Source organism: Myotis daubentonii, chromosome 15, assembly GCF_963259705.1.
Source record: "Myotis daubentonii chromosome 15, mMyoDau2.1, whole genome shotgun sequence".
In the NCBI taxonomy this organism is placed as follows: domain Eukaryota; kingdom Metazoa; phylum Chordata; class Mammalia; order Chiroptera; family Vespertilionidae; genus Myotis; species Myotis daubentonii.
Genome location: NC_081854.1, coordinates 8,687,591 through 8,823,485, shown reverse-complemented (window position 1 = coordinate 8,823,485; position 135,895 = coordinate 8,687,591). Strand labels below are relative to the sequence as shown.

General features: G+C 56.0%; 8 protein-coding genes and 1 long non-coding RNA gene across 19 annotated transcripts in view; 3 read left to right on the top strand and 6 right to left on the bottom strand.

The window, feature by feature from the left end:
- Positions 1–18,048: 18,048 nt before the first annotated feature.
- LOC132216650 (galactoside alpha-(1,2)-fucosyltransferase 2-like) lies at positions 18,049–32,533 on the top strand. Of its 2 annotated transcripts, none has more exons than XM_059665979.1 (2): positions 18,049–18,202; positions 31,289–32,532. In XM_059665979.1, the coding sequence occupies exon 2, from the start codon at positions 31,291–31,293 to the stop codon at positions 32,332–32,334; it is 1,044 nt and encodes a 347-aa protein (XP_059521962.1). In that variant the 5' UTR covers positions 18,049–18,202; positions 31,289–31,290; the 3' UTR covers positions 32,335–32,532. The 2 variants fall into 2 exon arrangements, with proteins under 2 accessions (XP_059521962.1, XP_059521963.1); XM_059665980.1 differs by lacking the exon at positions 18,049–18,202 and adding an exon at positions 30,303–30,446 and having other exon boundaries at positions 31,289–32,533.
- An 8,085-nt stretch (positions 32,534–40,618) lies between these two features.
- Positions 40,619–50,468, bottom strand: MAMSTR (MEF2 activating motif and SAP domain containing transcriptional regulator). 4 transcript variants are annotated; one of them, XM_059665946.1, is made up of 11 exons: positions 50,300–50,468; positions 49,143–49,221; positions 47,979–48,017; positions 47,205–47,413; positions 46,849–47,033; positions 46,459–46,561; positions 45,468–45,662; positions 45,146–45,205; positions 45,002–45,103; positions 44,863–44,917; positions 40,619–44,729 (listed from the first exon to the last, which is right to left on the bottom strand). In XM_059665946.1, the coding sequence occupies exons 2-11, from the start codon at positions 49,198–49,200 to the stop codon at positions 44,446–44,448; spliced, it is 1,290 nt and encodes a 429-aa protein (XP_059521929.1). In that variant the 5' UTR covers positions 49,201–49,221; positions 50,300–50,468; the 3' UTR covers positions 40,619–44,445. The 4 variants fall into 4 exon arrangements, with proteins under 4 accessions (XP_059521929.1, XP_059521930.1, XP_059521926.1 ...); XM_059665947.1 differs by having other exon boundaries at positions 45,002–45,205; positions 47,205–47,350; XM_059665943.1 differs by having other exon boundaries at positions 45,002–45,205; positions 50,300–50,466.
- Positions 50,469–51,220: 752 nt separating this feature from the next.
- On the bottom strand, positions 51,221–67,034 carry RASIP1 (Ras interacting protein 1). Of its 2 annotated transcripts, XM_059665939.1 has the most exons (12): positions 66,787–67,024; positions 66,407–66,547; positions 65,206–65,876; positions 62,223–62,575; positions 57,434–58,087; positions 56,741–56,778; positions 56,357–56,508; positions 56,138–56,241; positions 54,487–54,730; positions 54,114–54,286; positions 52,523–52,670; positions 51,221–51,632 (listed from the first exon to the last, which is right to left on the bottom strand). In XM_059665939.1, the coding sequence occupies exons 2-12, from the start codon at positions 66,541–66,543 to the stop codon at positions 51,433–51,435; spliced, it is 2,874 nt and encodes a 957-aa protein (XP_059521922.1). In that variant the 5' UTR covers positions 66,544–66,547; positions 66,787–67,024; the 3' UTR covers positions 51,221–51,432. The 2 variants fall into 2 exon arrangements, with proteins under 2 accessions (XP_059521922.1, XP_059521923.1); XM_059665940.1 differs by lacking the exon at positions 54,114–54,286 and having other exon boundaries at positions 66,787–67,034.
- Positions 67,035–67,192: 158 nt separating this feature from the next.
- On the bottom strand, positions 67,193–71,194 carry IZUMO1 (izumo sperm-oocyte fusion 1). Of its 2 annotated transcripts, none has more exons than XM_059665941.1 (9): positions 70,531–71,194; positions 70,117–70,191; positions 69,452–69,538; positions 69,183–69,203; positions 68,807–68,887; positions 68,532–68,632; positions 68,134–68,287; positions 67,569–67,806; positions 67,193–67,328 (listed from the first exon to the last, which is right to left on the bottom strand). In XM_059665941.1, exons 1-9 carry the CDS (start codon positions 70,766–70,768, stop codon positions 67,193–67,195), a joined length of 1,131 nt encoding a protein of 376 aa, XP_059521924.1. In that variant the 5' UTR covers positions 70,769–71,194. The 2 variants fall into 2 exon arrangements, 1 of the variants encoding a protein (XP_059521924.1); XR_009448777.1 differs by having other exon boundaries at positions 67,195–67,328; positions 67,509–67,806.
- A 735-nt stretch (positions 71,195–71,929) lies between these two features.
- FUT1 (fucosyltransferase 1 (H blood group)) lies at positions 71,930–75,162 on the bottom strand. The gene is made up of 2 exons (XM_059665942.1): positions 74,943–75,162; positions 71,930–74,466 (listed from the first exon to the last, which is right to left on the bottom strand). Exon 2 carries the CDS (start codon positions 74,462–74,464, stop codon positions 73,361–73,363), a length of 1,104 nt encoding a protein of 367 aa, XP_059521925.1. The 5' UTR covers positions 74,465–74,466; positions 74,943–75,162; the 3' UTR covers positions 71,930–73,360.
- Positions 75,163–78,222: 3,060 nt separating this feature from the next.
- FGF21 (fibroblast growth factor 21) lies at positions 78,223–79,905 on the top strand. Its single transcript, XM_059665489.1, has 3 exons — positions 78,223–78,745; positions 78,903–79,006; positions 79,541–79,905. Exons 1-3 carry the CDS (start codon positions 78,514–78,516, stop codon positions 79,817–79,819), a joined length of 615 nt encoding a protein of 204 aa, XP_059521472.1. The 5' UTR covers positions 78,223–78,513; the 3' UTR covers positions 79,820–79,905.
- A 14,737-nt stretch (positions 79,906–94,642) lies between these two features.
- BCAT2 (branched chain amino acid transaminase 2) lies at positions 94,643–107,560 on the bottom strand. Of its 3 annotated transcripts, none has more exons than XM_059665937.1 (11): positions 107,427–107,560; positions 103,169–103,243; positions 102,640–102,843; positions 98,886–98,996; positions 98,687–98,806; positions 98,387–98,550; positions 96,454–96,596; positions 96,222–96,307; positions 95,906–96,046; positions 95,744–95,818; positions 94,643–95,051 (listed from the first exon to the last, which is right to left on the bottom strand). In XM_059665937.1, the coding sequence occupies exons 1-11, from the start codon at positions 107,448–107,450 to the stop codon at positions 95,013–95,015; spliced, it is 1,182 nt and encodes a 393-aa protein (XP_059521920.1). In that variant the 5' UTR covers positions 107,451–107,560; the 3' UTR covers positions 94,643–95,012. The 3 variants fall into 3 exon arrangements, with proteins under 3 accessions (XP_059521920.1, XP_059521921.1, XP_059521918.1); XM_059665938.1 differs by lacking the exon at positions 107,427–107,560 and adding an exon at positions 106,696–106,814; XM_059665935.1 differs by lacking the exon at positions 107,427–107,560 and adding an exon at positions 103,333–103,356.
- On the top strand, positions 103,513–114,689 carry LOC132216629 (uncharacterized). The gene is made up of 5 exons (XR_009448776.1): positions 103,513–103,601; positions 104,498–104,628; positions 106,856–107,723; positions 113,706–114,038; positions 114,491–114,689. It is a non-coding gene; the product is annotated as an uncharacterized LOC132216629 (long non-coding RNA).
- Positions 114,690–118,555: 3,866 nt separating this feature from the next.
- PLEKHA4 (pleckstrin homology domain containing A4) overlaps positions 118,556–135,895 on the bottom strand; it is a 27,239-nt gene continuing 9,899 nt past the window's right edge. For 2 of the 3 annotated variants that reach the window (XM_059665932.1, XM_059665933.1), the window contains 11 exons: positions 134,233–134,280; positions 134,009–134,089; positions 133,398–133,547; positions 132,390–132,488; positions 127,842–127,982; positions 126,510–126,609; positions 126,361–126,437; positions 121,179–121,340; positions 120,302–120,360; positions 119,267–119,379; positions 118,556–118,986 (listed from right to left, as the gene is read on the bottom strand). In XM_059665932.1, the coding sequence (XP_059521915.1) occupies positions 118,724–118,986; positions 119,267–119,379; positions 120,302–120,360; positions 121,179–121,340; positions 126,361–126,437; positions 126,510–126,609; positions 127,842–127,982; positions 132,390–132,488; positions 133,398–133,547; positions 134,009–134,089; positions 134,233–134,280 (1,293 nt within the window). In that variant the 3' untranslated portion in view covers positions 118,556–118,723. The remainder of the gene's footprint in view (positions 118,987–119,266; positions 119,380–120,301; positions 120,361–121,178; positions 121,341–126,360; positions 126,438–126,509; positions 126,610–127,841; positions 127,983–132,389; positions 132,489–133,397; positions 133,548–134,008; positions 134,090–134,232; positions 134,281–135,895) is intronic. The other variant, XM_059665934.1, reaches the window with a different exon arrangement.

Sequence of the window (135,895 nt, the reverse complement as noted above, 5' to 3'; positions counted from 1 at the left end):
GGCACCTGATTCTCCGATCATGGCTGGGGGGCAGGGCAAAGGCGGCCCAGGGCCGCCTTTGCCCTGCCCCCCAGCTCTTAGCTCCCCCCTGGGTTTCCGATCACTGTCAGTGGCAGGGGGCTTCTTCCTGCTTTCCCTTTCGCCTCCCTGCATTGTGCCTACATATGCAAATTAACCGCCATCTTGTTGGCAGTTAACTGCCAATCTTAGTTGGCAGTTAATTTGCATATAGCCCTGATTAGCCAATGAAAAGGGTATCGTCGTACGCCAATTACAATTTTTCTCTTTTATTAGTGTTGATTGTTTCTGGGGGTCAGGAGTGTGGGAGGGGCTTAGATGGATGATTCCGTTTGGGATGCCCAGTGAGGTTGCCATTAGGTGCCGGCCAGGGCTGCTGTCATCTGAAGGCTTGAGCGGGGCCGGGGGATCCCTTCTCACGGCTGGCATTGGTGCTGGCTCTCGCTCTCGGTCACATCCTCTTGGTGTGAGCCTCCGTGGGGCTGTTTGAGTGTCTTCACCGCATGGCGCTGGGTTCCGCCAGAGAGAGAAACCCAAGAGGCCAAGGTAGAAACTGCGATGCCTTTTGCAACCGAGCCTCACCTGGTCACACACTGTTACTCCGTCTTACGCTATTGATCACACAGGCAATGATTCTCCGTGGGAGGGGACTACACAAGGGGGTGAACACCAGGAAGCAAGGATCCTTGAGGGCCATCTGGGGGCCGCCATAACAAAGTACCCCTGAGGGGAGGGCTGAAACCACAGAAATTTATTTTCTCACCGTCTGGAGGCTGGAAGTCCAAGATCAGGGTGTCAGCGGGGTTAGTTTCCTCTGAGGCTAAGAGGGAGGGTGTGCCCCAGGCCTCTCTCCTTGGCTTATCGATGCCAAGTTGTCCCTGTTTTACGTCTTCCCCCTGTACACGCCTGTGTCCTGATCTCTTCTTCTTAGAAGAACACCAGTCATAATGGATTAGGGCCACCTAATGAGTTCATTTTAATTTAAATTTGAAGTTTTTTAAATTTCTTTTTTTATTTTAGAGAGAGAGAGAGAGAGAAATATTGATTTGTTGTCCCACTTATTTATTAATTCATTCGTTGATTCTTTTTTCAAAATATCTTTGTATTGATTTCAGAGAGGAAGGGTGAGGGAGAGAAAGAGAGAGGAACCTCAATGATGAGAGAGAATCACTGATCGGCTGCCTCCTGCATGCCCTACACTGGGTGTCAAGCCCAAAACCCGGGCATGTGGTGGGAATCGAACCGTGGCCTCCTGGGTCATAGATCGATGCTCAACCGCAGAGCCATGCTGGCCAGGCATTGGCGGATCCTTGTATGTGACCTGACCGGGGATCTAACCCGCAACCTCGGCATATCAGGATGATGCTCCAACCCACTGAGCTACCTGGCCAGGGCCTAACCTCATTTTAATTTAATCACACCTATAACAATTCTGTCCCCAAATGTGGTCCCAGGCTGAGGTCCTGGGGATCAGGACACAATTCAGCCCGTAACAGCTGGTCCTACAGGCTCCCACCTCCACGCCCAGCCCTCCCCCAGCAGTCAGACTGGCTTCACTCCCCTTCCTTTTCCCTCCATTCCCAGCTCCAGCCCCGCCTCCTCGGATGACTGACCTTAGCCAGAGTCTTTCCCCAGATCATCCCTTTTGGAGAGAGACTCAAGCCAGAAGGAGAGAGGACCCGCAGTCCTCAGCCTGGCCCTCGGTCAAGTTCAAATGCAACCACGTTGGTGTACAGACGTGGATGGCAGCTGCCCCTCACATTTCAATGAAATATTTGTGGGGTCCCTTCCTGTCAGCCAAGCCTCTTCTCCGACTTTCTCCGCCCTGCTCTGTGCCTGGCGGGCTGTCTGAGGGACCACGTGCTGTGGGCCAAACGTTTGTGTCCGCCCCACATCCACAGGCTGGAGCCCCAACCCGCAGTGGGGCCTTCGGGAGATGATAAGGCTGTGCGGGTAGAGCCTCGTCAGTGGGACTGGTGCCCTTATAGACACACAGCCCGCTGGCATGGCTCCGCGGCTGAGCATCGACCTACGAATCGGGTCACAGTTCAATTCCCGGTCAGGGCATGTGCCCAGGTTTCCGGCTCAGTCCCCAGCGGGGGGTGTGCGGGAGGCAGCCGATCAATGATTCTCTCTCATCATTGAGGTTTCTTTCTCTTTCCCTCCCTCTCCCTTCCTCTCTGACATCAATATATATATCTTAAAAATGTATATATAAATATATATATCTTAAAATACATAGAGAAATAAATAATATATTTTTAAAAGAGAGACACACACAAAAGGTAACTTCTCTTTCTGCCGGTCGGTCTGCAAACAAGGAAGTGGGTCTGCAGGCACCGTGACCTTGGACGCCTCAGCCTGCAGCACTGGGAGGAAGCTGTGGTTGTGGTCACAGTAGCCCGAACTGACTAGACAGTGACTGTGGGCTCCCTCACCCCCTGGCTTCCTGTTGGCTGTGGGATCGCAGCTCAGTTTCAGAGGAGAAAGGAGAGTGAAGCTCGGATCTGTCCTTGCGGACTTAGAGGTGCTCCCAGCTCCCAGTGGCTCTCTTAGTGCCCCCCGCCTACCCACACCTTCGCCAATCATCCTATCAGACTCCTCCCGCCGGGACCCTGAGCGAGGCCACTGGGATTGGGGTGATTTACAGAAGGAATTCCCACGCTGGCATTTGGCTCAGATGGAGACCGCTCGCTGAATTTCCTGCCAGTTGAGTGAAACGAGGATTTGTTCTCAGAGTCCAGTTGACTCACAGAAAATAGTGAAGAGATGCGATATTTCTCGTAGACTTGATAGACAAAGATGAACTCGCCGAGCGCTAGCCGGTGTGGCTCAGTTGGTTGGATGTCGTCCCATGCACCAAAAGATGGCCAGTTCCATTCCGGCCGGGGCACATGCCTGGGCTGCAGGCTCGATCCCCAGTGTGGGGCGTGCAGGAGGCAGCCGATCAATGTTTCTCACATCGTTTCTCTCTCTTCTTCTCCCTCCCTGTCTTTCTAAAAATCAATAAAAACATCTTTAAAAAAGAAAGAAAAAAAAAGATGAGCCCAGCCCACATGGCTAGTGGTTGAGCATCGAACCAGGAGATCACAGTTCGATTCCGGTCAGGGCATGTGCCTGGGCTGCCGGCTCCATCCCCAGTGGCGGCGTGCAGGAGGCAGCCGATCCATGACTGTCTCTCACCATTGATGATTCTGTCTCTCCCTCTCCCTTCCTCTCTGAAAGCAATAAAATATCTTTAAAAATAAAAATAAAAAAGATGAAACCGAGGAGTGGCCCCAGCCCCAGCCCCCAGGGCTGCGGAGTCGAGCGCCAGTTTCTTGCACGGCTTTTCTTGCGCATCTGGGGGCGAAGGCGGTGCCGGGGGGAAGATCCGGGAGACCCGTCCTCACGGCCGCCCTCCATGCGTCTCCCCACAGAAGTGGCCCGGCTGGTGGCCAGCTGCCAGGAGCTGGGCGCCGCAGTGTGACATGCCGTCCGTAGTTCTGTTTCATCTACACACTGGGGTGCAGCCCGTGCCCGTGTGTGACCTGCCTGACTGGGAAGAGGAAGGTCACAGCCTGTGCTTTATGGGAACCACAGCAGAAGCCGAGCAGCGGCCACTAATCAATCGCACTAACTCCTTCCACAAATATTTACCGAGCTCCTTCCTGGGTGTGAGTCCAAAGGAGAAGATGGCGAGCCCTTGACCTCCACACACACCCCCCACACCCCTCCCCGCTCTGTCAGGTCCCCAAAGACAGAGCTCTCACCGCCAGGGCTCCGGACGGTCTCCAGCACCTTCGTGTCCCCCAAAAATATATGTTGCCGAAACCGGTTTGGCTCGGTGGATAGAGCGTTGGCCTGCGGACTGAGGGGTCCCAGGTTCGATTCCGGTCAAGGGCATGTACCTGGGTTGCAGGCACATCCCCAGTGGGAGATGTGCAGGAGGCAGCTGATCGATGTTTCTCTTTCATCGATGTTTCTAGCTCTCTATCTCTCTTCCTTCCTCTCTGTAGAAAATCAATAAAATATATTTAAAAAAAAAGATATGTTGAAGTCCTAACCCCCTAGAACCGCAGGATGTGATGTGATTTGGAACCAGGGTCTTTACAGATGCGATGAGGAAAAGGAGGTGATACCAGAGTGGACGGGCCCTCGCCCGGCAGGACGGGCCGTCACCCGGAAGGAAGGGCCCTCACCCGGCAGGACGGGCCCTCACCGGGCAGGACGGGCGGTCACCCGGCAGGACGGGCCCTCACCCAGCAGGACGGGCCCTCACCGGGCAGGACGGGCCCTCACCGGGCAGGACGGGCGGTCACCCGGCAGGACGGGCCCTCACCCGGCAGGACGGGCCCTCACCGGGCAGGACGGGCCCTCACCGGGCAGGACGGGCCCTCACCCGGCAGGACGGGCCCTCACCGGGCAGGACGGGCCCTCACCCGGCAGGACGGGCCCTCACCCGGCAGGACGGGCCCTCACCGGGCAGGACGGGCCCTCACCCGGCAGGACGGGCCCTCACCGGGCAGGGTGGGCGACACGGCACACACACGGGTCGGCTTTGAGCCTTCAGATCCGCGAGAGAAACATGTCCTATTCTTTGAAGCCACCCCGTTTGTACTGTGCTGTTACAGCAACCCCGGGGGATGGATGGTGTGTCAGGCATATTTACCGAAGGGATTGAGTAGGCACTAGGCCGCTGTGACTCCGGGTTCAGCACGCCGACCGGAGACCACACACAGCCTTCCAGCTGCCTTGGCCCAGGGCCTGTGTCCCGGTCAGATCGTGGCTCCCAGTGGCCGGTACCAGGAGGCCCGGCTGAGTCAAGCGGGCGTGACCTGCTTGGACCTGGGGAGCTGCCAGGAGCTGTGCAGGTGTGGACCTGACATAGCAACGGGCCGCCCCCAGCTCCGTCTCTCCAAGCTCTGGCCCATCCAGGTCACCTGAGAGTTGTTTTTTTTTCTTCTAGAACAGTGGTTCTCAACCTTCCTCATGCCGCGACCCTTTAATACAGTTCCTCATGTTGTGGTGACCCCCAATCTCATTGTTACAAATTGAACATAATTACAGCCTAGTGATTAATCACAAAAACAATATGTAATTATATATGTGTTTTCCGATGGTCTTAGGCGACCCCTGTGAAAGGGTCGTTGGACCCCCAAAGGGGTTGCGACCCACAGGTTGAGAACCGCTGCTCTAGAAGAAACTCCAGCTTGTTAACTAGATGCCAGGACCTGAATTGGCCCCTTGGGTCACCCTAGGTGTTGAACCCAACCGGAAACGGACTCCTGGGGGATTCCACCCCCTTGAACTTGACTGAAAGGAGCCAGTTTAGGCCTGCATCTCCTAAACTCTAAGGGACCCCACAAGGCTTGCAACCAGGGCAGCAATGGGCAGCGGCAGCTCATCCCAGACACACCCCCTGGGCCTGTCCTCAAGGCCCCCTGTCCTCTGACTTCTTAGCCACAGCAGCCCAGCTCAGCTCACTCCCCCAGCCCTTTCTGGTTTCACTGTCCCAGCTTCAATAAACACCCTCTAAAATTAAAACAAAGAAAGGAAGAAAGAAAGAAGGAAGGAAGGAAAGAAGGAAGGAGAGAGAGAAGGAGGGAGGGAGGGAGGGAGGGAGGAAGGAAGTTCGGTGCCAGGGCAGCTGCGTGGCTGAATAAGGTTCATTTCGCAGCTTAGCGGACACTGGGAGGTCCTGTCTCATCCCCGCAAGTTGCAGATAAGGCCCCTTCCCTCGCGGACTCCGCTCTGTCCACGGAGCCCCGCGTGGGATGTGCTCACGTGGTCGCTCGGGGAGGACACACCACTCTGTGGTTCAGCCACTCTGGACACACTGCCGATTCCAGGCTCCCACGCTCACCAGCTGTGTGGCCCCTGCGAGCGGCTGCACGTGTCTGAGGAGCAGAACAATGCCGGCCAGGGACTGCACCTCGCGGGCAATGCCAGGCCAGGCCCCTCCGTAGGGGCAGATGCAGACGGAAGGTGGTTGCCGAGGGCGGGGAGGGTGGGACCTGAGAGAAAGTAGGGTCCCGGGGTGTCTTGGGGGGTGACTAAACGCGTTAGAGCTGATGGTGGCTGTGGGTGCGCAGCTCGCAGCTCGCCTGTTACCGGGCAGGGGCCTGGCCCTTGGGAGGTCTGCCTAGGGCCAGCCCGCAGTGTGTGGGTTCTTGACTTTGTGCAAGAAAATTTTCACACTGTGAGTCCAAGTGAGTTTGAGAGGATTTTCAGGAAAGCTGGGCACAGTACAACAAGGAGGGGCCTGGGATAAGAGGACAGGGACTACGTGGGGGAGAGAGCTGGGCTGGGCGGCTGTGTCTCACTAAGAAGTCAGAGGACAGGGGGCCTCGGGGTCAGGTTCGGGGGGGGGGGGGGCGTGTCTGGGACGAGCTGCCGCTGCCCATTGCTGCCCTGGTTGCAAGCCTCCTGGGGCCCCTTAGAGTTTAGGAACCTGAGGGGAGAGAAGAGGGGAAGAGGGGGAGGGAGGGGGGAGGCACACGCATGTTCCCAGGAGGGAGAGAGCTTGGGAGACCTTCGTTTTGAGGGGTTTTAAGGCCCCGCATTTAGGGGAGATCCCAGGGGAGGATCAGTATAATTTTCATCAGCTTGCTCAGCCAGTGTGGCTCAGCGGTTGAGCGTCAACCTGTGAACAGCAAGGCCACAGTTCGATTCCCGGTCAGGACACATGCCCCATTGCGGGCTCAATCCCCAGGGTGGGGCGTGCAGGAGGCAGCCAGTCAATGATTCTCTCTCATCATTGGTGTTTCTATCTCCCTCTCCCTCTTCCTCTCTGAAATGAATAAAGACTTTTTTTTTTAAAACATTGTACAAGTAAGTATACTTTTTACTACATGGAGGTGAAATAATACATTTGCGGTTTTTTTAAAATATATTTTTATTGATTTCAGAGAGGAAGGAAGAAGGAGAGAGAGATAGAAACTTCCATGATGAGAGAGAATCATGGATCGGCTGCCTCCTGCAAGTCCCCCCACTGGGGATCGAGCCCACAACCCGGGCATGTGCCCTTGACCGGAATCAAACCTGGGACCTTTCAGGTCACAGGCCAACGCTCTACCCACTGAGCCAAACCGGCTAGGGCATAGAAACATTTTTTAAAAAATCATCAGCTTTATGCTGAGGTACCAAAATGAAACTTACTCTCTAAACTTCATCTGTCCTTGGGTGTGGTCGGCAAACGGCACTAATTGGATTCCTGCTCGCTGTCTCCCTGAGTAGGGTGAGTTAAGCTATTTACCCGCTGGTTGGGGAGAAGTGTAAGTAATTTACTTTTTTGGGGGGGTGGAGGGAGGCTTAATCCTCAACCCAGGATATTTTTTCCATTGATTTTTAGAGAGAGTGGGAGAGAGGGTGGGGAGAGAGGGTGAGGGGAGAGAGAGACCTATTGATTGGTTGCCTCCTACACACACCCAGACCGGGCCCAGGGATCAAACCTGCAGCCCAGGGACATCCCCTTGACCCCTTTACTGAGAATCGAACCCAAAATCCTTGAATCAGAGCCCGGTGCTCTAGCCACTGACCCACACAGGCCAGAGCTCAGCCATCTGAAGTGTCCTCGGTTAGGGAAGACAGGGTTTACTGGATGTCTGCAAACTGTTCAACTCTCTGTCCCAGTTTCCCTGTTCTGCTTGTCCTGGCTTACCAGCCTGTCTCAGGCACTCATTGCCCTAACGGCTTTGGCTCAGGCACTCATTTTAACTTATAAGCTCAAAACCAAGGAATTGTCTATTTTAAATGGGTGAGTTTCCTGGTATGTGGCTGATATCTTGTAGACTGAAAAATAATATCAACTAGGTGTTTTGTCACCAATGAGGATTTATTCGGGAAAAGGGAAGGGTGGCCGCCCAGTGCACGCAGACACGGCCGGTGACTCCGTGCACACACTCCGGCCTGTGCACCGGATGGAGGGGCGATGACAGAAGGAAAAGGGGGCGAAGAGGAGGGGGAGCTGGCACCCAGAGCTCTATCATAGACCAGGGTTCTGCCTGCAGGGTTCTCGCGATGGCTCCGGGTTCTGCGAGTCCCCGCTTTTCCCGTGGACCCTGCCAGGTTTGCTTAAAGTTCTGCATAGTCTTTATCGCTCTCAAAAAGCTGTTATTAAAAAATAACCAGCAGCTGGCTGCTTTGCTCACTGGGAAATGAGTCACAGTGAGCCCGGCCAGCGTGGCTCAGTGTTTGAGCGTCGACCTATGAACCAGGGGGTCACGGTGAGATTCCCAGTCGGGGCACATGCCCAGGTTGTGGGCTCGACCCCCAGTGTGGGGCGTGCGGGAGGCAGCCGATCAATGACTCTCATCACGGATGTTTCTCTCTCACTCCCTCTCCCTTCCTCTCTGAAATCAATAAAAACATATTTTTACGAAGTCCCAAGTGACAGGGGTGACCCACGGTGGGGCTGCTGTCAGCGTCTGGGAGAGACAGAGAAACCTTGAGGACAGGCTCAAGGCCTTCGCTCGGCTCCGAGTGACAAGGGTCACAGGTTCCCATCTGGCTTTAGAGCTGTGTCCGCTTTTCCTGTCGTGTGGGTTACTGCTATCCTAAGCACTTGGCAGTGAAGCAATCTCGTTATCCGCCCGAAGGCTCAGTGCGAGGGGCCACTCAGGCGCCCTGCAGTCGCAGGGGCCACGCGGCCACTGCCCGCTGCTCCCCTGGGTGCAAGTCTTCGAGTGTAGGAGATGTGTGCCTGTGGGGGAAGAGGAGGGGGACGGAGGGGGAAGGAAAGGCTGGGGTGTGCTCCCGGGAAGGAGAGCAAGCTGTTACACATTTTTGTTGTTGTTGTTAATCCTCCCCTGGGTTTATTTTCCCATTGATTTTTAGGGCGAGTGGAAGAGAGAGGGAACGACAGAGAGAAATATCGATGTGAGAGAAACACATCGATTGGTTGCCTCCTGCCCGCACCCTGACCAGGACCCGGGTCGGGGAGGTATGTGCCCTTGACCGGAATTGAACCCAGGACCCTTCGGTCCGAGGGCCTATGCTCCATCCACTGAGCCAAACTGGCTAGGGCCGTTACACATCGTTAAATGTGGGTGAGGTACAAACAAGACTGGCAACGTGTGGAAAACAGGGGCGGGACTTTGCTGTCCTATGCTAATTTTGTGCATGTTCAATTTATTTATTTAAAATTATTTATTGCTTAAAGTATTACAAAGGGTATTACATATGTCTCCTTTTTTCCCCCGCCCTTGACAATCCCCTGGCCTCCCCTACCCCCCAGTGTCTTGAGTCCATTGGTTATGCTTTTGTGCATGCATACAAGTCCTTCGGTTGATCTCTTACTGCCCCCCCACCCCCCCCCCCCCACCCTCCCCGGCCTTCCCGCTGTAGTTTGACAGTCTGTTCGAGGCTGCTCTGCCTCTGTATGTATTTTTGTTCATCAGTTTATAATGGTCTTAATTATCCACGAATGAGTGAGATCATGTGGTATTTTTCCTTCATTGACTGGCTGATTTCACTTAGCATAATGCTCTCCAGTTCCATCCATGCCGTTGCAAATGGTAAGAATTCCTTCTTTTTTACAGCAGCATAGTATTCCATCGTGTAGATGTACCACAGTTTTCTAATCCATTCATCTACTGATGGGCACTTAGGCTGTTTCCAGATCTTAGCTATGGTGAATTGTGCTGCTATGAACATAGGGGTGCATATATCCTTTCTGATTGGTGTTTCTGGTTTCTTGGCATAAAACGTTCTTTAAAAAGTCACCCATTTTGGCTCCAGGAGATAAGCTTAGGGTGGTCCAGTCCCGGTTCCCACCCTGTAGGGCACCCGTCTGCTGGCCGAGGCCACAGGTAGAAGAATGTTCGAAAGGAGCCTTCAGTTTTCGCTGAGCGTCTCCTGGCCCAGGCAGAGGCCGCCCACGCACGGCAGGGGTCCGAGGAGTCTCCAGGGGTTCATCCTCCTCGGCAGTGTCCACGCCCCTTCCCTGCGGTCACAGGGGGCACCCCGCCCACATTCCCACACACCCAGGCCCTCTGATCCCACGGTAATAAGCAAAGCACGTCCTGGGCTCAGATACTTAACCAACAACATTTTCGCCTACAGGCACGTCTGGCAAAGTGTTCCAAAGTCGTGGGGATGCGGGACAGTTCTTCACTTCTGGCGTCCCCCGCCCTGGTCATGAAATGAGGTGGTGAGTAGCATGTATTCACCCCGCCTAAACACACACTGTAGATCAGCGGTTCTCAAGCTTCCTGATGCCGCGACCCTTTAATACAGTTCCTCATGTGGTGACCCCCAATTGAACATAATGAAAGCGTAGTGATTCATCACAAAAACAATATGTAATTATATGTGTTTTCCGATGGTCTTAGGCGACCCCTGTGAAAGGGTCATTCGACCCCCAAAGGGGTCGCGACCCACAGGTTGAGAACCGCTGCTGTAGATACATACATAGAGCCTGGTGGGCCGTTACTGGATTCATGACATCATCCCAAGATATGGACTTCTGAAAATCCATCCCTTCATTCATTCAATAAATATGTACAGAGCACCTACTGTCTTCCCGGAAATGTTCTAGGCAGTGGGGGAGGCAGTGGGGGACACAGTAGGGAGCAAGTCAGACATGGTTCCTACCCTCAAAGAGCTGTCACCGCTGTGGGAGGTGTGTCAGTTAGCTAATGCTGCGTAACAAACCACCCCAAAGCAGAATGGTTTCCAATGCAGAACTTGCTCTTTTCACAGTTCACATGGATCGACTGGGTCGTTCTCCCCACGTGGTGTTGCCTGAGGTCTCTCGTGCAGCTGCTTTTATTTTATTTATGTCTTTATTTTTGTTCATCCTCACCCCAAGATATATTTTCCATTGATTTTTAGAGAGAGTAGGAGGGAAGGAGGGAGGGGGGAAGAGAGAGAGAGACAGACAAAGACAAAGAGAAAGGTGGATGTGAGAGAGACACATCCATCAGTTGCCTCCTACACACCCCCACTGGGGCCGGGCAGCAGGCCTGCAGCCCAGGAACGTGCCCTGGACGGGGATTCGAACCCAAGGCCCTTCGGTGCAGAGGCGGGCGCTCTAACCACTGAGCCACGTGGTGCCATCTGAGGTCTCCGGCAGCTCCTTTCCCCGGGAGCCGGGCTGGGCCATGTCCCTGGGCCTTTCTCCGGAAGGACAGGCGGGGCCTCCTCACCGCGTGGCGTGGCGGCGGGCGTCCCGGGAACCAGGTGTCAGTCCAGGAAATGGGGAGCATATTCGCGCAGGGCCTCGTCCGTGATCACCGCCTGAGCGCCCGCCTCCCAGGGCCTCTCCCGCGAGGCCTCCCTGCTGAGCCACAGGGCCTTCTGCAGCCGGACTGGCTGCTTCCCAGGCGGGGGGACGCCACCCTCTCACCCACAGCCCCCCGGCTTCCCTGTGGCACGGCCAGGACTCGAACCCCGGGCCCGCGACAGCCAGCGGGCCCCTCCCCTGCCCTGCTGCCCACTCCCCTGCAGCCACACGCAGCTTGAGGCAGACGTGCGGAAGCCAGGAGGTTCCTGGACCAGCGGAATAAGGGAAGTTGACACAATATAATTGAACAAGGCCAAACAACTCGGGCGATTTCCAGGCAGCTGATGAATCACAGGTCTTATCTTCCCTCACCCAGCACGCGAGGAGCAGATGGTGCACACGTTGCAGACCGGACCCGCCTCAGTCCCCCTCCTTCAGTGATGTTATTGATGACCTTTTTTTAAAAGAAAATCCAAGCTTTGATTTTTTCTTTTTAATATATTTTATTGGTTTTTTACAGAGAGGAAGGGAGAGGGATAGACAGTTAGAAACATCCATCAGCTGCCTCCTGCACACCCCCCACTGGGATGTGCCCGCAACCCAGGTACATGCCCTTGACCAGAATCGAACCCGGGACCCTTCAGTCCGCAGGCCGACGCTCTATCCATTGAGCCAACCTGGTTAGGGCTGATGACCTTCTTTCAAAAAAACTGACCAGTCCTGGCTGGTGTGTTTGAATGGTTAGAGCACCGGCCCTCACACCGAAGGGTCTCCAGTTCGACTCCTAGTCAAGGGTAAGTACCTGGGTTGCAGGTTCAATCCCTCGCCCTGGTCAGGGCATGTATGGGAGGCAACCAACTGACCTCTCTCTCTCTCTCTCTCTCTCTCTCTCTCTCTCCCCCCTCCCCCTCCTTCCCTTCCACTCTCTCTAAAAATAAAAATGGAAAAATATCCTCGGGTGAGGATTAAAACAAAACAAAAAAAGAAACCAACTAGAAAATAAACCTGACTCCTCAAGACCAGTGGTCGGCAAACCACGGCTCGCGAGCCACATGCGGCTCTTTGGCCCCTTGAGTGTGGCTCTTCCACAAAATACTGACTTCTGCGCAGGGGCCACGAAGTTTCAATTGCACTGTACGTGCGCGCCTGCATGTGGTATTTTGTGGAAGAGCCACCCTCAAGGGACCAAAGAGCCGCATGTGGCTCGCGAGCCGCGGTTTGCCGACCAGGGCTCTAGACCCACATGTGGATGAAGCCACACTTCGAAGGACGCACCTGAAAAGCTCACGAATGTTCTGTTAAGACCTTCCCCTGAGACCGCCCCTAGGACTCCCCTGGCCAGAGAGAGATCAGACGCCCCAAGACAGCCCTAGCCAGTGCTGCTCAGTGGATAGAGCGTCGGCCTGCAGCCTGAAGGGTCCCCGGTTCGATTCCAGTCAAGGGCACATGCCCGGCTCAATCCCCAGTGTGGGGCCTGCAGGAGGCAGCCAATGAATAAATGATTCTTTCTCATCCTTGATGTTTCTCTCTCTCTCTCTCTCTCTCTCTCTCTCTCTCTCTCTCTCTCTCTCTCTCTCCCTCTCCCTTCCTCCTTGAAATCAATAAAAATACATTTAAAAAAATAAAAATAAAAACTGTCTCCCGCCCTAACTGGTTTGGCTCAGTGGATAGAGTGTCGGTCTGCGGACAGAAGGGTCCCAGGTTCGATTCCGGTCGGGGGCATGTACCTGGGTTGCGGGCACATCCCCAGTGGGGAGTGTGCAGGAGGCAGCTGATCGATGTTTCTCTCTCATCGATGTTTCTAACTCTCTATCCCTCTCCCTTCCTCTCTGTAAAAAATCAGTAAAATATATTTTAAAAATTTATTAAAAACACACACACCTGTCTCCCTATCACCTTCTCTCAGTGACCGTGAGCTTTGGTGTCTGACGAGAGCAAAGCAGACGTCAGAGCAAAACGCGGAAGCCTGGGGGTGTGCGAGGAACAGGAGGTCGGGCTGGGCAGGCCAGGCTTCGGGGCGCGAGGCCTCTGGCGGGGCGATCCGAGGGCGTCAGCAGCGGGGGAAGCGGGGCTCGGACCTGTGTGTGACAGGCATGTCTCAGGCTGATGGAGCGCTCATCCAGGCGCTCCTTGTAAGCGGTTTGTAGGACATTCACCCTGTTATGCAATCCTCACCACTATCGGATTTCCATCGCCTCCAAAAGAAACCCTGTGTCCATTAGCAGTCACTCCCTCTCCCGCCCTGGCCAACCCCTGAGATGTGTTCCTTCTCCAGAGACTGGCCTGTCCCGGGCGGGTCCTGGAGTGACCACACAGTGTGTCACAGCCTCGGTCTGGCCCCTGCCCTTCACACAGCGTTTTCAGGGCCCGCCCTGGTCATCGCACGTGTCAGCCCTTCATCCACTTTGGTGGCTGGCTGTCAAACAGACTTCGGCAAAGTTACGAGTGATTTTATATATATATATATATATATTTTTTTTTAATATTTTTTGTCCTAACCGGTTTGGCTCAGTGGATAGAATGTCGGCCTGCGGACTGAAAGGTCCCAGGTTCGATTCCGGTCAAGGGCATGTACCTTGGTTGCGGGCACAGCCCCAGTAGGGAGTGTGCAGGAGGCAGCTGATCGATGTTTCTCTCTCATCGATGTTTCTAACTCTCTATCTCTCTCCCTTCCTCTCTGTAAAAAATCAATAAAATATATATATTAAAAAAATCAATAAAATATATGTTTAAAAAATATTTTTATTGAGCCCTGACCAGTTTGACTCAGTGGATAGAGCGTCGGCCTGCGGGCTGAAAGGTCCCAGGTTTGATTCCGGTCAAGGGCATGTACCTTGGTTGCGGGCACATCCCCAGTAGGAGGTGTGCAGGAGGCAGCTGGTCGATGTTTCTAACTCTCTATCCCTCTCCCTTCCTCTCTCTAAAAAAATCAATAAAATAAAATTAAAAATCACCTCTTGGGTAAGATGTGAAATTTAAAAAAGAAAAGAAATATTTTTATTGATTTTCAGAGAGAAAGGGAGAGGGGGAGAGAGAGAGAGAGAAACATCAATGATGAGAGAATCGTTGATTGGCTGCCTCCTGCACGCCCCGCACTGGGGATCAAGCCAGCAACCCAGGCATGTGCCCTTGACCGGAATCGAACCCTAGACCATTCAGTCCGCAGGCCGACACTCTAGCCCAGGGGTCCTCAAACTTTTTAAACAGGGGGCCAGTTCACTGTCCCTCAGACCGTTGGAGGGCCGGACTGTAGTTTAAAAAAAAACTATGAACAAATTCCTATGCACACTGCACATATCTTATTTTGAAGTAAAAAAACAAAACGGGAACAAATACAATATTTGTATTTGCATGTGGCCCGCGGGCCGTAGTTTGAGGACCCCTGCTCTAGCCACTGAGCCACGCCGGTTAGGGCACGGGTGACACTATTAATCGCACGCGTTGATTTCACAAACTCCGGTCGTGTACCGTGGAGAAGTCAGAGATTCCCATAGCCCTTCTCTCAGGGGGCGTCCGGGACAGAGTAGGTGCTCAGTTAAACAGTTACCCAACGGATCGAACACAATGAACCTCTCACTGAGGCTGTAGTCTGGGGACCATAGTGAAGGGAGAGGAAAGGGGGGCAAATGGTGATGGACGGAGACTAGACTTGGGGTGGTGAGCACGCAGTACAGTGTAGAGATGTGCTGCATGTTAACCAGTGTCACCCCAATGAATCCAACAAAAAGGGAGAAAAAGAGAGAGTGACAGAGGGGTCAAGCCCCGCCCCTCCAGGCCCCTGCTTGGCCTGGCCTGTCTCCAGGGGCCTAGAGGAGGGACACCCCCCAACCCCTCCCATCAGAAGCACCGCAGGTAAAGGCAGATGCAAGCACCGGTGTGCTGGCTGGTTATTAACCACAGCCATTCTGTAGAATTAAACTACAGTGGGGTTTGACTTACGAGTTTAATTCGTTCCGAGACCGAGCTCATTAAGGAGCTCGTTAACTCAAATTACTCTATCCACTCAATGCAAAAATCGGCCAAGAGACAGCTGGTATCTCAAAAAGCTCCTTAGTCGGGACACTCGTAAGTCAAGGGCCCCCTGTACATCACTTTACGCTGAATACGTTATATCAAAAACAAATTCACGCCCTGGCCCGTTTTGCTCAGTGGATAGAGCGTCAACCTGCCTATTGAAGGGCCCCGGGTTCGATTCCGGTCAAGGGCACATGCCTGGGTTATGGGCTCGATCCCCAGTAGGGGACGTGCGGGAGGCAGACCATCAATGATTCTCTCTCATCATTGATGTTTCTCTCTCTCCCTCTCCCTTCCTCTCTGAAATCAGTACAAATATATGTTAAAAAAAATACGAATTCATTGCGCCTTGCGTGTTTTACTACAGTTTACTTCTCTCTCTCCCTCTCTCTCTCTCTCTCTCTCTCTCTCTCTCTCTCTCCTCTCTCTCTCTCTCTCTTATTTAGACCTGTGTGGAGGGATCTTCTAGAGCAGTGGTTCTCAACCTTCTGGCCCTTTAAATACAGTTCCTCATGCGGTGACCCAACCATAAAATTATTTTCGTTGCTACTTCATCACTGTCATGTTGCTGCTGTGATGAATCGTCATGTAAGTATCTGATATGCAGGATGGTCTTAGGCGACCCCCGTGAAAGGGTCGTGCGACCGCCAAAGGGGTCGCGGCCCACAGGTTGAGAACCGCTGCTCCAGAAGCAAATGCTGCCTTCGGTGATGTCATGTTGTTTGCTTGACACTGACCACCGTGGGAGTAGTTACACCACGGAAATTGACAGATGCTACCAACCAGGGATTTTTCTCCCGACAACTGGCTGTGCAGAGTTTGCCCCTGCCCCCCGATCCCAACACAGGAGAGCAGAGGTGAGGACCACAGTCCTCCATCTGGGAGCGCGGTCCCCAGGGGCATCTGGGGACTCTGTGGGGGCGTTTTTTATTTATTTTTTTTAATATATATTTTATTGATTTTTTACAGAGAGGAAGGGAGAGGGATAGAGAGTTAGAAACATCGATGAGAGAGATCGATCAGCTGCCTCCTGCACACCCCCCACTGCGGATGTGCCTGCAACCAAGGTACATGCCCTTGACCGGAATCGAACCTGGGACCCTTCAGTCCGCAGGCCGACGCTCTACCCACTGAGCCAAACCGGTTAGGGCTGTGTGGGCGTTTTTTAGGTGTCACAGTGGTTAGCGACAGAGGGCCAGGACCAAAAGTTACATAATGCAAAGTTGTCCTGCATCCCCATGACTTTTGAATATGTGTGAAATGTTCTTTTTTTAAGTGTTCTTATTATTTATTGATGAGAGAGAGAGAGAGAGACATTCATTGGTTGATTTGAGAGAGAGAGAGAGGCATTCATTGGTTGATTCTTGTATGTGCCTGACCAGGGATTGAACCCACAGCCTTGGCACATGGGGCCGATGCTCTAACCCACCGAGCCACACCAGCCAGGGCACCTGTCGGGCGTCCTCACAGGGGAAACCTGCTTATCCAGCTCTGAGCGCAGAATCCGCTTGGCATGGTGTAAGGCTCCTGGCTCTCCCCCGTGTCATCGGAAGCTGGGAGAAACGGGTCACTTGTCCGGCGAGACTGTCCCACATTCTGGACTTGGCCGATGGCATCCTCACGGTGTCGGTTCACTGGCAACTTTATCCTCCTGTTTTCTGAAAACTGCGATGACAGGAGAGGCTCCATGGGATTCGGGATCTTTTGGGGGGGGGCGGCGGGGGGGGGCGAGGTTGGTGGATGATGCAGGGGGACTCCTGTTGCCTGGACCAGGGGCCAGAGGAGCTGTTCGGTTAAGATTGCTAGGGGCGGCCCTAGTTGGTCTGGCTCAGTGGATAGAGCGCCAGCCCATGGACTGAAGGGTCCCGGGTTCGATTGTGGTCAAGGGCACATCCCTCGGTTGCAGGCTCAATCCCCGATCCACGGGTGGGAGGCAAGCCAGTCGCTGTGTCTCTGCCTCCCCCCTCCCTTGCACTCTCTCTAAAAATCAATGGGAAAATGTCCTCTGGTGAGGATTAACCGAAAAATAAAATTAAATTTTAAAAAAAAAGATTGTTAGGGGCGCCCTGGCCGTGTAGCTCAATTAGTTAGAGCGTCACCCGGATGCGCCACGGTTGCAGGTTCAATCCCGGCCAGGGCACATATAAGAATCAAGCAATGGATGCATGAATACGTGGAACAATAAATTAATACTCCTCTCTCTCCTCCTTTCTCTCTCTCTCAAATCAATTAATCAAAGAGGCAAAGATTGCTGGGGCTGTGGCGGGGCCCACCGCATGCCCCCCGCCCCCCAGTAAAATCCGGCACCTGATTTGGGCGGCGGTAGACACGCATTGCCCAGACCCCTGATGTACCATTTGGGGGTGCAAAATGGTGCTTTCCTACGAGGATCTTTTTCGGAATAAGGGAAACTGAGACACGTTGCTGTCTGCCAGGTGTTTTTCCCAAGATTCAGGCCTGCCTGGTTTCAAATTCCAGCTCCTGTAACTTCCTAGCTGTGTGACCTGGGGCAACTTCCTTCCCCTCTCTGTGCCTCGGTTTCCACCTCTGCACCACAGAGCTACTGAGGGTGTCTGCCCCCCCGAGTGGCTGCGAAGTCGGAATGAGGTTGTTGGACCAGCTAAGTGCTAGCAGTTGTTTGACAAAATGTAGAAAGACAGGACCCTGAGAGGGCTGAGCGTCAGGGAGAGCCTGGCCCAGTGGACTCCGCCCCCTCCTCCAGGCTGCACTCCAGGCCTGCGTCTCAGCCGGCAGGCGGGAGGGAGGCCGGGCTCACCTGGCTCCCACAGCCCAGTCACCCCGCCTCCCTTCAGCTCCCAGAGGCCAGGTGGATCTGGGCGGAGTTTGTCTGCGGCCGGCGAGAAGGAGGGTTCCGAGGGAAGAGTTGACCCCAAGGGGAGTGAGCCGGCTGAGCGACCCTCCAGACACCTGTCATCCACTCCCAACCCCGGCGCCCAGAGCCAGGTGAGCGGCTGGAGCTGGTGCACCCGCAGGGCAGGGCGCTGGGAACAGACTCGAACGCGGGATTTGGCGACAGGAGACTCCGTGGTCTCCTCCCTGGTCTCCAGTCCCTTGTGGGGGGGGGGGGGGCCGTGCCCACCTCGGGAGGGGGCCTCCTGAGCAGACGGAGCGTCCGTCCCTGGAGCCTCCGTCCCTTGCCGCCAGGCTCCCACCTGTCCTGCCCCCAGCACCCCACTGCCTGACCTCCAGGCCGCCCCTCCTTCCCTGCGGACCTATTCCCTGAGCGCCCACCCCCTCTGTCACTCCCCCACCCAGGCCACCTGCTCCCCCCACCCCTCCGGCCACCAGTTCCTGCCGCCGACTGGGGCACGGAGGTGCAGAAGGGAAGGCTGGGGCCGGGCGGTAGGAACCAGTTTCCTGTCCCCTCTTAGGATCTGCCCCCCTCCTCCCTGCCTCCCTCCTCCGGGAGGTTAGCAGGACCCCCCATGGACACCCCTCCCCTCGGACCCGGCTCTCAGGGACCCCAGGCTGCCATCCCCACCGGGAAGCCCGCCGTGGCTCAGAGGCGCCTGATCTCTGACTCCCTCATCCCACCGAGTCACCCCTCTGCTCCAGGCCAGAGTCCAGTCGGGGATTTCAGAGTGGCAGCCCCCCTCCCCCCTCCCCCCCCCTTTGTCCTAAGCTCCTTCCCGGCTGTGATGCTGCCCATTTGGGAGCCGGGATGCACGTGGGGGGGTAGGGGGGAGTGAGCCGGCAGCTGGGTGGGGACCGAATGGGTGACCTGAGCAGCCAGGGGTGGAGGCTGGTCGGGAGGAGGGGCTTTCAGCCGGAACCGGACTGCGAGTCCCAGGGCGTGACCGGTGGGGGGGAGAGGGGGGGTCAGCTGCCACTTTGCCTGGGGTGGTCTTGGAGGGGGGCCCTGGGAGGCTGTGAGCAGGGGAGGGTCAGGGCCAGCTCTGGGCGTGGGGACAGAGGTGGGGGGAGCCAGGAGGCTGGGCCAGGCTCCAGGGGAGCGGAGGAGGCGAGTCTGGGAGAGAGAAGTGGGCAAGATGTGAGTTTAAAGGAAATTTTCAGCAGATGTTGTGGCCCCACTTTTCTGAGCGACCTGGAGGCCGGTTTCCTCATTCAAAGTTGGGGCTTCTTTCCGTTCTGCCTGCCAAAGACACCCTCCCTCTCATCACCACCCCCCCCCCCAAAACCTGGCCCGAGTGCCTGGCGCAGCTGTAGGGACTGCGGGCAGGTAACCAGGTGGACTTCCTGACCTGGAGGATTACAGAAGGCCAGCTCCTCCCATTCACCAGAAGCAGCCCCAGCCGGTGCACCCCAAGATTTCCCAATGTCCCCCACCCCCACCCCCAGCTCCTCGCCCAGCCCCGGCCTTGCCCCAGCTCCCACCCGCCACCCCCAGTCCTCTCTGAGCCCCAGCGTTCAGGCCCTCACAGCCAAGCCCCCCTCCCAGGCCCCGGGTTTCTCCCCTCTGGCTCTCCCCACCTCCGCCTCCTCCCCCCCAGCCTCAGTCAAGGTCAGGGGTCGAAGTCCGGAGGCAGTTCCTAACATTCCCCTTCCTGGGTGAGGAGGGGGAACATCTAAGAAGGCCGACAGACGGTGTTCTAGAATGTCCTGCCTTTCTCTTCATCCAAAAAAAAACACCCCACAACCATCCCTACTGTCTGTCTGCTGTAAACGAATTTCGGGGGACACTCAGGGGCAGTCGCTGCCAGCCCAGATTAAGACGTTTGACCGTGAAGGTCTGTTCTCCCAATATTCATTTTTTCACCCACTAGGCCAGTGGTTCTCAACCTTCTGGCCCTTTAAATACAGTTCCTCATGTTGTGACCCAACCATAAAATTATTTCCGTTGCTACTTCATAACTGTCATGTTGCTACTGTGATGAATCGTCATGTCAATATCTGGTATGCAGGATGGTCTTAGGCGACCCCTGTGAAAGGGTCGTTCGACCGCCAAAGGGGTCGCGACCCACAGGTTGAGAACCGCTGTACTAGGCGCTGCGAATGGAGACCAAAAAAAAAAAAAAAACAGGAAAGAAAGAAAGAAAAGAGGGGAATGTAGGGACAGGAGAAACTGGAGCCAGGGCGATGCTGGCAGAAAGCCAATGAGACAGGGAGGGGATTAAACAACACGGATGACACCAGGCAAGGACTAGCCTGACAAAGGTGGAGACCGGATTACGTTAAAAAAAACAACTTCAACAGCCCTGGCTGGTTTGGCTCAGTGGATACAGCATCTGCCTGCAGACTGAAGGGCCTGGGGGTTTGGTTCCGCTCAAGGGCACGTGCCCAGGTTGCAGGCTTGATCCCCAGTGGGGGACGTGCAGGAAGAAGCCAATCAATGAATCTCTCTCATCATTGATGTTTCTCTCTCTCTCTCCCTCTCCCTCTTTGAAATCAATAAAAAAATATATTTTAAAAAATTCAACTGAGTAAATGTATTGATTTGAGAGAGAGAGAGATGGGAACATCAGTGATGAGCGAGAATCATCAATCTGCACGTGTGCCCTGACCGGGAATCGAACCGGAAGCTCCTAGTTCATAGGTCAACGCTCAACCGCTGAGCCGCACGGGCCAGGCTGAACTGAGTGATCTTCAGACAGCTCCGTGAAGAATGGAGAGTGTCCTCTGCTCCCTGCATACATCCCCCCACACCCCGTCAGCAGATATATATTTTTATTGATTTCAGAGAGGAAGGGAGAGGGAGAGAGAGATAGAAACGTCAACGATGAGAGAGAATCATGGATCGGCTGCCTCCCGCACACCTCACATGGGGATCGAGCCTGCAACCTGGACGTGTGCCCTGAGCGGGAAGCGAACCGTGACCTGGTTCATAGGTCGATGCTCAACCACTGAGCCACGCCGGCCGGGCCCTCTCTCTGTGTATTGTCAGGGCTGGGTCCTCTCTGGGCTTCCCCTGGGTTATCTTAGATGGGGCTTGACGTGGCCGCACTGGCTGCCAGGCCTGCCATGCACGTGCTTCTGTGCTTCTGACTCTAAGTCCCAAGCAGAGCGTCTGCTTGGTGCAGCTCATTCTCTTGAGTCAGGACACACACACACACACACACACACACACACACACACACACGGGCTGGCCGACGACGGGCCATTCTTGGGCCAATGTCATGCGTTATAGTACGGGCTGCATTAGTTCTTTGTGATGGGGTGGGGCCACATTAGTAACAAAGAAACAGAATTTCCGGAGGATGAGGCCCAGAAATCAGGATTTTAAAAAGATTCCCAGGTGATTCTCATGTGCAGCCAAGGCTGAGAACCACTGGTGTATAGGATGATGCTCCAACCAACTGAGCCACCCGGCCAGGACAGTTGTGTGTGTGTGTGTGTGTGTGTGTGTGTGTGTGTGTGGTTTTTTATACATAAAGGTAGCTCTCCTATTGGATTAGAGCACATCTTAGGGCAGTGATGGCAAACCTTCTGAGCTCGGCGTGTCAGCATTTTGAAAAACCCTAACTTAACTCTGGTGCCGTGTCACATATAGACATTTTTTTGATATTTGCAACCATAGTAAAACAAAGACTTATATTTTTGATATTTATTTTGTATATTTAAATGCCATTTAACAAAGAAAAATCAACCAAAAAAATGAGTTCGCGTGTCACCTCTGACACGCGTGTCACAGGTTCGCCATCACTGTGACTTAGGGTGACCTTGTTTACCTTGGTCACCCCTGTAAAGACCTATCTCCAATACGGTCACATTTGAAGGGCTGAGGGTTAGGATTTCACCATATCTTCCTTTTTTCTTTTCCTTTTCTTTCCTCACCTGCGGATATTTTCCCCTTGCTTTGTAGAGAGAGTGAAAAGGAGAGGAAGAGACAGAGAGAAACATGGGTGTAGGAGAGACACATCGAATGGCTGCCTCCCGCATGCGCCCCACATGCAGCCCACATGTACCCCAACCAGGGCCGGGGATCAGGCCTGCCACCGGTGTGTGCCCTTGACTAGAATCGAACCCAGGACCCTTCAGTCCATGGGCAGACGCTCTGTCCACTGAGCCAAACCGCTAGGGCTAATGTATCTTTCTTAGAGGGACCCAATGCAGCCCATAATAGGCTGTACCAGGGTCTGTGTGCTGGGTGAGCAAAAGTGTGCCACCCTGATACAGCACACCCCTTGTTTGCCCATCACATATACTCTGTCCCATATCTTCAACTCCATTAAAAAAGAAAGAGGAAGGAAGGAAGGGAGGGAGGGCGGGCGGGCAGTCAGCCTGGCTGGTTGGCTCCATTGGCTGAGAGCCGTCCCGTGCACCGGAAGGTGGCCTGTTTGACTCCTGGTCAGGGCACATGCCTGGGTCATGGATGTGATCTCCGGTCCGGGTGGGTACGGGAGGTGAGGCAGCTGATGGATGTTTCTCTCTGGCATCAATGTCTCTCTCTCTGTCTCTCTGTCTCTCTGTCTCCCTCTCCCTCTCCCTCTCCCTCTCCCTTCCTTCCTAAAATCAATAAAAAACATTTAACTTTTTTTTAAAAGTCAAACATTAACCATGGCAGGTAGAATCACGGATGCACTCCCCCACTGCGGAGGGACAAACCCCAAAGTCAGCTCAGCCCCTTGCCGCTGCCTCTGGTGACACGGGGCTGCCCCGGTGGGTCCCAGAACTCACCGCCTCTGAGCGAGACCGATTCCTCCTCTGGGCCCGTCCCCGTCTCATTCCTCCGTGCCCCCTCCCAGTTCTGTGACCTGTGTGGTGGGAAAGCTAATGGACCATGACCACAATCCCAGTGTGGAGAGCGGAAACCCCCCGGTCCTTGGCCCAGAGCCCGCACAGAACTGCGCCCTTCGCTTTGTCTGAGGTAACAGCAAAAACCTACTGCACGTGTATGTGCCGGGCCCCGTTTCGCTCCTCAGAGAGGTGAAGCCACGCGCCCCCAGACTCACCGCTGATGAGTGTGGGAGCCTGGGACCGGCCGCGTGTGGCTGGGGCAGGCGCGCTGACCCCTGGGTGATGAGGGAAGGGGCCTTCTGGGTTTGGCCCGTAGCGTGGGGGCCATCAGACAGAATCTCCTGTGAAAGAAACCGGTGCAGCAAACGCAGCCTCCCTGCCTCCTTTCATTCAAGTCCCAGGGGGCCGGAGGGGCTGTACCGCCCAGGAGTCTATTTCTGGTTGGGCTCCGGGGGCCCAGACCTCCACCAGAATCGGTTAAGTGCAAGTTCAGACACCTCGTGGACAAGCCTGAGTTTCTTCTAGAAAGATAACTTTCACTCGATCCTAATGGGCTCTAAGGCTTTGAGTGACTGCAATTCAGAAGCAGGGATGTTGCTAGGTGAGGTCCCAAGACAATGTTTATTAGTCATAGTTAACCATAAAGGGCTACACCTGCTTCTGGCAGTTTCCCAGGTTCACCCAGGCCACACCCTGCTTGGCTTAGCCCCCGTGCTCTCTTAATGGCCATTAGGTTCAATACTTTGACCGGGAACTTTGGCCCTGAGCCAGACCAACTGGAAAGCTTTTGTATCTAATCTACCTTCGAGTGGAGGCCTGCTCGTGAGGAAAAGTTTGTTTGTTTTTTTAAAATATGTTTTCCATTGATTTCAGAGAAAAAAGAAAAAGATAGAAACATCCTATCTAATAAAAGAGAAACATGGTAATTGGCGTACGACCGCTACCCTTCCCATTGGCTAATCAGCGAGATATGCAAATTAACTGCCAGCCAAGATGGCAGCCAGCAGCCAGGCAGCTTGAAACTAACATGAGGCTTGATTGCTTCACTGACGGACGACTCCAATGTTCCCCACCTGCCGCTGCAGGCCTCTGAGCTGCAACTCTAAGCAACTCTGTAACAAACATAGAAGCTAAACAAAACCCCAGAAACCTGTTTTAGTCCGACGGGCTTCAGCCAGCAGGATCGCAACATTGTATGCAAAGGCCAGAAACCTACTTTCAGCAGCGGAGGCCTAAGAGCTGTAGCCAAGCCTCAAAGCTAAAGCTGGCCCAGAATAAAATAAAAAAAGGAGCGGTTGAGAGCTTCAGTCACCCCCAGCCTGAAAACAGCCCTCAGCCCCTCACCCAGACTGGCCAGGCACCCCAGTGGGGAACCCCACCCTGAAGGGTGTGTGACCAGCTGCAAACAGCCATCATCCCCTCACCCAGGCTGGCCAGGCACCCCAGTGGGGACCCCCAGCCTGATCCAGGACACTCTTCAGGGCAAACCAGCCGGCACCCACACGTGCACCAGGCCTCTACCCTATATAGTAAAAGGGTAATATGCCTCCCAGCACTGGGATCAGCGGAGCCGCGAGGCCTCCCGGCACCGGGATCAGCGTGACAGGGGGCAGCGCCCAAACCTCCTGATCGCCCTGCGGCTCTGTGTGTGACAGGGTGCGGCGCCCCAACCCCCCCCCCCCCACGGGCCCTGCTCTGTGTGTGATGGGGTAGAGCCATAACCTCCCCATCGGCCCTGCCCTGAGTGTGAGAGTGGCGGCGCCCCAACCCCCTGATCGGCCCTGCTCTGTGGGTGATAGAGGGCGGCGCCCCAACCCCCTGATCCGCCCTGCTCTGTACGTGACAGGGGGCAGCGCCCCAACCCCCTGATTGGCCCTGCTCTGTGAGTGACAGGGGGCAGTGCCAAAACCCCCTGATTGGCCCTGCTCTGTTCGTGACGGGGTGGCGCCGCAACCTCCCGATCGCCCCTGCCTTGAGTGTGACAGGGTACAGAGCCCCAACCCCCCTGATGGGCCCTGCTCTGTGCATGACAGGGGGCGGTGCCCCAACCCCCCAATCGGCCCTGCTCTGAGCCCGACCAGGGGCTGCACCTAGGGATTGGGCCTGCCCTCTGCCACCTGGGAGCAGGCCTAAGCCAGCAGGTCGTTATCTCCCGAGGGGTCCCAGACTGCGAGAGGGCACAGGCCGGGCTGAGGGACCCCCCTTCCCCCCGAGTGCACAAATTTTTGTGCACCGGGCCTCTAGTCAATGATAAGTGAGAATCATTAATCTGCTGTCTCGTGCATGCCCCGCACAGGGGATGGAGCCCACAACCCGGGCATGTGCCCTGACCGGGAATTGAACTGTGACCTCCTGGTCTACAGGTCTACACTCAACCACGGAGCCACACCAGCCGGGCAGGAAACGTTTCAGAAAGAGTGGGTGGGAAGCGCATACTCACCAGGAAGGAAAAGGGGAGTCTTTGGAAGAGCTGGGCGAGCGGGAGGCCCTCACTGCTGGCCCCTCACTGCCATCACTCAGCGCCCCATCTTGCTCATGTGGCAACATGGCTCAGTGTGGGTCCAGCTCGGCTACAGAATGGCAGTGCCCACCAGTCATTTCGAGCTGGAATCTTTAGCAAAAATAAAGTCACGAGGTGCCCTGGCCAGTTTGGCTCAGTGGATAGAGTGTCAGCCCAAGGACTGGGGATCCCATGTTTGATTTCGGTCAAGGGCATGTACCTTGGTTGCAGGCTCCATTCCCTGGCCCTGGTTGGGGTATGTGCATCAATGTTTCTCTCTCTGTGTCTCTCCCCCTCCTTTCCACTCTCTCTAAAAATCAATGGAAAAATATCCTCAGGTGAGGAGTAACAAGAAATAATCCTATATAATAAAAGGCTAATATACAAATCTACCAAACAGCAGAACGACTGGTCGCTATGATGTACACTGACCACCAGGGGGCAAACACTTAACACAGGAGCTGCCCCCTGGTGGTCAGTGTGCTCCCACAGGGGGAGCACTGCCCAGCCAGAAGCCAGATCATGGTTGGCAAGTGCAGCTGCAGTGGCGGGAGCCTCTCTTGCCTCCGTGGCAATGCTAAGGACCCCTCAGAGGATGTCCAACTGCCGGCTTAGGCCTGCTCCCCAAGGGGTCCTGGACTGCGAGAGGGCACAGGCCAGGCTGAGGGACCTCCCCACCGCCCCCCCCCCCCATGCACAGATGTTGTGCTGGACCTCTAGTAAATAAAATAAAACCCTGCCCTAGCCAGTTTGGCTCAGTGGATAGAGCATCGGCCTGCGGACTCAGGGGTCCCAGGTTTGATTCCGGTCAAGGGCATGGACCTTGGTTGCAGGCACATCCCCAGTAGGGGGTGTGCAGGAGGCAGCTGATCAATGTTTCTCTCTCATCGATGTTTCTAACTCTCTATCCCTCTCCCTTCCTCTCTGTAAAAAAATCAATAAAATATATTAGAAAATAACAATAAAAAATAAAAAAACCCTATAATAATAAAGAGGTAATATGCAAATTGACCATCACGCCCTCACAAGATGGCTTTCTACAACCAGGCCAGCAAGGGGGTTAGTGAGGGACGACCAAACGACTGAAAAAGAAGGCTACGTGGAGCAACCAGGCTGTCAAGGGGGGGCGGTTGGGGGTGACCAGGCAGGCAGGCAGGTGAGCGATTAGGAGCCAGCAGTCCAGGATTGTGAGAGGGATGTCCGGGATTGGAGAGGGTGCAGGCTGGGCTGCGGGGATGCCCCACTCGTGCATGAATTTTGTGCATTGGGCCTCTAATAAAATAATAAAATAAAATAAAATAAAAAATAGAATAAAATAATGATGCCAAGCGATAGTTGCTCTCCTTCTCCTTGCTGGCCTCTGGCCACATCATGGTGGATCGGAACAATTCACTTCCTGCTCTACTCCACGCACAGCCGCTCTGCTTAGCCTCAGCGACCGCGTCTTTAAGTCTCATCCTTCTGGGGCCTTTGACTTGCCCTAAGGGTTCGCAGACGACAGATCAATTGACTTGTTCGCTCCACAAACCACCGGTTGGAGCTGTAGGTCCCGGGACGCGGAGTTCTCAGTGCCCCTACCTCCTGCGAGTCCCAAGGGTTCTCGGGAGCCTGTGCCGGGCAACCACCCCGCTCCTGCCACCGACTCCTGCTGTGACCGGAGTTGAAAAGAACAGGTTGTGTAATCGCTCAGCTCTCTGGGGCTTTTCTGCGATCCCTGAACCAGGAATTGCAGTTCTGTCGAGGATTCTTTGCACGTCTGTTCGGGTATTTTATGGTTACCAGCTCCCAAGTCTATTCTGCCCAGCGGCTCTGCATGGTCTCAGTGAATGAATGAGATTGGTCTTTGAGCCTGGTTCCTAGGAACAGCTCATAAAACCATTAGCATTTATTGAGTGATAAGGATGATAGGAGTGCTTATTTTTTGATAAGGGGATTCTAGGTAACTTTAGGATGGGTTGAGGTCAACAGAAAAACCAAGCCTTGATTAGAAGACTGGAACATTCAGCCCTACCCCTCAACCTTGGGGAAGGGGAGCAAGACGAAGACCGACTTAACCACCAACCGTTGATGATCTAATCATTCACGTTCACACGATGACACCTCCATAAACACCCCAACAATGGGCTCAGAGAGCCTCTGCCTTGGCACACACACCCCTGAGCCTGGAGGTTGTGCACCCCAACTCCACCAGGACCGAGCCTGGTGCAGGGCCCTTCTGGATCAACACCCTCAGTACCTCTCCTGACTGCATCATCATTACAAACGGCAGGCAAGGGCCTTGCTGAGTTCTGTGGGCCATTCCAGCCAGTTCTCAATGCTGCGGAGGGGGTCACGAGAACCCCAATTTATAGCTGGTCAGTCAGAGTATGAATGGCCCAGGACTGTTTGCTGGCTTTGTTAATCCTCACCTGAGGATATTTTTCCATTGATTTTTTTTTATTTATTTATTTTTTGATTTTCTTTCTTTCTTTTTTTTTTTTTAGAAAGAGTGGAAGGGAGGGGGAGAGACAGAGAGAAACATCGATATGAGAGACACATCGATTGGTTGCCTCGCACACAGATCCTGCAACCGAGGTATGTGCCCTTGACCAGAACCGAACCGGATACCCTCAGTCCGCGGGCCGACACTCTATCACCCGGCTAGGGCGGCCCGGGACTTTTGATCAGTGTTTGAAGTTGAGGACAGTCTTGTGGAACGGGACTCTTTGACCCGTGGGATCTGATATGAACACTAGGTAGATAGGGTCAGAATTGAATTGAATTGTTGGACACCCAGTTGGTATCAGGAGGGGAAAAACATCTCTCATGTGCCAACTGCCTTCTGAGCCTTTTAGTAAAAACTCTCAAGATAAAGAATGGGCCAGGTCATCTTACAGAGCCATAGGCCACAGCCAATGATGGAGGAGCCGCCGTGGAGACAGCCGCGTGTCTACCTCAGGCTCCGGCTGCTGTGTCCGGAGGGCGGGCAGGCCAAGCGGTTCATTCCGGGTGGGCCTGGCAACTTCCCTTCAGAGGGGATGTAGGCGGCAGGGCCTGCGAAGACAGGCATCGCTAGAAGTGGGATCCCCATCACATAGAGGTTCATATACATGTGCTCATGTATACAGACACCCACATATGTATCCTCACAGGCTATAAACACACAAGTAAACATACACTAGAGATGCACATAATGGATGTCCACTCATATCTGTATACTCACATATACACACAGCCACGTGTTCCCAACCACCGTCACGCTCTCTGTGTGTTACACACACCTGTACCTGAAAGGTTCGGAGTGGGCCTGGGTTGTGCACCTATGACCTGAGGCCATAATGTATCAAAAGAAATTTAATTCCAGGCACCTAGGTGCAGGTGGGCCGAGTCTGAGAAGGGAATCGGCGGAGAGGGAAGGGAGAGAGAGGTTTTATTAGTCCTTCTGGCTGCAAGCCGCTCTGCTGAGGGGAGGGGCAGGGCCAGTCCATCCTCGGCTCCTCCCTGGGCCAGATGTCTAGTCATCTGGGCTGTGCGGTGCTCAAGGCTGCAAGCTTTCTGCAAGATGTCCGCTGAGCACAATAAGTGTTCTCTGACCCGTTTCATTCTCTTCAACCCTTTCAGAGTACACAATAAACACATACCCGTACAATGCAATGTACACATGTCCGTTTGTATACACAACCAGAGGCCCAGTGCACGGATTCGTGCACCGGTGGGGTCCCTCAGCCTGGCCTGCGCCCTCTTGCAATCCAGGACCCCTCAGGGGATGTCTGAAACCGGCAGCCTGATCCCCGCAGGCTGCTGGTAGTGCTGCCGCAGAGGCAGAGGCAGGCAAGACTCGCGCTGCAACAGCAGCGCTCGCCAGCCATGAGCCCAGCCTCTGGCACCCAACAGCCCTCCCGCTATGGGAGCACACTGACCACCAGGGGGCAGCTCCTGTGTTGAGCATCTGCCCCCTGGTGGTCAGTGCGCATCATAGCTACCGGCTGGTCATCTGGTCGCTTAGGCTTTTATATATATAGACTAGAGCCCGTTGCACAAAAATGTGTGCACCTGCTGGCTTAGGCCTGCTCCCCGGGGGATTGGGCCTAAGCTGGCAATCAGACATCCCTCTGGCAGCCCGGGAGCCCTCAGGGGATGTCCACTTGCCAGCAGGGAGCAGGCCTAAGCTGCAGTCAGACATCCTTAGCGCTGCTGAGGAGGCAGGAGAGGCTCCCACCACTGCTGTACTGGCAGCCATCAGCCTGGCTTGTGGCTGAGCAGAGCTCCCCATGTGGGAGTGCACTGACCACCAGACGGCAGCTCCTGCATTGAGCATCTGCCCCCTGGTGGTCAGTGTGTGTCATAGTGACCAGTCAACCAGTCATTCCCAGTCGTTCTGCTGTTAGGGTCAGTTTGCATATTACCCTTTTATTATATAGGATAGAGGCCTGGTGCACAGGTGGGGGCTGGCTGGTTTGTCCTGAAGGGTGTCCCGGATCAGGGTGGGGTTCCCGCTTGGGTGCCTGGCCAGCCTGGGTGAGGGGCTGATGGCTGTTTGCAGCTGGTCACACCCCCTTCATGGTGGGGGTTCCCACTGGGGTGCCTGGCCAGCCTGGATGAGGGGCTGATGGCTGTTTTCAGGCTGGACACACCCCCTTTAGGTTGGGGGTCCCCACTGGGGTGCCTAGCCAGTCTGGATGAGGGGCTGAGGGCCGTTTCAGGCTGGCCAGCGACTGAAGCTCCCAGCCTCTCCTTTTTTTCTTTTTTTCTTTTTAAATTCTGGGATTCATTTATCTTCTATAATTGAAACTTTGTTGCTGTCACTGGAGCTGAGAGCCGGTTGCTGCTCGCTCCAGCTCTGAGGCCATGGCCGGCTGAAAGCAGGTATCTGGGGTTTGTTTAGCTTCTATAATTGAAACTTTGTTGCTTTCAGAACTCAGAGCCGGGCCGCGGCAGGCGGGGAACCTTGGCTTCCTCCATTACTGGAGCAAGCAAGCCTCCTGCTTGCTTCAGTTGCGTGGCTGCCGACCGCCATTTTGGTTGGGTTAATTTGCATATCGTGCTGATTAGCCCATAGGGGGCGTAGCGAAGGTACGGTCAATTACCATGTTTGTCTATTATTAGATAGGATGTTAGAAACCCAGATACACATACACACACTATATATATACACACGCACACACACGTGTATTCATACAGTGAATGTACCATGCACACACACACAATGCATACATACCCACGTGTGTAAACACACACACATAACACACATACACACATAACACACTCTAAAGACAAACCCGAAAGCACATATCTGAGTATTTACACTCATTTACATGCCCACAAAAGGTAAACCCACACCAGCTGGTTTGGCTCAGTGGATAGAGCATTGACCTGCAGACTGAAGGGTTCCAGGTTCGATTCTGGTCAAGGGCACATGCCTAGATAGTAGGCTCGATCCCCAGTTGGGGGTGTGCAGGAGGCAGCCGATCGATGATTCTCTCTCATCATTGATGTTTCTCTCTCTTCCTCTCCCTTCCTCTCAGAAATCAATATATATATATGTATACTAGAAGCCCGTTGCATGAAGATTCACGCAATAGGCCTTCCTTCCCCTGGCTGCCGGGACCCAGGCCTTTGGTCTGGTCACAGCGGAGAAACCAAGCCTCTTCAGTCTTCAGTCTTCACTCTGGCAGGAGCCTTCAGTTTTTGCTCCACGCCTGCATATGCAAATTAACTGCCATCTTTGTTGGGTTAATTTGCATACTCACCTGATTGGCTGGTGGGCATAAGGGAGTGACACCAATTTGCATGTTTCTCTTTTATTAATGTAGATATAGTAAACCCACAGGCACACCCACCCACCCATGTCTGCGCACACAACCCCGCACCAGGCGCACGCAGCCCTGCTAACTTCCCTGCTCTCCCGCCCACAGCCATGCCCAGCACCCAGGGGCCCTTCTTCTTCCCCATGGCCCACTTTGTCCTCTTTGTCTTCACGGCCTCCACCATCTTTCACCTTCAGCAGCGGCTAGTGAAGATCCAGCCCCCGTTGGCAGCCAGGAGGCTGGAGCCTGCGGAAACCAAGGACAATGCCTCCAGCGCCCCAAGCTCCCCGAGCTCCGCGCCCAGGGGCATGTGGACCATCAACTCCATCGGCCGCCTGGGCAACCAGATGGGCGAGTATGCCACGCTGTACGCCCTGGCCAAGATGAACGGGCGGCCGGCCTTCATCCCCGCCCAGATGCACAGCGCGCTGGCGCCCATCTTCAGGATCTCCCTGCCGGTGCTGCACGACACCACGGCCAGCAGGATCCCCTGGCACAACTACCACCTCAACGACTGGATGGAGGAGCAGTACCGCCACCTCCCCTGGGAGTACGTGCGCCTCACGGGCTACCCCTGCTCCTGGACCTTCTACCACCACCTGCGCCCCGAGATCCTGCGCGAGTTCACGCTGCACGACCACGTGAGGGAGGAGGCGCAGACGTACCTGCGGGGCCTGCGCGTGAACGGGAGCCGGCCGGCCACCTTCGTGGGCGTCCACGTGCGCCGCGGGGACTACGTGCACGTCATGCCCAACGTGTGGAAGGGGGTGGTGGCCGACCGCGGGTACCTGCGACAGGCCCTGGATTGGTTCCGGGCCCGCCACGCCGCCCCCGTCTTCGTGGTCACCAGCAACGGCATGGCCTGGTGCCGGGAGAACATCGACGCGTCCCGGGGGGACGTGGTGTTCGCGGGCGAGGGCGTGGAGGGCTCCCCCGCCAAGGACTTCGCGCTGCTCACGCAGTGCAACCACACCGTCATGACCATCGGCACCTTCGGGATCTGGGCCGCCTACCTGGCCGGCGGAGACACCGTCTACCTGGCCAACTACACCCTGCCCGACTCGCCCTTCCTCAAAGTCTTCAAGCCAGAGGCGGCCTTCCTGCCCGAGTGGGTCGGGATTGCGGCCGACCTCTCCCCGCTGCTCAAGCCCTGAGACCGGCCTGCCCTGGGCACCCCCTTCTCCTTGTCGGGCTCCCCCAAGACCAGATCCACGCACGAGGAGCACCCTGTTACATGGACCAGCACCCTTCCCTCTTGCCTCAGAATACCTCCAGCCGCCAGTAGCAGAGTTCCCAGCAAACATTTATTTTGTTTATTTTTTATTTTTTTAAAAATATATTTTATTGATTTTTTTTACAGAGAAGAAGGGAGAGGGATAGAGAGTTAGAAACATTGATGAGAGAGAAACATCCATCAGCCGCCTCCTGCACACTCCCTACTGGGGATGTGCCCGCAACCAAGGTACATGCCCTTGACCGGAATCCAACGTGGGACCCTTCAGTCCGCAGGCTGACACTCTTAACTGCTGAGCCAAACCGGTCAGGGCCCAACAAACTCGTTTAATTAACATATTCATGTGACCAGACTGGCACACGCCCAGGGTTAGCAGCTCAACAATGTCACCCGTGCCCAAGTTCTACCCATCATATATATTATTGATTGATTTTAGAGAGAGAGCAGAAGGGAGAGAGAAACATCAAGTTGTTGTTCCACTTATTTATGTATTCATTGGTTGCTTCTTTTCTAAAAAAAAAAATATTTTTTATTGCTTTTGAGAGAGAGAGAAAGGGAGAGGGAGAGAGAGAGAAACATTGATGTGAGAGAGAAGCATTGATCAGCTGCCTCCTGCACGCCCTCCCCCCGCTTACCTGGGATGAAGCCCACCGTCCAGGCATGTGCCCTGACCGGAATCAAACCAGCAACCTTTTGGTGCACAGGATGACACCCAACCGACTGAGCCACACCGGCCGGGCCATTGGCTGCTTCCTGAACGTGGTCCTGACTGGGGATCAAACCCGCAACCTCGGTCATTGGGACGATGCTCTAACCGACTGAGCCACACCGGCCGGGCCCCAGTTCTGTCCGTCTCCTTGAGCTGCTATCATCTCCTCTTAGGCGACTCCCTCGCGGTCCCAAGAGGACCGCCACACGCCCAGGACTGTCACATGCGGACAGCCTCTTCCCGAGGCAGCCAACACAGGTTCATTCTCGTCCTGGGCCCCTTTGGAAGAGGGAGGAAAACCTTCCAAAGCTCCAGCGACTCACTGCCCCTCAGGGAGACAGGCCCCTCGTATCTCGTTGGCCAGTCGTGTGTCACGCGTCCACTGAGCCGTCACAGGGCCAGGTGGGTGAAACCCTGGGATTGGCTACCTTCACCTCGCTAAGACTTGGCCGCTGCCGCCGAGGGTTTGAGCTGCCTCCTGGGGGTCATGGCTGCTTGCAGAGAGAACAGTGGCGTGGTCTCACCCAGGACGAAGGCGGGAATGGCTGCCGCGAGCAAAGCAGGGAGCCCTGAACTGATGTGCCCGCTGTTCACACACAAAGGGATCGGCCAAGAAGGCAAGTGGGGCTTAAAGAGAGCCCGCAAGCTGCCCTCCAAGCCTGCGTCCCGGGGACTGTGCCTACCTGGAGGGCTCCTTCTTTTATTTTTTCTAGTTAGTCCACCCAGAGGGGGACCTTTCTTCCAGTTTTCACATACAGGCTGGTAGCTGGCCTGCCTCCAAGACCAGGCAGCCTACTGCCCGGGATGAGTATTGTTGAGAACTCAGAGACCAGCATGGCTCCATGAACTGGAGGGAGTCCATTCATTCTCTCAGTCAACGTTTGTGGCGGTGAACCTAACAGGGCCCCTGCTCCCAGGGGTGCAATAGCCAAACAGAGGGGCCCTCAGTGATGGCCGTTTATTGTTTCCCACAATCCTGCGGGCCGGCCGTGGAGATCAGTTTGGAGCATCCTGGTCTCTGTGTGGCCAGTATAGCTTGGTCTTCCTCACAACACAGCTTTCAGCTTGTTTGCTGGAACGTTCACTCTTGGAGCCATCATCATCGTCGTCGTCGTCGTCGTTGTCGTCGTCGTCGGACATAAGAAATCAAACTATCTGAAGCCGCCATGCTGTGAGGAAGCCCAGTGTCACTGAGAGGCCCCCTGTCGGTGTCTGGGTCACAGTGTCAGCTGAGCCCAACTTCAGGTCATCTCCCCGCAAGCGTCCGATGTGTCAGTGAGACGCCTGTCGACGCTTCCACAGTTGTCCAAATCAACGTACCACTTTCAGTGACCCAGCTGAGGCTCCCGACAGTGTGTTGAACGGATAAGCCATATCTAAATCCCCGGTTCACAGGGTCTGTGAACATAATATGACTGTTTTCTGCCACGAAGCTTTGCGGCAGCGAATATGCAGCTGCAGATAATGGGAACAACCAGAACAAGCTATTCTCTGTCTGCAGATACTTTCGTGACTTTGACATGAATGTGGCCAACATGAACATCCCCATCTGACTTGAGATTGCATGTGCAAAGGTCCTGGGGCCGGGGGGCGTCTAGTCACACATGGGAGTGAAAGGGGGCCAGTGGCTGGAGCACATGGAGCCGTATGCGGACGGGACGTTCGCAGGGTCAGACCCTTAAAGACCTGTGTACGCTGACAAGGACTTCGCGTTTATTCTAGGGCCAAGTGGAATTATCAGAGGGTTTTAATTATGGAAGTGACATGATCCGATTTTCTGTGTGAGCATGCCCAGCTTCTGTGTGGAGAAGAGGCTGTAGGGTGAAGGCGGGTTAAGGCAAAGAGACCCACGAGAAGGCTCCCGTGGCTTTCCCGCAAGCAGTCACGGTGGACCCCGGAGCTGGTGGTGGAACATGTGACACGTCTCACGTCCAGGACCTACGAGAGGCTCTCGGAGACTCTGTCCGTTTCGCTGTCCTGAGAGAGACCATCTGACGGCCTCCGCTGGACTGATGTTTGAGTCAAGCATCTGCCAGGAGCCAATGAGCGGAGGCCCTGGGGAAGGTTCACCTGAAACACACAGGGCAGCCACGTTTCCTTCCAAGAGAAGGCGGTGAAAGAGTGTGAAGGGTGGGAACACGCTCCCAACATGGGAACGCACGGGGGGAGCGTGTGCCGCTCACACTGCCGTGGCCGAAGCAGGTCGTGTGGTCACACCCAGCTCCAGAGAGGGCCAGCAGGAGTGATGGGCCACACGCCCCACAATATTTATGCACAAGTGACTACCTCATATCCCCCACCGGCTGGCACATCTCTCTCGGGCCTCTTTCTTTCTCCCTTTTTTTCTTCTTTCTTTCTGTCTTTTTTTCTTTCTTTCTTCTTTTTTTAAAAAATTGCCTATAGCGAGAGAGGAAGGGAGAGATAAAAAAAGAAAAGAGAGAGAAACACTGATTTGTTGTTCCACTTACTTATGCATCCATTGGCTGAGGCTTTTAAGTGCCCTGACTGGGGATTGAACCAGAAACCTTGGGGTATCGGGATGACGCTCTAACCACCTGAGCTACCCGGCCGGGGCCAGCTGGACTCCTTTCTTTTGGTTTGGTGCCCACAGAACGGGGTGCCACCGTACTCACCAGCTAATAGGCTCTGTCTCAATAACTATTTCAGTAACCCCCTTTCAAATTTCCAGTCTTATTTTTTTTATTTTTAAAAATATGTCGTTTTTAAAAATACATTCTTATTGATTTCAGAGAGGAAGGGAGGAGTAGAGGGAGATAGAAACATCAATGATGAGAGAGAATCACTGGCCAGCTGCCTCCTGCACGCCCCCCACTGGGGATCGAGCCCGCAAACCGGCCATGTGCCCTTGACTGGAATCGAACCTGGGACCCTTCAGTCCGCAGTCCCGGGACCCTCTATCCACTGAGCCAAACCAGCTAGTCCTTAAAATATGTTTTTATTGATTTTAGAGATAGAAGAAGAGAGAGAAACATTGACGAGAGAGAAACATTGATTGCTGCCTCCTGCATGCCCCCTACTGGGGATCGAGCCTGAAACACAGGCATGTGCCCTGACCAGGAATCAAACTGCTGACTTCTTGGTGCGTGGATAGCGCTCAGCCAGCTGAGCCGCACCGGCCAGGTTCTAGTCTTACTTCATATAGATCGAACGCGTGGCCGTCATTGGACCAGGTTTTGCTGTTAAAAACAAATAATCGATCCAACGTTAATTTATTAGTTTACCATTCTCTCTCTTTTTAATGAATGTTTTTAATGGATTCTACATGCTTCTAAATCAACACAGTGTCGTGGCTGGCTGTAGTTCCCAAAGACAGCCATGACCATATCTCACCTTGATTCTAACCCCTCCAACCTTCCTTCCCCTGCCCACCCCCGTCTCACTATCCTTTCACTTCAACCAAAAACTTGAACTTACCCTTGATGCATTCTTGCACATTCCCCCCACCAGCAAGTTCTGTGGGCTCTACCTGCAAAATACACCCTGACCTCGCTCTCCTCCTATGCTATCGCCATTCAGCCCAGGTCTGTCTCCCTCCCTCTCCCTCTCCCTCTCCCTCTCCCTCTCCCTCTCCCTCTCCCTCTCCCTCTCCCTCTCCCTCTCCCTCTCCCTCTCCCTCTCCCTCTCCCTCTCCCTCTCCCTCTCCCTCTCCCTCTCCCTCTCCCTCTCCCTCTCCCTCTCCCTCTCCCTCTCCCTCTCCCTCTCCCTCTCCCTCTCCCTCTCCCTCTCCCTCTCCCTCTCCCTCTCCCTCCCTCTCCCTCTCCCTCTCCCTCTCCCTTCCTCTCTCTCCAAAAATCAATACAACATCTAAACCAGGGGTCCTCAAACTTTTTAAACAGGGGGCCAGTTCACTGTCCCTCAGACCGTTGGAGGGCCGGACTATAGTTTAAAAAAAAAAACGATGAACAAATTCCTATGCACACAGCGGCGGCAAAAACACTGGGCCGCATGTGGCCGGCGGGCGGTAGTCTGAGGACCCCTGATCTAAACAAAGAGAAAGAAAATAGTCCTTAAGGACTCAGCCCAGTTAAGCTACGGTCACGGTCACGGGGTGGGCCCTCATCCAATAGGACTGTGGCCTTTGTGAAAAAGGGAGGTTTGGGCACAGAGGGACACACAAGGAGAAAGCATGTGAAGAAGGTGGAGATGGGGGGGGGGGTGCACCTACCTGCCAAGGAGCCCCAACGATTGTCCCCAAACCGTCAGAAGCTGGGAGAGACGCAGGGCAGGGGCCCGGAGGAGCCAGGCCTGGGAGAACCTGGGTTTTGGACTTCCCGCCTCCAGGACTGAGACACTCGCCCCGGGCTCGCTCGATGTCTGTGGTTACGCGCTCAGCGTGGGGCGCTTCCTTAGGGAGCCCCGGGAAGAGAGAGTGGGCGGGGGGGTGGGGGGGTGCGTTCCCGCCGGCTTCCTGCAGTGTCCCCAGTCCTCCCAGCTTCCGCGGCATGCCTGCTGCTGCCCTGGCCACGCGTTTGCACTTAGATCACGTTCATGGTCCCCGGCTGTTTCTTCCAAGTACTGGCCGCCCCCGGGTTCTATCCGGGGCCCTTAGTTCTCCCAGGAGGGTCCCATGGTTCCACATTCTGTCTATAGATGGCTCTCACATTTTTTAAAAAATATATATTTTTATCGACTTCAGAGCGGAAGGGAGAGGGAGAGAGAGACAGAAACATCAATGACGAGAGAATCATTGATCGGCTGCCTCCTGCACACCCTCCTCCCCCACTGGGGACGGAGCCCGCAACCCGGGCATGTGCCCTTGACCGGAATCAAACCCAGGCCGCTTCAGTCCGCAGGCCGACGCCCTAGCCACTGAGCCACACCAGCCAGGGCGACGCTCACATTTTTATTTTGGGGCCAGAAGCTTCACTTTCGGGGGAGGAGGGGGAGTTAACCAAGAGAATCACTCTTAAAATTCCCAAAATAGAGAGCGCTGAGCCAGGCCAGCTCTACCAGATGTTAAAAAACCATGTTAAGTCTCAATAAATAAAACAGTGTGATCCCAGTGGGTGGGGAAACGGGCGAAAGGAGCCAGTTTGAGAATGTAATGTGTTCTGAGGGTGGCCTGACACATTTGTAATGAAGGGATGGATTCTGAGCAAATACTGAGCCATCTGGGGCGGGGGGGGGGGGGGGGGGAGACGGGGGGAAGTCCATAAAAAAAAGAAGCTTTAAAAACTCAAAAATTAAATGAATACATGTAAAAAGGCCGTAAGTCGTTGCTGCGGTGGTTGTGTTTTTGCATATGGAACCCCCAAACTTGGGCGGCCTGCTTTTCCCTTGCGGCCTGCTCCGTAGGAAACGCCTCCGCCTTTGGTAGTTAGTGGCACCGGATCCATCCTGTTGGTGGTTTGTGGTCTGTGGCACGTGCCTCCTCCAGCTGAAAGGGTGGAGGCGATTTGCTGCTGCTCGTTTCTGTCAATAATGCCCACGAGCCCTGCCCCTGGCTCAGTTGTTGGAGCATCGTCTCCACACCCACAGTCAGGGCTCATGCCTACGCTGAGGTTGGGCTACGTACAGGAGGCAGTCCATCCGCATTTCTCTCTCGCACGGATGTCTCTCTCGCTCTCCTTTCCTTTCTCTGAATTCAATAAACATATCCTCGGGTGAGGATTAAAAACAATAATAATAATAATAATAATAATAATAATAAGCCGTAACCGGTTTGGCTCAGTGGATAGAGCATCAGCCTGCGGACTGAAAGGTCCCAGGTTCGATTCCGGTCAGGGGCATGTACCTTGGTTGCGGGAACAGCCCCAGGAGGGGGTGTGCAGGAGGCGGCTGATCGATGTTTCTCTCTCATCGATGTTTCTGACTCTCTATCCCTCTCTCTTCCTCTCTGTGAAATAAATAAATAAATAATAATAATAATAATAATGCCAAGGAGAATGTCCTTGTCATTTATGTCTATTGGCTGAAGTGTGGGAAATCTTTATGCATCCTAATATCACTTTTAAAATATATATATATTTTTTATTGATTTCGGAGAGGAAGGGGGAGGGAGAGAAACATCAATGACGAAAGCGAATCATGGATCGGCTGCCTCCTACGCGCCCCCTACTGGGGATCAAGCCCGCAACCCGGGCATGTGCCCTTGACCGGAATCGAACCGGGGACCCTGGAGTTCCCAGGCTGGCGCTCTGTCCACTGAGCCAAGCCGGCTCGGGCCCATATCACTTTTTAAGGATATATTATTAGAAGTGAACTTGCTGGGTCACGGCGCATGCATTTAAACTCAATGCTGCTGTGTGATCTGTGACTGTGATGTTCAGCGCAGCCACGTCTGAGTGCTCATTCTCCCACAGTCTTGTGACCCCGGCAGCGCGGTGCAGGGGTCCCCTGGGGCTCCTCGGGGCTCCCCAGCTGACTTCCGGCTTCCTTCGCCCCCACTTTGGCTCAGCCCTCAGTTTTCCCAACTCCCTCCCCCTCCCCCCCCCCACCCCACCCCGGGGGGAGCCTTCGCCCTCTTCTCGGGGAAGGAGGGAGGGACTGACAGGTCTGGAGAAAGGCTGGTGACAGATCTCAGTGCAGGATCAAAGCCGTGCCCCTGGCTCTGGGTTCAAATTTCCACGCCTGCCTGCGCCTCCATTCAAACCCCCGCCTTCAGGAGAATTCCGCCGCCGCCCACACTCTCGGGCTGTTCCCTGGCCCCGCAGGCACTCAGCTCGCGGCTGCCCTCTGCCGGACACGGGGGAGATGGCGGCAGCGGCAGGGCCCGGAGTCAGGGGGAGACGGGGCAGGTGGACAGGGAGGCAGATCCAGCCTTCCAGCGTCCAGAGCAGCGGTTCTCAACCTGTGGGTCGCGACCCCTTTGGCGGTCGAACGACCCTTTCACAGGGGTCACCTAAGACCATCCTGCCTATCAGATATTGACATGACGATTCATCACAGTAGCAACATGACAGTGATGAAGTAGCAACGGAAATAATTCTATGGTTGGGTCACCGCATGAGGAACTGTATTGAAAGGGCCAGAAGGTCGAGAACCACTGGTCCAGAGGGAAAGGGAAACAGAGGAGCCCGCCACGCCCCTCCCTGATGTTCCCAGGGCCAGCTGTACCCGTCCCCCCCCCATGTCCAGCCGGACATGAAGGGTCCAGCAACACCCAGTGGCCACCCACAAGGCCGTGCCCTTCACCCCCTCAGCTTTGCACGTTTGCCTCTACAAGGCTGGCGTCTTCCAGGCACTTCCTCCACCCGCTCTGCCTGGCCCTTGGAGAGTCAGCAAAACCCGCTCCCCGACCCCTCTGCCCATGGCCCCGCGGCTTCTGGCCTTTCGCGCCCCGGCCGTGAACACCCTCGTCACCTGCAGCGGGACTCTCTCTTGGCAGATGTCAGAGCTTCACCAGAGCAGAGATTGAGGCTCTTTGTTTTTTTTTTTTAACTCTGAAGACTCAAGCTGTGGACTCATGACTGTGGGCTCATTAATTGAAAGCCCTACTCCAGCCCAGCCAGCGTGGCTCAGGGAATGAGCGGGCTCGGTCACCAGCAGGGCGTGCAGGAAGCAGCTGATCAATGATTCTCTTTCATCACTGATGTTCCTCTCTCTCCTCCCTCCCTCCCATCTGTGAGACACTGGCCATATCACTCCCCTTCTCTGATCTTCAATGACTTCATCTGGAAAGGGGTTCTTCTGAAGCCCAAAGATTGCCTTTGGCTCAAGCCGGTTTGGCTCAGTGGATAGAGCATCAGCCTGCGGACTGAAGGGTCCCGGGTTCAATTCTGTTCAAGGGCACATGCCCGGGTTGCGGGCTCGACCCCCAGTGGGGGGCATGCAGGAGGCAGCCCATCAATGATTCTCTGTCATCATTGATGTTTCTATCTCTCTCTCCCTCTTCCTTCCTCTCTGAATTAATAAAATATATATAAACATTGCCTTTGCTTCATGGTACCAAGCATGCATTCCCTTGCCCTCTTTTAATGGGGGATCGCTCATGTCCAACAGTTTTCCACACGTCGAGGCACTAGGATTGTTGATTGTAAATTAATAACAGTGATCACTATCCATTGGCAGGTCTCCCGTGCCAGGCCCAGTCTGTAGGCACTCTCAGCCACACGGGGCTATAGGTACAGGTGAGGAAACTGACAGCAAGGCAAGGGGACATCATGGGCTCTCAGTCCCGTCACATGGATTGTCCTGATATTGTGTCCTTTCCCACCTGTAGTGGACACGGCCGGTGGCCAGCTCAGGTCCCCTTACCAGCTCTGTTCATCCAGCCCCCAGCTGCTGTGAGCTCTGTGCATGAAGGATGCCTTTTTCCTCTTCTGTATATACAGTATTTGTGGTGTTTTGACATCTGGGGCTTTGTTGACAGTGGAGGGACTGCCCCCCACCGGGCCAGCTACTTCCTGGAGGTAACAAAGAACCCGCCTGTGCACAGGCCTTTCGTATGCAAACCTAGCAACCCACAGCCTGGACTCACAGCCACTTCCCAGGACACTGTTCTCTGCCTGATTGCCCCAGGGCGAGGCTCCAGGCACCTGGGGACCCAAGAGCCTGCTGAAATCACTCACACTAGCCAACCTCAGGCCTGCTCACCTGCCTCATCTGTTCCTTTTTAAAATATATACATCTTTATTAATTTCAGAGAGGAAGGGAGAGGGAGAGAGAGAGAAACATCAATGATGGGAGAGAATCATCGATCAGCTGCCTCCTGCACGCCCCCTTCTGGGGATCGAGCCCGCAACCCGGGCATGTGCCCTTGAGTGGAATCGAACTCGGGACCCTTCAGTCTGAGCCAAACCAGCTAGGGCTCTGCCTCAGCTGTTCCTTCTTGAGGGAACCACAATAAATGCTCTTCCCCTCTCTCCCTTTGCCCCCTGGCTGACACTGGGGCTTCCCCATGTGGCCCTGCATGGCTTGGAAAATTCCCTTCTTTGTCCTTGTTGTTAATCCTCACCCAAGGATATTTTTTCCATTGACTTTTAGAGAGAGTGGAAGGGAGGAGGGGAGACACACAGAGAGAAACGTCAATGTGAGAGAGACACATCCATTGGTTGCCACCCGCATGCGCCCAACCAGGGTTGGGGATCGAGCCTGAAACTGAGGTATGTGCCCTTGACCAGGAATCGAACCCAGGACCCTTCAGTCCGCAGGCGGACGCTCTATCCACTGAGCCAAACCGACTAGGGCAGGAGTATTCCCCTCTTTTGGGAACTGAGAATAACAAACTCTCTTTTCAATGTCAATCGGATCCTGATCTGTTGACTTCGTCAAACCTGAATAATACTAATATCTACATTTTAAAACTCTGCTGCTAACCAATTACCCTGTGACCTTCTTCCCAGGATCGCCCGTGGGGTCAAAGTGCTTGAGAGTTTGTGTCCCAGGCCCCTCTCAGGACCCATAGCCCATGACTAACTAGAGGGGTGTAATAGCAAGTCTCCAAATACGGCCTCCAATGACTATGCCACCACCACCCTGATATTAACACATTTAGTAGTCCCCTATTCCCTTTGTTACCTCCAGCCCTCGCTATCCCGCCCCCTTCCATATTCAGCCTGGATTGGCATGACTTGCATTAACCAATAGAAAATGGCGCCCGGCCGGTGTGGCCCCCATGGTTGAGTGTTGACAAATGAACCAGGAGGTCACGCTTTGATTCCTGGTCAGGACACATGCCCAGGTTGCAGCTCAAGCCCTAGTAGGGGGAATGCAGGAGGCAGCCGATCAATGATTCTCTCTCATCATTGATGATTCTCTCTCTCCCCCTCTCCCTTCCTGTCTGAAATCAATAAAAATGTATTTTTTTTAAAAGAAAATGGTGAAAGTTCTGCTTCCTCCGCTAGAAACACTCACTTTGGGGAGCCCTGAGCTACCATGTAAGGAGTCCCTGCCGCTGTTGGGGGGGGCCACGTGGAGAGGGAGAGGGCGGAGACTACGCAGAGAGCGAGAGAAATGCAGAGGCCCACAGCCCAAGCGAGTCCAGCCCAGTAGCCGTCCCTGCTAAGGCACCGGCATGCCTGCGAGCAGCATCGTGGATTTTGCAGCCGGCTGGGCCCTAAGATGACTGCAGCCCTAGTTGACATCAGACGGTGCCGAAGAACTGCCTTGCTGAGCCCAGTCCACCCCTGGAATTGTGAGCAATCGTAGTTATTATTTTAAGACTCTATGTTTGGGGTGGTTTGTTATTCAGGGATAAAAACCCAAACTGGGATCTCCCTTTGCCTTAAAGGCCCAGTTCCCTTTGCCTCAAGGTGGAACGACCTGCACCTTTAAAAAAAAAAAAAAAAAAAAAAAGGCCCTAACCGGTTTGGTTCAGATAGAGTGTCGGCCTGTGGACTGAAGGGTCCCAGGTTCGATTCCGGTCAAGGGCATGTACCTTGGTTTCGGGCACATCCCCAGTGGGGAGTGTGCAGGAGGCAGCTGATGGATGTTTCTCTCTCATTGATGTTTCTTACTCTCTATCCCTCCCCCTTCCTCTCTGTAAAAAATCAATAAAAATATTTAAAAAATAAAAATAAAATAAAAATATGGTTTTATTGATTTTTAGAGAGACAGGTAGAAAAATCGATGAGAGAGAAACATCATCAATCAGCTGCCTCCTGCATGCACCCCTACTGGAGGTGGAGCCCGCAAACCAGGCATGTGCCCCGACCAGGAATCGAACCGGTGACCTTTTGGTTCCTGGGTCGACACTCAGCCGCTGAGCCGCACCAGCCGGGCGCGACCCTGCAACTTAATTCATCCTCCGGGGTTGGGCTGAGATGGGGACTTCACCTGACGTCACCCTCCTGTTGTTCTCCCCCTCGCTGTCCTGGCTCACCCCTTCCTTTTTGGTTTCTCCTGGGAGCACCTCTTTAAGAAGTCATGGACACAGGAGTGTTGCCTCAGGCTCTGCTCAGAATCTGACCTGGGACACGCCGTTTCTGATGTTCTCATCTCCAACCAGAAGCCAAGGGTCTAGCTCCCCGTCCTCCCTCCCCACTCCTCCCTCCCCCTCTCTGCACCCCAAAAGCATAGAGCAGCCTCCAGGTGCCCCAGCCACAGGTAGCCCCGCAGCTGGCGGGATGAGAAGAAGACATCGGAGAGGTGTCTGCGGGAAGCAGCGAGCAGCTTGTTTGCCCGGCCAGCAGCGAATGAGGCTCCCGGCCCCCAGCACACAGCCCTGGAGGTCGGGCAGGGACAGTCAGGTGGTTGGCGTGCCCGGCAGCAGTTTAGGGCCCAGGTGAGATGAGAGTTGCTTCTGATCCTGGGTCTGGGGTGGGCGGGGTTCCAACCCCTCCCTCAGGGAGTCCGTCTCTGTGACTCCCCGTCCCTACCGGTTCCCTACCGGTTCTCCGTCCCTTGAAACCCTAGAATCCATCACCATGGACCCTCCAGCAGGTCCCACAGCCGGGGGCCGCCGGAGTCCGATAAATCAGCAGAGAAGATGCTGGGGGCCGGGGGGCCGCAGCCCAGCGGAGGACCCCCGCTCAGAGCTTCCAGCCAGTCCAAGGAGTCCGTGGGGCCCCGGGGAGAGGCGGATGGGGAGTTTGTGGGGGACGGGAGCGAGGAAGAGAAGACAGAGGAGAGGCCTTCAGAGTCTGGGGAAGGGGACAGCACGTCGAAGGAGCCAGGGAAGTCCAGCGGGATAGGGGGCAGCAGGTCTGCGGGGGAAGAAATGGAGGGTGAGCTTAGGAAGGCGGGGGTCCGGCCCCCAGTCCGCTAGGGGTTTCCCCGTTCCCAGGAGTCCAGAACCTCAGCCCCCTTTGCCCCAAAATCTAGGAGTTCGGCTTTTACCATCAGGCTCGTCCTGACCCTCCAAGATGTCATCGATGCCCCGGTTCGGAAGCAACTGCGGACGGACAGGCAGAAGCGGAGTGAACCTGGGACTCTGGCCCGAATCCCGACCGGAGACCACCTGCCCACTGCCTCTCACCTGCGCCCTCCGGATCGCTTCCTGCAGCTCCTGCTCCAGAGTCGGGGCTGCTGCGGCTGGTGCTGCGGAAGGGGTCGGCTCTGCAGCCGGAGCCGGAGCGGGAGCCGGAGCGGGAGCCGGAGTCGGAGCCGGAGCCGGAGCGGGCACGTGGGTTCCCACGGCACGAGAAAGAGGCGGCGGGGGAGATGCTGGGCTGGGCTTGGACTAGAACCCAGAGGATGGTCCTATAAGCCACGCCCACTCGCGCGACCCCGCCCACTCCTAACCCGAGGCTCCACCCCCTGTCCCTGGCCCGGCCCTTCCCTCCTGACCCTGGCCACGCCCCTTATTCTCTCATTGGCTTCTCTTCCCTCCCATTTCCTCTTAACCACGCCCCGCGCTTCCCCGGCAATTCCCTTCTCCACCTCCCGCCCGGCCCGCTGCGTCTTCTCCTCATTGGCCCACACGCGCATAGCCCCGCCCTCACCGAGCCGTGACGTCGGGCGGCTGCGAGGGCCTTGGGCCTGAGGCGTGGCCAGGGCGCGCCCGCGGGACCTTCCTCGCGCCGTGACTTCGGCCGCTCGCGGGATGGGGCGCCTCCGCGCATGCGCTCCAGGAGCGTCGACTTGGTCCCCGACACCGGGAGGCCCCGCAGGCGCAGCTGCTGCCGGAGCTCCGAGACCTGGGGCGGGGCGGGGAGAGGCCTCGCTGGGCGGGCTCCGGGGGCGGGCGGGCTGGACGGCGGGCCCGAGAGTGGCCGGGGACACGCGCGCGCACACACACACACACACACACTCCCGCTCCTGGGTCACACACACACACACACACACACACACACACACACACACATGCTCCTGGGTCACACACACACACACACACATACACACCCGCTCCTGGGACACACACACACACACACACACACACACTCCTGGATGTCACACACACACACATGCTCCTGGGTCACACACACACACGCACACACACTCCCGCTCCTGGGTCACACACACACACACACACACATGCTCCTGGGTCACACACACACACGCACACACACTCCCGCTCCTGGGTCACACACACACACACACACACATGCTCCTGGGTCACACACACACACACACACACACACTCCCGCTCCTGGGTCACACACACACACACACACACATGCTCCTGGGTCACACACACACACACACACACACTCCTGGATATCACTCACACACACACCCACATACACACCCGCTCCTGGATCACACACACGCACGCACACACACACACACACACATGCTCCTGGATCACACACACACACACACACACACTCCTGGATATCACACACACGCACACCCACATACACACCCGCTCCTGGGTCACACACACACGCACACACACTCCCGCTCCTGGGTCTGATGGGCAGAAGCCGCAGGGTCAGCCTCCTGGTCCCCGCACGGAAGGAGAGGTCCCCCGGGAAGTTGCCCCGCACTCACCGTCAGCTCCTCCAGTTTAAGGGTCTGAAGCTCCAACTTGTGCGGAGGCGGCGCGGGGCTGGAGACCCCGGGGGAGCCGGCGGGGAGAGAGGAGGCCTTCATCCTGGATGGCCGGCGGCGGGGAACGGGTCAGGGGCACAGAGGAAAGCATTTCCGCGTGAAGACAGGGGACCGGGCCCAGCATGGGGTCTCCGAGGACCAACCCCGGAGGCCGGTTCCCGGGCGTGGGGAAGGGGGGGCTCGTCTGGGGCTGAGGGGGGCCTCCGGGGAACTGCAGGGAGCGGGGCTGGGGACCGGACTCCGGCTCCTGGGGGAAGTGGGGTCTATGGGCCGCCGCCCCTGACCTTGGACTCTGGGTGTGAAGGCGGAGGACAGAAATGGGGGCCATACCTAGGAGGTGGCTGCTGCGCGCTTGTCTCTGCCCACGGAAGCGGCCCCGGGGTCACCCCGGCCGGCCCTGGGGCCTCGGGGTCTGCCCTGGACCCTTGTCCGGGCTCTGGGGGCAGGTACTGGTGGTAGGTCAGGCTCCCCTGGGGCTCGGCCTCCCCCCAGCGCTGGGAGGTCTTGGGGGTCGCCTGGAAAAGCAGGGGTGATGTCATTGCCGCAGCCCTGTTCCTCCTTCCCTGCCCAGCCCCACGCGAAGTAGGGGGTCAGCTGGGCACCACCAGCGAGGGGCAGAGGCCAGCAGGACCGAGGACCGAGGCCTGGCTGCCGGGGGGCTTCCCCTCCCTCTGGTGCAGACTCACATTCTTCAGGGGCCTCCAAGGGCAGCGTCGGGGCTCGGGGCGCAGGACCCCAGGACTGGAGAGGAAGGAGGCCGGGCCGGAGGGCGAGGCTGGGATGGGGGCCCGAGCCGGGCCGGAGGCTGAGATCCGCGGATCTGGGTCGGAGACTGGAGAGGTGGGGAAGGGCCCCGCGAGGCCTTCAGGCAGCCAGCCGGGCCCGGAGGAAGAGGCTGTGTGGGAAGGAGGGGCCCGGAGGCCTGGGTCACCCCCACCCCCACCCCCGCCCCCATGTGGGGCAGCAGGACAGGGAGCGAAACCCAATTGGTGGGAGCTGGGAGCCCCGACTTGTGGCTCTATGGGCAGAAGTGCTCGAAAGCCAGACTTTTCCACGCTCCAGAAAGGCGGGAATCCCGGCCTCAGTCCCCAAGGGGTGCGGTGGCTGAGGATCAAGGATTTGGGGGTTTGCTGGAACAGGGGTGGGGCCAGTACTCCTGGCCTTGAGGAGAGAGAGAAGCCGAAAGCCCCAGCCTGAGACTCGTGTGCGCACCAAAGGTGGAGCCTGGGGCGTTCTCTTCTGGGTGCACGCATTTCCCTGGAAGTGGGGACACCAAGGAGCTCCGAGGGGTGGGGTGCAGGGGACCTGTACTCCTGGGACCTCCGAGAGGATGGGTCTCCGCGTCTCCAGGGCAGAGGGACTGGGGCTCTGGAAGCAGCCAGGAAACCCGGCAGCTGCACTCCAGGGGCCCCCCGGGGGAGAGGGGCCGCCATCCCCTCCCGCGCAGGGCCCACACTTACTCGGGTCCTGATACCGTCTGTGGATCCGGAGCTGGAGGACTGTGGAGGGAAGGAGGGAGTGGGAGGAGAGAGGCGGGAGGGAGTGTCCAGGAGCCGGGCCTGGCAGGCGGTTCGAGCTGCTGCTGTTGGCGGGACGCGCGTGCCCAGCCCCCTTACACACACAGCCCTGCGGCGGGCGGTGGGCAGGCAGCCCGCTCCCATTCCTGGGCCTTCCGCCTGCTCCCTGCCAGCAGAGCGCGGAGGGCCAGAGCCGTTCTGGGGCGAGGTGCCAGCCAGCGTGCAGGCAGGAGGCAGCCCTGCCCCCCGGCTCCACCTGCCCCCGGGAGGAGTGTGTGCCCACCCACCCCCGGCACAACCTCCCTCTTGGCAGCCTGGCCCGTTTGCACCTCGCCAGCCGGATCCAGGCACTCGGCCTCGCACGCACTGCGGCCTTCTGCGCTGCCTCTGCACACCCACCTTTGAACGCGCATTCCCCTGGGCCCTAGTTTTGCACACATGCCACTTCCGTGCCCTTGTATGTACCTGTGACACTCGCTCCTCACCCTCGGCTCACTCTGGCTTGCCCCTCGCCCAGCCACAGTAGCACACTTACGTGCACAGTCAGGATCTGGTCCCTTCACACATTTCTGCTCTTGTGTACCTGCACTCTTTGCACGCTCCTTGCTCTTTTGAGTCATTGTGTCTTTGCACCCATCCAGGCGCGTAGCACACTCATTGGCACACTCAAGTGCCTCCTGCCTACTCGGGCATTGACCTCTGGGTTCACTCACTTGCACACTTTCCACCGACGCTGGGACCTCAGCTACAACGCTGACACTCTCGAGGCCTGGTAGCTCACTGTCCCACCCGGGGCCGCTCTGAAGTCTCCGCTCTGTGCACGTCACTTTGCACGCGTGTCAGGTTAAGCCCCTGTTCCTTTGACCCTCTGCACACCCACCTCTACCCGCCCACTCCACTCCCCACCGTTCCCAGGAGCATTGCATTAGCCATTTGCACATTCATTGAGCCAACACAACTGAGGCCCCCTTTAGGCACGAGAGCTCTTTGGCACAGAAAAACACTTACCTCTTGGGCCCCACCGCCCCCCTCCCACCTCACCCCACCCTGCACACTCCCAGAGTTAGGGTATTCCCCAGCCCAGAGAACCCCCTCCCTACAGCTCACCAGAACGGAACTTGGAGCGAATGATTTGGGAGCGCTGGGAGGAAGCCGCCAGGGTCATGGCCAAGGCTGGGATAGGGACCTGGACAGGGGGGAAGGCAGGACCCCCGCGGGAGGTCAGGAGGCTGCCCCTGCACCTGGACGCAGCAGGGAAACAGCCTGAAGGACTCAGAGACCAGAGGGGCTTTGGGCCACAACTTCTGGATCCTAGGGGAGGAGGAGGCTGGGGACCTGTACTCCTGGGTCTGAGGGAGGAGGGGCTGGGGGCCTGGGCTCCTGGGTCAGAGGGAGGAGGGGCTGGGGGCCCGGACTCCAGGGTCTGAGGGAGGAGGGGCTGGGGGCCTGGGCTCCTGGGTCTGAGGGAGGAGGGGCTGGGAGCCTGGACCCCTGGGTCTGAGGGAGGAGGGGCTGGGGGCCTGGACCCCTGGGTCTGAGGGAGGAGGGGCTGGGGGCCCGGACTCCAGGGTCTGAGGGAGGAGGGGCTGGGGGCCCGGACTCCAGGGTCTGAGGGAGGAGGGGCTGGGGGCCTGGACTCCTGGGTCCGAGGGAGGAGGGGCTGGGGCCTGGACCCCTGGGTCTGAGGGAGGAGGGGCTGGGGGTCTGGACCCCTGGGTCAGAGGGAGGAGGGGCTGGGAGCCTGGACCCCTGGGTCTGAGGGAGGAGGGGCTGGGGGCCCGGACTCCAGGGTCTGAGGGAGGAGGGGCTGGGGGCCTGGACTCCAGGGTCTGAGGGAGGAGGGGCTGGGGGCCTGGACTCCAGGGTCTGAGGGAGGAGGGGCGTGGGGCCTGGATTTCTGGGTCCGAGGGCGGGGCTCAGGGCCCCAATTCCTGGACCCTGGGGGGGGGAAGGACTTGGGGTCTGGGACGCCTAGGCCCTAAGAAGGCAAACCCTGGGCCCTGGGTCTATGAAAGGGAGGAAGGAGAAAGGGGAGAAGGGCTGGAACTCATACTCCGAGGGGCTAGAAGCCAACATCCTCGCTCAAGAGGGGAAGGAGACCTGTAGGCCCCTGGGCGCGGGGAAGCCTCTTCCCTCTGCATTCGGGGAGGAGCGGCTGGCTGCCCGCCGCCAGGGTCGGTGGGGAGGGACTGAGTCCAGAGAGGGGACCGAAGAGTTCAGTGGGTCTGACCCCCACGCCCATCCCCGCCCCAGGGGCGTCTCACCGGTGGCTCGGTGTGGCTGTGTGTGCTCAGAGCAGGTTGAGTCCCGAGGTCTAGGCTGGAGGCTGCAGCTCCACCCCACCAGCTGGGGACCCCCCCCTTTTGGGGCGTGCTGGGAGTCCGTGAAGCGGGGCGGGAGCCAGGAGCCCCGCCTGGGACGGTGAGAGGGGCGGGAGCTGGGGCTGAGAGGGACTGGGGCGGGGCGGACGTCGGGGTTCCCCACTCGCTCCTCCCCCGCGTCCCGGGGCGGCGGGCGGACTGACAGGAGCAGGTGCGGGGCGTGGCGGCGGGTGAGCAGCGGAGGCAGGTGGTCGCGTCCCGACCCGCAGGCAGGTGCCACCTGTCACTCAGCGTTTCCCTGACGCAGCAGCAGGGCTCGGGTTCAGGGGGTGAAAAGTGCAACTGGACTCCCGGACTCCCGGCCCGAAGGAGGGGGAAAGGGACCCGCGTTCCTGGGTTGGCAGTGAAGTGGGCGGGGCCGGGGCTCCCGGGGGGAGAGGCGTGGGCAGGGAGCCCAGGCTTGCGGACGCTGGGGATGGATGGGGACTAGAGGTGTTGGGGCTCCGCAGGTCCAGAATGGGCTGGGAACCGAATCCGGGGTCTGTGGGAGGAGGGCTCTCGAGTACGGACTTTGGGGATCAAAGCGGGAGCTTGAAAAAAAGCAAAACAAAACAAACAAAAAAACCCTCGAGCAGGGCTGGTTCCCGCTGATATTTGGCAGAGCACGCTTCCGAGCTCTGCCCCGAGATTGGTGGGAGGCCCCCGTGCTCCCGGGTTGGATTACGTGCAAGAGGGCAAGCCGAGGCCGTGGTTATAAATACCTCCTCGGAGTCGGCAGGAGCCCAGCACCCAGGCAAGGGCCCTGGTGCCATATTCCGCAGAAAATCATCACTAACGTTTCCGGGGTCTTAACCAGTGAGACGCTGTCAATACCACAGATGCCTTTATTGCTCCTGGCACTCCAGTCCCACACCCATCTACCCACCGTCCCAGCCTCTACGACCCAAAAACTCAAACTCCCAGCATTCCAAGCGGGAAAGGAACTACAACTCCCAGGAAGTTCTGCGCTCAGGAGGGCTCCAGTGAGTCGCAGCCCAAGAATTTTCAAGGCTCGCGCGCTCGTTTGCTATTGGTTTTCAAGGGGGCGTGGCCACAGGAGGTCCGTGGCGGTGATTGGCCGGCAGTTCCTGCTGCTCCAGGTCCCAGAGGAGGCGGCGGAGTCTGCGCAGTTCACGGTGCAAGGCATCGTCTGTCACCGGCCCGGTGAGGCGCAGGCGCGAGCTGCCCAAGGGCAGGATGAGGGGCGGATGGGAGGAGAAGCTTTCGAAGATGTCCCCTATGAGACCGAAAACGCAGAGTTAAGTTCTGAAAATGGACGGTAGGCAGCAGTGTCAGGGAGAGACTAGGCTGCGTCACGTCCGAAGGAAGGAAAAACTTAACCCCCCCCCAGCAACTCCTAGAGCGGGGTCCACTCCAACGCGACTCCCGGAGTTCCCAAGCATCATGGGAGTTGTAGTTCACACTACAAAAGGCCACCGTTGCCTGGGAAACGGGCGATGTAGTTGGGTTCTTGGGTCCACGAGGAAGGAAGGGCTGGAACTTAGTTTTACGGATTCCTTCCAGTGGAGGGCACGGAGCCGGGACTGGGTGACGGGGAGGGTAGTTTGTAAGCCAGTGGTTCTCAACCTGTGGGTCGCGACCCCTTTGGGGATCGAACGACCCTTTCACAGGGGTCGCCTAAGACCATCGGAAAACACATATATAATTACATATTGTTTTTGTGATTAATCACGGTGCTTTAATTATTTTCAATTTGTAACTATGAAAAGACATCCTGCATATCAGATATTTACATTACGATTCATAACAGTAGCAACATTACAGTTATGAAGTAGCAACGAAAATAATTTTATGGTTGGGGGTCACCACAACATGAGGAACTGTATTAAAGGGTCGCGGCATTAGGAAGGTGGAGAACCACTGTTGTAAGGGAAAGAAGCTGGGGGTCTGAACCCCTAGGAAAAAAAGAGGGAGCTGGGGCCTTGAAGTCCTGAATCCTTGGGAGAAGGGGGTTGAGGTCCAGCACGTAGGTGCTGGGGGAGGAGAGGGCAGGGGGTCCAAATCCTGAGTAAGGAGGAGGAAGGGGCTGGGGCTATGGATTCTGAGGTCCCAAGGACAGAAGCAAGCTGATCGCCCCCATCCATGCCTGTCCCCATTTCTCCTCGCCTGTGTCCACAGCATCCCGGTCTGCAGGGAGAGGCTCCCAAGCAGGTGGGGGCCCGCGGCCAGGGCCCAGCTGGTAGTGGCTGAGCAGATGGTGGAGCTGAGCAGGGGTCAGCGTGGGGTGGTCGGTTCGTAGACTGTTCCATGAAGCCTGGCGGGAAGATGAGGTGAGAAGTCTGTGGTCATTATGGAGCAGCTGAGAAATCCTGAATAGAAAGCCCTCCATAGCGGGGCCGGATGTAGTGGGATGTACGGGTGTCTGTGCAATGTCTTGAGGGCACTGTGAAGCCTGGTGTCACTGGAGTGATGGTAGGGAAGGGTGTGCTCTCAGCTTTTTAAAAAAAAAAAAAAATGGGATTTGCTGCTCAGCTGGTGTTGCTCAGTAGTTGAGCATCGACCCATGAACCAGGAGGTCATGGTCAGGGCATAAGCCCAGGTTCCAGGTTCAGTCCCCCAGTCAGGATGTGTACAGAAGGCAACCTATTAATGCTTCTCTCTCACATTGATGTTTCTCTCTCTCACCCTCTCCCTTCCTCTCTAAAAATTAAAACATTTTTTAAGTGATTTGCTGCAGAATAAATGAAGATAGGAGTAGGCAGGGGATGGAGAAGAAACTAACTTAGCTATCCCTTCATAGTGTTGAAGCTGGTGATTGTACCTGGGGATTCATTATTCCACGGCGGCTACTTTTTGTGTCTGTTTGAAAATTCCAACACCTAAGCTAGCTGGCATCGGAATCATCAGTGTGGTCAAAACCAGAGACTGGACCCAGATTGCCTGGGTTCAGAAAACCCAGTTTGGTGAATTAATACCTTCTGGCAAGTCACTGTGCCTCGCTCTCCTCATCTGTAAATTGGGGGAGATTAGGAACTACTACTAGGGTTGTTATAATGATTGAATATGGCAGATTCTAAAGTACTTAGAACACGGCCTGGTGCTCATTAAATGCTCTGTACAAATAAAAATAAATAAATGAAGTCAAGTGACCTAGCCTACCTAATTCTCAGTTTCCTTCTTGGAGAAAAAATTGTCAATTAGTAACCTACTTCTTGGGGCTTAGCATCCAACCAGAAGTGCTAAACAGTGTCTGGCATGTAGTTTTATGTTCAATGAGTGTGATATTATATATATATGTATATTTTTTTTAATTTTTACGGAGAGGAAGGAAGAGATAGAGAGTTAGAAACATCAATCAGCTGCCTCCTGCACAACCCCTACTGGGGATCGAGCCTGCAACCAAGGTACATGCCCTTGACTGGAATCGAACCTGGGACCCCTCAGTCCTCGGGCCGATGCTCTATCCGCTGAGCCAAAACGGTCAGGGCCAATGCGTGTTTTAACTACCCCATTCCTTGGTCTCGTACCCGACTTCCTGAGTCAGTATGTCTGAGGGTGCGGGTCCCGGAAACTGTGAATCAGTCCCACTGAGATTCAGATGCAGCCCAGTTTGGACACCTGTTGGCCACTTCCTTCGAGCTGCCAGTGCATTACCCTGAGCTGGGACTGAGGGTAACATGGAGACCACGGGAAGACCCAAGGGTAACCTGAATACAGAGCAAGGCTGACGCGTCAGGGGCCCGGGGTCAGGAATCACCTTGAGCAGGGAGGTGCGAGGCACACAGAGCAAGTTGACAGCCATGGAGAGCTTCCGGAAGAACTCCATGGCAATGTCTCCCAGGCCAGCCCCCTGCAGCCAGTCCAAGACAAGGTCCAGGTTGGTCCGGATTTGGACAGCTCGAGACCACTGATAGAAAGGTCGGCCTTGACCTGTGGGGGAAGGGTAGGAGCAGCAGTGGGTACATGGACCCTGCCCTTCTGCCTCCCGGGCCCTTCCTGTCAGCTTAGGACCTGGAGCTTGCTTTCCGGAGTGCCTAAGAGTTAGGCCTCAGCCCGTGATAGGTCTGACTTGACCTGGGTCTCCGGGCCGCCTGTCTCTGCCTCCTTGCCCGTCTCAGTCTGACGCTCACCTCGTTCCATCAGTGAGTTGAGAAGGGATGCGTTGGAGAAGAAGAACAAGTAGCCGAAAGTCTGAGACACAAGGTCTGGGTGCAGCTCGCACTGGCTGGTCAGTTCCAGAGCTGCCTGGAACACGCCCAGGGTCGGTCTCAAACCCGGAGGCATGGCCTCCAGCTCTGCGCCGGGTCCGGGAAGCTCTGCCCCACCTGTGAAGGGGTTACTATCCAGGAGAGCTGGCAGCGTTGAATACAGAGTCTGAGGAGATAGAGAGATGCCAACAAGATCAGACTACAACTCCCTAGAAGTGTCAGGGTAGCCGCATAGGAAGGTACTGGGGAGCTCCACCAAAGGTTTCTGGGAATTGTAGTCCATTTTGCCTTCAACACCCTAAAGATCTCCATGAGTAAATTCCTACTTTCCAGTTGGGTTTCTAGCAGGCATCAGGCTGGGGCACCTCAGGTCTTAAGAAAGGCTTTGCAAAATATATTTTTTAAAAAAATTTAAAAAGCCAAAACCGGTTTGGCTCAGTGGCTAGAGCGTCGGCCTGCGGACTGAAAGGTCCCGGGTTCGATTCCAGTCAAGGGCATGTACCTGGGTTGCAGGCACATCCCCAGTAGGAGGTGTGCAGGAGGCAGCTGATCGATGTTTCTCTCTCATCGATGTTTCTAACTCTATCTCTCTCCTGTCCTCTCTGTAAAAAAATCAATAAAATATATATTTTTTAAAAAAATTAGAAAGGCTTTGCAGAAGTTTCTTGGGCATTTTAAGACCACCCCTGGTGCCTTACGGGACTTACAGTTCCTCAATAAAGACAACTCAAGGAGGACAAAGGATACTGAGCAAAGAGGCCCCCTTTAGTCAAAGAAGTATTTATCCAGAATTCCTGAAGGAAAGAAAAAGAATGGAGAGTCAGGAAGTGGGAGTGGGGTGGCAGTCAGCCAGTGAAAAGTGAGATCAGGCCAAGGACAGGAAATAAAGTCAGAGCCAGAAAAAAAAGTCAAACCACACTTGGCAGGGATGTACAGGAAGCGACGCCTTCAGAAGGAGCGGGGTTCACCAATCAAGGCTCCTCAAGGAACATAGTCTATCTGCCCCAAAGATCCCCTTTCATTTCATAGATGGGGAGGCAAGCCCGCCATACGCCCAGAAACCCTGAGAGTTCCAGGAAGCAATGTGAAGGTCAGGGGTGGCAGTGAGGAACTGGGCAGCGACAGGTCCTGTAGGATGGGCACTCCGGGGAGAAAAAGGTCTGTGACTCAGAAAAGGCAGTGAATTCAGCTACAGAAAGTGAGTTCAGCAAACACAGGAAGTGAGGGCTGGTTAAAGAGGACCTTTCGTTTAAATGACCGTAGCTACCACTATATAATCTATCCATATCCAGAGACCTATATATCCATCTACCGACTTATCAGTGACTGACGAATTGACTCGGGAAAAGGGAGCTTGAGAAAGTGATATAACCAGGTAGGGAGACTAGACTGTCGTGAGGGGATGGCTGCAGAGACAGGAAGAGAAGCCAGAAGGCAGGAAGTGACGCAGGCGCGAGCAGGGAGTGACGTCAGAGAAGCAGGAAATCATGTGAGGGCCAATCGGAAGTGACATCAGAGCGATGGGAGCAGTCAACGGGAGGTTACGTGATGCCAACAGGAAGCAAAGGCCCACCTTGGTGAGGTAGTAGACAGACTGCTGGAAGGTGCACATGATGACTTCATCCAGGAGGGCCATGGCCTCGTCACATAATTCCAAGTCATTGCAGAGCTGTGGGTCTGGGGATAGGCGTGGGGGTGAGCGGGAGAACCAGAGGCTGCCGGAGGAGCCCAGGCCCGCGGGCCAGGGAGTGGCAGTGGGCTTGGAAGGGCTGGGGTCTGGGCCCGGGCTCACCCTCCTGGTCAGCCTCCTTCTCCATCTCCAGCACCTTCTCCTGCACGAAGCTCAGCAGTTCCGTGGTGTTGGCCATCCACAGCATGAGTGGCCGCAGCTCCACGGACACGGCCTCGGGGGTCAGGGGCTCCTCGGGGACCCCCTCAGGGTGGCTGGGGAAGGAGGACGGGACCTGTGATCCTGGCCCAACCCCACCGCAGTGTCCAAGCCCCGAGATCTGCGGCTAATTGCGGGTGGAATCTAACCCCCGTTCCACAGCTGGAATAGCTGAGTAGAAGCAGGAAGAGCAGAAACTTGGGCGAGGACAGGCTTGGGGTGGACAGAACCGACTCCCATCCCAACCCCCTCACCCCCCTCCTTTGCTTCTCCCAGAATCTCTCTTACTTCTCTGGCTGACGGTCTCCAATTTCCTTAATCTTTTCCTGTGGAACAGCAAGGTTAGAGTCAAAGGGAGGGGGATCAGGGAGACAGGCCCCGGGTCAATACCCGGGTTTTTCTAGAAGCACCTTTTAGACAGAGACTCTCCTTGCTTTTCAGAGGGACGCAAGCTTCGGAATGGTCTCGCCTCACCTTTAAAACACACGCCTCTATGATTAGGAGCGGTCCAGCTCCCCCAGGTCCACTTCTCAAACAGAGTTCCTTCTTACCCCCCCCCCCCCCCAAGCTTCCTAAATCTCCTAAGAGGCCCAAGCTTTTTGGAGTGCTCCACCTTCCCTGCTTCTCCCTCACCTCTAGGCACGGCCTCCCGCACCACTTCAGGCCCAGTGAGCCTCCCGCCTCACTTCCCACAATGGCCTCTTCAACTGTTTCCTACAACGGGTTCTCCTCCTCCCTCCCCGCATCTCCATCTCCCAGACTGGCTTCTCCCATTGAGCCCACGGCTGCGAAGGCAGACGCTGCACAGCGGATGGACCCACACCTCCCAGCGTCCCATCGGACCCCCGGCTTCGTAGCCCGCGCCCCTCCTGAGCCACCGCGGGAGATGTGGTGACCAAACTGGGGCGAAGGGTGGCCCGCGGAGGCTGCGCAAAGGACCCGGGGCGGCAGCGGAGCCCGACGGCGGTGGGGGTCGCTCACCCAGACAGACTCCTTGATCAGACGGGCCAGGCGGCCGAGCAGGCGCGGCAGGTGGCCCAGCTCCAGCTCCCGGGCCGAGTGCTGCACGCACAGCGCCAGCAGCGTGGCGGGCCCGAGCGGCGGCAGGTCCCCGGCGCCCGCGGCCGCGGTGCGCACGATCTCCCCCAGCAGCGCCTCCTCCTCGCGCGGCCGGAAGCGCAGGACCGGCTCGCTGCCGTCCAGGTAGGCGGCCAGCGCCTCGCCGCGCTCCTGCAGCCCGCGGCCGCACAGGCGGCAGGAGAAGGCCCAGCCGGGCCCCGGCGGCGTGACCCCGGGGCGCGCGGGCAGCCAGGGCGGCCGCGCGGGCCCCGAGCCCCCGACGCGGGGGTCCTTGTACATGAACAGGAAGTGCTCGCCCAGCCCCAGCAGGTCGCCGGGGTGCAGCTCGGCCTCCCGCAGCAGGAGGCACCCGTTGTGCGTGACCGGGGCCCCCCGGGACGGGCGCACCGTGGCCGGGCACTCGGGGTCTGCGCGCACCGTGCAGTGGCGCGGCAGGATGTCGGGGGCGTTGAGGAAGGTGTCCACGTACGGGGCCGGGGACCCACCGCGGGCGGAGGAGTTCCCGCCGCGGCCGAACACGTGCTGCACCCGCGTCATCACATAGACCACGAAGTCCTGCAGGGAAAGTGGAGATGCGCTCAGGAAGCAGTTCCCCAGGGGATGGATGCTTCCAGAGAGACCTCTTGCCCCGCCGGCCTGCGTGGCTCAGCGGTTGCGCGTTGGCCTATGAACCAGGAGGTCACTGGTTCGGTTCCGGTCACACACCCAGGTTTTGGGCTTGATCCCCAGTAGGGTGCGTTGCAGGAGGCAGCCGATCAATAATTCTCATCATTGATGTTTCTATCTCTCTCACTCTCTCCCCCTTCCTCTCTGAAATCAATACAAGAATATTTTTTAAAAATAAAATAAATAAAGAGACCTCTTTACGACAATGACAGTCAACTCTCCCATCAACTCCCCCCTCACATGAACACTTCCAAGGAGGTCTCCTGGATCCCAAAGGACTCGCCAATCACCCCCACCCCCAGAAGTGCTGGGCTGTCCCCTGACATCCAGCCTGAACACCTGATTCTTCCAAGTCTTTTTTTTTTAATTGATTTCAGAGAGGAAGGGAGAGGGAGAGAGAGAGAGAAACATCAATGATGAGAGAGAATCATTGACTGGCTGCCTCCTGCACACCCCACACTGGGGATGGAGCACAAAAACCCAGGCATGTGCCCTGACCGGGAATCTAACCGTGACCTTTCAGTTCATAGGTTGACACTCAACCACTGAGCCACACAGTCGGGCCAGGAACCCCCTTCTTGACATGGGCTCTACCATTCCCCTCCCTCAAAAAAAAGTGGGTGGCCGAAACTGGTTTGGCTCAGTGGGTAGAGCGTCGGCCTGCGGACTGAAAGGTCCCAGGTTCGATTCCGGTCAAGGGCATGTACCTGGGTTGCGGGCACGTCCCCAGTGGGAGATGTGCAGGAGGCGGCTGATCGATGTTTCTCTCTCATCGATGTTTCTAACTCTCTATCTCTCTCCCTTCCTCTCTGTAAAAAATCAATAAAATATATTAAAAAAAAAAAAAAGTGGGTGATTCCCAGATCTTTCTCCAGTAGATTCTCCCATCCTCTCATCTCCCCTGAATGGACTCTTTCAAAGCAATCCCTGCAGTGGACTCTCCCATAATATCCAGCCCAAAGAAGGGGTACTTCCAAGGACAGTGTGCCCCCATTGCTACAATGGACTATTCCATTACCCCCCCCCCCAAGAATGGACCTTTCCAAGGTAACCTTCTTTCTCGGAGGAACATTCCCATTTCCCTGCCCCTTGCCCCACTTACCCATCATTCCACCCCCATGATGGAGGCTTCCTAAGACATTTCCCCTTCTAAATACAGTTTCTTTCAATATTCCCAAAGCAAGGAGTGGATACCTTTAAAGAGACTCCCCCTTTAAGCAAAGATTTCTTCCATTATCTCGACCCCATGAATGTACACTTCCAAGGAGACCCCCTTTCTATAACGGACTCTCATTTTTCCCGCCCTGTGATGGACTCGCTTCCGAGGAGACATAATCCTACAATGAACTCACCTATTACCGGTACCCCCCCTCTCATGATGGGTGTTCCCAAAGATGCTCTCCCATCGATGGGCGCGCTCAATATTCCCATCCCCCAAAAAGGACATCTCCGTATAGTGGCACTTCTAGTAACCCCATCTTATTATTTTTTTGAGAGAGAGAGAATTTAAGAATTTTTTAAAAAACTATTCTTTTTAAAAATATATATTTTATTGATTTTTTACAGAGGGAAAGGGAGAGGGATAGAGTTAGAAACATCGATGAGAGAGAAACATCGATCAGCTGCCTCCTGCACACTCCCTACTGGGGATGTGCCGGCAACCAAGGTACATGCCCTTGACCGGAATCGAACCTGGGACCCTTGAGTCCGCAGGCCGACACTCTATCCACTGAGCCAAACCGGTTAGGGCACCCCACCTTATTAATAGATGTTTTCAAGGACCTCCTTATAATGGAGGGCCCCATTGCACCCACCAAAGGAAGAGGGGCATTGCAGAAGGCCCCTTCCTAAAAATGACTCTCCCATCTCCATCCCAGGAAAACGGAAGCGCTCCGTCCGATCCGCTTCTTACATTACACCCTTCTGTTCTCCATGCATGTCTGAGAGAACTGTCATTCTGATATTCATACATCCTCTTCCTACACTGAGCTCTCCCATTACCCTTACCCAACGGGTGGACTTTTCCAAAGAGACCCCTTCCTACAATGGATTTGCTCATCTGCCTCTGGAAAAACGGACCTTTTCAGTCTGACTTCTTTCTGAGGGTAGACGCACCCATTTTCCATCCCTGTCAAAGGAATGGAATGACCCAAAATATATGGCCCTAGCTCGTTGGGCTCAGTGGATAGAGCGTCGCCCTGCAGACTGAAGGGTCCCAGGTTCGATTCCAGTCAAGGGCACATGCCTGGGTTGCAGGCTCAATCCCCAGTAGGGGGCATGCAGGAGGCAGCCAATCAATGATCCTCTCTCATCATTGAGGTTTCTATCTCCTTCTCTGAAATAAAAATATATTAACATATATATATGAACCCGCTTTCTAAAATGGGCTCTCCTGTTTCTTAAACCAAGAAGGGATGCTTGCACAGCAGACACAGTGAACTCTCAGATTACGGCCACCCATGAGTAGAGGCGTGCAAATAAATTCCTTTCTATAGTAGACTCACCTCTTACTCCTTTTCCCAAGGAATGGACACTTCTAATCAAGTCTCTTTCTCACAAAGGAATTTCTCATGAGCTTCACCCAAAAGAATGGATGTTTCCCATGTCTCCCCCTCTTCCCACAGAAGGCTGTCCCATGCTCCCCAAATAGATCCTTCCAATTTGACCACATTCCCAATATAGACCCTTTTTTCTCCAACCTTGTCTGGAGGAATGAGCTGTTATAATATATGCAAACCCCCTTTCCTACTATGAACTTGCCCCATCCTGTTGGTCAACAAAGGAATGACTTCTGTTCTATGCGAACTCTTTTCTGAAGTCTTAAACTCCCTTAAGCTAAGCTGTGAGCCCATTGGATCTTTCTCTGATAGTAGAAATAGGACTGTTCCATTAGCTCACCGCCTCCTACAGTGGCTCTCCCATTGACCCCAACCGTACCCACTGAGCTTGGCTGCCCCAAAGCAGACACCACTATAAGGATGATTCTCCTAATCATCACACAAAAATACGAGTATTTCCACTAAGACATTACAGTTCTGCGGATGAAATAACTTCCCACCGACTCCCAACTGCCAGCCCTTTCTCCCTCTCTGCTCCTTATCATTCCAACAAGTGGGTTGCCGCCCAAATACGTAAAATAGAAAGATCAGTACCATCTGCCCCCATCAACCATGGTCCAATCGTTCCGGTGTAAGCCACCTTTTAAAAAGGGATTCGTCCACTCCTCTCCTGGAAATAGAGGCTCACCCAGAAGACAGACTCTTCCATTATCCCCCTCAGGGCACTTTTACGGAGATCTTTCTACAACAGGCTGTTCCATTCTCTCTTGGGAACTACAGTGCCTTCCCCAACTTTGAATGAAGGGAACTATTCCCTACTCGACCCGGAATCTTTCTCAGCCATCTATCCTCCTCCACTCCTACTATCCTCTCCGACCATATCTCCTACCTTGTCCTAACTCAGCGGTTCTCAACCTGTGGGTCGCGACCCCTTTGGGGATCGAACGACCCTTTCACAGGGGTCGCCTAAGGCCATCGGAAAACACATATATAATTACATATTGTTTTTGTGATTAATCACTATGCTTTCATTATGTTCAATTTGTAACAATGAAATTGGGGGTCACCACAACATGAGGAACCGTATTAAAGGGTCGCGGCATTAGGAAGGTTGAGAACCACTGCTCTAACCGGTTTGGCTCAGTGGATAGAGCGTTGGCCTGTGGACTCAAGGGTCCCAGGTTCAATACCGGTCAAGGGCATGTACCTTGGTTGCGGGTACAGGAATGTGCAGGAGGCAGCTGATGGATGTTTCTCTGTCATCGATGTTTCTAATTCTCTCTCCCTCTCCCTTCCTCTCTGTAAAAAATCAGTAAAATATACAATTTTAAAAAATATCTCCTACCTTGCTGAGACCACACCTTCCAGCACACGGTAGCCCAAGGAATTCTGGGGGTTGTAGTTCTGTCGCCCTTCAACCTACGGGTGGGGCACAGGGTTCTCTGGGGGAGAGAGGCTGAGCTCACCTGGGCATCCTGGTAGCCCTGGAGCAGCAGGAAGTAGGGCCGGTTGCTGGGGGCCTGGATGAGGCACTGGGTCAGCTGGTCGAAGTCGCTGGGGTCGGTAGGTACTATTTGGGCGTCCGCTGCCCCTGGAGCCATGCTCAGCGCCTGCTGCCTGCGCTCCTGCTGCCGCCTTCGCCGGCCCTGCAGGCTGAGCTCCGACACGCTTCGCCGCAGGGAAAGATTTTCCGAGCGCTCCTTGCCCGACCCAGCCTGGGTACCGGACCCGGACCCCGGACCGGGGCTGGCCAGGGCCGCCCCCCCGGATGCTGCCCGGGAGCGGTTCTTCTGTGGCCTCCACAAGGCGGGGCCTGAGCCTGCGGCGAGAGAGGAAGAGCAATAAGGCTGAAACTGTAAAACGACACAGGCAGAGACAGGCTCAGAAAGCGGAGGTTATCAAGAGACAAAGAGCTGCCCTGGCCGGTTTGGCTCAGTGGATAGAGCATCGGCCTGCGGACCCAAGGGCCCCAGGTTTGATTCCGGTCAAGGGCACATGCCTGGGTTGCAGGTTCGGTCCAACATGCAGGACGCAGCCAATCAATGATTCCTTCTCATTACTGATGTTTCTATCTCTCTCTTCCTCTCTGAAGTCAATAAAAATATACTTTTTTTAAAAAAGAGAGAGACAAAGAGTGGGCACTGGAGAGATGAGGCTGCTCTCCACGTTTAGGGGTTGCATATGCTGCCCCCTGTGCCTGGAATATATTTTTTTTTTCCACCTGACTCCTACCCATCCCCATCTTAAAGTGTTCACGTCAGAAATTCATTCATTCTTTCAACTAATCTATTTTGAGCATCTAGTATGTGCTGGGCTCTCTTCTGGCCACTAGGGACTTGGCAGTGAACAGAGAAGACCCCATGGAAACAGAACACCCTTCCCTGACACTCCAAGCTGAAGCAGAGAATGGCACCCCTGGGCGCTTGGGGCTCTGTCTGGGCCCAGCACAGCCCTGGCATACAGTCGGATGAGGTGACCCAGTGAACTGGTGTGTTTCTCACGAGGCTGTAAAATCTAGGAGGGTGGGAACTTCACCTGTCAATGTCCCCACTGTATTCTCCCAGGGTCCTAAGTAATGTGCGGCCCAGAGTAGGCGCCCAATGAATGCTTTGTGAAGAATAAGAAAAAAAAGAAAAGAAAAAAAGACAATGATGGCCCAGCTGGTGTGACTCAGCGGTTGAGCATCAACTCAGGAACCAAGAAGTCACCGGTTCGATTCCCAGTCAGGGCACATGCCCGGTTGCAGGCTCGAGCCATAGGAGGGGGCATGCAGGAGGCAGCTATGATGATCCTCTCTCATCCATGTTCCTATCTCTCTATCCCTCTCCCTTCCTCTCCCTCTAAAAATCAATAAAAACATTTTTTAAAAAAATCCTCACCGGAGGATTTTTTTTCATTTAGTTTTAGGGAGATTGGAAGGGAAAAAGAAAGATAGAGAAAAATATCAACGTGAGAGGAACACATGGATTGGTTTCCTCCTGCACCAGCCCTGACCCGCGGAGGAGCCTGCAACGAAGATAAGTGCCCTTGATAGGAATCTAACCCGGGACCCTTCAGTCCGCAGGCCGACGCTCTATCCACTGAGCCAAACTGGCTAGGGCTAAAAACATATTTTTTTAAAAAGACAATGATAGTTATAATTGCCATTCCATATTAAGCAACTAATGTGCCAAGCACTGGGCTAAAACTCTTTCTATACACTATCTCCTTGAATCTTGTAGCACTTTGCTGACTTTAACTGACTTAGAATGTGTTGGATTCTCAGCTTGAGTTCAAAGCCTATGAGCTTAACTGCCACAACCACTTTATCTCCCAAAAGGAGACTCAGAAACAGAAAAGAGGTTACAGGACCCCCTTGAGCAGCCCCTAGTCCTGTGAGCCTGGCCCCACCCCTGCCAGGCCCCGCCCCCATTTGCTACGTCACCAATGGCACCACCTCCAGTTCCAGGCCCGATCCTCCCTGGTCTCCACCCTCAAGCCCCAGCGCTCAGACTTGGAAGCCAGCCCTGCTAAGGCCACCAGCTCCAAGGCCCGCCCCCCGCAGGCCCCGCGCACTCTCAGGCTTTGATCTCGCAGCCCATTTGATCTCTGCGCGCCAGGTCCCGGCCCCTTCTAGTCTCCATCCGCAAAGGGCCGCCTGCCCTCAGGGGCTACTGCTCTGAGAGGCCTCCAGCTACAGGATCCCCCTCCACGCATCCGCCCCGGCCAACACCTCTAGCTCCAGGCTCCTCTATTCTGCAGGCCCCGCCCCAGCACCAGAGGCCCCGCCCGTGGGCGCTGCCCTTACCCAAGGGCTCTGGCCTCGCACATCTGGCTGACCCGGGGCCGAGCCGAGCCTTTCCTCCACTTGACCCCCGCGCTCTAGGTCCCGCCCAAGTCCCTTCCCAGGGGCTTCGCTTCCAGCCCTGCAGGCCTGCCTCGCCATGGCCCCGACCCCAACCCCCCTGGGTCAGCTCCAGCCCCTTCCCGCAGGCCCCGCCCCCAAACCCGGCCCATCCCTCCGCCTGGCCCCGCCTCTGTGTCAGCTCCCGCCCCTTCCCGCAGGCCCCGCCCCCAAACCCGGCCCATCCCTCCGCCTGGCCCCGCCTCTGTGTCAGCTCCAGCCCCTTCCCGCAGGCCCCGCCCCCAAACCCGGTCCATCCCTCCGCCTAGCCCCGCTCCTGGGTCAGCTCCCGCCCCTTCCCACAGGCCCCGCCCCCAAACCCGGCCCATCCCTCCGCCTGGCCCCGCCTCTGTGTCAGCTCCCGCCCCTTCCCGCAGGCCCCGCCCCCAAACCCGGCCCATCCCTACGCCTGGCCCCGCCTCTGTGTCAGCTCCCGCCCCTTCCCGCAGGCCCCGCCCCCAAACCCGGCCCATCCCTCCGCCTGGCCCCGCCTCTGGGTCAGCTCCCGCCCCTTCCCGCACGCCCCGCCCCCAGGCCCCGCCCCCAGGCCCCGCGGGCCGCCTCACCTTCGCCGTCGGAAGCGCCATAAGCCTCCTGCTCCAGGCGGCGAGCTTCCTCGCGGCCACGTAGCTCGAAACGCCGCGCCCAGCCGGGCCGCGCCCGCCACAGCTCCTGCACCAGCAGCGGGCGCTCCGCGTCGCCCAGCACGCGCAGGTGCTCCGCGCGCCACTCGCCGTTCCCCAGGCCGCCCGCCGCGGGCCGGCCCAGCGCGTCGCACAGCGCGAAGGCGTCCACGCAGTTGCTCTCGCCGGGGCCGCCGCCGGGGCTGCCGGCCAGCCCGTAGCGCTCCAGCGCCTCGGCCACCAGCTCGCGGGCCGTGGAGCGCGCCGTGGCCAGCACACTCTTGTAGTTGGCGCCCGACGCCAGCCCGGCGCCGAAGATCTTGAGGACCCCCGGGGGCGCAGTGGCGCGAGTGGCCAGGGGGGGCTCGGGGGCCACGCCCGCCGCCAAATCGGGCAGCTTCTTCTCGCTGGCCCAGCGCTGCGCGCTCCCCGGGGTCCCGGGGCCTCCCGCGACCCCGGTCCCCGAGCCCCGGAAGAGCTGGGAGATGCGCTTGGCGCGACTCCCCGAGGCTCCCCCGGCCGCCTTCACCGCGCCCACTCGCCGCAGCTCCACGTGCGGCGGCGGCGGGGGCAGCGGCTCGCTGCTGCGGCTCCCCGTGTCGGAAGAGGAGGACCTGGGAGCCCGCCGTGGAGCGGAGATGCGGGAGAGAGAGACGCGCAGAGACGCGGGAGTTAGAGAAGGGGGGAGGCGGACAAAGACCCAGATTGGGGGGGAGGGGGGCAGAGACCCCGAGGCAGGGTGACAGAGACCCATGGAGACGGGACAGAGACGGGCAGAAAGGTGGGAAGCGAGCGTAGGGTGTGTGGAGATGCGAGGTGGGCAGAGAAGCCGGAGACAAGGAAAGAGAGGAAATTATAAATAAGTAGGCGAGTCCCACAGAAGGGAACCTCAAAGGGTGATCAGGGAAAGAAGTGAATCAAATCGATCGCCTTCTGGGTCCCCATCTTGTGTCCACGCCCAGCACCTCCCCCACCCGGGCCCTGGATCGCCGTGGCCCGCTGTGTCCTTCCGACCGACCGACCACCAGCTCACTTGCCCATTCAGAGGTCCCTGGCACTGCCTAGGGCAGGGTCTGGGTCATCGACAAGGACAGGCAGGAGCAGACGGGGCAGGGGCAGGAGTTCCGGGGAGGAGGGCACTCACTTGACGGAGGCTGCGCTGGGCCAGCGCCGCCCCAGCTTGGCCAGCTGCTTCCTGGGATAATTGATCCAAAGGCCCATCGGCAGATGCAGCTTCCCGAAGCGGGGGCTCCCGCCCTCCTTCCGTTCACCAGATAGCATGGCCCTACGGGGAGGGTGGGCAAGGCCCCGACTCCTGAGGCTTTTAGTGGGGATGGGCTGGAGGGGAGGGGAGGGCCTGGACTTGGGTCAGACCCTGGAGGGGGCTGGGGCCCAGGCTCCTGAGTCTGGGTAGAGGAAAGGGAAGGGAGCCGGGACTCCTGGGTGTGGGACGGGAAGTGGCCGAGGACTGAGTCCTGGATCTGAGGGAGGAGGGATCTGGACTCCCGGGTCCCCGGCTCTTACCCTGCTTCGGGTCCCAGCAGCACCCCGGGGGGCCCTGGCTCCGTCGGCCTGGGTCTGCTCCCGACCCCACTGCTCCCGTTCAGCCTTTCCTCTGCCCCAGCTCCCAGCACTGGGTGGGGGACAGGAAAAGGCCAGAGGAAACCCGGCAGGAAGAGCGGGGAGGGGGCGTCCTGTGAGGGGACCGGGCCTGGAGGAGGAGATCTGGGTAGCGCTGGCTCTGCCCCACTCCTTCATTCTGGATCGCACAGCAGCCCGCTGGGCCCTGCCAGGACCCACGGGGGGGCCTGGCTCCAGCCCCTCCTCCCTCGGAGAGGAGACTGTCCCCAGACCTCTCCTTTTCGGGGAACCCCAAGTTGAGATCAGTATGGAGGAGTGAGTCAGATACTTAAAACAATCAAATAAATCTTTATTGGCTCCTAGATTTTTTGTCCTTTTTCTCTGGGACGTTGGGGCTCTGAGCTGCCTCCTTGGCAGTGCTGACCCAGGACTTTATGGAATCAATGAAGTATCCAGGATTCTTCTCGGACCAATAGCAGAGCATCCTGGGAGACAGCGGGGTGCACACAGCCAAACCGGGTCAGCCCCCAGCCCCCAGGATAGCTGATCTTATTCTAGCCATTATCCGAGCTTCGCCTTCCTAGGGAAGCCCCAACTGGTGGTCCACACCCCACCCCACCCCCGTGGCAGTCCAGGGCTCAGGGCTCCATAGCTCCCAGACCCACCTCTGGACTGGAAGTCCCGCCCCTCACGCCAAGCCCTGCCTTTCTCTGCAGGCTGCTCACAAGATGACAATGCTGGCTATCAGCACCACAAAGCCCCAGATCAGCAGCCCGACCAGGAGGCTTCTCAGCATGTTCTCCACCGTCGGGGACTGAGCCGCGGAAGACGGCGACGACGGAGGAGGCGGGATGGTGGTGGCCGACTTGTTGGGCGTCCAAGTCACCTCATCCAGGGTCACATCCTCCGGGTTTGGGATGATGTTTGTGGACGGCGTCTCCTCCACAACTCTTTTGGGCAACACTGATAGAGGAGGAGAGAGGGATCGTCCTGGGAAGGCACCAAGAAGGTCCCAGCACAGCCAGGGCGAGCCCTCCTGGCCCCCGCCCGCCCCAGGACCCAGCCCCAGCAGGAGATAATTAACGCGCCTCCGACGGCTTACGCCGGAACCCACCCCGAAGGAAACCCTGCCTACGTGGCCAGAGCCACACGCGGGGCAGGAAGCGACACTCTCCTGGCCTAAAACCACACCGTGGCCGGAAGTTATCTCCCCGCACACACCCCTGAAGCAGGCCGCTCCCAGCCCCGGACCCCTGAATTCCATACTTCTCTCAGCCCCCCGGCACTGACCTCTGACATGATAACGGATGATTGTGGCGGGGCTGTTTTTCACGGTGTTCAGCTGGCAGCGGTAGATGCCCGCATCCGACGGCGTCGCCCTGGTCTTGGTCAGGGTGGGCGCTGTCCCCTTGTACACCATGCTCTCAGATTTGTTCTTCCAAACCTAGACCCAAGCTCAAGGGGTCACAGAGGCCTGGGGAGTTCAGGGGTTGGGGGAAGTACAGGGGTAAGAAGATCACGGGTCTCAGTGGGGGAGATGGGAGTCCTGTGTACTGGTCGGGGTGTAGGGTCCGGAAGGGGTCATTGGCAGCCACCCCTAGTAGGTCATGGGTCCTGGGGAATGTGAGACGGTGCACACGGGCCTGGGGGCTCGGAGATCAAGGGGGACGGGGGTTGGGGGGGCCCACCCTGTAAAAGGTGTAATCAGTCAGGCCTTCAGAGATGGGATGCCAGTTGAGCTCACAGTCCAGGATCATGTCTTCCATTTCATGGACATTGACTCTGCGCTCTGGGGACAGGGGGTCACCGTGGGACGGCACTTAACGGCCCTTGGCCTTCCCCCAACTCCCCTCCACTGGGTCAGCCCCTCCTTTTCTCTTCCGCTGACGGTGGCCTCGGCCTTCTCTAGACTCAGTCACGCCCCCTTTGCTCCCACCCCTCCTCTCGGGCCCAGCTCTCTCACCCCCGCAATCCATGTTCTTCCGACAAGCGTGAAGCTTCTTCTCGCAGGAATCGCACCAGGTCAGAGTCTGCAACATCATACCTGCGGGAGCAGGGTCAAGGCTGCCTGCGCCCCCTGAGAGGCGGGGCTAAAAGGAGAGGGCAAGGCCCCGGGGCAGGGCAGGGCAGGGCTCGGTAGGAAGCCGGGATCTAACCAGGCTCCGGAAAGAGTGCTCCTGCTCCCCTAGATGGCCTTGGTGCAGAAGGAATGCTGGAGGCCCGGAACCTCGCAGGCGCGGAGAATGAAGACACAGGAGACCCAGCAGGGGGCGGAGAAAGGCTGGGCATTCACAGTAGGGATGAGGGAAAGAGGACCAGCTCCCATACTCCGTACTCACCGCATTTGTTGGGACAGAGAGCTGCCTCGGAAGAGGAAAAAAAAAAAAAAAAAAGACAATCATATTGTTAAGTTAAAGGGGATGAGAGGGGGGGCAAAGGTCAGGGCTGGTGCTGGAGCTGCCAGCTTTGCGGGAGGAAGGACCTGGGTGCCTGAACCCCTGGGTCTGAGGGAGGAGGGACCCAACTTGGAGAAGCAAGGGGCTGGGGACAAGGACTCTTGGACGGAGGGTGGATGGGCTGGGGGCCCGGAACTCCCACCTTCCCTCACCATCTTTTTGGAACAGAGAAACGTGTCTGCCAAAGGTCTCCTTTTGCTGCTTCAACATCCAGAACAGCTCCTTCACGAGGAGCTCACCTGGGAAGAAGCAGGACGAGGCAGTGGTCCCCGCCCCGCCTCCTGGTGTGAGCTACAGGAAGTGTGTCTCTCTCGGCAGAGCCTGGCTCTCAGAACAGTGAAACTGAACGGCCACTGAACATACTGGCTAAGCCACGGCTGGGACTAGAGCCCTGTTGTGGTGTCCGGTGTAGGGTGACAAGCTGCAAGGCCACACAGCTAGCAAGTGGCAGAGCCAGGAATCGAACCGAGGCAGTCTGGTTCCAGAGCCCAGTACCTGACCAGGTGTCACCATCGATCACTTCCCTGAGAGATTCTGGAACCCCTCCCCTGTCCCCTCCATGCATTTACCTACCTTTAAAAATATATATTTTATTGATTTTTTTTACAGAGAGGAAGGAAGAGGGATAGAGTTAGAAACATCAATATCATCAATGAGAGAGAAACATTGATCAGCTAGCTGCCTCCTGCACACCTCCTACTGGGGATGTGCCAGCAACCAAGGTACATGCCCTTGACCGGAATCGAACCTGGGGCCCTTCAGTCCGCAGGCCGACACTCTATCCACTGAGCCAAACCGGTTAGTGCCATGCATTTACCTTTTACATCACTGTCCGTGATGCGTTTCAGTTCCTTCAGAAAACTCCAGGTTCCCTTTTCCAGTGTGGCATCATCTGTGGCGGGGTAGACAGAACCTCAGATTCCAGTGTTAACTGTATGGAGGGCTCACCTAGTCTTAGAAACTACAATACCCATGGGACCACTGGGCAAGGATAGGCCTGGTGAAGGGACTATCCGCCTGTTGCTTTCTGGGAATTGTAGTTTTGTTGCATAAACTTGCAGGATAAGGGGTAGGAGAACACAGTATTTGCTAGCCCTGGGGAAACCCCCTAAATCTGTACCCAAACCCAGAAGACTCTGCCTCCAGCCCTCTCATCCCTGCACCCAGCAACCCTAGTCCCAGACCCCTCCTTTCCCAGGACCCAGGAGTCCCGGCTCTGCCTGGCCCTCACCCACGACCTCCAGAAAGGATTCGTCGTCCTCAAGCTCCAGGTTCTTGAAATCCTTCACGGCATTCTCTAACTTTTCCATCAGGTGTTTGTGATGCTCAGCCCCCAAGTGGTCGGGCAAGTAATCCGTCTCCAAGGATTTTAGAGCCTCCACGACCCTTTGATCACACCAGAGACAACCCAGGGCAGGAAGCAGGCAGCTGCCCAGCGCGGCCACCAGGAGAGGAAACCGCGGCCCCATTGAGGCCAGGGCGTTCAATCCACGCCGACCTCCGGGAAAGGTCCTTTCTCCCGGAGGCCGTGAGCGCTAAACGAAGAGATGCCCTTCCCCGAGATGAACGGACCCCCCCCCCCACCTCCCCCCAATGTGCAGGGCGCACACTTCTCGTTAGGAACACGAGGAGTCCCGATGCACCCACATCAGCCACTGCCCGATCCGGACTCTAGAGCCTTGTGCCCGCAAACACTAGGGTTCGCGGAAGAGCCGGGGGTCCAGGCTCTGAGGGCTATGCGAGAGGAGGACCCGGCCACGTCCCTCCACCCTACTATTTTCCCACTACTAAAATGAGGGGTTTTGGTTAGGGGCGAGGGTGAGGTTGGTTGCGTGGTATCGAGAGCATTGGACTGGGGTCAGAAGCACGGCTCGCCCCACGCCACGAGGTACTCCCACAGCTGGAGCCCGAATTCCCAAGGGATACTCCCTGGGGGCTTCCTCGGCCCCGCCCAGAAGCTGCACTCCGAGCCTGATTGGACCGCAACAAAGGAGTCCCCGCCCATCGCGCTGTGACGTCACAGAGGCGGCCGCCTTTTAGACCGGAACTTTCCCAGCATTTACACAAGAAGTTCCCTTTCTGCTCCGGCTGGCCAGACACGAGGAACGGGGTCCCGGCCTCAGCTTCCTCCCCATCCCGGGCCCCAGGACCCATGCTCCCCACTAGGTGCCCAAGACCCCGGCGTCGTCGACATAGGAGGACGCGAGAAGCGGCCCTTCCCAGCCCTAGGCATAGAACTCCCAGAAGGCCCCCTGGTCTCTCTCCAGGGCGCCGCAGCCAACCCCGTGGCATTATGGGAAATGTAGTTCAAGACCTCCTAGACTCCGTGCTCACTTCCTCCTCCACCTTCTCTCCCAGCCTCTGGGGCTGAATGCCAAGGTCCCAGAGGAAAGTGAGGTCTGGGGGCCAGTATTGAGAGGTGAGAATGGAAGTGGGGCTCAGAGACCACACGTCTGACAACAAGAGGCTGCCAGATCTGAGCAGGGAGAATACCCTAAGACATGAGCCATGAGAGTCCCTGGAAGTTCAGCACTTTTCCTCCTAACACACACACACACACACACACACACACACACACACACACACGACTCCAACAAAATTACAGAGACAGAGTTTGCTGATGTGGACTTTTAATTCATACCTCCCTCTCCCACCCATGGCAGCTGAGTAGGGAAAAGCACCCCCCCCCAAAAAAAAAAAAAAAAAAACCACCATGAGAAGACTAGAAACAAGTCTGGAATAAAAGTATCTACTTTCATCCCCTTCAAAAAGGATCAAGGGGCCCCAGCTGGTTTTGCTCAGTGGTTAGAGAGTCAACCTGCGGACTGAAGGGTCTCAGGTTCGATTCCGGTCAAGGGCACATGCCCAGGTTGCGGGCTTGATCCCCAGCAGGGGACATGCAGGAGGCAGCCAATCAATGATTCTCATCGTTGATGTTTTTCTCTCTCTCCCTCTCCCTTCCTCTCTGAAATCAATAAAGATATATTTAAAAAAAAAAAAAAAAAAGCACTAAGGGGCTCCTGAAATCTGAGTCAAGAATCCGGTCCTCCTTGGCTAGATCCTAGCCAAGGGCACTCCTTCTTGGGTATGAGACTAGTGCAGGGTCTGCATACCCTTGTATCTTCCCACCCCTCACGTGCCCAAGGCCAGAGTCAGTGAATTCAGGGGCAGACAGACAGTGGTTGGCAAGGGGGACAATACCAGCAGCTTTCTGCCAGCCCAGAGGTCACATATATCCCAGTTGACTCCAAATCCATCCCATCTCCCCCAGCCGCCCAGCTGCAGAGGAAAGACCACCCTTAACTGAGAGAGGCATCCCATACTGGGGGGCAACATGTCAGTTTCTGAGCTTAAAAAAAAAAAAAAGAAGTCTCATTACATTTCTGGAAGTTCCAGCATTTCAGCAGCCACCCCCTTCCTCCACCTCCCACCTTTCAGCCTATCTGCTGGGGGCAGGGGGAGTGGCTTTCCCCAGGGGCTGAGAGTGGACTAGAGTTTCACTCTCCTCACAAACTGCCCCAGCTACATGTAATCTGTCTCCCATCAATCTTCTGGGCCGTGGTGAGGTGCTGAGCTTCTGATTGTACCTTTATTCAACTCTTCACCAAAGTGATCCAGAATTCCAGGACGCCCCCCCCCCCGCCCCAACCCTCTGCAGGGTTCTTCACGGGCATGAGAGCGTGCCCCCCTCTAGAGCAAATGACCCGTCTAGAACCACTCCAGAAACACAGGGGGCGTTGGCCAGCGCTTGCTCTGGAACACCCACGAGTTCCTTCCTTCCGTCCTGAGGGCCCAGGAGAAGAAAAACATCTCTTCTAGAAAAGACCTGAGTAGTTAGCACTAGAGAGGGTAGTTCCCGGCTCCTGGGGGACAGCCATCCACATTGTGGATGGCACCACAGGCGGCCCAGCCCTCGCCGGTCAGGACAATATTTCCTGCTGGTTCTAGAATGTTCAGCAGTTGCTGGAAGCCTCTCTTTCTCTGAAGGTCTAGCCAACTAGAATCACTCTCGAAACGGTGCCCGCCCGCTGCAGGACGGCCTCAGGCTCCTCCAGAAGCTGCTAGGCCCCGGGAGACGTAGATGCCTGGAGCGGAGACAGGTCTGCATTAATGCCCACCCACTCGGGCAGGAAGGCGGCCTCGGGCTTGAAGATCTCCAGGAAGCCGGAGTCGGGCAGGGTGAAGTTGGCCAGGTAGACGGTGTCTCCGCCCGCCAGGTAGGCGGCCCAGAAGCCGAAGGTGCCGATGGTCATGATGGTGTGGTTGCACTGCGCGAGCAGCGCGAAGTCCGTCCCCGGCGAGGCCTCCTGTCCGTCGCCGGCAAAGACCACGTCCCCCCGGGATGCGTCCACGTTCTCCCGGCACCAGGCCATGCCGTTGCTGGTGACCACGAAGATGGGGGCTTCGTGCCGGGCCCGGAACCACTCCATGGCCTCCCGCAGGTAGGCGCGGTCGCCCACCACCCCCTTCCAGCGCTGGGGCATGATCTCCAGGTAGTCCCCCCGGCGCACGTGGACACCCACGAAGGTGCGCGGGCGGCCGCCGGTGCCCGGCAGGCGGAGCCGGGCCAGGAAACGCTGGGCGCCTTCCCGGAGGTGGTCGTGCAGCGTGAACTCCCGGCGGATCTGCTCCCGGAGGTGGTGGAAGAAGGTCCAGGAGCAGGGGAAGCCCGACAGCTTCAGCCAAGGCTGCGGCAGGCGGGCGTACTCCTCCGACATCCAGTCGTGCAGCTCCAGGCTCTGCCAGGGCGTGCGGCTGTCCACCTCGGGCGCCAGCACGGGCAGGGTGACGCGGAACACGGGGGCCAGGGCCGCGTGCATGGCGGGCAGGATGAAGGCCTGGCGGCCGTTGAGCCGGGCCAGGGCCAGCAGCGTGGCGTACTGCCCCATCTGGTTACCAAGCCGGCCTTCCGGGGAGATGGTCCAGGCGCCCGAGGGGGGCGCGGGGAGCTGGGCACAGGAAGGGGAGGTGTTGAGGGCCATGCGAGCACCCGGTGGGCAGAAGATGGCAACGGGGGCCGCCACCAGGTGTCGGTCTGCACACAGAAAAGGCAGGTGCAGGCCGCCCGGGAAGAGGCCCAGGTAGAGGTGCAGGAAGGAGAGTCCCGCCAGCACACAAACCAGCAGGAAAGTCAGACACAGGTGCCGGCGGCCCAGGGTCCACATGGCTGCGGGGAGAGGAGGTGAGTGAGCGGGAGCTCAGAGCCCGGAGCCTCAGGGAGACTCGGCCGGCCGGAAGGAATCAGGGGCCTGAGGCTTTGCTCTCACTGGGGGGCCTGAGGGCGGAGAAGCTGGAGGTTTGGGATTTGGGGGTGGGAGGGGGGGGTGATTTCCAAAGAGAGCAATCGTCCGGGGGCCCAGCACCCGGTCCCTCGCTGCCTCCGCCTGTCAGGCCCACATGTAAATTCCACGGTGTGACTGTGTTGCAACTCCTCTCCCAGGTGAACCTGTGTGCGCGGAGGCGCCAGGAAGAGACGCGCCAAACAGAACTGAGGGCTGGAGGCCCGGGACTGATAAGGGGTCTTGGCCACCACCCGCCACCCCCCCCACCTCCCCTCACCCCCAGGAGCAGGAACTGGGGTTGTGGGTGCAGGGGGCTCCTCGGGTCATGGGGGTTAGAGGTTGCGATTGCACCTCCACTCACCTGAGCTCCTGGCAGGTGGCTGATCCGCTGCTGGCTTGGCCTGGGTCGAGCGCTGTTCCTAAAAGCAATCTACGTCCGGCCGCCCCAAACCGCAGACTCCAGGTTCCCGGGACCCGCAGCCCTGCCCTCCAGCCTCCGCCCCGCACTGGCCGCAGCAAGGAGAGTGGGCGCGGTCGGCCCGGCCTCTACCTCTCCCAGCCCTGCCCGAGCTGCCAGGCGGAGCCCCACCCCTTCCCCACACCCCCAGCCAGGCTGGTAGTCCTCCTGCCCTGCCCTCCGGGCACCCCCCATCCCAACCCCCCAGCCCCTCCCAGGCTTTGGCCTGGAGGAGGGCTCGGTCCCGGGTGGGCGGGTGGGCGGGCGGGCGGGCGGCCTACCCGGCCACCCAGGAGCCCCATCCTCGCAGGACTTGCAGGTGCCATGCTGGACCTGGGCGATCCGGTCCGTCAACCTCTTCGTCTTCCCCTCGGGTCCTGGGCTCCCCAGTGTCTGGATGTGCCCAGCCGGCCTCGCCCCAGCCGCCTGGGATGGGGCCCTGACTCAGAGCGGGCGGGGAGGGCAGTCCTGGCAGCCCGCGTCCTCCCGAGGGATGGAGAACCTGTTTGCCAGGTGGAAGCCGCCTCCAGCTCGCAGGGTCGGGCCTGGGGGTGTCCCCGCCCCACCAGGGGCCGCCGTCCCCCCCCCCCACATTCCACAGTCACACCCTCAGCCTCTCCTTTGGGGAGATTCTGGGTCTGGTGCTGAACTGCCGCTCTCCAGGCAGGCAGCTCCTGGAGGCGCCCCTCCCAAGCACGGGGAACCGGAAATGCCAGAGTGGAGAGCGCCTCTTTCATGCCTGCCACAGAGCCCAGAGCCCAGCACCCAGAGCCCAGAGCCCAGAGCCCAGCACCCAGAGCCCAGAGCCCAGCACCCAACACCCAGAGCCCAGCACCCAGAGCCCAGCGCCCAGAGCCCAGCGCCCAGAGCCCAGAGCCCAGCACCCAGAGCCCAGCGCCCAGAGCCCAGAGCCCAGCACCCAGCACCCAGCACCCAGAGCCCAGCACCCAGCACCCAGAGCCCAGCGCCCAGAGCCCAGCACCCAGAGCCCAGCACCCAGCGCCCAGCACCCAGAGCCCAGCGCCCAGAGCCCAGCGCCCAGAGCCCAGCACCCAGCACCCAGAGCCCAGCGCCCAGAGCCCAGCACCCAGCACCCAGAGCTCAGCGCCCAGAACCCAGCACCCAGCGCCCAGAACCCAGCGCCCAGAGCCCAGCGCCCAGCGCCCAGCGCCCAGCGCCCAGAGCCCAGCGCCCAGAGCCCAGCACCCAGCGCCCAGAGCCCAGCACCCAGCGCCCAGAACCCAGCACCCAGCGCCCAGAGCCCAGCACCCAGCGCCCAGAGCCCAGCGCCCAGAGCCCAGCACCCAGCACCCAGAGCCCGGCACCCAGCACCCAGCACCCAGAGCCCAGCACCCAGAGCCCAGCGCCCAGAGCCCAGCGCCCAGCGCCCAGAGCCCCAGAGCCCAGAGCCCAGAGCCCAGAGCCCAGCACCCAGAGCCCAGCGCCCAGAGCCCAGCACCCAGAGCCCAGCGCCCAGAGCCCAGCGCCCAGAGCCCAGAGCCCAGAGCCCAGCACCCGGAGCCCAGCACCCAGAGCCTGGAGCCCAGCACCCAGCATGGGAGCAGAGGCCTGGCTCTCCCGCGCAGGAAAGGAGCTGCCATGGCTGAGGGGCCTGCTCACCTCACCCAGGGCCGCGGCATCTGAACCCAGGACTCTGGAGTTGACATTTGACCATCATCCCCCAGGACAGGGCCAGGCTGAGCGTCAGGCTGAGGAAATCCAGGCGGCCAGCGCCTTCCTCCTTCAGAACGTGGTCCACGCTCTTCACCCTTCGCTTCCAAGAAGCTGCCCGTCTCTCATTCCTCTTGGCTCACCTGCCTGCCCTCCGCCCAGGCTGTGCTGGGGGCACCTGGTCTGGACTGAGGCCAGAGGAGGAGGCCGGGTGTTCGGGGTGCCAGCTGCTGGGCAGGGCAGGGGAGAGGCTTCTGGCCCTGGACAGCTGTGTCTCCGGGAGGACACGGTGGTCGCCTGGTGCTTGTTCGTTTCCTGACGCATCAGGGACCTCAGTGTCTGACGCCAAAGCCTAGATGTTCGGGGGGAACCAGACACAAGATGCAGCAGTGACTGGGGAGGCAGGCAGCTTACAGGCGCCCAGCCCTCCTCCCTCAGACCCAGGAGTCCAGGCCCCGGGCCCCTCCTCCCTCAGACCCAGGAGTCCAGGCCCCCAGCCCTCCTCCCTCAGACCCAGGAGCCCAGGCCCCCAGCCCCTCCTCCCTCAGACCCAGGGGTCCAGCCCCAGCCCCTCCTCCCTCGGACCCAGGAGCCCAGGCCCCCAGCCCCTCCTCCCTCAGACCCTGGGGTACAGGCCCCCAGCCCTCCTCCCTCAGACCCAGGGGTACAGGCCCCCAGCCCCTCCTCCCTCAGACCCAGGAGCCCAGGCCCCCAGCCCCTCCTCCCTCAGACCCAGGGGTCCAGCCCCAGCCCCTCCTCCCTCAGACCCAGGAGTCCAGGCCCCCAGCCCTCCTCCCTCAGACCCAGGGGTACAGGCCCCCAGCCCCTCCTCCCTCAGACCCAGGAGCCCAGGCCCCCAGCCCCTCCTCCCTCAGACCCAGGGGTCCAGCCCCCAGCCCCTCCTCCCTCAGACCCAGGGGTACAGGCCCCCAGCCCCTCCTCCCTCAGACCCAGGGGTACAGGCCCCCAGCCCCTCCTCCCTCAGACCCAGGGGTACAGGCCCCCAGCCCCTCCTCCCTCAGACCCAGGGGTCCAGGCCCCCAGCCCCTCCTCCCTCTGACCCAGGGGTCCAGGCCCCCAGCCCCTCCTCCCTCAGACCCAGGGGTCCAGGCCCCCAGCCCCTCCTCCCTCAGACCCAGGGGTCCAGGCCCCCAGCCCCTCCTCCCTCAGACCCAGGGGTCCAGGCCCCCACCCCCTCCTCCCTCTGACCCAGGAGTCCAGGCCCCCACCCCCTCCTCCCTCTGACCCAGGAGTCCAGCCCCTCCTCCCTCAGACCCAGGGGTCCAGGCCCCCACCCCCTCCTCCCTCTGACCCAGGGGTCCAGGCCCCCAGCCCCTCCTCCCTCAGACCCAGGGGTCCAGGCCCCCAACCCCTCCTCCCTCTGACCCAGGAGTCCAGCCCCTCCTCCCTCAGACCCAGGGGTCCAGCCCCTCCTCCCTCAGACCCAGGAGTCCAGGCTCCCAGCTGGAAGGACCCCCTGCCTGATTGCATCACCCGTTCAGGCTGACCTGGCCACGGTGGAATCCGTGCTCCTGCCAAGTGGGTCAAATATCACAGGTCAGGCGTAGAGAAGGTGACTGGGCGGGTCTGTTTGGATATAAATCCTGGAGCTTCGGCATCTCTCCCAAGAGCCTCGGTTGTCCCACGGTCTGGGAATCCACGTGCAAGAAGCACGCAGGCGCTTGGAGAACCTGAGCAGCAGTGCAGCCGTCGCTCTCCCGGACGCCCCGGGTCTGAAACAGAATCCGGACCCTTCCGTGATTCCGACTGCGGGCTGCGACCTCACCTGAGGACTGAGCCATTGATGGGCTGGGTCAGGGCCTGCTTCCAGGTCCCAGGACTGTGGGTCCCTGTGCTGGCTGTCCTGCTGGGAGCCGGCCAGGCACTCCCCATCCCGGACTCCAGCCCCCTCCTCCAATTTGGGGGCCAAGTGAGGCAGCGGTACCTCTACACAGACGATGCCCAGGAGACAGAGGCCCACCTGGAGATCAGGGCTGATGGCACCGTGGTGGGATCTGCCCGCAGGAGTCCCGAAAGTGAGTGTGGGGGCAGGGCCAGGGTCTGAGGGAGGAGGGGCTGGGGGGCTGGACCCCTGGGTCTGAGGGAGGAGGGCTGGGGGCCTGGACCCCTGGGTCTGAGGGAGGAGGGGCTGGGCAAAGACCATCTGAGTCTCTGACCACTGTCTTCCCTCAGGTCTCTTGGAGCTGAAGGCCCTAAAGCCAGGGGTAATCCAAATCTTGGGAGTGAAGACATCCAGGTTCCTGTGCCAGGGGCCGGATGGGACACTGTACGGATCGGTGAGTTTCCGGGACACCCTCCTGGGACCCAGTCCTTCCTCCCCCCGGTTCACCATGCGGGACCACCTCTGGCACTGGTGGCCCGGGCGAGGCGGGGTTCTGCGCTCGCTTCAGGGCCGGACCCCACCGCCCCCCCAAGAAACCCATGAAGCCGGGCTGTTGTTATCCATGTTTGCAAGAAGGGGAAACTGAGGCTCAGGCAGGGCCGGATACCGTGGCCCCAAGTCACGAGGCCTGTGAATGAGAGACAGAGGCTTGCGTCCCTTAACCCTTGCTGACCCCACGGCTTCCACGTGTCTGGCTCCTGGCCCGTGCAGGGACCGTGACCTTAGGGGGCAGCCAGACTCCCCGCTTGGTCTGGGGAAGCCTCAGCTGTCCCCTGGGCTGGAATGGCGGTCTTTGTGAAGTGGGGGACCGGAAGTGGGCCTCGCAGGACCCTGTAGGGGTGTCCTCGAGGCCGGGGTGGGAGGCCGGGCCCCGGGTCCTGCAGCCGGAGGCGTGGCCGTGGCTCTGACCTCTTCCCTGTGCCCTCAGCTCCGCTTCGACCCCGAGGCCTGCAGCTTCCGGGAGCTGCTCCTGGAGGACGGCTACAACGTCTACCGGTCCGAGGCCCGAGGCCTGCCCCTCCGCCTGCCCCAGGGGGACCTGCCTCCCTGGGGGCCCGCCCGCTTCCTGCCGCTGCCCGGCCTGCCCCCAGCGCCCCCGGAGCCGCCCGGGGGCCCGGCCCCGGCCCCGCCCGACGTGAGCTCCTCAGACCCCCTGAGCATGGTGTGGCCTTCGTTGCAGGGCCACAGCCCCAGCTACACGTCCTGAGGCCGCCGGCTGTGGATGGTTGGGTCTCCTCCTTATTTATTGGCTTATTTATCTTATTTATATTTTTACTTTTCTTACTTGGAACAATAAAGAGTCTGAAAGAAGAGTCCGCGTGAGCATGTGTGTTGGAGGACGGGAATGGGAGCCGCCTCCCTGTCTCCCGGCGAACCCCAAAGCCCCTGCTTCCCCCCTGTTGCTGGAAGGATGTGAGAAAGCCCAGCACCCCCCCTGGGCCCCCGTTTTCTGCTCCCCTAAGGTGTCCCAGGGACTCGGGACTACCCCTGCCCTTAGACAGCACAGAACTTATCCCCATTCACTGTATCCCAACCTCCTGTTCCTGTGATGGAACTGTTTCTCAGAGGTACCTCGGTAGCAGGGGGGGTATTTTTTTTAATGACACTGCCTGCACACAGCCTCATGGGAGATGTAGTTTTCTGGGTTCATTTGGCACTTAGAAATGGGAAGGCCTCTTCTCTTGGTCCTCTGAACTAAGACAAGGATTCTTGCATCTCTCTCTCTCTCTCTCTAAAAATCAATTAAGAAAAAAGAGAGAGCCCTGACCGGTTTGGCTCAGTGGCTAGAGCGTCGGCCTGCGGACTCAAGGGTCCAGGGTTCGATTCCGGTCAAGGGCATGTACCTTGGTTGCGGGCACATCCCCAGTGGGGGGTGTGCAGGAGGCAGCTGATTGATGTTTCTCTCTCATGGTTGTTTCTGACTCTCTATCCCTCTCCTTTCCTCTCTGTAAAAAAAATCAATGGAATATATTTTTTAAAAAACAGAAAAGAGAGAAAGAGATTCTATCGAGTCATGCTAATCTCTGAGGGCCCAGAACATACCAGAGCATTCCTTCTTCCCGTAGTCTTTTACTATTGGAGCTTGCGAAGTCACACACGCACACACAGGACATATGACTGCTGCTGCTGTTGTCATGTTCTCTCCCAGCCCTTGACTATAAGGGCAGCCCCTCCTCCAGGGCTGAGGGCTGGTGGGGGAATTCCAACGTCCACATTCCCTTCCCCCTAATACTGGTACTGGCTTGGCCCCACCACTTATATGTCGGGGTTCGTGGGGCTCCTCAGTCAACTGGCTTGTGGAAGATCGGTGAACCTCCGCTCTCCTGCTGGTCCTACGGGGGATTTTGGTGGGTGGGGTTCAGGGAGATAAAGAAACGGCTGCCTCACCTGAGTCTAACAGGGAGGAAACTCCCAGCGAATTCCAATGCGGGGACTTGCTGCCAAGCAACTGGCCTGGACTCAGAAAACGTCAGGGTCACGAAGGAGAAAGACAGAGGACCTGCTCGCGCGAACGGAGACCAGAGAGAAGCCCCTGGGACGCCACTCCAGGAGGAGGAACCTCCCCCCCTGCACGTTCCTAAGACACGGGTGGCGTTTGAGTGGTAGATAGTAGGACTCTGTCCACCTTACACTTTCTGATTTCGGTCATCGGATTGTGATTCTTGAAAGGAATGCCCTTGTCCTTAGCAAATACGCACTGAGGTATTTAGGGACAAAGGGACATGGTGTATCGCCAATGTTTACTCAAAGGTTTCTGGAAATGTGAATATCTGATCTAGAGAGAGATAGAGGGTGAACAATAGAGCAAATGGGAGGTGGGGGGTGGTGAGGATTGGGGAACCTGGGTAAAGATACACGGGGTTCCCTGTACAAGGCTTGAAACTTTCCTGTAAGTTCAAAATTAGACCAAGTTCAAGTTACTCCTGCCAAAAAATTCCACGCTGCACCCCCTTTGAGATGCATGGATAAGCTGATAAGAGGAAAGAGAGTTCGGCTGGCCGGCCGGCATGGCTCAGTGGCTGAGCATCGATTCCCGGTCAAGGAGAAGAGGTTGGCCCTAGCTGGTTTGGCTCGGCCTGCGGACTGAAGGGCCCGGGGTTGATTCTGGTCAAGGGCACATGCCCGGGTTGCAGGCTCGATCCCCAGTAAGGGGCATGCAGGAGGCAGCCAATCAACGATTCTCTCTCATCATTGATGTTTCTATCTCTCTATCCCTCTCCCTTCCTCTCTGAAATCAATAAAAATATATTAAATTTACAAAAAGAAGAAAGAGAAATCTCCAGATGCCCCGCCCCCTCCCGCCATGGAAAAAGAAAGATAGGGAAAGGGAAAGGAAGGGGAGGGGAAAAATAAACAACTCTAGAGAGAAATGAAACAGCGTGGAAAGTGTGACCTGTCCTGCAGTTTCCTGACTGGGACCGCGTTTCAAGGTGAAGCTCTAATGGCCGGACTCGGTTAAACTCCCAGGAGCCTGGAAGCGAGGGAATGCTACTCTCCTGGAGGGAAGGCACTTCTGATACACGCGAACCACATGGATGACCCTCCAGACACACGGGGACAGAGGCTAGGAGCCCCCCCTATAAAGAAACACCGACAACAGGCCTATTCCTGAAGGAGGAAGTAGGATGGGGGGTGCCGGGGGCTGGGGGGGCAGGGAGCAGAGGCTGCTTCCTGGCCCAGAGGTTCGATTTGGGACGACGAAGGCGATACAGTGGATAACAGTGTGAATGTGCTTAACCGCCTCCGAGCTGCACTTCACATGGTTCACATGTTAGGTGGGTCTCGCCGCAATAAAAAACAAAAAACCCCACCAGCCCTCGCCGGTGTGGCTCAGTGGATAGAGCGTCGGCCTGCGGGCTGAAGGGTCCCAGGTTCGCTCCGGTCAAGGGCATGTGCCTGGGTTGCAGGCTCAATGCCCATCCTGGTCACGTGCAGGAGGCAGCCAATGGGTGTGTCTCTCTCACATCGATGTTTCTCTGTCTGTGTCTCTCTCTCTCCCTCCCACTCGCTCTAAACATCAATGTTGAGGCCGAAACCGGTGTGGCTCAGTGGACAGAGCGTCAGCCTGCGGACTGAAGGGTCCCGGGTTCGATTCCAGTCAGGGACATGTGCCTGGGTTACAGGCACATCCCCAGTGGGAGTTGTGCAGGAGGCAGCTGGTCGATGTTTCTCTCTCATCGATGTTTCTAACTCTCTGTCTCTCTCCCTTCCTCTCTGTAAAAAATCAATAAAATATGTATTTAAAAAAAAAATCAATGTTGAGGATGAACAACAGCAACCACACCTTCCCCCCCAAACTGCACTCAGAACACCTCAGCGGGGCCTCCTGTTTCCGCTTGAGCTCTGGCCGGGGAGGGTGATTCTGTTCAAAAAGCGTGTAACCAGCGGGCCGACCGGGCACGTGGGCGGGGTCCGGAGTCACCCCGGGTCGCGGAGGCCGGGGACCCACCCGCTGGCAGAGCCGTTGGACCAGGGACAGGCCCAGCGCTGCCGGCCAAAGCAAAGGTCTCCGGAGAGACGCCACTCAGCTCCGATGTCACAGGGGAAGTCGTGAATGAGTTCAAAATCCAAAGTCACAGAACTCACCGGGGACAGCGCACGTGGCGCCTGCACGGAGCGAGGCTGCACCGCCCCGCCCACACCCGCCGCCGCGTGGAGCCGTCAGCGGACAACCACGGTCCCAGATCTGCTCATGGATTTGCTGGTGTGTTTATTTCTCTTGCTCATCCTCACCCAAGGACATCTTTTCTGTGGATTGTTTAGAGCAGTGGTTCTCAACCTTCTGGCCCTTTAAATGCAGTTCTTCATGCTGGGACCCAACCATAAAATTATTTCCGTTGCTACTTCATAACTGTAATGTTGCTACTGCTATGAATCGTCATGTAAATATCTGATATGCAGGGTGGCCTTAGGCGACCCCTGTGAAAGGGTCGTTCGATCGCCAAAGGGGTCGCGACCCACAGGTTGAGAACCGCTGGTTTAGAGCGTGGAAGGGAAGGAGGGAGGGGAAGAGAGAGAGAGAGAGAAATCGATGTGAGAGAGACGCATCGATTGGTTGCCTCCTACACTTGCCCCCACTGGGGCTGGCGATCGAACCTGCAACCCAGATATGTGCTCTTGACTAGGAATCGAACCTGTGACGTCGCCGTGCCTGGGCCAACGCTCTAACCACGGAGCCACGCGGGCCAGAGCTCAAGAGCTTTAAAAAAAAAAGTTATGATCAAATACACACAGCATGAAATGTGCCATCTTAGCCCCGGCCGGTGGGACTGAGTTGGTTGGAGCATCAGCCGGTACACTGAAAGGTCACGGGTTCGATTCCCAGTCAGGACGCATACTCAGGTCCCGGGTGTGAACCCCTGTGGGGGCGCATACAGGAGGCTGCCCAATGTTTCTCTCTCACATCAATGTCTCTCTCTCTCTTCCTAAAGTCAATAAAAGCATATCCTCAGGCGAGGATTAAAAATAATATGATCAGCCCAGCTGGTGTGGCTCAGAGACAGAGCTGGTTCAATTCCCCGTCAGGCACATGCCCAGGTTGTGGGCTCCATCCCCAGTAGGGGGTGTGCAGGAGGCAGCTGATCAATGATTCTCTCTCATCATTGATGTTTCATATATATTATTGATTCTTTACAGAGAGGAAGGGAGAGAGATAGAGAGTTAGAAACATCGATGAGAGAGAAACATCGATCAGCTGCCTCCTGCACACTCCCTACTGGGGATGTGCCCACAACCCAGGTACATGCCCTTGACCGGAATCGAACCTGGGACCCTTCAGACCGCAAGCCGATGCTCTAGCCACTGAGCCAAACCGGTTTTGGCTGATGTTTCTTCTATCTCTCCCTCTCCCTTCCTCTCTGAAATCAATAAAAATATGGTTTTTTTTAAAAAAAAAAACGGACTCAAAAACATTGCTTAGTTAGTGAGTTAGTTAATCCTCACCGAAGGATATTTTTAAATTGATTTTTAAAAAAAATACATTTTATTGATTTTTTACAGAGAGGAAGGGAGAGGGAGAGAGAGTTAGAAACATCGATGAGAGAGAAACATCGATCAGCTGCCTCCTGCACACCCCCTACTCGGTATGTGCCCGCAACCAAGGTACATGCCCTTGACCGGGATCGAACCCGGGACCCCTCAGTCCGCAGGCTGACGCTCTATCCACTGAGCCAAACCAGTTAGGGCTAAATTGATTTTTAGAAAGAGTGGAAGGGAGTGGGAGAGAGAGCGAAACATCGATGTGAGAGAGACACACTGATGCCTCCCGCATTTGCCCAGACCATGGCCTGGAATTGAGCCTGCAACCGAGGTACCTGCCCTTGACCTGAATCGAACCGGGGGACCCTTCACTCCGCAGGCCGACGCTCTCTCCCCTGAGCCAAACCGGCGAGGACCCCCCCTCGCCCTTTTGCAGGCGGGTACCCAGTTTTCCCAGCACCGTTTGTTGAAAAGATGATGATGAAATCTCCTCATGTGGGAAGAGCTTCTGTGTATGGACACAGCTATTCACAGCTATTTGTTTTCGGGGTAATGATTAATTAACTTCTAAACCGTCAACTTTCCTCTGATCACTCACTGACTCATTCCACGGCTAAAAATAGCAAGCCACGAATTTCACAATCCTAGATTCCCCCAAACACTTGAACATTGATTGTAGGTTTAATCAATGAACTTTTAACAGTCTGGTGTCACAGACTCCTCTACAGGTGCCTTGAGTGGAGGGATTAGGAAGCACAGATTGCCGGTCGTAAACGCAGTCACGGGGACGTGAGGCACCGCGTCGGACACACGGTCACTCATGTTGTAAGGACTGTGAATGGCATCAGAGGGCACGTATCAGGGTGATCACCTCATAGGTCATACAAATGTCTGATAACTACAGCATCTACCTAAAATTAGAATAATCTTGTATGTCAACTGTAATTGGAAGAAAAAAAAAACTTGAGCCCTATTGGCTCAATGCATAGAGCATCGGCCTGCGGACCGAAGGGTCCCAGGTTTGATTCCGGCCAAGGGCACATGCCCGGGTTGCGGGCTCGATCCCCAGCAGGGGGCATGCAGAAGGCAGCCAATCAATGATTCTCTTTTATCATTGATGTTTCTATCTCTCTCTCTCCCTCTTCCTTCCTCTCTGAAATCAATAAAGAAATATATTTGCCGAAACCGGTTTGGCTCAGTGGATAGAGCGTCGGCCTGCGGACCGAAGGGTCCCAGGTTCGATTCCGGTCAAGGGCATGTACCTGGGTTGGGGGCATATCCCCAGTAGGAGATGTGCAGGAGGCAGCTGATCGATGTTTCTCTCTCATCGATGTTTCTAGCTCTCTATCTCTCTCCCTTCCTCTCTGTAAAAAATCAATAAAATATATTTTTTAAAAAAAGAAATATATTTAAAAAAACAACAAGAGTCCCTTTAAAAAAACACACAAAACTTGAAAACAATACCAGTACACGGAGAGACAGTGCCTTGAATAGAAGAAAACCAGTAATATAATCTTTTTTAACAATATATATTTTATTGATTTTTTACAGAGAGGAAGAGAGAGGGATAGAGAGTTAGAAACATCAATGAGAGAGAAACATTGATCAGCTGCCTTTTGCACACCTCCTACCGGGGATGTGCCCGCAACCAAGGTATGTGCCCTTGGCCGGAATCGAACCTGGGACCTTTCAGTCCGCAGGCCGACACTCTATCCACTGAGCCAAACCAGTTAGGGCAATATAATCTTTTCTAAAAAATATATTTTTATTGACTTCAGAGAGGAAGGGAGAGGGAGAGAGAGAGAAACATCAATGATGAGAGAGAATCATTGATCGGCTGCCTCCTGCACGCCCCCTACTGGGGATGGAGCCCACAACCTGGGCATGTGCCCTGACCGAGAATTGAACCGGGACCTCCTGGTTCATAGGTAGACACTCAACCACTGAGCCATGTCGGTCTGGCCAGTAATATAATGTTGATCTTTTTTTTTTTTTTTAATGTTTTTATTGATTTTCTGGGAGAGAGAAAGGGCGAAGAGAGAAACATGGACGTGAGAGCACAAACGTCGATGGATCAGCTGCCTCCTGCACACCCCGTGCGGGAAGGAGGCTGCCCCCAGGCATGCGTCCTGACCAGGAATCGAACCGCAACCTTGCGGGGCCTGGGAGGACACCCCCCCCGCCCCAACCGAGCCACACCGGCTGGAGCCTGCTTCTTCCTCTTCCCTGGGATCTTTCTCACCCAGAACAGAGTTCTTTTAGGGAAGATTTGTCTTAGGAGTTAGGCTTTGCTCATCCACCAGGTGAGGTGAGGTTTGCAGTTTGATGGTTGAAGGTTCGTCCCTGGGTCCCTCCCAAGGGGAGTCTCACCCAGTTCCAGGAGGAGACCCGTTGTTGTTGTTGTTTTAATATATTTTATCGATTTTTTACAGAGAGGAACGGAGCGGGATGGAGAGTTAGAAACATCGATCAGCTGCCTCTTGCACACCCCCTACTGGGGATGTGCCCGCAACCAAGGCCCATGCCCTTGATGGGAATCGAACCTGGGACCCTTCAGTCTGCAGGCCGACGCTCTCTCCACTGAGCCAAACCGGTCAGGGCTGTTGTTGATTTTTGTGTGTGTTCCGCGCTCCCCCGCCCACCCCCCCTTTAAACAGTCTCATGATCACATGACTTAGGAAGTTGATTCTGACGACCCTGAGTTATCTCATATCTGTTTTCTCAGTGTCCGATCTTTTTTTTTTTTTTTTCCAGCGTCCTATCTTTATAGCAGGGCCTGGAGAACGTGTCCTAAGCGTCATGCTTTTATTGCATGTGTCGGGGTGCCCTTGGGGTTAATAAAACTCCATAGGTTTCCCGTGTACAGTTCTATCCTACGTCACCTGCCCAGAGTCACCTCACTTCCCCACCCCGGGTGGCCAGGTCGCTCAGCAGCTGTCTGCTCCGGGGTCTGCTCTGCAGAACGGTGGGAAGGGCGAGGCTAGGGCGCACCCAGGCCGGGCATGGCCCCTGCCTGTTCAGGGGAGGCTGTTGCTTTCTTTTCAGCGTGAGGCTCGCCTTCAGACTCTGCGGCCCCCTTTGCCGGCCAACGAGAGGGGAGAGGGATGGGGAGGCCCGTCAGGAGCCCGGGAGGCAGGCGGTGGGACACAAGGCCTTCTTTCCGCCTCCCGTCCAGCCTGCGCCTGGCCAGCAGCCACTGCTCGCTCAGCCCTGCGCCCCCTTGGGCAGAGGCACCGTCCCCAGACACCAGGCCGCCCTGGGAGTCAGCGCTGCCCGAGTCCCACGGGGGAAGGTCTGAGTTCTGCCCTGCGGGCCGGTCCTCCCAGGGCCTGCGGGCCACAGGGGTGTGAGCTGTTCCTGGTGACGGCTGCCTCCACCAGCCCAGGAATCGCCATGGCGCCCTGGCCCCGCGGCTCTGTTGGTTGGGTGTCGTCAGGGCACTAAGTTGAGGGTTAGGTCTCTGGTCAGGGCACATAAGGGAGGCAACTGATGGATGTTACTCTCTCTCTCTCTCTCTCCCTCTCAAAATCAATAAAAACATATGTTCGGGTGAGGGTTAGAAAAAGAAGAATTGAGTCCTGACCGGTTTGGCTCAGTGGATGGAGAATCGGCCTGCGGGATAAAGGGTCCCAGGTTCAATCCTGGTCAGGGGCGTGTACCTTGGTTGCGGGCACATCCCCAGTGGGGAGTGTGCTGGAGGCAGCTTGAATCGATGTTTCTCTCTCATCGATGTTTCTAACTCTCTATCCCTCTCCCTTCCTCTCTGTAAAAAATCAATGAAATATATTTTAAAAAATAAAAGATAAACACACTCAAATGTCTAAAGACATTTTTTAAAGGATCAGAAATGAGAGAAACCAAGGCATTATTGAAAGACGATGCAACAACAACAACAAAAAAGACGATGCAGGTTTTGAAAAGAACAAAATAGAACTTCTAGCAGGAATGAAACACACATGGGAATGAAATCGTCTCTGAAATGACAAAGTCATCGGAAGAGCTGAACGGCAGATTAGAAACAGCTGAAGGGAGAGTCCAGGAACTGGAAGACAGATCTCAGTGTCTTTCCCAGGAGGCCACCCAGAGAGACAAGTCGCTGAAAAATGGAAGAAGAAATTCAGAGGCAGGAAATAGCATGAAAAGTTGCAATAAACTTCCGGAAGAAAACATAGAGCAGAGGGGAGAGGTAACCTTCATAGCTGAGGCTGGCCGGTTTGGCTCAGTGGATAGAGCATCGGCCTACAGACTAAAAGGTCCCAGGTTCGATTCAGGTGAGGGGCACATGCCCGGGTTGCAGGCTCGATCACCAGTAAGGCGGGGGGGGGGGAGGTCGTGCAGGAGGCAGCCGATCAATGATTCTCATCATTGTTGTTTCTATCTCTCTCTCCCTTTCCCTTCCTCTCTGAAATCAATAAATACCCTATATAATAAAAGCATAATATGCAAATCAACCGAACAGCTGAACAGTGGAACGACCATCCGGACAACCACCCGGATGACCATCCAGACATCCATGCTATGGCACCCACTGGCGCCAGGCGGGTCAGGGGCATTGTGGGCAACAATTTGGCAACATCTATAACAGTGTAAATGAATCCTTTGGCCTAGCCATCCTATTTTGTGGGACTTAGTGTATCTGTACACACCCCTATATATTAGGTCTATACACACACACACATATTAGGTATATGTACCTTTATATATCTCCATATCTATTTATGTATATGTTTTTATGTATTGATTTGAGAGAGAGAGAGGGAGACATCAGTTTGTTGTTCCACTTATTGATGCGTTCATTGGTCGATTCCTATATGTGCCCTGACTGGGGATCGAACCTGCAACCTTGATGTATTGGGAGAGGGCGCTCTAACCAACTGAGCTACCTGGCCAGGGCTTATCTATAGAGATATAAAAGGCTAATATGCAAAGTGTCCCTTTGGGAGTTTGATGGGGAGTTTGATCACTCACTATGACATGTGCTGACCACCAGGGGGCGGCGCGGAATGAAGGAAGGCCCGGGCCGGCAGCCGGAAGGCCCCGATTGGCCCTGATCGCAAACCAGGCCTAGGGACGCTACCCGTGCACGGATTTCGTGCACTAGGCTTCTAGTTGGTGTATATTGAAAACCGTGAATTTATAATGCTATATCCAATTCAAGTCCAACACCTCTAACTTGCTCCCTTTCCATACTTATCCCCCCCCCCCTTCTCCGGACTTGAGGAATCTGACATCCATTTTCCTTAAATTGCTTCTTTTTTTAATATACTTTATTGATTTTTTACAGAGAGGAAGGTAGAGAGATAGAGAGTTAGAAACATCAATGAGAGAGAAACATCGATCAGCTGCCTCCTGCACATCTCCTACTGGGGATGTGCCCGCAACCCAGGTACATGCCCTTGACCAGAATCGAACCTGTGACCCCTCAGTCCGCAGGCCGACGCTCCATCCACTGAGCCAAACCGGCTTCAGCAAATTGCTTCTTTGATCAATTCCCCTGTGTGTCCCCCATCCCCTCCTCCGCCCTCTCCCAGGCCCTCCTCGCCCAGCGTGGGTTTCCACTCCCCTCTCCCACTTGGGAGCTTCCCTCTGTGCTCAGCTGCCGTGTGAGTGGACGCCCTCCACACCCCTCTACGGTCCCGACCCCCCTTCGGGGCCACGGTCCCACCCCTTCCCCGAGCTGGCCTGGCCTCCTCTGCCCAAGGGCCTCTGGACTGTATTGTTCAGGAAGAGAAGGAAGGGGAAGAGGGAGAGTGTGTGATCCTATGTCGTGCATTTAAACGTATCAGTGCTCTTGTGTGTTCGTTTGGTTTGGGGTTTTTTTGAGCCTCCTGTGGGGGTTTTTTTTTAATGGCTTTTGGATTCTGAGTTCAAAAGCTTCTCTCCACACCCAGGTTGTAAAGGAACTTTCTAGTGTTTACTTCTCACTCTTTTATGGTGTCACATGTTCCACTGAAATCTTTGATCCGTGTGGAGTTCAATCAGCGCCTTATTTCCCCCCTATTCCTTCCTTCTATTGAGCGGGTAGGGTTTATTTTCCTTTTTTGGTATTTATTCTCTTTATCAAAGTTACATGGGCACACAGTAAAGTCACCAAGTGCTACGTGTTCAGTTTAAACTTCTACATCCTGTCCCTCCGGCCATTGATCCCTGTATGAGATAACCACTGAGGCAAATACACTCTGAAATACCCGTGGCTTCCACCACGGAGTTTTGTGGGTTTTTTAAATATTTTATTGATTTTTTACAGAGAGGAAGGGAGAGGGATAGAGAGTTAGAAATATCAATGAGAGAGAAACATTGATCAGCTGCCTCCTGTACACCCCCTACTGGGGACGTGCCCGAAACCGAGGTACATGCCCTTGACCGGAATAGAACCTGGGACCCTTCAGTCCACAGGCCGATGCTCTATCCACTGAGCCAAACCGGTCAGGGCCACCACGGAGTTTTATTTCTCCTTCGTGTGAAGTCCAGTTGGCAGAGGGGCAGAGGGGCAGGAACCCGGGCTGATGGCAGCTGTGCTGTCTTAACACGCGACTTCCAAATTCTCCCTGGGGGTGGCAACCGGACTCCAAGATGAACCCCAACAATCCCCACCTGCTAATAGCCACTTGCTGCCTCGTCCTCTCCCACAGTGCACGCAGGTTGGTCTGTGTGACCCGTAGCATATAGAAGAGGCGATGGGGTATTACCTCTTAGAGTAAGTTATAAAGGCTATGGCTGGCCCTAGCTGGTTTGGCTCAATGGATAGAGCGTCGGCCTGCGGATTGAGGAGTCTCAGGTTCGATTCCAATCAAGGGCACATGCCTGGGTTGCGGGCTCGATCCCCAGTCGGGGGCATGCAGGAGGCAGCCGATCAATGATTCTCATCCTTGGTGTTTCTATCTCTCCTCTCTTCCTCTCTGAAATCAATAAAAATATATTTTTTTAAAAGACTATGGCTGCCTCTCTCTCTCTCTCTCTCTCTCTCTCTCTCTCTCTCTCTCTCTCTCTCTCTCTCTTGCTATGGGAGAGACTAGCTACTGTGTCATGACGATGCCCAAACCACCTATGGGGAGGCCAACTGGCAGCCAGCAAGGAACTGAGGCCTCCAGCCAGGTGAGTGAAGCCAGGTGAGTGAAGCCAGGTGGGTGAAGCCAGGTGGGTGAAGCCAGGTGAGTGAAGCCAGGTGAGTGAAGCCAGGTGAGTGAAGCCAGGTGGGTGAAGCCAGGTGAGTGAACTGGGAAAGAAACCCTTTAGCCCAGTGGTTCTCAACCTTGGCTGTTTCTTTGTTACTAATGTTGTGGCCCCACCCCATCACAAAGGAACAGAATTTCTGGAGGACGAGGCTCAGAAATCAGGATTTAAAAAAGATTCTCAGGTGACTCTCATGTGCAGCCAAAGAACCACTGCTTTAGCCCGTTGAGCCTCCAGGCGGTTGCGGTCCTGGTTACGCTTGCCTGAGCCTCATGAGGAAGCCGGAGGCAGAACCACCTGGCGAAGCCGCTCTGGATCCAGACCCTCAGGAACCATGGGAGAGAGTCCACGTTTGTCATGGGAAGCTGTGAGGATCTGGGGGGTGACTTGTTACGCGGCAGTCGATAGCTAATACGCCGGCATCCACGTCCCATGAGCAGGTGGAGAAGGGAGAACCAGACGACACTGGGGCCAGTTCCCTCTGCTCCTGTCTCAGTCACACCCACTTCCAGTGTCTGGGGTTGTTGGCAGCCCCAATGGTCCAGAGCTCCCAGGGCCAGCTGGTCCCCGACCGTGTCCCAGGCACAACCGTCCTATTTAATCCTCCCAACGAGCCTATGAGTGAGGTGCTGTTAATATCTCCATTTTATAGATGGGGAAACTGAGGCCCAGAGAGGGAGTCACTTCGCCCAAATCCACACAGCTACACAACAGAGGAGGGAGGGCCTTCTCAGATATATGATTTGCAAGTATTTTTTTAAAAATATATTTTATTGATTCTTTACAGAGAGGAAGGGAGAGGGACAGAGAGTCAGAAACATCGATGACAGAGAAACATCGATCAGCTGCCTCCTGCACACCCCCCACTGGGGATGTGCTCGAAACCAAGGTACATGCCCTTGACCAGAATCGAACCTGGGAACTTTCAGTCCGCAGGCCGACGCTCTATCCACTGAGCCAAACTGGTCAGGGCCAAATATTTTTTTTCTTCTTTAAGAAATCCCTTAAATAGTTCTTGTCATACTGATTTGGTGGTGATGAACCCTTTTAGCTCTATCTTTTCTGAAAGCCTCAATTTAATCGTGTTTTTTTTTTTTTTTAAATTTCACAAAGAGGAAGGGAGAGGGATAGAGAGTTAGAAACATTGATGGGAGAGAAACATCCATCAGCTGCCTCTTGCACGCCCCCTATTGGGGATCAAGCCCGAAATCAAGTTACATGCCCTTGACCAGAATCGAACCCAGGACCCTTCAGTTCACCGGCCAAAGCTCTATCCACGGAGCCAAACCCGTCAGGGCCTCAATTTAATCTTTTCTTTTAAATATGTTTTTATTTATTTCAGAGAGGAAGGGAGAGAGAAACATCAATGAGAGGGAATTATTGATTGGCTGCCTCTCGCACGCCCCCTACTGGGGACTGAGCCCGCAACCCAGGCCTGTGCCCTTGACCTGAATTGAACCTGGGACCCTTCAGTCCACAGGACGACATCCACTGAGCCAAACCGGCTAGGGCTCAATTTGATCTTATTGTTTTTTCTTTTAACAAGGAAGTTAAGTACATAAGTGAATGCTTTTTATCACCACTATTTTTATATGATACTAGGTGTTCTTGAATAGAACAGAATTGATTTTATTAATATTCTTGGTCATTCATTAGCTTAGAATTGGTACTTAGCATTCACAATTAGTTAGACTAATCTGATTGTTTGGGGACTTATTATGGATAAGTTTTTGGTGGTGTTGTGGTTTTTTTTAGAAACCAATAAAAATGTTCACATCTCAATGCTATATTGTTGAACTTGATTAGCAAAATTAAAACGTTTAGATTCAGAAAATCAAATTTGCAAAGTTTCTTTCGTACATGAACCCAAATATATTTCTGTGAATTTTTCAGGATCCTGATTACTAAATTAAATGGAAATTCACATTTTGGTTCTTGCCACTTAGGCACAGTTATTATTTCAAGTGAAGAACTTCCTGAAGCATGAATCTGGCTTGAAATATGTTGAAGAAAGTCAATTTTCTGAATCCATGAAGTCCCCTAAGTATTGAATAATTAAATGCATCCCATCTTTACAGATATCCATCTTCGCACACAACTGGACAACTTTTTGGAGAAAGCTAAAACATGACAAGGCAAACTCAGTTCTCAAAAATAAGAGCAATTTGCCCTAACCGGTTTGGCTCAGTGGATAGAGCGTCGGCCTGCGGACTGAAGGGTCCCGGGTTCGATTCCGGTCAAGGGCATGTACCTTGGTTGCGGACACATTCCCAGTAGGAGAAGTGCAGGAGGCAGCTGATCGATGTTTCTCTCTCATTGATGTTTCTGACTCTCTATCCCTCTCCCTTCCTCTCTGTAAAAAAATCAATAAAAAAACGTAGATATAAAAAAAATAAGAGCAATTTTAAGCGCTTTCTACACTCCCCGCCTGGTCCCAAGCACTTTACATGTAAATCATTTTACCCTGGTTGGCCTTGGTGGGTGGGCCCTGTTTTCTTTATTTTAAAAACGAGAAAATGGAGGCTCAGAGCCGTGAACGCACTTCCCCAAGGTCAGTTACTAGGAAATTCTTTTGGTGAGAGTTGATCTCTAACTAGGCAATGTAAGAGGGTTCCCTGACATGTGACTATGTGCACCCCCATATTCTCTTCTGCACCCTAAGTGTGGCCCGGTGACTGCATGCGCAGCGGGGCTGTCCCCACCATGGGGATGGGGGTAGAGAGAGGCGCAGGTCAGTGGGGGAGAAGCTCAGTTTGTGATGAAGGAAGAATTTCCCACGTCAGAGAAACCGGGGCATTGGGGGCTCGGATGGAAACTGAACCCGGGTTAGGACCCCGGAGTCCCTGAGCGGTGACATCACTGGAGAGGACAGCCGAAGTCGTGTATTTGGCATTTTATTTCAAAATTCCAGCAAGAAGAAGAAGAAAACGGCAGCACTAGGGAGATCGGCCTGAGAACGGAGAGGTGCGGAGTCCGGGCCAAGGAGCGCCCCGGACCCTCGGCGCGGAGCAGCGGGGAACCGAGTCCCCCCCAGGCCTGAGAGCGGAGCGGGGCGAGGCGCCTGGCCCGGCCCGTATGGCTTTGGGAGTGTCGCGGCCACGAGGGGGCGCCCGAGACCCAGGCGTCCCGGCCGCCGGCCTGTGGTTTCGTATTGCACTTGAGGTTGAGTCATTGGTAGGGAGGTGCGGATCCGGCGGGGCTGGATGCTGCAGGCCGCTGGGTCCGAGGGCGGACGGCCGTCTGCAGCGTCACACCCGGAGCGCCCACTCGTGGGCCGTTGCTCCGTACTGCGGGCAGCAGAGGCCGAGCGTGAGGGAAGCCGCCCTGGGCTCCCCGGGCTGGGGCGTCCCAGGCAGCGCGCGCGCACAGCTGCGCCCCAGGCGCTCCTAGGAAATGCCAGCAAGTGGGGGGGGGGGGGGGGGCGGCAATCATTGCAAAGGTGCGCAGAGGCTCCAGGGAGAGGCAGTTCTGCAGAGGAGCTACGGTACGGCCCCGAGGACCGGGGGAAGGCCTGGGTAGCGCAGCTCTAGGTCCCCCCATGCGCGGCTCACAGCTCCCGGGAAAGGGGGCTCTGGGCGAGCCGCGTGCCAGCTGCGCCCAGAGGTTCGCAGGGAAGATCCCGCGGCCCAGCGAGCGGAAATGCTCCCAGGGGGTTACGAGAGGCAACAGTCCCGGCCACCGCGGGCCCAGAGGCTTGTGGGCGAGAGTCCTCAGGCCAAAGGGACAGCCCGGGGCTCCGGGGGCATCCGCGGGGAGTGAACTTCCCGGCTCGAGGTCCCAGAGGCTCGTGGGAAGGGGATGCCCCCCACGGGAAGGGCACGCGGGGCCCAGGAGGTGTCCTAGGCCACGGGCTGCAGGGCCCCAGGCCAGCGGGAGGGCCCGGTCACCCCCTGGGACTGGGGGGTGGGGGGTGGGGGGCCCCTGGGTGGGAACCTCTGGGGAACCAGCCACCGGCCGCCTCCCAGCCAGTGCGCCTCACCTGGATGGCCTTCAGCTCCTTCTGGAAGCGGAGGATCAGCTCGGGCCCGTGGTCCATGGTGGGAATGTGGAGGTCCTGGAAAGACAGCGCCGTGAGGACGCAGGGCGCACCCCCCCCATCCCCCCACCCCCGGCTCTCCCGCCTCCAGGGCAGCCACCTCACCTGGCCTTGGTACAGGACTCGATGCACAGGGCACACCTGGCAAGCGGTGCCCGAGCCGAAGACTTCCCGGACCCGCCCCTCCTCCAGCGCCCGCAGAAGCTCCTGCATGGTGATCTTCCGCTCCACCACGCGGAACTCACCCTGCGGCCGGAGGCGGTGCCGTGAGCCGGGCGGCAAGGCCTGCCGCTCCCGCCCTAAGGATGGGGGGAAAGGCGGAGGCCCAAGGGGGGGAGACAGACACCCGAGGACCAGAGGAGGGGGACAGAGACAAGCCAGTGTGCCCCCCCCCGCCCCCATGCCCCGGCCCCCGCCTCACCCAGGAGTGAGCCAGGTCCAGCAGGCTCTGCCTCACGACTCCCGGCAGGATGACACCCTCCAGCGGCGGGGTCACCAGCTCCAGCACTGGGTCAGGGGCAAGGATGGGTGTCACCTCACGCCCTCAGGCCCCTCCGTCGCCACCCACCCCAACCCCCGAGACCCGCCCTCTGCTAGGACTGCACCACCCGCCTCCAGCGGGGCTCCCGGGGCTGGGTGGCGGGTGGGCTCACCCCCGTCCTCGTGGGTCCAGTAGACGAAGATGTTCATGGTGCCGACCTCGGTGAGCTGGTGGTCGGGCCCGTACAGCCAGAGGACCTGCTCGCAGCCCTTCTTTTTCGCCTCCTGCTGCACCAACACTGTGGGCCCGTAGTTCCTGGGGGAGGACAGCATGGTCGCCGCGGGCAAGGGACCCAGCCTGCTCCTCCCCGCTCACAGCCCGCCCCTGGCTCCCCGAGACCCAGGACCCAGGATGGGCTGCTGGGGGCCAAGGCTCTAAAGTAGTCCGTCCTCCCTTCTCCAGGTCACGAGTGCATCCCGTTTCCTTTTTTGTTTTTTTCTCTTTTTTTAAAAAAAATATATTTTTATTGATTTCGGAGAGGAAGTAAAGGGGAGAGAGAGAGAGAAACATCAAGGATGAGAGAGAAGCATTGGCCGGCTGCCTCCTGTACGCCCCGACGCAGGATCCAGCCCACAGCCCGGGCCTGTGCCCTGACAGGGAATGGAACCGCGACCTCCTGGTTCATAGGTCGATGCTCAACCGCTGAGCCACACCGGCTGGGCCCTGTTTCCTTTTCTGGGATCACCTTCCTCATCCAACTGCCCAGTGTCCTTCAAAACCCCGTGATGGCACCTGCTCTCGGGGCGTTTCTGAACCTCCAGGCCGGGTTGCAGGCCTCCTCTGCACTCCCCCAATACACCAGCCGCTCAGCGATTTCCCACCTCACTTTGTTTTAACGCCGCCTCTCCCCCAAAGCCCGCCTCACCCATCGCCTGCTCGCAGGCCTCCCACGGCTCCCCATCATGGGGACAAGACCACATGCCCGGGTTGTGGGCTTGGTCCCCAGTGGGGGGCAGGCCGGGGCAGGAGGCAGCCGATCAATGCTGATGTTTCTCTCTCTCCCTCTCCCTTCTTCTCTCTCTAAAATCAGTAAAAAAAAAAAATATATATATATATATATATATATATATATATATATACACACACACATATATATATATATATATTTTTTTTTTTTTTTTTTTTTTTTTTTTTAAAGAAGAAGAAAAAAGATCCCAGCGGCTCAGCCTGGTGGCCAGGCCCGGCCTGCTCTGCACCAGACTTACTTCCTCCGGGACAACTCCCACGACGGCCCCTCCGCCGCCCCCAGCACTTGGGCCCAGATGAGCAGCTGTGCACCAGGGTCTGCACCCGGGACCATCGCCTTCCCACCCTCGGGCTCCCCGAGTCACCGCCTCCTCTGTGAAGACGGGCAATGCCCCTCCCACCCCACCGGAGCACACGCGGCCCTGGACGGGGCCCCCCCCAACTTCTGCGCCCCCAGCTTCACTGGGCACAGGGCCTGCCCCAGCCGGCCTCAGAAGATGTGTGTTTGGAAGGATCCGAGCGAACCCCCAGCTGCGACCACACTCGCTGTCCCAACACCCCCGGACCCCATCCTCCGCCTCCATCCTCCCCTCCCTGCCGGCCCCAACCAAGGCCCTGGTGACAGTCGGACACAGGCAGTCCCCACGCAGGTGATGGGCGCTGCGGCCCAGGGGCCTGGGGAGCTGGGGAGGGGGGAGGGGGGCGAGCCTGGGTGCTCAGGGGAGGCCCCTGGGGGTGAGACCAATGGACTAAGTGGAAACTTTATTGCTGGGGGCTTCCCAAGGGCCAATCCTGGCTTCCTCACTGACACCCCCCCCACACACACACACACCCCGCCCTCACCGCCCTCACCACCGGGGTGCCAATGACGTCACTTCCCCATGTATGGGCAGAGCTGTCCCCAACCATGTGAACCAGGACGGGGAGGGCAATGGACATCCAAGGACACCCCCAAAGCATGGGCGCTACACCCTGAGACTCTTGACTCCCAGTGGACCAGAGGTACAGGAGCAGGGCGGGGCGCGGTGGGGTGGAGAGAAGTGGGGAGCAGCTGGGGGAGGAGGGGCGGGACTACTTACCCGCCCACCTTGTAGTCCCCGACCCCACCCATCCAGGCGCGGATGAATCTCGGGTCGGCCAGGAGGGACACAGGGGTCATGGCGTCTCCGGGGAAGTACGAGCCCACGGGGCAGAGGATGACGTAGAGGAGGGCTCGGGTGGCGCTGGAGACACCCAGCGAGGGCTGCGGGGGGCACAGGGGGCACCAGGACCCCGGGAGTCAGGCCTGCAGCCCCGCCCCTGACCCAGGGGTCCGGGTCCCCAGCCCCCCGCCCCCCACCCTCCCCCCCACCCCGACCCCCAGCCCGGAGCGCGCCCACCTCGTTCCCCAGGAGCACGGGCCGGATGTAGAGGCTGGCGCCCGCGCTGTCGGGGACCCAGTCCTTGTCCACTTCCACGAGGCGGCGGATGCACTCGAGCAGCTCGGCCTTGTCGAAGCTCTGCGCGGGATTCCCACGCGTCAGGGCCCGTGGCCGCCCCGCCCCGCGCCCTCCCCGCCCGCCCCGGGCCCGGCCTCACCGGCAGGCAGAGGCGCAGGGCCGAGCGCAGCATGCGGTCCATGTTGAGCCAGGGCCGGAAGAGGCGCACCTGCCGGTCGCTGCCCTTGAACGCCTTCATGCCCTCGAAGAGCTGCGGGGACAGGGGCGCGGCTCAGACAAATACACCAGCGAAGGGGGGGGGGGGGCTGGGGAGAGGCCGGCCGCTGAGCGCACGCAGGAGGCGACAGAGACCCCGAGGGACGAGACACAGAGACACTCGGGAAAGCAAAAGGGAGACCAGCCCTGGCCGGTGTGGGTCAGCGGATAGAGCGTCGGCCTGTGGACTGAAGGGTCCCAGGTTCAATTCCGGTCAAGGGCATGTACCTGGGTTGCGGGCACATCCCCAGTGGGAGATGTGCAGGAGGCAGCTGGTCGATGTTTCTCTCTCATCGATGTTTCTAACTCTCTATCCCTCTCCCTTCCTCTCTGTAAAAAAATCAATAAAATATATTTAAAAAAAAAAAAAAAAGACGGTGACCAGCCATGCTAACTGGTGAAGCAGGGTGATGGGGGGCGGGGGGGGGGGTGAGGGGACAGGTCCTATGGCTCTACTTTTTTTTTTTTTTAATATATTTTATTGATTTTTTACAGAGAGGAAGGGAGAGGGATAGAGAGTTAGAAACATCGATGAGAGAGAAACATCGATCAGCTGCCTCCTGCACACCTCCTACTGGGGATGTGCCCGCAACCCAGGTACATGCCCTTGACCGGAATCGAACCTGGGACCTTTCAGTCCACAGGCCGACGCTCTATCCACTGAGCCAAACCGGTTTCGGCACTATGGCTCTACTTTTACGTTTGAAGTTTCCCATAATAGAAATACTTTTTAAATACATTTAAAAAACAAAACAGAAAACACGTTGGCCTGGCCAGGTGGCTCAGTCCATTCAAGCATCGTCCTTTACACCAAAGGATTGTGGGTTCGATCCCCGGTCAGGACACAGACCAGAATCAAAGAATCAACCAATGAATGCCTGAATAAGTGGAACAACAAACTGATGTTTCTTTCTCTCTGCCATCAATAAATACATTTTAAAGGCACGATGCCGCCCAGTGAGTGTGACGTGGGCTGCCTTTTGTGTGAAAAGAATGGGAACAAGTACACACATGGGTGTTGCTACCCAGAAAGCAGAGCTCGGGGCGGACTGGGGAGAGGGTTGGGGGCCGCTGCGGGAGGGCAGCTGGGGGGCTGGGGGCTGGGGAGGTATGTTCCCTCTTTCACACTTAGAATCCTGAACTGGGTGAATATATGACCATTTTTTAAAAACACATTTTAATTTAAAAACACTCCAGCCCTAACTGGTTTGGATAGAGCATCGGCCTGCAGACTGAAGGGTCCCGGGTTCGATTCCGGTCAAGGGCACGTGCCTGCGTTGCGGGCTTGATCCCCAGTGGGGGACGTGCAGGAGGCAGCCGATCCATGATTCTCTCTCATCATTGATGTTTCTATCTCTCTCTTTCCCTCTCCCTTCCTCTCTGAAATCAATAAAGATATATTAAAATATATATATATATATAAACACTCCAAATAAAATTTAAAAATTTTAAGTAAGGGGGGGATAAGGACAGAAAGCAGATGTTATATGTATCATTCTGGGTGTGTATTATTACAACAACAACAATAATAATAAAACAACAATACAGGTGGTCCATTTGTTATTCCACACAGGCCCAGTGTGAAGACGACACAGGAAAGGGGTTTTCCCAGGCCCTGGGCTCCTCACGTGCTTTAAACGAGAGGGATCATAGAAAGCCTGTTTTGGTCCTGGCCGGTGCGGCTCAGTGGATTGGGCATCGTGCCATGACAGGTCACTGGTTCTATTCCCGGTCAGGGCACATGCCCGGGTTTCTGGCTTGATCCCTGGTAGGGGGCGTGCAGAAGGCAGCCCATGGATGTTTCACTCTCACATCAGTGTTTCTCTCTCTCTCCCCCTCTCCCTTCCTCTCTCTCTAAAAATCAATTAAAAATCTTAAAAACAAACAAACAACACAAAAGTGTTATGTTTTGTGTGCCGGGGCCTCCAAACCCTTTCCCTCAGCTGCCGGAGTGAGTGCTGGGTCCCCGGCCGGCAGACAGAGAGGCAAATAGACGGTGGTTTCCAGAAAGCACCTCCTTGTGGTCAAAATCCCCCCTGTCCAGCCTTAGCTCCCAACTGCCACCGACGGCGTGCCTCCTCTGCAGAGCTGGCTGGTTCTAGTCAAACGTCCAGAGGGGAGGGGAGAGGGGGGAGAAGCCCTCAAAATTCTTTTTTAAAAAAATATATTTTATTGATTTTTTACAGAGAGGAAGGGAGAGGGATAGAGAGCCAGAAACATCGATGAGAGAGAAACACCGATCAGCTGCCTCCTGCACACCTCCCACTGCAGATGTGCCCGCAACCCAGGTACATGCCCTTGACTGGAATCGAACCCGGGACCTTTCAGTCCGCAGGCCGACGCTCTATCCACTGAGCCAAACCAGCCAGGGCAGCCCTCACAATTCTTTAAAGCATACCTCATGCCACAGAACCATCTCCAAAGGAACAGAAATTACTCAAACTACAGACCAGCGACGAGAGCTGTAATATGTCCATTCAAGTCCCCTCACAGCTAACGTCTCCGCAGGAAGGCCGTGCGCTCAGCCAGAGCTTTAAGTCGCAAGCCAAACGCCCTGGCTCTCTCCTCACAGGCCCTCGCCGGCCCTGCAGAGCCGACCCGCCTCCTGAGTCCCCTATGCTCACAGTCCACGGACCTCCTGGTCCCCCAGCCAAACCGCTGGGCGCCACCCTCAGCCCTCCCCTCTCCCCTCGTCCAGTCTGCAACCCCTCAGGTGCCTCCTGTCCAGGGCCCAGCTCCAGCCCCAGCGCGGGCCTCCTCACCTGGGCCTTTGCCCCAGCCTGGCCTCCAGGCCTCCAGCCTCCTGCTCCACCTCACCCTCCACATGTCCTGAGCGGGGCCTTCCGGTACCCAGCGCTGGCCCTGCTCCGTGCCTGCTCAGCGCCCATGGCTCCCAGCGCCTCGACGCAGTCCCAGCCACTCAGCCTCTCTGTGGCCCTGAGGCCTCCTCGGCCGGTGCCCCGCACTCCCGTCCCACAATTCCCCCAAAGATGCCGGGCTCTTCTTTGCACCGTGTCTCTGTACTGGCTGTCCCCTCTCCCTCCATTACCCCACTTTCTTTCAAGTTAGAGGCAGAACTGGGTCCCTCCTCTGGCTTCCCGCAGTGCGCTGGCCGCCTCCATCAGGGCTCAGGTCGCACTAGCTTGTAACCAAATCGTGGGACTTTTTTTTTTTTTTTTAGTTCTCACTTGAGGATAATTTTCCATGGATTTTTTAGCAAGAGGGGAAGGGAGGGGGAGAGACAGAGAGAGAAAAACATCAATGTGAGGGAGACACATTGAAGGGTTGCCTCTCACATGCGCCCCGACTGGGGCCGGGGATCGAGCCTGCAAGCGAGGTCCATGCCCTTGACCGGAATCGAACCCACCGATGCCCTATCCACTGAGCCAAACTGGCCAGGGGCAAATGGTGGGTTTTCACGGGAAGGAACTGGATCTGCTCATCTTGGGGAACCTCAGCATCAGCCAGCACAGGGCCTGGAACACGGGGAGCCTCAGAGAGCAGACGATGGAGACGCGGAAAGAGGAGACAAGAAGCAGGCCCAGGGAGGTGGACCCGGCAACAGACACAGCGGGAGGGAAGAGATGAGAGAGCAGAGAGCAGAGAGCGATGGGGACAGAGGCCGGCGGCCATGCCACCTGCAGCGAGTAGTGGAGCGCGGAGCAGGCCGGGTGCAGCGTGAGGCTCTGGAAGGGCTGGATTCTGGGGTGGCTCCAGCCCTTCTTCTCGGACCATTCCACCATCAGCATGTGGTCCGTGAAGGTCTTCCCAAACACCAGGGTCTCGTTGGGGTCAGGCTTCTTATGAGGCTTCTGTGTCATTTCCAGCTGCAGGTCCGCAGCCTGAGAAAAGAAAGGGGACCTGGGTATCCTGCAATCGTCCACAACCTGCAAACTAGGGGGTGAAAACTACAACTCCCATGAACCTCTGGGGCTAAGACCCAGACAGAAGAGGGTCCTGTGGCCCCAGAGGCTTCTGGGACGTGCAGTTTCAACTGTTTTCCCACAGCCTGGTGGCAGGCAATCAGGCTGCTAGCCCACTGCTGCCCACCTTGACCTTTGAACCCTGGACCTTTCGGAGATTCCCAGATCCCACCTTCAGCCCCCTCCTGCCTCGGACCCAGCCGTTCAGGCCCCAGCCCCTCTGCCTTGGGATCCTTCCTTTTACCTTGAAGCTGGAGGAGGCATATCTTCTGGGGCCGCCCAGAAGCCAAGGGGCAGTGAGAAGTTTTCGGGCCCAAACCTGGGGGTGGGGACAGAAGGAAGGTGGTGAGGCAGGACAGAGGGAGGGCGGTCCTTTGCTGCCTCCTTCGCTTGGGAGGTCCCCCTGACCTGTTCTTTCCAGGCCCGGGGCTCCCTAACGGGCTGTGTGGCCTGGCCAAGTCTTGCTCTGCCCTGAGCAGCAGGTAGCAGGAGGGGCTCCTGAAGGAGGCCAAGTCCCTCCCTGGCCCTAGGAGGGCCACCCCTAGGAAGAGCTGAATCAGCTCCCATTCCCTCCTCCATGCTGGGCAAAGTCAAACGCAGGCACCTCCCACCCCAGGGAACTTTGGCCCCAGCCCTGAGACCAGTTCAGGCAGAAGACGGCAAGGGAAAGTACACAGGTAAGCGAGGGCTCGCCGGGGGACCCAAATCCCGATAAGAGCGGGGGACCTAAGGTCATGCTCCCCCAGAACCCAGGATCTACCCCCCACCTCCCTCCGACCCAGGAGTCCAGGCCCCCAGCTCCCTCTTCCTTCAGATCCAGGGCCAGGCCCCCAGCCCCAGGCCCTCGACTCCCTCCTCCTTTGGACCCAGGAGTCCAGGCCCCCAGCTTCCTCCTCCCTCAGACTCAGGGGTCCAGGCCCCCAAGCCCCTTCTCCCTCAGACCCAGGGGTCCAGGCCCCCAGCCCCTCCTCCCTCAGACCCAGGAGTTCAGACCTCCAGCCCCTCCTCCCTCAGACCCAGGGGTCCAGGCCCCCAGCCCCTCCTCCCTCAGACCCAGGAGTCCCAGTCCATATTCGTTCAGGGTATTAGACCCACTGAATTCAGATTATTTTTTTTAATATATTTTATTGATTTTTTACAGAGAGGAAGGGAGAGAGATAGAGAGCTAGAAACATCGATGAGAGAGAAACATCGATCAGCTGCCTCCTGCACACCTCCCACTGGGGATGTGCCCGCAACCCAGGTACATGCCCTTGACCGGAATTGAACCTGGGACCCTTCAGTCCGCAGGCCGACGCTCTATCCACTGAGCCAAACCGGTTTCGGCTGAATTCAGATTGCTTGAAGCCCCCAGCCCCACGCTTTGGACACCAGTGATTCCAGTTCCCTTCAGATCCCAGGGCTGAGGGGCAGCCATGCGGACGTGGAGGCCACCCCAGTCAGCCATCGACACTGTCCAGATGAACACGTCCCTGTGGTCCTGCCCGAGGCAGCAGGGAGCGCAGGTCTGGCTGTGCCCAGCAGGGTGGCCTCTGCCCAGTGTCCTTGGGCCTCACAGCGCCTCTTTCTCCAGCCCAGTGGGAAGGCAGCTGGGTCGTGAGGCTCGGGGAGACCACAGCCTCGCCTGCCCCTGCCCCGTGAGCTGGGTGAGCTGACGCCAAGCAATGAGAAGGGATGTGAATGGCGGCCGCGACTGGTCCACAGGTGAGTCATGGGCAGAGGGGGCCGCGGGGCTTCCATGAGGGACAGTCTGGGCTATGAAGTCAGAGGAGTAGCCTGGATGGCGGGGGGGGGGGGGGGGGGGGGGGGGGGGGGCACCGGCTTCTGGCAGGCTCAGGGTGTTGCTCCCACACATGGCCGCTAGGTGGCGATGTGTGGCCGGCATAAGCCTGTGGCCATGCTTCGGTCCAGGAGGGAACAGGACACCCACAGTACGGAGTCTGAACACACAGGGCAGAGGCAGCCCTCAGAGGGCGCAGAAATGGAAAAGAATAAAAGAGAGTAAGAGAGGGAAGCTCAAGAAGAAGAAAAAGAGCCCTGCCCGGTTTGGCTCAGTGGACAGAGCATCGGCCTGCGGACTGAAAGGTCCCAGGTTTGATTCCGGTCAAGGGCACATGCCTGAGTTGCAGGCGCGATCCTCAGTAGGGGGCGTGCAGGAGGCAGCCAATCAATGATTCTCTCTCATCATTGATGTTTCTATCTCTCTCTCCCTCTCCCTTTCTCTCTGAAATCAATAAAAATATTTTTTAAATAAAAAAGGAAAGAAAAGGAGGAGAAAAGGAGACAGAGGGGAACCAAAATGGAAAAAAGAATAAGAGAGTATGAGAAGGGAGAGTGCCCGGCCGGTATGGCTCAGGGGTTAAGCGGTAACCTATGCACCAGGAGGTCAGGGTTCGATTCCCGCTCAGGGCACATGCCCGGGGTTGGGGGCCGATCCCCAGCCCCATAGGGGGCGTGCAGGAGGCAGCTGATCAATGGTTCTCACTGATGTTTCTATCTCCCTCCTCCTTCCTCTCTGAAATAGTAAAAATATATTTTTCTTAAAAAGAGAGGGAGAAATAAAAAATAGTAATAAAATAATTTAAAAATTAAGAAAAGAGAGGGAAGAGCAAGAATGAGAAAAACAGACAGAAATAGAAAACACACTAACAGAAAACAAGACCAAGAGATGCCAAAACAGGTGAGAGAGAGAGAGAGAGAGAGAGAGAGAGAGAGAGAGAGAGAGAGACAAGAGGGGGAGAAACTCAGGGAAAGTAGAGCCTGAGAAATCAGGAAAAATACTGAGTGGAATACAGAGAGGCCACGACAGAGAGAACGAGGAAAAGAGAAATCCATGAAGCCCAGACTTCAGCAACGGAGCACACAGCGAAAGGGAGGCCCTAGAGATGAGGAAGGGCTGCGTGAGAGGGACGGGAAGATGCCACGACCTGGAGAGACACCATCTCCACGACGCTTAGAGACAGACCATCTAGGAGAGAGTGACACACGGGGCAGAAGGACACACCCACGGGGCAGGGAGGGTGCCGGGCGCAGTGTCCCGAGGCGCTGCCACACGGGGAGAAGCGGCCTTCCCCCTCCCAGGACATTCTCTCGGGGCAGGGGTTGCACCTCTGCTCAGAGAAGGTGCCCCACCCTCTGACACCCCAAGCCATAGGGATTGGGCCTAAAGGAGACTCTCGGGTGGTAGATGGGCATTTGGGACAACAAGTGTGAGCGTATGGGGCTGAATTCAGGAATGAGGACGGGCCCTAACCGGTTTGGCTCAGTGGATAGAGCGTGGGCCTGCGGACTGAAGGGTCCCGGGTTCGATTCTGGCCAAGGGCATGCACCTTGGTTGCGGGCACATCCCCAGTAGGGGGTGTGGGGGAGGCAGCTGATGGATGTTTCTAACTCTCTATCCCCTCTCCCTTCTTCTCTGTAAAAAATCAATAAAATATATTTTAAAAAGAAATGAGGAAGGTCAGGGGGGAGGGGCAGCGTGGGCAGCGTGCACAGGGCAGGGCTCTGTAACATCATGCAGCCTCTGGGTGGTCTCCGAACTAGCCCAGCACTGTCTTTCACACGCAGGCCTGCCCCCACGGTCACAGCAGGGCGTCCCCACCGTAGAGCCCAGGACTCCCCCATCCCGGACCAGAACGGGCCTGACAGCCCAAGACTCTGCACAGCCCAGGCCCAGGCTGTCCCTGTCGGTCCCACCACGGTTCCCCAGGGCGCCCAGCCCTAGCCCAGGCCTGTCTCCACCCGCCACTGAGGCTCCCCGGGAGGACACACCTGCCCTGCCCGCCATCCATGCAGCTGGGCTCAGAGACCGGGTCAGGTGCAACGTTAGCAGGAAACAGTCTCCAAGGTTATGCTGTAGCTGGCGGGTGGCAATGGCCCCCCCGCCCCCCTCCTTCCTACACTTGTTACTGTTTCCTTTCCCAAATCACAGGCTTTGCGGAACGCCGCCGGTTAGCATCTTGGCAAGAACGGACTATCTCAGTCTTGCCCGGAGTAGCCCTGTCGCTCTGACAAGGCGCCGCTGCCTCGATTTCCAAGCCAGGTGGGGAGCCCAGATAAGGGGTTCGGGGGGGGGGGCAGCTGCCCACATCTCTCTTAACCTTTAGTTCCAACAAGACCTGACCTGAGGATGAATTCCGCGCCTTCATCCTACCCCCCTCCCCTACAGATCCCGGGAGCCCCTATCCCGCTACCCTCACCCGCTCGCCAGTCCCGTCTCAATCCCCACCCAGCCCCGCGCCTCTCCTGTGACTGTCCCCCCCTCCTTCCCAGACCCCGGTCCCGGTCTCCAGCCCGCCAATGAAGCCCCCCATCGCCCCTAAAGCTCCGCATTCCTTTCCAATGGGGCCCCCTCCTCCTCCTCCTCCTCCTCGGCGCCTCGCAGCGGCCCCCGGGAGCCGGAGGGACGGCGCCCAGCGGGCGGGCTGCGGGCGAGAGGTCCTCCGGGAAGCGCGCCTCCCGCGGGCTCCGCCAGCCCCGAGCGCGGCGCCCCCCGCACCCACCTGCCCCAGCGCGGCTGCCGCCATCGTCGTTGCGGCGGGTAACTGCGCCCGCCCCGCAGAGGACGTCGCGGCCCCGCCCGGTCCACGCCCCCTCCCACCCGGCGCCCATCCTCGCCCGGCGCCCGCGGGGAGCCCGGCCCGCCGCAGCGCGCATGCGCCCCGGGCGCGGGGAGTCGGTCCAAACCCCCCGCCCCGCCCCCACCGGGGTCGGTTGCAGCCGCATCCAGGCTGCTCGCGGGCAAAGATGCATTTCGGTCGCTCCTGCCGCGGAGCGCGAGCGCGGAGGAGCGGCCCGAGGTAAGAGGGGGGAGGCCGGGACCCCCGCGCGTCGCCATCCCTAACTTGGACCCGTGCGCCGTGCAGGTCACGTGGATGAAAAGGCTCCGGGGAGAGGCCTCCGAAGAGGGCGGCGGGCAGGGCCGGGGGCCGGGGGGAGCGGGGGCAGGACCAAGCCCTGTTTGCATATAGTTTTTCTTTCCAGCGAGAACGTGTGTATTCTTTGTAGCTTCTTAGGAGGTAAAGACGCACGCCGTCCGCCGTGCCTCCTTGCAGCCCCCTCCACCGGTGGGGCCGGGAAGTTTCCACTCCCCCAACTTATCAATGAGCCTCTAAGCCTGGGTCCCAGGGCAGGATTTCCTGGTTACGCCCCTTCCTGAGTCTCCCCAACTTCAGGGCCCAGAGGCGGAGGCAGCCCATGGCTCTTGCGTCACTGTGCCGCCCAAACCTCCTGGGGTCAGAGCGCCCCAACTCCTGCATCCAGGTTAGCGTGACCTCGAACTCCGGCCCTGAGCCTCGCTGCCTCCGTGATTCTGCTCTGGGTCATCCTCCCCCTCCCCCCCCCCCCCAAAATGCTGTGCCCCGGCCCTTACAGCCGGGGACCCCGGCGAATTCCGAGCGTTCCTCCCGCCCCGCCACCGCGCCTGCGGCTGCAGGGGTGTGGTGCCCGCCAGGCTGCCCGGCCCCGCCCCTGCCAATCGGAGCTCGCCGCACACCCCCCTGCAGCAGCCAATCCCCGGCGGCCCTGCAGCTCCACCCCCACCCCCACCTGGGGTGCAACCCCCGCCTGGGCCCCGCGCCCCGCGGGGGCAGCCCGGGGTCAGCCCTCCTACGCAGAGGGGCCGCGAGCCCCAGTTTCCTACCCGCCGGTTTCCTCTCCTCCCAAACCAGGAGTCTCAACCCCCAGCCTCCTCTCCCCGCAGATCTGCCTGCTCCGCGGGGCAGCGAGGTCCAAACCCCGTTCCCCTTAGGGCCTAGAACAAAGGGGAGGCCCTTGGCTCCCCTCCCGCGTGATCTCCTAATTAGAACTTAATTTCCTGCCCCCTGCGGACCTCTTAACTGGGCCACTGGCGAAACCGCCCGGCAACTTCTCCCTGGAGCCCCGGGCGAGAGGCTCCTGCCGCAAGGTCTGCTGGGAGTTGCAGTCCCTGGGGTCCAGGCTGCTCCAGGGCTGGGGTAGCGGGGACGGAGACGGGGGGGGGGGGGGGGGGGGGCGGTGTGGCAGGACTCAAAAAGGACGGAAAATAAATGCAACGATGCCCCCCTCCTTCTGGCTGCCCGTTGCTTTTGTGGGGACCTGTGGGGTGTGGATTGGCGCGTTGGTGGAGTTGGGGGTGGCACCCCAGAGGCAGCGCGCAGCAACCTGAACGTGGGAGACGGAGTTTGGAGAGGGAGAGTCCTCGGCAGGGAAGCCCACGCGCAGATGTGGCAAATCAGGAAGGGGTGGCAGGGGCCTCCACGGGGGAGCCCCGCCTGGCCTGGCACCCGCACCCCAGCGCGGCACCCCGGGTCACCAGATCCGGTGCAGAAGCTGCCTTCCGGGTCCAGGGGAGAGATGAGGGTGGAAAGGAGGTCATGAGGAGCCTTCACCTGGAGCCCACGCACCACACCACCTGGCCCTGGCTCCCACGCCCACCTGGGCCATTGCGCCCTCTCAGACTGTGGCTTCCGGGTCAGGTGTTGGGGCTGCCAGCTCCTTCCACGGTGGGGTCCAGATGTTTCCGGGGGAGACCCTGGGGAAGGGAGGAGAGAAGCAGGTGGGTCTGCCGCAGGCACTGCTTCTCGGGCTCACTGCATCTTCCTCCCCCCCTGCACCCCCCAAGCTCTCCGTCCACGGGAGCTGCTCACCAGTTGGCTCCCACCCAGGGCAAGGCCTTGGTCAAAGCTATTAGTGCCCGGGGCAGAAGACAGGGCCCGGGAAAGCTCAGTCCAGGGAAGGCTCCTCCCATGCCCTCTCCTCCCAGCCATGGGGTCCAGCAGGGGCATCCGGTGGGCGGTCCCGCCCTCCCCGCAGGCTACCTCGGCAAGCACCAGGCTCTGCTTCTTGGGAGGCACCTAGTGCATAGCAGCACGTCACGTCACGGGTTTTTCTTCGTGTGTGTTTTGAAGATATTTTAATTGATTTTTAGAGAAAGAGGGAGAGAGAGAGAAACATCAATATGAGAGTGAAACATCAGTCGGCTGCCTCCCGCACACCCCCTACCGGGGATCTAGCCAGAAACCCAGGCATTTGTCCGGACCGGGAATCGAACCGGCAACCTTTTGGTGGACAGGATGGCGCCCCCTGAACCACACCGGCCAGGGGGTCAGGGCGCATCACAGGTTTTTATGCCTCAGGTCTGAGCCCCTAGGGAGGGAAGGACACAGCAGGGTACCCTGATGGCCTACCGTGGTGGCCACATAGAGAACTGCCTGGGACTAGCCAGTTGCCCCCATCAGGCTGGAGATGTTGATGGCACACACACACCCCCTTCCACAGGTGGGGGGAGGGTAAGCCTCCCCGGGCCCTGGATCTCCCCCAGCCCCTGAAACGCACCCCGATGTCTGGGACAATGGCCGTCTCCTTGGCATGCTCACTAGGTGACCTGGGTGCCTCGGAGGGACAGCATCCGACCTCCAGCCCACCTTACACCTTACGTCCTTCCCCCGTCTCTCCCCCACCTCTCTGGGTCCCTGTATCCCTCTCGCTGGGCCTTTGTTTGTTACTCAAACTCCTGTCCATAGCAAGACAGAATCATGCAACACAGCTGCATTGTTTGCAAAAATGGGAGGAAGCTCTGTTATCCGTGGAGGGAAGGACAGTGTCTGAGTTTCAGGGAGAGCTCCGTGGTCAGAATGTGACGGGGAGGCCTTCGTGAAATGCACCTCTATCCCGCCAACTTCTTCCCTAAAACTCCCTGGCTACCTGGAGGTCCCGAAACTAACTCTCTCCCCGCTCTCTCTCTCCCTCGCCCTCCCCCTCTCCCTGCCTTCCTCTCTGTCTCCGTTCTTTCACCAGCCATGACCTTGAAGAAACTCAACTTCTGCTCCTCCCCTTGTTTGCTTTGGGCAGCTGACCTGGCCAGGCAAGCCTGTCCCTGCCACTGCCTATTGGCATGCACAAGCAGCCCCCGCAGGGGTTTGCACTGGCTCCCTCGCAGGGTCACCCACCAGCTCGTTCAGACCTCCTTTACTCTCACAAACAGCCCCCACCGCATTCCCAGTGCTGCGTCTGCATATGCGCCCTGAGCGTGCCAACCTCAGGGCCTTTGCACGGCTGTTCCCTCAGATAGCCACGCGACTCACTCCTAGGTGAACAGCCACCCCTGTGTGGCCGGGACCGAAGGGTTTCGGGGGACATGGGGCCTTCAGCCCACAGTTTCAGTGCTAAAGTGGGACCGTCCTGGGCAAACCTACTCCCTCAGCAACTTCACATCCTCTTCACATGTCACCTTCTCAGTGGGGCCTTTCTTCCCTGCCTGCCCATCCCCTGGGTCCCCATCCGTTCCTGGTTCCTCTCCTCCGTGGCGCCCGTGCCCTTCTGACGTGCCATCTCTATTTGACTTACGTATTTGCTTATTCTCTGTCTCTCCCACCAGAAGGCAAAGATCCGCAAGGGGACCGCTGAGATTCTTATTTTGCTACATCCCCAGTCCTAAGGTGTCTGGCACATAGCAGGTGCTCAATAAATACCTTTAGAATAAGGGAATGGATTCATTGAGGATCTATTCTGTGCCTGGCCCCGGTTTCAGCAGTTTATGCAGGTTAGCTCATTTAGGAACCGAAGGGCGAGTGACATACACAGAGGGTCATGTGACACCTGACCGGCCAAGCAGCCCGAGACCAAAACGATAACCGAGTAAGAATTTCTGACAACTCTGGGATAAGAACCTTAGGATACAGCATGCGTGTGTGGGCCTTGGGGGTGGGTGGAATTCTAATCCTCCAGCCTCTCCCCCAGGAACCCCACCCCCCACCCCCATTCATCTTCTCCTCCCCCTCACTCATCAGCCTGGAAACCCTCCCTCTCTCAGGCTGGGGGGACTCGCCCAGCCCCCACCCCTGGCCCTGCTCCAGCCATATTTCTCTCCTCGATCCAGCTACCTAACTCCCTCCCCACCACCACCCTGCAAGCCTGAGGCCTGTGAGGGCGGAGACACGGTTCATTTGTCGCCCTCTCCCCAGCACCAGGGACACAGCTGCCACCAAGCACTGTTTGTCCCGCGTCCCCTTCCCAGCCTCTCACACATTCCTCGGCCACGTCCTCCCTGCCCCCCTCCCCCAAGGTCACCTAGGAACTACATCAAGGACCTGCTGGACTCATTGGCCTGACCCCCCTCTCTCCCTTCAGCACCCCACCGGGAGCCGGCTTTCCCCGATGCCCTGAGGCCTCGCTCTGGCCAGACTCCGTTTCCTCTAATGTTGGGGGTCCTGGGTCCTTCTCACTCTCCCGGCTCTGCCTGGGGAGCTTTCTTGCTCAGATCCCTTCCATGGCTCCTGAGTGCTCTTCAGATAAAGACCAGGCACCTGGCGTGGCCCTCAAGGCCCCATGTGACCTGCCCCCTCAACCCTTCCCTGGGCCACCCCTTCCCCTCCCCACTCAGCCCCTCAACGGCACCAAACCCTCTCGCTGCCAGGCCTTTGCACTGGCTGTTCCCTCTGCCAGGAACATTCGCACCCACACCTCCGTGCTGCTCCATCCAGGACCCGCCTCCCTCGTATTGGTCTGACTCTCCCTCCCCTCCCCGCCCTTTGGACACCGGATCTGAAGCGCCCCCTTCACCACCCCTCTAGCTAACGCTGCTCGTCATTTGCTTCCTCCAGGAAGCCCACCCTGATCCCCAGAACGAGCCAGGCTCCCTGTCACACATCTCCCAGAACCACACCCGTCTGGCACAAAACACCCCCGTAAGCTCACGTCTGCATTGATTGAATAACGCCTGGCTGCCCCACAGCTATGACTGCCCCAAGGGCAAAGACCATGTGGTGAATCCCTGGCACCTAGAGTACTGCCTGACACCCACCCAGGTCTATGTATCTATATATATAAAAGCCTAAGTGACCGGCTGACCGGCCAGTAGCTATGATGCATAATGACCACCAGGGGGCAGACGCTCAACGCACAGGCATGGAAACATGCAGCGGGCTGATGAATCTCAGAGGAAAGGGAGGAGGGGGAGGACAGGAAGAGATTAACCAAAGATCTTATATGCATACTAGAGGCCCTGTGCACAGATTCGTGCACCGGTGGCGTCCCTCCGCCTGGCCTGCGGGGATTGGGCCAAAACCAGCTCTCCGACATCCCCCAAGGGGTCCCGGATTGCGAGAGGGTGCAGGCCAGGCTGAGGGACCCCAGCGGTGCACAAATCCGTGCACCGGGCCTCTAGTTGATAAATACATAGATGAATGAATGGATAGTTCTCTAAGAACCAACCCAGCTCTGAGAGTCTACGGGGGACACTCCTTTCCTCAAACACCTTCTGCGGATCCTTGCTGCCCATAGGATCTCGTGTCCTTGGGCATAGAGAGACCCCTAATTCCTCCACTGTATTCACTAGCCGAGGGAATCCCCATCTCTGCTTGTGTCAGAATCCACCGGGCAGGCCAACGATGCAGATTTAGGAGGTCTGGGCTCGGGCCCAAGAGTCAACATTTCAGGAGTTTCCAAGGGATGGTGGTGGTGATAACGATGTTGATGGTGATGAAGACTATGATGGTGATGATGGCCATGATGATGGTGAAGATGATGATGACGGTGATGGAAGTGATGATGATGATGGTTATGTCGATGGTGATGATGGTGAAGATGATGATAATAGGGATGGTGGTGGTGATGGTGATGATAATGGTGATAGTGATAATGATAATGGCAGCAACTTGCTCATTTTGACATATCTCCTGGCAACAGGCACAGTTTTTTGTTTTATCTTTTTGCTAATAATTTTAAATGTTTTATTTATTCATTTTTTATTTTTGTTGTTGTTGTGAATCCTCACCTGAGGCTATTTTTCCATTGGTTTTTAGGGAGAGCGGAAGAGAGAGGGAAAGACAGAAACATCCTCACACATCGATGGGTTGCCTCCTGAATGAGCCCTGTCAGGGCCCGGGCTGGGGAGGAGCCTGCAGCCAAGGTGCGTGCCCTTGACCGGACTCGGACCCGGGACTCTGTGGTCCGCAGGCCGATGCTCTACCCACTGAGCCAACCGGCTAGGGCCAGGCACAGATTCAGGTGCCGGGATGGAGGCGTGAACAAGAGACGGGAGTCTTGCCCTCCAGGAAACCAGATGTAATGCGTGGACCGCGTCCGGAGCTTGGCGTGAACAAACCAACTCTAATAAGACATTTGGGGACAATGGGGTGAATTCAGATCGGGCTTGGGTATTCAGTAGCAGTAGCAGTAAAAAACTACCGTTACATTTCTTAGAAGGCCGAATGGCAGTTTTTATGTTTTAAAAAAAAGTCTTAATTTTCATTTTTAACATAAAGTTGAAAGTATTTTAAAATTAAAACCGCCGAAACCGGTTTGGCTCAGTGGATAGAGCGTCGGCCTGCGGACTGAAAGGTCCCAGGTTCGATTCCGGTCAGGGGCATGTACCTGGGTTGCGGGCATATCCCCAGTGGGAGATGTGCAGGAGGCAGCTGATCGATGTTTCTCTCTCATCGATGTTTCTAACTCTCTATCTCTCTCCCTTCCTCTCTGTAAAAAATCAATAAAATATATTTTTTTAAAAAATTCTAATAATCTGAATAGGAAGGTTAGCTAAGACCATGGGGTCAATGTGATGCTCACGGATTGCTCTTGTGTTTAGGAAATGCACTCCCAAGTACTAAGGGATGAATGGACATCAGACCTGCAACTTACTCTCAAGTAGAGAGACGGAAAAGTCACGCCAATGTGGTAAAATATACACAATGGAGAGTCTGGGTATATGGGAGTTCTCTGTACTATTCTGGCAATATATTATAACCTTTAAATTATTTCAAAATAAAAATAAGCTTTGTAATCCACTGGTAGTATTTATGAAATTCTTACTGATGAAATTATATGATGCATGGGTAGGAGATTACAAGAAGCAATGGGTAGGACAAATTTAACTTAGTGCTTGTAATTGCTAAGCTGGAGATGGAGGTGGGGGGTTGGTTCTCTTCTTCTTAGAAGATACTCAGGTGTTTCTGCCCCAGGGCCTTTGCACATGCTTTTCCTAGTGAGTGAAACACTCCGTGCCCTATTTCTCCACTTCCCTTCCTCCCACTCAAGGTCCAGCTCAAATCTCACCTTTTCCCTTTTACTTCTCCCAGGTTTCATTTGCCCAACATGTACCGCAAAGACCTCAAACTGAGGCCCTAGCCAGTTTTCTCAGTGGTTAGAGCAGTGGTTCTCAGCCTTCCTAATGCCGCAACCCTTTTAATACAGTTCCTCATGTTGTGGTGACCCCCAATTTCATTGTTACAAATTGAACATAATTAAAGCATAGTGTTATAAACTTATGAACAATCATAGATGCAGAGGCAGAGCTGCCTCAAACAGATTGTCAAACTGCAGCGGGAAGGCCGGGGAGGGTTGGGGAGCAGGAGGGAGGGGGGTAAGAGATCAACCGAAGGACTTGTATGCATGCATATAAGCATAACCAATGGACATAAGACACTGGGGGGTAGGGGAGGCCAGGGGATTGTCAAGGGCGGGGGGGGGGGGGAAAGGATACATATGTAATAAATACTTTAAGCAATAAAACAATAAAAAATAATAAAAAAAAAAGAAGAAGAAGAAAGCATAGTGATTAATCACAAAAACAATATGTAATTATATATGTGTTTTCCGATGGTCTTAGGCGACCCCTGCGAAAGGGTCGTTCGACCCACAGGTTGAGAACCGCTGGGTTAGAGCGTCAGCCCACGAACTAAAGGATCTCAGGTTCGATTCCAGTTAAGGGCACGTACCTTGACTGCGGGCTTGATCCCCAGCCCTGGTCAGGGCCCATGTGGGAGGCAACCAATCGATGTGTCTCTCTCACATCGATGTCTCTCTCCCTCTGTCTCTCCCCTTCCCTTCGACGCTCTCCAAAAAAAAAAAAAAAATCAATGGAAAAAATACCCTCGGTTGAAGATGAACAAAAAACAAAACAACTGAGGGAGGTGGATTAGCCCTGAGATTCAAACCCGTTCTTCGGGCCTCAGAGCCTGAGCCCTTGGCTGCGCCACCCGCTCCTGTCTGTCCTCCGGGCATCCCTCTGCCTGACACCTGAAATCAGGGCAAAGTGTCCTCTTGCTCAACCTCAGCTGGGAACAGCACTACAGACAACTCAAAGTCTTGCCGCTCTGCGCATGTCCGTGGAACCTGGAGCCGCACAATGAGCGCTGCTGATTCTGGGGTAAGAAGGACTTTTCTGGCCCTACTGGTTTGGCTCAGTGCATAGAGCATCGGCCTGCACACTGAAGGGTCCCGGGTTCGATTCCAGTCAAGGGCACATGCCTGGGTTTCGGGCTTGATCCCCAGTCGGGGCCATGCAGGAGGCAGCCGACCAATAGTTCTCTCTCATAATTGATGTTTCTATCTCTCCCTGGCCAGTGGCCTCTCTGAAATCAATAAGAATAAATATATGTGTATATATATATATAATTTTTTTAAGAACTTTTTTGGCAAGTGGGAATTCGCAAATGTGGAATCTGTGAGTAATGAGAATTGCCTCCCGGCCAGGTGACTCAGTTGATTGAGTGTCATCCAATGCACCAAAAAGGTTGTGGGTTTGATTCCCAGTCAGGGCACATACCTAGGTTTCGGGTTTGATCTCTGGGCGGGGCACGTAAGGGAGATTGATGTTTCTCTTGAGCATCAGTGTTTCTCTCTCTCTCCCCCCTTCCTCTGTCTCTAAAATAAGTAAAAAAATATCCTCGGGTGAGGATTAAAATAATAATAATAATAATAATAATGAGGATTACCTGTATCTGTCTCCTTGTCTATTTCCTTCTATTCACACTCTAGAGCAGTGATGCCGAACCTATGACACGCGTGTCAGAGGTGACACACGAACTCATTTTTTTGGTTGATTTTTCTTCGTTAAATGGCATTTAAATATATAAAATAAATATCAAAAATATAAATCTTCGTTTTACTGTGGTTGCAAATATCAAAAAATTTCTATATGTGACACGGCACCAGAGTTAAGTTAGGGTTTTTCAAAATGCTGACACGCCGAGCTCAAAAGGTTCACCATCACTGGTCTAGAGTGTGAACCCCATGAGGACTGCAATGTTTTGTCTACTGTTTTATGAAATATTTTTATTGCCTGGCCAGTGTGGCTCAGTGGTTGGGCCTCGACCTATGAACCTGGAGCTCACGATTCGACTCCGGGCAAGGGCACATGCCCAGGTTGCGGGCTCGATCCCCAGTGTGGGGCGTTGCAGGAGGCGGCCAATCAATGATTCTCTCTCATCATTGATGTTTCTCTCTCTCTCTCCCTCTCCCTTCTTCTCTGAAATCAATAAAAATATATTAAAAAAAAAAAAAAAAAAAGGAGGACCCACCCAGGAGACACCACCCACCAGCAGAATCTGGGAGGAAAAGACACTGAGCTGAAATCTCCAGGGCCTGAGCAACTTAGCCCAAAGAGGGAAAGGTAGAGGGAACAGCATATGCAAAAGCCTGGAAGAGAATGAAGCGGGAGAGAAATTGGACATAGGGAGGGGGGACAGAAAATACGCTCACCCTCACACCTTCCTCCTGAGTCACTCACAGGGCCCGGCCCCCCAACTCTGCGGGGAGGGAAGGGCTGGGGCCTGGGGCTGCGGGAGGAGGGGCTGAGGCCTGGACCCCTGGGTGCGAGGGAGGAGGGGCTGGGGCTGAGGACTGAGAGACCCTCACTCGCTGTCTTTGTCACAGGTAAGCACGTGGGCCCCCATTCCCACTGAGTGTGGGGAGAGAAAGGTTACCCCAGCACAGACCTTGGTGAGGCCTCTGCTGCCCCCTTGTGGCCACCTGGAGCGGGCCCATCAGCCAACTCGGTGCCCCTGGTGACCCCAGTCTCCTGGTGACCCCCCCCCCCCAGGACAAAAGGCAGAGGCCTGGACACATACTCTCCTTAGCTACTCCAAGTTCCCGCTGGGGTTCCTGAGACCACCCCCACCCCCATCTCTGGCTTCCGGATAAACCCTAAATCTGCAAGAGACATACCCCCCACCAAGCCACCCGTTTTGTAGCCCTAATAACGGAGACCCAGAGAAAGGGAGTGAGGTTTGGGCACCTGCCAAAACCCCGGCTCGCCGTAACCGGTTTGGCTCAGTGGTTGTGGGCACATCCTCAGTAGGAGGTGTGCAGGAGACAGCTGATCGATGTTTCTCTCTCATCGATGTTTCCAACTCTCTATCCCTCTCCCTTCCTCTCTGTAAAATCAATAAAATATATTTTAAAAAAAACAACAAAAAACCCGGCTCCAGGATGGATGCCACTCCCGCGCATTCCTTAGCTTTGCAAATGGGACTCCTCCTTCCCACCTGGTCGCTCCTCTCCCGGAGACCCCCTCCCCGACGGCTCCGATCCGCGCCCCCCGCCCCCCCCCCCAACAAGGACCACCTTCCCGGCATAGCGCGACCCCTGGGCGTCCCGCGTCGGTCAGTCTGTCTCTCCCTCGGTCACATCGGAGCCCCTCCCTCCTCCAGAGTCCGGTGGACGGGGGGAGGGGGGCGGGGAGGAGGGGGGCGTTGCCAGGAACTCCCGATGCCTGGAAGTTCGGCCGCAGACCCCTCGGCCCCCTCCTCCTGCAGCCCTAACAAGTCCGAGGTCCCTGCCCTTTCCTCCCCGGGGACCCCGGATTCCAGCCTCCAGCTCCGCCCTTCAGAGTCCCCGGGGTCCCAGCCCCAGACAGCCAGACAGAACGCTGTTAACTAACAATGCAGAGTTTTAATCCCGATTTGGACAAGTGCTGGGGAAACCCATAGAGACCCCTCCCTTGCGGGCCACCGGTGCGGACCAGACAGGGTGTCTCCAGGTCTCCGGCGGGGGACCGCCAGGCCACGCCCTCGAGCTCCCATTGGCTGCCGCCCGGGGGTCAGAAGCTGGACTGCAGCAGAGTGACGCGCAGAGGCCACGCCCCCTCGTCCTGGGTCAGGGCGGGAGGGCCCGTCCCCGAGTCCCACGTGGGCGCCCAGGAGGCGGGGCCGGCGCCACGCCCGCTGCCCCGGCGGGAGAACCCGGGGGAGCGGGCATTGGCCACCGGAGGAGATCGTGGGGGCGAGGGCAGCGGGGGCTTGGGGTTTGACGGAGGCGGCGGCACCGGGGGAAGAGGTTCGCCTCCGGAGTCCAAGTTTCCACCTGGAGAGGACGAGGGAGGGGTGAGAAGGGCAAAATGGGGGGCCCGAGGTTCCGGACCCCCAGCGTTTCTTCCCTCCGACCCAGGAGCGCCGGGCCCCAACCCCCTGCTGCCTGGGGTCTAGAACTCCCAAAGGCTGTGCAGCTCTTTCCTCATCGGGACAAAGAATTTCCAGGGGCCCTCGATCCCTTCCCACCAGGAGCTAGGATTCCAGGCCTCAGGCTTCGCCTCCCCTAAAACCCGGAGCCCTAGGTCCCCAGCCACCCCGCCCCCCCCCCCCACCTGTCATCATTCGGTGCCACTGCGAGGCCTCGGTGGCCAGAGCTTGAGAGAGGCTGAGGACTCGCTCCCGATGACCTTCGGACATGGGAATATAAGGGGTGGTGTTCCTCGAACTAGAAAAAAAGATTTGGGGGAGACGAGCAGTTAGCCAGGACAGTGATTACTGCAGTGCCCCCACGTGTCCTTCTGGGAGTTGTAGTCCTTAGCACGTGTCTTCAAGGACTTTAAATATATATATATATATATATATATATATATATATATATTTTTTTTTTTTTGAAAGTCCTAAACTGCCACATTTAAAAAATATATATTTCATTGATTTTTTTACAGAGAAGAAGGGAGAAAGATAGAGAGTTAGAAACATCGATGAGAGAGAAACATCGATTCAGCTGCCTCCTGCACACTCCCCACTGGGGATGTGCGCGCAACCAAGGTACATGCCCTTGACCGGAATCAAACCCAGGACCCTTGAGTCCGCAGGCTGACGCTCTATCCACTGAGCCAAACCAGTTAGGGCAATCTTCAATCTTCAGGGACTTTGAACCTGGCCAGGCCCGCATAAAAAGCTCCTGTGCACCATGGAATTTCCCCTCCCGTCACCAGTAACTTTCACCCCATTTCCAGATGGTCGGGGGGAGTTGATATCCAGCCAGGGTTGCAGTTTGGGAGACTGCTGTTCTCACTGGGGATCCAGGGCTTTCTGATGCCCCAGGAACTCTAGAAGGTTCTGCAATCATCCTGGTCGGGTGGTTCAGTTGGTTGGAGCGTCATCCCGTAGACCGACAGGTGGCGGGTTCGATTCTAGGTCAGGGTACATACCCAGGGTGCAGGCTCGATCCCCACCCAGTCAGGGCGCGTGCAGCAACCAAGAGATGTTTCTCTCTCTCCCCCTCATGAATTTAAAATTTTAAAAAATAACAATAAAAGGCTGCAATCTGCACTTCAGAACTCGGGGGACATAAATAACAAAGCTACTCGCCTCCCCTTGGGAAATAGATTTCTCCGCTCCTCGCGGGCACCCCAGTTCCTTACCTGCTCCAGGACCCGGAGCTTCTGAGCCATTTCTGGGCTCCGGCGTGTCCCAGGCCAGGCTGCAAAAAAAAAAGGGGCATAGTCCTCCTCACCTGGGAGCCCCCACTTCCCACTGTGAGGGTGAAATGAAGGGGGCGCAGAGAGGGGCTGAAACGGCCTCAAAACACTGGCAATCATTAACTTTACGCGGAAAGAACCTTCTTCGCCGTAGACCTCAAGCAGACACAGAGGCCGCACCTCGCTTACCTGTGACAAAGCCAGAACCGACCCTGCGATTCCCCCTTTACCTCCTACAGGACTGGCTGGACGGCCTGTCCCCCCAAAACCGGCTAGACAGAGAAACACGTTTGGGTTCGTCTGACTGAGAGGATCCCCTGATTGACAAAAACAATCCTACCGGTAAAATCACCCCACCTACAACTCGTCTAATTCCTCCCTCGAAAAGTAAGGTGAAACGGCCCTGGGGAGCCACTCTTATCCCGTCTGGAGCGCTCTCCTCCCTGCAATAGAATGAATTAACTCCTCCCTTCCTTTCTTCCTTCCTTCCTTCCTTCCTTCCTTCCTTCCTTCCTTCCTTCCTTCCTTCCTTCCTTCCTTCCTTTCTTGCCTTTGACAACACCTAGTAACTGAAAAGAAAGCTCGGGCTTGCAATCTAGACCCTAGATGCCTGGTGAGCTGGGGATGTTGTATCTGCCCACCTCTGTCCCCCACCGAGAAGGGGCCCGGACGCTGCCCTTGGCACAGGGACAAGCCGGGTGGAATTGGGGAACCCGGTTCTGGGTAGGAAGGGAGCGCCCCATTTTCCGGAGAGGGACAGTGAGCCTCACACCAGGAGCAGAGGGCCCCGCCGCCCCACCGTCCCCTCTGCTCCCCTCACCCTTTGCTCCACCTCAGGCTGGCATCGTGCGGGGGACAGGGTCCTCCCCAGAGTGAGGAGCCGCGGAGAAGCGGGGCGAGGGAGAGGCCGTCCGCACTCCTGGTTCCTCCGGATCCTCTCCAGCTGCTCCTGAGCACTCATCCGGGGCCGGGCCTGGGGGGGCTGGAGGACGAGAAACGCCTCAGGACCCCAAGCTTGGCTTCCGTTTCATCTCTTCCCTGAACCTCTTAGCCTCCAGCCCTGCCCTTTCCAGTAAGTTCACCACCGGATCTCAGAGGGCTCTTTCTACGCCCGGAGCTGAGGCTGTCCCTCCACTGCCCGCCGCCCGCCCCCCCCCCCCCCCCGCAGGACCCCCAAGCACAGCACCCTGGGCCAAGGCCTTTGAGGCCATGAGGCCTGGTCCCCACCCCCCCACTCTGCCTCAACACACACACACACACACACACACTCAAACAAAAACCTCTGAATCGGCTTTGAAAACAACAGGAGGAATGGGATTGATTAATGAAATTGTCCCGAGGATGAGCTCGGTGGGCCTGAGAGAGGACCGATGAGCGCTGTCTTGCCCTCGGAACCAGGGTGAAGACGCACACAGAGAGAATGCCATGTGCCAACCGGAGCTACGTGGCCACAAGCCAAGGCACCGGCTCGGAGCTGATCCTTCTTCCCCAGCGCCCTCAGAGGGATCACGGCCCCGCGGACACCTTGATCGTGAACTTCAGCCTTAAGAATGTAAAATGCAAGAGGACAGCGATAACGGGCAAAAGAAAGTGTTCAGCGAAAGGAAACCGGAACTTGAAGGCTGGGGCGATCGGTGCTCGGCCTGTTCACATGGCAAAAAGGAGAAAGCGTGTTCTGGACAGAACGCCAAGGGTGTGGCCGGACAGTCGTTTGCTGAGCGATTTAGGCACGTGGCCTGCGGGTCCAGTACATGGTCGCAGCGGAAACGGTGCCAACTTGCACTGAAGGGGACAGAGATGGGACTTAGAGAAGACGGGCTGGGATGCCGCAGGCAGAAAAACGGACAGAGAGGGCAGTCCAGCTGAGAGCATGTGATCCTGCAGGAAAGGGGGCAGCTTGGACACAGACACGCACCCCGCGAGAGAGCCACGTGACCTTGCAATTGTGCGGCCACAAGCCAAGGAAGGGACCTGGAGCAATCCTTCCCCAGCGCCCTGGAGAGCATGCCCCTGAGGGCACCCTGCTTCCGGGCTTCTAGCCTGCAGAACTGCGAGTCAATAAACGCGTTGTTTAAGGGGAAAAACACACAAGACAAAACAAAAGAACGAAGGGAAGAGAACTCCTCACTGCAGGCTGCAGTTAGAACATTCTAAAAACTAGAAACAGCTTGGATCCATCTGTTGCTCACTGTGGGGCCAGTCAGTTTTACTCTGATTTGGCCAACCCTGAGTCGCACGCCCACCTGTTGGACACAGCCCCCCCCCCCCCCCACATGGCCCTGTGTCGTTTATTTCTCACAGCGGGCCAGACCACTGGCCCCAGAGCCTGCCAGGGCCCAATCCAAACTTCTACACCTCCACCTGTTTCAAATATAGCCGTCCAAACAGGCAGATATTTTTAGCCACTTAAAGCCTGCCTGTTTTGAATACTCCAGGAAGCTGTGCCCAGCATCTGCTAGCCGGAGGTAAGGTGAACCTGCAGCTATAAAAGACTCCAAGTGGCGCTGGCCAGTGTGGCTCAGTTGGTTGGGCGCCATCCCATGCACCAAAGGGTTGCCAGTTCTATTCCTGGTCAGGGCACCTGCCGGGATTTCGTTGGGGCCTTGAGGCCTGGTAGGGGGTGTGCAGAAGGCAGCCGATCAATGTTGTGCTCTCACATCGATGTTTCTCTCTCCCTCCCCCTCTCTCTCTAATATATATATTTTTTATAGAATTATATTATTTATTTTTAATATGTTTTTATTTATTTTTAGATAGAAAGGGAGAAAGAGATCAAAACATCAATGACGAGAGAGAATCATTGATCGGCTGCCTCCTGCACCCACCCCACTGGGGATGGAGCCTGCAACCTGGGCATGTGCCATGACTGGGATTTGAACTGTGACCTCCTGGTTCATAGGTTGACGCTCAACCATTGAGCCATGCTAGCTGGGCTATATATATATTAGAAGGAAGGAAGGAAGAAAGGAAGAAACGAAGAAAGGAAGGAAGGAAGGAAGAAAGGAAGGAAGGAAGGAAGGAAGGGAGGGAGGGAGGGAGGGAGGGAGGGAGAAAAAGGGAGAAGGAGAAAGAAAATATACCCCAAGCGGCCGCCGCCTAAGGAGTCTCCCTGTGCCCTGAGTGCTATCACCCTGCCCCTTAATCCCCTTCTCAGCCCTCCCCCGCCCCCCTCTCCTTGGACAGTGGCTCCCACGCAATCACTCGGGGTCTCAGGTCCTGGCTTCTCCCACCCACGGGCAAACCTGTCTGAACGTGGTCAGTAAAGCCCGTGTGTCTACTGCCACCTCGTGGTCATGCCTTTCTCCTGCTCGGCTCTGCAAAGCCTGCGCCCCGGGCAGGCGCGGAACTGCCCGGCGGGGAGCGGAAGAAGCCATTCCCGAAGCAGTCCCCACCACCCATGTCCGCGCTGCACACCGCGCCCTTCCCGGGAAAGACCGATTGTTTGGTATCCATGACAACGAGGAAGCACCGGAAGTGCTCTCAAATCTCTAGGTCAGGTCACCGCCCCAACCGCACTTCTCGGAAAGCCAGCCAGCCAGCCAATCGGGGCTGGCCCCGCGTTTCTGAAAACCAGCCAATCAGCAACAGACACAAAGCCGCCCCCAGCTTAAGGGCGACCAATCCCTACTCTCCGGGTCTGCCTGGCTTAAGCAAAGGAATACGCTCAGCATTGCTTCTGCATCACCATCACCTCCATGCCGGTCCCTCCGCTGGACTTCCCTGCATGGCCAAACCTTTTCTCATTCACCCGGCCTCAGTTTACCTATCCTTTAAAAGGCTTCCCAGCCCTGGCTGGTTTGGCTCAGTGGATAGAGCGTCGGCCTGCGGACTCAATGGTCCCAGGTTCGATTCCAGTCAAGGGCATGTACCTTGGTGTGGGCACATCCCCAGTAGGGGGTGTGCAGGAGGCAGCTGATCGATGTTTCTCTCTCGTTGATGTTTCTAGCTCTCTATCCCTCTCCCTTCCTCTCTGTAAAAAATCAATAAAAATTTTTTTTAAAAAAATAAAAGGCTTCCTAATGCTGCCAGTCCCCGTGTGAAACCGCTTGTTGCTGTCAGACTCGTATGAAGATCGCATTCGTGCCTTCCCTCCATCAGACTCGAGCATCAGGTTTAATTTGTGGCTGGCCCCCCAACACTTTCCACAGGGCCTGGCCGCTAGAGGGCTCCGGAGAGAGATGTCTAGCAAATAAGGGAGTTTGGGATTTTTTTCCTGCAGTGGCCACACCTCAAAGCTTAGGGAGGAGAGGACAGGTGGCAGCTCCCTGGCCTTCGTGACACCCTATTTGGATCGGTCATCTGCCAATGTCTTAGTGGGCATCAGGCTTGTCCTGCCAAGCCCAGCGGGCATGACTCAGTAGTTGAGCATCAACCTATGAATCAGGAGGTCATGGTTCAATTCCCGGTCAGGGCACATGCCTAGGTTGTGCGCTCAATCCCCAATAGGGGGCGTGCAGGAGGCAGCCAATCAATGATTCTTATTAAGGAGAGGCCCAGTGCATGAAAATTCGTGCGGGGGGGGGGGGGGGGGGTGTCCCTTAGCCCAGCATGCGCCCTCTGGCAGCCCGGGAACCCTCAGGTGATGTCTGACTAACAGCTTAGAGAGAGCCTAAGCTGTTAGTCGGACATCCTTCGCAGGCTAGCCATGAGCCGGCTTCTGGCTGAGCAGCGTTCCTCCTGTGGAAGCGCACTGACCACCAGGGGGCAGCTCCTGCATTGAGCGTCTGCCCCCTGGTGGTCAGTGTGTGTCATAGCGACCAGTCATTCCCCTGTTAGGGTCAATTTGCATATTATCCTTTTATTATATCGGATGTTTTTCTCTCTCTCTCCCACTCCCTTCTTTTCTCTGAAATCAATAAAAATAGTTTTTAAAAAGAAATAAAAAGTGCCTACTATTTCTATTTTTATTCTACTCTGACTTGCTCATTTAGTAGATTATTGCTATTTTTTTAAAAACTTGACATTTAAATGAGATGTTATTTATAGCTTTTATCCCATTTAATATGAATATTCATACATTTTATTGGAGAAATGTTAATGTGTTTGGTTAAGGATGCTGTGCCAGGCATCACTGGAGATTTTATATAATACACAGTGTATGCACCATATTACCGGTCTAGAATCTGCAAAATTTTGCACTTTTTCCCCAGTGATTTTTAGAGAGTGGAAGGGAGAGAGGAAGGAGAGAGACATCAATTGGTTGGCTCCCAAACATGCCCTGACCAGAACCAGAGGTTGAACTTGCAACCCAGGTATATGCCCTTGACCTGGAATCAAACCCGAAACCCTTCGGTGTGTGGGCCAGCACTCTAACCATCGAGCCACACCAGCCAGGGCTACAGTAAATTGGCTGTTTATGATCTGCCTCTGACATCCACTTGAACACCAGATTCATAAGGGAAAAAAAGTGTTTTTTTCTCATTTTGTTCACACCTGCGACTTCAGCGCCTAAACACCTCTGTGCGTGAGCACTTTCTTCAGTGATGGAAATGTCTTATCTGCTCCTGAGCGATGGCAGTGTGGTGAGTGTGAGAGAATTTTTAATTTTATTTCATTTAAATTTAAGCAGCCACATGTGGCTACTGGCTACTTATCAGACAGTGAAGACGATACTGAATCAATATTTGTTGATTTAATGAATAGATACATGAATGAATGAATGAATGAAGTCCTTACTATATCCAGGCACTATTTCCAACCCTTTCTGGGCATTCATCTAGTTTGAATCCTCACATCAGCTCTAGGGGGTGGGCACTGCTATCAGCTCCATTTTGCAGATGAGAAAATGGAGGCAGAGGAGGTTTAGTAACTGGCCCGAGGTCACACGGCTTAGCGGTGGCAGAGACAAAATGTAATCCCAATGTTCTTAAGTCGCATTCTCTCTGATCTGGGCTGTGGCCTCAGAACCCCCTCTCCCAGCCTTTCCCCCAAGAGTGGGTGATCCGTGCTGACCAGATGGGAACGCTACAAGACGGGCCGGAGGGGGCCCATAGGCTGCCTACCTTGGCTCCTGGCTGTGGGGAGGGAGGGCAGCGACCCTCGGGGCTGGAAGCCTGGGAGATCCCGGGAGATCCAACACCTGGAAGGGCAGAACGGGGCGTGGTGAGGACAGGGGATGCCATGCGTGTCCCTCCCGGCCCAGGGTGCTCACCTGAGCGAGGGCTGGCAGGGCCTCTGTGCCCCCCGGGGGGCCGCCCCCAGTCGGCCTCTGGGGACTGGGGTGAGCTCAGTTCCAAGGACTCAGGCAGACTCTGGATGGGTTGGGGAAGAGGAAAAATGATTATCAGCATCGTTATTATTACCACGTATTAAGCACCTGGCAACTGAGACACAGCGCAATAGGATTAAGATCGAAAACCAGCAGCCGGATGACCAACCTCCGCTCTGCCGTTCATTAGCTGTGTGATCTTGGGCAAGTTACTCGACCCCTCTGGGCCACATTTAAACTTCTTTTTTTTTTTTTTTTACTTTTTTTTAAATATATATATCTTTTTATTGATTTTTTTTTACAGAGAGGAAAGGAGAGAGATAGAGAGTCAGAAACATCGATGAGAGAGAAACATCGATCAGCTGCCTCCTGCACACCCCCTACTAGGGATGTGCCCGCAACCTAGGTACATGCCCTTGACTGGAATCGAACCCGGGACCTTTCAATCTGCAGGCCGACGCTCTATCCACTGAGCCAAACCGGTTTCGGCCACATTTAACCTTCTTATATGAGGATTGAAACCTCACGTAAGGCCCTGAGAACGGTGCCTGGCACAGGGCGGGGCATTGTAAGTGGGGGGTTTATAATGATGATGCACCTGGCATGGTGCTCAGTGCTTCTCCTGTTTGATTAAATCCCCTCAATAAATCTACGAGACACCTATTCTTATGCTACTGACGCTCAGAATGCGGTCAGTGACTGATGTCACCAAGAAGGCAGGGCGGGGGTCTGAACCTAGGGCTCCTCCATGCCTGCTCCGAAGCTCACGGCAGGCAGCGGCCCTATCCCTCATGAGACAATAGTGGCTCCTGCCCCCGAGGGGGCCGGCTCTGTGTCAGGCATGCCCCAGGCATCCTTTCTCCTCCGTACAGAGTTCCGCAAGGTGGGGGTTCTGGTCAGAAGTGTCTGGTAAATGTTTCAGCAATGCCTCTCCGGGAGAAAACAGCCCTGGTTTGTATGTTTGCCAATTACCGTGGTGTAAATATTCCCACTGTGGTCGATTTCAACAGGACGTCACTGAATGTGGAGCTGGGAAGTGATGCCCGCAGTTGGCCCTTGAGGGGGGTAGGGGGTGGCGGGGAGTGGGTCCAGCACACCACTGGCTTACGTTCACAGGTAACAAATAAGGAAACTCAGGCTTCCACAGCTTAGGATACTTGTCTGAGGTTGGTTAGTTGGTCAAAAGAGAGGGAAAGAGGTGAGTGGGTGGTGCGTTTGGCCAGGGGCAGGTGGGGCAGGAAGCTGGGGATGGGAAGAGAGGTGTGTAAACCTCACCTCTCTCTCTGAAGACTCCTCGCCTTGGAGTGCAGGAGATGGGGAGTCAGGCTCAGTGCTTTGGGGTGGTTTCTGGGGCCCCCCCAGACCTGCCAGGGTGTCTTCCATCATCCACAGCTGCTGCTGAGCAGACGTTCTGTCCTGGGGGTGAGAAAATACAAGAGGGTTAAAGCTGATAGGCCACAGGCAGGATCTGAAACCAGCTGGGCTGTATTTATGGAGTCATAAATGGACTATGGCCCTGGCTGGTTTTGCTCAGTGAATAGAGCATCGGCCTCCGGACTGAAGGGTCCTGGGTTCGATTCTGGGCACATGCCTAGGTTGCGGGCTATATTCCCAGTAGAGGGCGCGCAGTCGGCAGCCAATCAATGATTCTCTCTCATCATTGATGTTTCTCTCTCTCTCCCTCTCCCTTCCGCTCTGAAATCAATAAAAAAAATATATACATAAAATAAAAATAAATAAATGGACTACGTGCGCATATCGAGGCTGAATTTGTGGCTATCCATTTCCATATGGGTATCCCGTCACCTCACCACCATTTATCACCCACACTGTCTTTTTTACATGCTCTGCAGTGTTACCTCTGTCTTAAATAGGGGGCCATATCAATGGACGCGAGTCTGCTTCTGAACACCCTATTCAGTTTCTTTGGTTCGTTTGTCTAACCTGTGTCAATATTACCCTGTGTTATTTTTTTAATATATTTGATTGATGTTTTTACAGAGAGATAGAGAGTTAGAAACATCGATGAGAGAGACACATCGATCAGCTGCCTCCTGCACACCTCCTACTGGGGATGTGCCCGCAACCCAGGTACATGCCCTTGACCAGAACCGAACCCGGGACCTTTCAGTCCGCAGGCCGACGCTCTATCCCCTGAGCCAAACCGGCCAGGGCCAGCCTGTGTTATTAACAATAGCTTTTCAGTCAGGCTTGACATCCAGTTGTGTTAGTCCTCCCGCTTTGTTCTTCCAGGTTGCCTAGGTTACTCTGGGCCTTTTGTGCTTCCAAATGCCACTTAGGGTCAGTTTACAATCTCTTCTGGATTTGCACTGGGGTTGCTGACCCCCACTGGGGCAATTCACTTGGGGAGACCACATCTTTGCATTAGTGCCTCTTTCCTATCCATGAACTTGGTATAGCTCCCCATTTATATAGGCCTTTACCTTCTCTCAATGAGGTCCTGTGGCTTTTAGCGTAGGTGTCTTGCAAATCTTTCCTGTGATTTCTTCCTAGGTATTTAATTTGTTTGTGTTAATTATAAAAACTTCTGTTTAGGCCTAGCCAGTTTGGCTCAGTGGATAGAGCGTCGGCCTGCAGACTGAAGGATCCTGGGTTCCATTCTGGCCAAGGGCACATGCCCAGGTTGTGAGCTCCATCCCCAGTAGGGGGCGTGCAGGAGGCAGCCAATCAATGATTTTTCTCTCCTTGGTGTTTCTATCTCTCTCTCCCTCTCCCTTCCTCTCTGAAATCAATAAAAATATATTTTCAAAAAACGAACTGCTGTTTATTTACTTTCTAATTGTTTGGCACTAGCAAACATGAGGACAACTGATATTAACCTTGCATTCAGTGACCTTGCTAAATATGCTTATTCTAATAGTGCCTCTGGAAATTATTTTGTGGGGTTTTTTTGGTTTGTTTTTTGTTGTTAAAAATGTGTGCATTTATTTATTTATCCTCACCTGAGGATATTTTTCCATTGGTTTTCAGAGACAGTAGAAGAGAGAGGGAAAGACAGAAATGGTATCACTGTGAGAGGAATACATCAATTAGTTGCCTCCTGAATGCACGCTGACCAGAGAGAGCAGGGCGGGGAGAAGCCTGCAACTGAGGCATGTGCCCTTGACCGGATTCGAACCTGGGACCCTTCAGTCTGCAGGCCCCTGCTTTATCCACTGAGCCAAACCGGCGAGAGCTGCTAACTACTTGGATATTCTACATATATACACAGTCATGTCATCTGTAAATAAAAATAGCTTTACTTCTTCCTTTCTTGTCCTTATACCTAATTTTTTATTTCATACTTGTACTGTCTAAAACCTCTGGTACAATGTTGGCTACAACTGGTGATAGCAGACACCCTTGTCTTTTTTTTTTTTAATTTCAGAGAGGAAGGGAGAGGGAGAGAGAGGTGGAAACATCAATGATGAGAGAGAATCATTGATCGGCTGCCTCCTGCACGCCCCCCACCGGGTATCAAGCCCACAAACCAGGCATGTGCCCTTGACCGGAATCGAACCCAGGACCCTTCAGTCCGTAGGCTGACGCTCTATCCACTGAGCCAGACCGGCTAGGGCAACACCCTTGTCTTATTCCAGATATCAGGAGGAAAGTTTTCCGTATTTCACTGACCACTACAATGTTTGCTGTAGATTTGTTATAAATACCTTTTATCAGATAAGGAACTTCCCTTCTATTTCTACTTTGCTGAGAGCTTTTATCATGAAGGGGTGTTGAATCTTGTCTTTTCCCCCCCTGCATTTATTGAGACAACCATGTGGTTTCCCCCTATTATTTTGCCAAATGTGGTGAAATACATGGACTGATTTTCAAGTGTTAAAACTAACCTTGCATTCCCGTAGCAAACCCAATTTGGTTGTGATGTATTTATTGTTTTCTTCATATATCGCTGGTGGTAAGTAATACTTAACACCACTAGGGGGGGGGTTAGTGTTAAATGGTGGATTTTAGGAAGAAGTTGGGAGAGTTTAGTATGAAGTCAGGGCTTAAATCTGTAAGTACACATTTAATAGTAGAAGTTAATGTTGTTGTTTTTTTTGGTTGTTTTTTTTTAATATATATACATTTTTATTGATTTTTTACAGAGAGGAAGGGAGAAGGACAGAGAGTCAGAAACATGGGATCAGCCGCCTCCTGCACACCCCCCTACTGGGGATGTGCCCGAAACCAAGGTACATGCCCTTGATGGGAATCGAACCCGGGACCCTTCAATCCACAGCCCGATTGCTCTATCCACTGAGCCAAACCAGTTAGGGCAGAAGTCAATGTTTTTAACTAAAGATGTATGATTTTGGCTCCAGCCAGAGTGGCTCAGTGGTTGAGTGTTGACCTGTGACCCAGGAGGTCATGGTTTGATTCCAGGTCTGGACATATGCCCTGGTTGCGGGATTGATCCCCAGTCGGGGGCATGCAGGAGGCAGCTGATCAATGATTCTCTCTCATCATTGATGTTTCTCTCTCTCTCTCCCCCTCTCCCTTTTTCTCTGAAATCAATAAAAAATAAATAAAATAAAATAAAAAATACATGATTTGGGCCCTGGCCAATGTGGCTCAGTTGGTTGGAGCATTGTCCCATGCACTGAAGGGTCACAGGTTCAATTCCCAGTCAAGGCACATGCATGGGTGACAGGTTCAGTCTCCTGGCAACCAAATTATTTTTCTCTCTCAAATTGATGCTTCTCTCTCTCTCTCTCTCTCTCTCTCTCTCTCTCTCTCTCTCTCCTCTCTCCCTCTCTCTCTCTCTCTCCTCTCTCTCTCTCTCTCTCTCTCTCTCTCTCTCTCTCTCTCTCTCTCCCGCCACTCCCTACCCCTCTCTCTAAAATCAATAAAAACGTATCCTCAGGTGAGTATTTAAAAAAATAGATGATTTTGAAACTTGATTGCTAGGCCTGGAATGAAGAAGAGGTGGGTCTGAGGCTAAGGAAGCAACAGGGCTTGTCCTTCAGAAGTGGGCCTCGAACTGAGGGACTGGCTTTAGGACTGGAAATTCAGAGGATACATTAAACAGCAAAAGTCGGGATGAACTTGCAGGATGGGGACAGGGCTGACGAGAGGAGTTTTGACACAGAGAGTAGAGCTTCAAAATAAGAGGAGAGATTTAAACTGGAGGGAGAGTGGGTCTGAGCCCAAAGGTAGGTCTGAAAGTGAAGAGCTTGGTATGAACTATAATAAGAGATTTATTCTTTTAAATATATTTTATTGGTTTTTTTACAGAGAGGAAGGGAGAGGGATAGAGAGTTAGAAACATTGATGAGAGAGAAACATCGATTCAGCTGCCTCCTGCACACCCCCCACTGGGGACATGCCCGCAACCAAGGTACATGCCCTTGACCAGAATCGAACCCGGGACCCTTGAGTCCCCAGGCCGACGCTCTATCCACTGAGCCAAACCGGTTAGGGCTATAATAAGGGATTTAAAAGGAAAGGAAACAGCCCTGGCTGGTGTGGCTCAGTTGGTTGATGCATCATCCTCTACTCCTAACGGTCGTGGGTTCGATGACCGGTCAGGGCACATACCTAGGTTGGGGGTTCGATCCCTGGTTGGGCCACATAAGAGAGGTAACGGATCAATGTTTCTCTCTCTCTCTCTCCCTTCCTCTCTCTAAAATCAATAGACATATCCTCGGGTGATTATTGAAAAAAAGAAGAAAAGGAAAAGGAAGGAAATGGGAGAAGGGGAGGAGCTTGTGATAAAGTGAGAAGTACTCCAATCTGTGGGAGGGGCTTCCATGCCCAAAGGGTCTCCAGGTGGACCGGGAGTGGAGGGTGGGGCTTGGGGGCTGGGGGCAGGGACTTCCGTACCTGGGGGGACCCGAGGTGCAGCAGGTACTCCAGGGCCTCTCTCAAGGTGCCCAGCTCCTGCTCCAGGCCGCTGTACGTGTCCCAAACCCGCTCTCGCTCCTCGGGTCCCAGAAAGGGGAGACACAGGGTTAGCATGCCCGCCCGCCCGCTAGATCGTTCCTACTCCCAATAAGGAGGAGAAGGCAAGCCTGGCCCCTGGTGTCCTGCGGCAGTACCTGGACTACAATTCCCAAAGGCCTTTTGGCTCCAACTGCCGGGAACCCCAGCGCCTATAAGGAACCTGCCACTCCAAAGAGCTGCTAGTGGAGGGAAAGAACAGCTGTCTCTGAACCCTCACCTCTGTGCTGCCCTGGGGCACGCCTGGTGAGTCCTTGGGCTAGTCAAGACCTCACCCCATGCACTCCTGGGCAGCAGAAGGCTGCTCACCCACATAATAATGACAGCAGCGAATATTTATTAGGCACTGCATGTGTGACAGGCGCCGTTCTTGGCACTCATTTAAGTCTGTGCTCCGGGTGCTATTCACGTTTCCATTTTACAGATGATAATATTTATAGCTAACACTAAACTAGTGCTTATCAGATGCCAGGTACCTACGTGTTAAATATCCATTCATTCATTTACGTATATTTATGGAATCTTCACAGTGACCCTATGAAGTAAATACTGTCTTTTCCATCTCGAGTTTACAGAAGAGGCATCTGATGGGATCTAAGGCCCAGAGGGGTTAAGTCACTTTTCTAAGCTCACACAGCTTCCGTGAGTGGGAGCTGAGGTTCCGCGCCAGGAATCCTTATCAAACGCACCCTCTTAAGCCACTCAATTGCGTCTTGCAGCTTCCTGGCTGCTCACCCTCTGGGACAGACAAGAGCACGGGATTAAAATTCGGGGAGGGGGCGATTCTCAAGAACTACCTTCCCATGAGCCCTTAGGGTTGGGTCCCCTCCAGGAACCACCTGTTGAGTCCTGGGGCCCCCTGGGAGGGTAGGTCCCTTCCCAGATGCTCACCTGAGTCAGGTGACAAAGAGTGGCCCTCACACTGACCAGTCTGTCCTGCAGGAGGCGCTGGCGCCCCCAGGCCCGCGGGGGAGCCGCAGCCTCCCTGGCTGCTTGGCCCAGCTGCTGCCTGGTCAGCTCCAGGGCTGCTTCTAGCTGCTCCTGCACCGAGAGGGGAAAAAGATGACCCTCGCCCGGCCAGTGTGGCTCAGTGGTTGAGCATCAACCCATGAACCAGGAGGTCACAGCTCAATTCCTGGTCAGGGCACATGCCCCGGTTGTCTGCTCCATCCCCAGTAGGGGGCGTGCAGGAGGCAGCCGATCAGTGATTCTCTCTCATCATTGATATTTCTATCTCTCTCTCCCTCTTTTTTCCTCTCTGTAAATTCAATAAAATATATATATATATATATATATATATATATATATATATATATATATATATTTTTTTTTTTTTTTAAATTAACCTTCCTGAAGTCACACCCAGCCCCAGGGAGAGAGGAAAAGTGTCTTCCCACATCCTTGTCACCCCGCATGCTGGGGATCAGGAATGGCTAAGGGCGAGGGGGGTGGGGGGGGAGAGTAGGGGAGGGGCTGGGTGTCTTCCCAGCCCAGAACCCCACCTTCTCCTCCTGTCTCTGGTCTATCTCCTCCTGCAGCCTCTTCAGGAGCCGGTCCTGCCCACACAACTTGGTCAGCAGGGTCTGAAAAAGGAGAACGGGACCAGATCTGGCTCTTACCTCGCCCACCCGCGCACACACACACACACACACACACACACACAAACCTAGAATATTCTCTCCCCAACTCTGGGAACTCAGCAGGGGTTGGATCCCGGAGGACTTACATCTGTCTCCAAGCTTTGGTGGAAGGATGAGTCCAGGGGAGGGCCCGGCTGAGGAAGAGGAGAAAAGCCGGGGTCACCTGGGCGGTCAGGGCTTTACTGCAGCTCAGAGCTGAGCCCCTCTCCGCTTCTACCGACAGACACCCCCCTCCTTGTTAGCTCCGTTCCAAGCGTTAGCAAACCTCAGTAGGCCCATTGTCTAGTTCTTGGCTTTAGGAAGATACAACGTGCTCTGTTAACAAATAGCTATAACAAATATTATCGCTAATGGGAAACATTTAGACATTTCCCTTACTGCTGAGACTAAACCAAGGATGCCCACTACCACTGTTACCGTTTAACACAGTATTAGAGCTCCTACCCAACGCTGTGAGACACAGAAAGCAGCCCAGCCAGTGCAGCTCAGTTGGTTGAGCATCTTCCTGTGCATCAAAAGGTTGTCAGTTTGCCCAATCGGGTGGCTCAGTGGTTGAGCGTCAATCTATGAACCGGGAGGTCATGATTCGATTCCTGGTCAGGGCACATGCCCAGGTTGCAGGCTTGATCCCCAGTGGGGGGGTGCAGGAGGCAGCCGATCAATGATTTTCTCTTATCTTTGATGTTTCTATCTCTCTCTCTCCCTCTCCCTTTCTCTCTGAAATCAACATATATGTGTATGTATGTATGTATGTATGTATGTATATCTTAAATCATAAACGCCTAATATGCTAAGTGTCCAACTGTTTGTTCAACTGTTCGACCAGTCGCTATGATGTGCACTGACCACCAGGGGCAGACGCTCCCACTGGTAGGTGGGGTCCCTCAGCCTGGCCTGCGGGGATTGGTTGCCAGTTTGATTCTTGGTCAGGGCACATGCCCAGGTTGTTGGCTCAATCCCCGGTGAGGGGCGTGCAGGAGGCAGCCAATCAATGATTCTCTCTCATCATGGATGTTTCTCTCTCTCTCTCCCTTCCTCTCTCTCTAAACATAAATTTTAAAATCTTAAACAAAGAAAAGAATAGGAAGGGGAAAATAAAACCATAATTTACAGATGACATGCTCATCTACCCAGAAAAGCCCACCAGCAGAATCAAAGATCAGAACAAATAGAATTCAGCAAGGATGTCACATGCAAGATGAAGCTATAAACATTAATGGCATATCTCTAGCCCTGGCCGAGGTAGTTCAATTGGGTAGACTTCAGTGGCCGGCAAACTCATTAGTCAACGGAGCCAAATAGCAACAGTACGACGATTGAAATTTCTTTTGAGAGCCAAATTTTTTAAACTTAAACTATATAGGTAGGTACATTGTTATTAACTTAATTAGGGTTCTCCTAAGGCTTAGGAAGAGCCACACTGAAGGGGCCAAAGAGCCGCATGTGGCTCGCGAGCCGCAGTTTGCCGACCACGGGGTTAGAGCATCATGACAAGGTTGGGGGCTTGATCTCCAGTCAGGACACATACAAGAATCCACCAATGAATGGAATGAATGAGTGGAACAACAAATTGATCTCTCTCTCTCAAAAAAAAAAAAATAAATCAAAAAAATTTTTTAAATAGCATATCTCTACACCATCAATAACTAGAAGACATAATTTAAAAGATGATGTCGTTCAAATAGCTATAAAAACTGTCAGGTAGCCTGGCTGGCTTGGCTCAGTGGATAGAGCATCAGCCTGCGTGCT

Coding starts and splice junctions, on each gene's coding strand:
- LOC132216650 (XM_059665980.1), top strand. CDS start 31,291: ATGCCCAGCACCCAGGGGCCCTTCTTCTTCCCCATGGCCCACTTTGTC.
- MAMSTR (XM_059665943.1), bottom strand. CDS start 49,200: ATGACCCTGGCGGCTTCCTCCCAGCGCTCCCAAATCATTCGCTCCAAG. Junction 47,034..47,204: donor CTTGGAGGCCCCTGAAGAAT/GTGAGTCTGCAC, acceptor CTGCTTTTCCAG/GCGACCCCCAAGACCTCCCA. Junction 45,206..45,467: donor CCGCCCGACGTCACGGCTCG/GTGAGGGCGGGG, acceptor TCTGGGTTCTAG/TCCAAGCCCAGCCCAGCATC.
- RASIP1 (XM_059665939.1), bottom strand. CDS start 66,543: ATGCTATCTGGTGAACGGAAGGAGGGCGGGAGCCCCCGCTTCGGGAAG. Junction 65,877..66,406: donor CCCAGCGCAGCCTCCGTCAA/GTGAGTGCCCTC, acceptor GCGGGCTCCCAG/GTCCTCCTCTTCCGACACGG. Junction 56,242..56,356: donor GAAGGAGGCTGACCAGGAGG/GTGAGCCCGGGC, acceptor GCCTATCCCCAG/ACCCACAGCTCTGCAATGAC.
- IZUMO1 (XM_059665941.1), bottom strand. CDS start 70,768: ATGGGGCCGCGGTTTCCTCTCCTGGTGGCCGCGCTGGGCAGCTGCCTG. Junction 68,888..69,182: donor TCTCTGTCCCAACAAATGCG/GTGAGTACGGAG, acceptor CTGCTCCCGCAG/GTATGATGTTGCAGACTCTG. Junction 67,329..67,568: donor ATAGCCAGCATTGTCATCTT/GTGAGCAGCCTG, acceptor GCTGTCTCCCAG/GATGCTCTGCTATTGGTCCG.
- FUT1 (XM_059665942.1), bottom strand. CDS start 74,464: ATGTGGACCCTGGGCCGCCGGCACCTGTGTCTGACTTTCCTGCTGGTT.
- FGF21 (XM_059665489.1), top strand. CDS start 78,514: ATGGGCTGGGTCAGGGCCTGCTTCCAGGTCCCAGGACTGTGGGTCCCT. Junction 78,746..78,902: donor TGCCCGCAGGAGTCCCGAAA/GTGAGTGTGGGG, acceptor GTCTTCCCTCAG/GTCTCTTGGAGCTGAAGGCC. Junction 79,007..79,540: donor ATGGGACACTGTACGGATCG/GTGAGTTTCCGG, acceptor CTGTGCCCTCAG/CTCCGCTTCGACCCCGAGGC.
- BCAT2 (XM_059665937.1), bottom strand. CDS start 107,450: ATGGCGGCAGCCGCGCTGGGGCAG. Junction 95,819..95,905: donor GAGTCCTGTACCAAGGCCAG/GTGAGGTGGCTG, acceptor CTGTCTTTCCAG/GACCTCCACATTCCCACCAT. Junction 95,052..95,743: donor AGGAGCTGAAGGCCATCCAG/GTGAGGCGCACT, acceptor TGCTGCCCGCAG/TACGGAGCAACGGCCCACGA.